At 38.0% G+C, this 123554-nt stretch overlaps 7 protein-coding genes and 1 pseudogene across 11 annotated transcripts; 3 read left to right on the top strand and 5 right to left on the bottom strand.

The window, feature by feature from the left end:
- Window positions 1-997: 997 nt before the first annotated feature.
- Window positions 998-6060, bottom strand: LOC104592177 (uncharacterized). Its single transcript, XM_010251399.3, has 7 exons — window positions 5685-6060; window positions 5436-5534; window positions 5169-5264; window positions 4999-5065; window positions 3008-4904; window positions 2633-2732; window positions 998-1936 (listed from the first exon to the last, which is right to left on the bottom strand). Exons 2-7 carry the CDS (start codon window positions 5485-5487, stop codon window positions 1293-1295), a joined length of 2856 nt encoding a protein of 951 aa, XP_010249701.1. The 5' UTR covers window positions 5488-5534; window positions 5685-6060; the 3' UTR covers window positions 998-1292.
- A 16956-nt stretch (window positions 6061-23016) lies between these two features.
- On the top strand, window positions 23017-35273 carry LOC104592176 (transcription factor MYB3R-1-like). Of its 2 annotated transcripts, XM_010251398.3 has the most exons (12): window positions 23017-23248; window positions 24438-24679; window positions 25056-25110; window positions 25925-25982; window positions 28514-28608; window positions 28737-28840; window positions 29678-29806; window positions 29911-31759; window positions 32097-32431; window positions 33481-33598; window positions 34163-34399; window positions 34994-35273. In XM_010251398.3, the coding sequence occupies exons 2-12, from the start codon at window positions 24576-24578 to the stop codon at window positions 35126-35128; spliced, it is 3219 nt and encodes a 1072-aa protein (XP_010249700.1). In that variant the 5' UTR covers window positions 23017-23248; window positions 24438-24575; the 3' UTR covers window positions 35129-35273. The 2 variants fall into 2 exon arrangements, with proteins under 2 accessions (XP_010249700.1, XP_010249699.1); XM_010251397.3 differs by lacking the exon at window positions 23017-23248 and having other exon boundaries at window positions 24443-24679; window positions 28511-28608.
- Window positions 35274-47310: 12037 nt separating this feature from the next.
- On the top strand, window positions 47311-50929 carry LOC104592601 (rop guanine nucleotide exchange factor 9-like). 2 transcript variants are annotated; one of them, XM_088893966.1, is made up of 7 exons: window positions 47311-47915; window positions 48401-48517; window positions 48847-49001; window positions 49095-49169; window positions 49262-49534; window positions 49619-49936; window positions 50027-50929. In XM_088893966.1, exons 1-7 carry the CDS (start codon window positions 47624-47626, stop codon window positions 50450-50452), a joined length of 1656 nt encoding a protein of 551 aa, XP_088750092.1. In that variant the 5' UTR covers window positions 47311-47623; the 3' UTR covers window positions 50453-50929. The 2 variants fall into 2 exon arrangements, with proteins under 2 accessions (XP_088750092.1, XP_088750093.1); XM_088893967.1 differs by having other exon boundaries at window positions 47355-47915; window positions 49688-49936.
- LOC104592175 (photosystem I reaction center subunit VI-2, chloroplastic-like) lies at window positions 50876-51981 on the bottom strand. Of its 2 annotated transcripts, none has more exons than XM_010251394.3 (3): window positions 51792-51981; window positions 51546-51675; window positions 50876-51207 (listed from the first exon to the last, which is right to left on the bottom strand). In XM_010251394.3, the coding sequence occupies exons 1-3, from the start codon at window positions 51917-51919 to the stop codon at window positions 51028-51030; spliced, it is 438 nt and encodes a 145-aa protein (XP_010249696.1). In that variant the 5' UTR covers window positions 51920-51981; the 3' UTR covers window positions 50876-51027. The 2 variants fall into 2 exon arrangements, with proteins under 2 accessions (XP_010249696.1, XP_010249697.1); XM_010251395.3 differs by having other exon boundaries at window positions 51546-51672; window positions 51792-51970.
- A 1406-nt stretch (window positions 51982-53387) lies between these two features.
- On the top strand, window positions 53388-54173 carry LOC104592174 (small ribosomal subunit protein uS17c pseudogene; annotated as a pseudogene).
- A 1238-nt stretch (window positions 54174-55411) lies between these two features.
- Window positions 55412-65484, bottom strand: LOC104592600 (aspartate aminotransferase, cytoplasmic). Its single transcript, XM_010252048.3, has 12 exons — window positions 65251-65484; window positions 63230-63301; window positions 62972-63033; window positions 62808-62891; window positions 62067-62166; window positions 61858-61978; window positions 61361-61524; window positions 59070-59207; window positions 58197-58318; window positions 57651-57745; window positions 56240-56360; window positions 55412-55770 (listed from the first exon to the last, which is right to left on the bottom strand). The coding sequence occupies exons 1-12, from the start codon at window positions 65359-65361 to the stop codon at window positions 55686-55688; spliced, it is 1275 nt and encodes a 424-aa protein (XP_010250350.2). The 5' UTR covers window positions 65362-65484; the 3' UTR covers window positions 55412-55685.
- Window positions 65485-76352: 10868 nt separating this feature from the next.
- On the bottom strand, window positions 76353-79239 carry LOC104592172 (tetraspanin-19-like). Of its 2 annotated transcripts, none has more exons than XM_088892622.1 (6): window positions 78926-79239; window positions 78469-78568; window positions 78291-78371; window positions 78088-78192; window positions 76718-77005; window positions 76353-76625 (listed from the first exon to the last, which is right to left on the bottom strand). In XM_088892622.1, exons 1-5 carry the CDS (start codon window positions 79087-79089, stop codon window positions 76829-76831), a joined length of 627 nt encoding a protein of 208 aa, XP_088748748.1. In that variant the 5' UTR covers window positions 79090-79239; the 3' UTR covers window positions 76353-76625; window positions 76718-76828. The 2 variants fall into 2 exon arrangements, with proteins under 2 accessions (XP_088748748.1, XP_088748749.1); XM_088892623.1 differs by lacking the exon at window positions 78926-79239 and adding an exon at window positions 78765-78823.
- A 9450-nt stretch (window positions 79240-88689) lies between these two features.
- LOC104592171 (uncharacterized) lies at window positions 88690-101419 on the bottom strand. Its single transcript, XM_010251392.2, has 7 exons — window positions 100735-101419; window positions 99706-100037; window positions 93512-93851; window positions 92427-92575; window positions 92236-92329; window positions 89195-89266; window positions 88690-89089 (listed from the first exon to the last, which is right to left on the bottom strand). The coding sequence occupies exons 1-7, from the start codon at window positions 101278-101280 to the stop codon at window positions 89045-89047; spliced, it is 1578 nt and encodes a 525-aa protein (XP_010249694.1). The 5' UTR covers window positions 101281-101419; the 3' UTR covers window positions 88690-89044.
- Window positions 101420-123554: the final 22135 nt, after the last annotated feature.

Genomic DNA, 123554 nt, shown 5'->3' with positions numbered 1-123554 from the left:
AAAGAATATTCGAGAACCTAACTTATAGAATGCTAATGATGCGGACAAGGTGATGGAATTCAAAAGATCAAGGGGTTTGTCACAAAAGTATTTTTATAAAAGTGTTTTCATAAAGGTACTTTTATAAAAGTGTTTTCATAAAGGTACTTTTATAAAAGTGCTTTTACAAAAGTGTTTTCATAAAAGTGCTTTTATAAAAGTACTTTCATAAAAATAATTTAATAAAAATGCTTTCAAAGGATATATTTTGAAAAATTAAAAGAAAATGAAGGACAAAATAGTCACAAATGCTTATTTAAGTGCTTATTAGAGAAAAAGACTACCGAACACCCAATATAAAATATAAAAAATAAGCACTTGAAAAAGTTGGGTGTCAAATGTAAATAAGTGCTTATTCGAATAAGCACTTATTTTTAACTTAAGCACTCCCAAACATGGCCGAAGTCATGGATGCTTGAGCATGTTGATATTGTCTCCTGCCAAAGAAATGTTTCAAATGCAAGTGTCAGTCCTTACTCCAGATAAAGACATCAACGGGCTTTTAGCTTTGGATTATTCCTTCATGAATTGTATACTAATTAATCATCTTACAGCCAATCCTCAATTATTCAATTCTGCAAATCTTATTTTTTTAGCCAATGTGCTTAAATTTTTAATTCTAGACCCTTATTTCATACTCCATGAACAATATTTTTTTAGTCTTACTGATTGGCTTATAATTTTGGAGATCCATAATATTTACTTGCTTAGCAGATGAAAGAATGCAGAACCAGAAATTTTAGAACTGAAAATGGTCTTCTATACACCCAAATGTTCCTTTCTATCTGAACCATGAGCGAGTTAAAAAGGCCAATTTGTACAATCCTCCCATGGATTCATAGGCCCAAATTCATCTTAATTTTGTTTATTTAGCTTGACCAAAACCAACCTCTGTAGGCTGCCTGTAACAGCAGAAATGGTGTGGAAATATGTTAGAACTTAGAATAGACCAACCCTTGAATCCAATTTACCTAAATGCCGATCATTGAAGTATTGGAAATGTTCATTATTTTTAGTTTTACAATGACTGTAATACCTTCAGGGATAAGCCAGCAATCTCATTTCTCCATGTTGTATTGACTCAATAACTTCTATGTACAGGAAATACCAACTTCATCTGCTAACTGTTCCCTCCACCCATTTGTTTATACCCCCAAAGTGTCGATAAGCAACCCGGAAACCCCCCTCCAAAAAGAAAAACCACCAATAAAACAGAAAACAGAAAAAAAAAGAAAAAAAGAAAGTATAAAATGCTATGACATAAGATCCAAAACAACCTCCTGAATCAGTTGGTTTAAAACTTGCTTCTCCAATTCACCTACAACTTGGTCAGCTTCATCGGTGGAAAATCCATTAATCCAACCTAAATCCCATGCACCACCCAAAACCAACTTGCAACTGAGATCTTTTTCCAACATGATATAAAGAGTATCTACAGGAAGAACATCACCATCAATCTTGTTATAATTGCTCAAATTCTCGACTCCATCACATGCTTCCTCTACTAACTTGTCCAGAGAGATACTGATTCTTGGATTCATGAACCTAAACAAAGGATGAAACGCTTGCAATGTTTGCAGGATTTTCTGTTCCATGAGCTCATTGGCATAGTCCAAGAAGAGCCTGGGATTTGTCATTCCAACTTCAAGTACACTAGGATCCTCTAAGACTACCGACTCGTCAACATTGGCATCAAAGAGATCTGCAACACAGCTGAGAAATGATGGACTGCTAAAAAGTAATGCCTTCAGATCATTTTTGGTTATAATGCTTTTCCTCCCTTGAGTTTCTTGACTGATGAGCTTGCTAGCTTCTTCTGCATGTTTGATGCCTCTTTCATGTTCATTGGTGCAAGGTCTAATTTCAGATACAGAATTCTGGTCCTTGTTGCCGTGGTCTACAATCAAAACAAAGATATTGAATTATGTAAACAAATGCAGGTATATAGATGCCTGCCTAGGTCTAGCTGTGAAAGACCATCAACATTACTGTCTGAACAATACTTATTATGATGTATTTGTTATTTTTGAGGATGATACACTGATAGAAGGAAAGTGTCATTTGTAACAGTACAGCTATTAAGTACATGTCAACTAATACAGTACATATAAACCATTTACAGCATGAATAAAACACCACTTATGCACATTATTTAAACACTAGTTATGATTTTTCTTTATTTAAAGCTCTTTTACTTTCAAGAGATAACTTTGTTTAGTGCTTTACTTTTCTTGTGCAAACTGTAGATGAGCAAAATCTCTTTACAAAGATAGGCTTAGTCTGACAAGAGCTGAAGTAATGAACAATTCAGGAAATTTGAACCATTTTTTCTATTATCCTCTTACTTTTCTCTTAGAGGATCAATTGCCTGATCCTGTCATATATACATAAATGTATTTAGACATACATATCTGATAGTTAGATAGCACCGGTTAACATGCATATACACGAAATGAATGGAATTCGTTATTATAACAAGAAGTGCAGAAGTGAATGCAAGAGAACCTGAATGCTAGAGATGCCATATTTAATCTTTTTTGAAAATTCAACAACTAGCATTGTTCGCCGATACTATCACTAAGAAAAGATTTACCTTCAATTTCAATTTCAAAACCCTTTCTCCCTTCCCCAGCTAGGACTTGATCTGCGAGTGTTGTTGTCAAAATGCAATCTTTACATTTTAAGCCTTCCATCTGCAGAAGAGAAACTGAATTATTTTCCAGAAATCAACTTTCATATTCTTTATGCACTAGGAAAAAAAAAGAGCTTCTTAATTCTTTTATGGATGCATTTTGGTGACAAAGTCCAGGTAATGCATTTTTCTCCTCCCTGATAAAATCTAGAACAATAATATCTATCTAAAGAGCTCAGAGAAGAAACCAAGTGCCAAAAACATTGCTTGGGGCGGGGGGCAGGGGGGAAGAGAGAGAGAGAGAGAGAGAGAGAGAGAGATTATAAGCAAACTCACAACTGAATTATTTACAGTTGGATCTTTGACTGGTATTGCTTTCTTTCTGTGGTTTTTCTTCCTCTGATCAGTGGAATTCTGTAATACTGGCTTTGTAGTATTTACTGACTTAGGATCTTGAACAGTACTTTGTTGGAAAACCTGCTTCTTTGTGATGATCAACTCAATTTCAGGTTTTATCAACTTTGCAGAGGTTGATTTGGCCCGGTTTTGATATCTTTTTCCAGCTACAGATGTCACATTGTCTTTCTCTATTGGTTTTCTTTTGTCAGGTGGCACCATTTTTGTCCTCTCAGCATTTTGATTTGTTGATTCCTTGTTCTCTGGCTTTTGATTTAAGGAAGCATAAGATTTCCTCTTATTAGGAGATGCCTTTTCCTTGTTCTTGAATACCTTGACCTTGGGTTCTCTGGGTTTCTTTGTCTTCAATTCTTTCACCTCCTGGGGTTCCTTAGGTGATATTTCAGGGTCCTTAGCTCCTTCCTCCCAGATGGTCCTTTTGGTTGGAGCTTCCTCGTCTGCTTCCAGTTTCCTAAGCATCTGTGTTTGGTCCAAAATTTCCTCTTCCCCAATAACAATTTCAGCTGGAAGCTCTTTTTTCACTTTCAGTCTTCCAAGCATCTCTTTAAAGCCTGGAGCTCTCTCTTCCCTGATAATCATTTTAGGTGAAGGTTCTTCTTTCACCTCCAGTTTTGTGAGGATTTCTTTAGTATCGAAAGCTCCCTCTTCATCACTAAACCTTCCCAACAAGGACCCTTCTGTCTTTGCATATGGAAAATGTAGAGGTTTTATGATTACAATAGGTGGAATTTGATAATCAAACCTCTGTTCTGAACAGGAAGTATTGGGAAGATGGGAACGGTGTGTATATCCTTCACTACAATTGTTCTTCAAATGTTCTTTAAATTGCATGGCCTCAATAATTTTATTCAGAATCCTATTCTCTGGATTAGCACTCAAGTCCACAGATTTTGTTTTCCTAACTTTTGGCATGTCAGTACTAAAAATATGTCTCTGTTGATTTGAGCTCTTCTCACTTTCCACCTGTTTCTCAGAAGGCTGGACTTGTTCTGGTGGGAGTTCTTCCAGACCCATAAGCTTGGCAATCAAATTTGGTGACTTTGCCTTTTTATCTTGGGTTGGTGAACAGTAAGCAGATGTTGATCTACTGGAGTGAACCATCACAGACTGGCTGGAACTTGTGGAGGGAATATCCACTGTGGAACCAAATTTCCTTCCACTGCAGGAGGTCTTTTCTTCTTTGGAAATAGAGAGAAGGTTTTCCCTGTAAATGCCATCTCCGATCATTTTCTTGAGTTCCTCCCTGCATTCCCGTGAAGAGTCATCAACAGAGAGCCGAGACATTTGCAATCTTGTCTGGTAATCTTTGTCTCCAAATCGACCAGAATCCACTCTGTCAATATCCATCTCCCCCTCTTGGTCAGACCTTGGTTTCTGCTTTTTCTTCAACTGAGCCATGTATTTTGACGCTTCTTGCAGTTTTCCCAGCACGATTAGAGACTCTTGCAGATCCAGAGCACCTTTCAGAAGATCTCTTGTGATATCTTTAGACTGCCCATCAAAGCTCAAGCCCCTTGACCATGAGTCGATCATATGGTTTATCTTCTGAGCTCCTCTGGAGACCTCCAAGAGTTGAGAGGAGGGTAGAGCATGTAATTCTTCTTTGTTCCCTTTAGAGACCAATCTCTTCCTTTCTTCCCTACATACCGATGGATTTGACTGTTCCTTCTGAAATCTTCGGCAATCGCTACTAGGCTCCATCTTTCGGATAACATTCTTGGTTCTGACAGTCCGACATTCCACAACTCCACTTGGATCATTACAGATGAGAAATGATCTGTAACCAACTGATCTAGCTCTGTTTTGAGGCATTTTTCTATTGCAGAAAATTCCACTGAAGGGTCAGAAACTAGTAATTATCAGAGCATAGAACCTACCAAACTCATTAAATTTCTCCAAGAGAAACTTACATGGTCTTGGATTTCTCAATGAAATTCTTCGTGAGACTAGTTACAGAAAAAAAAAAGCAGTACGAGCCTGTTTCATGGCAAAATACAGGTAAAATGAAGTATCAGTTGCTGCCTATTCAAATAAAGAACTAAAAACTAACATGAAATCCCTTTCGTTGACAACTCCAAACCTGGGCTCTTGAGTCTTCTCAGAAGTTTCTGATTAAGATTGATAATTGACAGTAGTGGACTCTGATCAACCACATTTCTTCTGCTCTTCAACAAAACTAACCCACCAAAAGAAAGAGTAAGTAAGAAAGACGGACATGAAAAATACACCGAAGTCACTCCTCGAACGGACAACTAATGTGCTAGCTGAAAGAGAGAAAATGAAAACAAACAAACTAAGAACTTAAAATGAAAATATCATTCTTTTTCATGAAAAAAAAAAATCAAACCTGAGCTCTTGGGTATGCCGCAGTTCTGTTTTCTCAGAAACTTTTTGTTCATGTAGTCTCTTTCATTACCTCTGAATTAAAGCTTCTCTCCTTCAACATCTACTCAAGACCCCCCGATCAATAAAGCAAGCAAGAAAGAAAGAAAGACCCACGTGAGAAATCACGAGAGACCAGTCATAGAATGCGAGAATAACTACAGGCAATAGAAAATTGAGCTGAACCCAGTAACGGTTTCAGAGATTTTCACACCTCCATGTACACTTGGTGATGCAGATCCAAGAAGACAAGAAGAAGAGCTGTTGAATTGACAATGGGACTGTGGTTTCTAGCGCCGGCTACCCACTCCAGATACCGAGAACAGAAGTTGGATTTCTTGATAAATTTTTTATTGATCGAACATACAATGAAATGGTTGAATTGTTTGGGAATATAACTTTCTTCTTTTGGTTACTTCTGGTTCTTGTCGTATGCGTGGTGAAGACTGAAGAGTAACCAAAGAAGCAACTCCTTCAGAGTTCAAACATGACGAGGAAAAACCGTAAAGATGGAAAAGGAGGAAACAATCGTAAATCTGAAACCATTAACAAGAAAATTACCAAACAACCCACTTGAAACAGAAGAACTGGTCCGGAAGATTTTCAGTCATAAATTTATCTATTTGTTTATTATTTGCAATCTCATAGAATAGTCTGCACCAGTGAGTATGTTTGGTCATTATACTGTAGCAATTGGATTTATTAACCGACAACATTACAGCTATCTGCTCTCTGGGCCAAACGGATGTATTAGCCCAGAACCTATCAGACTCATCGGATATCCCTTAACAGGGCAGGCCACTACTCTCATAAACCGACCCGGATTTATAAACCACCGGTTTAACATTCGGATTATGGACGGTCAAAGCGGGTAGGACTGGTGGAGGTGGGGTCATACCCTCTGACTGACACATGATTGACGATCCAAGGAAATGGCGTTGATTTTAGTTAGAGCTGTAAACGGGATCGGATCCAGCTATATCTGCATCCGCATTCGATTATGGAATCTCTATATTTATATTCACAATTTAATTATTATTGGGATGTAAGTTCGGACATCCAAATCCGAAATAATCGATTAAGAGTCAAATCGGGCATCATACTTTTGAAGTTCATTGACAACCCTAATTTTAATAGTTCACAACTCTTGAAAGTTGCCATGTAGATGAAGATGATGCATCCAATTTCCTTTTGCACATGGCATATGAAATGGACGTCTCAATCTGCATTTATAGACCAACTTTACTGTCTATGTCACTAAAGCAGGCAACTAGCCACGTGCCAAAAGCCTAAAACCATATGGCCAACTCATTGTCAACTAACGATTTCTGACGAATCAAACGAGCTAGTGAGATAAAGGTACACACTACTGAACCCAATTCGCCCATATCCGACCCATGTACTACACATTTTCTTTCATCAATTCGTGTTGGCCTGAATTACATTTTATATTACTTTGGGTTCGGGCTTCAGATTTGGTTTTATTCAAATTTTAACAAAAACCCACCCGAACTTGTCCAAATTTTATTATTACGTTTGATTTGGAGGAAAAGTTAAGAAAAAGAAGGAAAAGCTAGGGAAATTTAATTGCACTAAATTTATCATGAAGAACCTGCAGTTACACAAGTTAGGTGATGTGATTCATATTCAGAAAGTCTGGATCTCCTGTCCACACAAACTTTGCTCACATTTACCGTAGTCACATATGGAGAACATCTCATCCTCTGCATAGTATTATGCAGGGGGAGATGTTCCCGATTCACGGGGGTAGTGTGTTGTGGGTAGACGTGAGCAAGAGATCTGAACTCATATTTAGTTTGGATATACTCCTCACAGAACATTTTTCATACCGGTCATGGTATGTTCTAGATAAACATAGGGAATATCTCTTATATTTGTATATTGTTATTCATAAGAGATATTTTCAATATACGGTGAGATGTGTGTGAGGTCCGTGTGAGAAGCTTTGAACCTGATAGGATCAAATTGACAAGCTTTGAATCCAACCCATTGATGCTTGATTAGACCTTACTCCTACCAACCAAAACTAACTGATACCCTTTTTGATTCTCAAATATGAATTGCATGAAAAATATAAAAAAGAAAAAAAAAACCATTGACTTAGGATTGCTCTCTCGCCAACTATAATATTACAAAATCTTGTAACCAATCAGGTGGTTATCAAATTCAGGGAAGGGGGGTTGATTGGTCAAAATACTTCCAATATCATGTCTTTTGGCAGTATAATATATATTTACAAAATCAAAAAGATATAACAAGCAAAAAAGAAAATTGTTTTGGGTTCCTGTAGGTTGTGTTTGGTTTGAAAGAAAATATAGGAAAAAGAAAAAAAATGTAAAAAAATTTATATAAGGTTTGTAAAGATTTTCCTATATTTTTTTTTTCTTTCCCTATTTTTTTCCTTCAAACCAAACATAACTATAGAGGATTCGTACATATGGTGATTTGGATATAAAGCAGAGTGGACCATGTTCATATGGTCACAAGACTTTGCTGCAAAAGCAATAAGTAATACATATGTGACATTTTGATTGATTAAAAAAATGCATACATTGTATTATTACACCAAAATTAAGTGGGATTTATCTATGATACTAATCATAAAAGCCCATCATATCATACAACAAAAGTGTAACCAATGAGATTTATCAAAATTGATGAGAGGTTGATTGATCCAAAGTTCTTTGGCATCATAAATTTTTACTTTTAACTAATATTTTTACCATCTAAAAACTAATAATTTTGACAAAAAAAAATGAACATGGTTCTTGATGGGGCATGATTCATGTAGTTTACCTAACCATAGAACTTTTACAAATTGTACTGAAGCCATCATCAACATCATCCGGTACATGGTGCTTTTGGACATAAAAGTAACTGGACCGTATTCATCTTTTATGGTCACAAGATTTTGCTGCAAAAGCAGTAGATATGTATTGCATTTTCACTATCTAACGACTTACAATTTGACAAGGTTAAAAAAAGGAATGATAAGGAAAAAGAAAGCATGGTTCTTGATGGGGCATGATTCATGTAGTTTACAGAAGAATGAAAGAATGAAATTTTGACAAATTGTACTTATGCCATCACCATCATCAGGTATGTGGTGCTTTGGATTGGATATAAAGCAAGTAGACTGTGTTCATCTCTTATTGGGTGGTCAGATCAGATGATTTGCTGCAAAAGAAGTAGATTTGTGCTCAGTAAATACATATATGGCATTTTTGCTAATTATAAAAAAAAAATGCATAGACAACATCACTAATTTTAATTTTTAATTAACTTTTTTATCATCTAACACACTTTACAATTTGACACCACAAAAAGAAAAAAGCAAAAAAAAACATGGTTCTTGATTGGCATGATTGTGTAGCTTGCCCCAACATGAAATTTTCACAAATTGTATCCATGTCATCATCATTTTAGATGATGGTGATGAGTGAAACTTTCCTGTTTGGGTGTGGGTGTTTGGCATTGGTGTGTTTCATAAGCATTTTGTTTTTGATGATGTGTCATGCATGCCATATTAGCAATTAAATGGAATCGGTAAGAAAATCACATTTGGTAATCTTGTTTCTCAAAAAAAAAAAAAAAGTTTTCGTAGTAATTAGCTTTGGGATTCGGAAAATGAGAGATTTCTTGAAACATCAAATTGACATTTCTTAATCACCCAAATGACATGGAGTATCAAAATTTGAAAAAATTTATTATTTTTTTTTTTGAGGGGTTCAACTGGAATCATAAACGTGATAGCAATCAAGTGTTATTTATCAAAATTCATGGATGGGTTTTGATTGGTCAAAACTCTTAAGTATAATATATAGATTTTACCTTTTATGAGATGTCACTCAATTATCATTTTAAATATATTATAATATTAAGTCAAATCACTTTATCCCAATCATTCAATCACCTGTATCTAGATTTTTTTTTTCCAAATTCCACAAACAAATGTTAAATAAAACGCTTATAAAACGCATTAGTGTCAAACACCCAATACATGAATCATGCTCCTCCAAGAATCATGTTTTTTTTTTATCAAAATTGTAAGGGAATTTTTTGGATTTGACCATGATGCCGGAAAGGCATGATAACGGAAAGACTTGCAACTAACTAATCAACCAGTGTCATCGTAAAAGTAAAAACCTCACAAGGCGTTTATGATCTCATGTATTTCTGGTATTATAGATTTTTCTCCTTTTCTTTTCTTGATAATGGGTTATACATCGGAGGTAGCCTTCTAGAAACTTTATCAGATTAACTGACAATCTGACACCTTCAAATTATAAAACGTTAGAAAGAAGATTAGTCAAGTTTAAGGTGATGTTTGGTACCGTTTGCGTTTATTCAGTAAACATTTACCGATGGTGCTATATAGGCGTTATCACAACATTTTCTTTCTTTTGTTCTTCTGCATACATTTAAAATGTAAAAAGTAAATTTTGGTTGGCATTTATATATTTATTCAATAAACATAAACGATACCAAACACATAGTAAATCAATTGTCCATTCACTCTAGTGTAAGACGTAAGTGCAGGAGATTCAAACGGAAAACAATCACAATTTTTGCCTAGGTTTCATCGTTCAGTTGTTGAAACTCTAAATGGCACATTTTGAAAATTTAAAATCCTTTTCAGCATGGACCACAATCTCCATATTCCAGAAATTATAGCCACTTGATCATTCATAATTTCAATTGGTACTAATTGAACGGTCAGAAATCATGGCCGAGCTAGGAACGGTAAACGCGTAGAGCACAGCAAACCAATCAAAAGCCTTTCTATGGTATGCCATGTCATTCACTCATTTTAGAGACGAGCAGTCGAGCAGCCATTTGATTGTGGCGCTAGCTTCCCTATTTTTATTTTTGAAACTAGGAAAAATTAAAAAGAAAAAAAGAACGAGTGATAAATAATTAATGCGTCCACGTGACATGTTATAAATGGAATCACAGGACTCTTGTTGTTGACTGGACTAGTGGACTCTGGACTCTGGACTCTGGAGCAAATCTGACCGTTTTGTCATATCGTTTTCGGTGTCCCTCATAAATGATAAATATTACGGAATCGGAGGAGCCTGCTTTCTATTCTATTTTCTACTTTTCTAGTACAATTCAAGTCTCAAGACTCATGTATTTGTAGACGGTAACACCTGTCCATAAAGGCATAAACACTATACTCACTCAAATCTCTGTCGGAAATCGGAATGGTGAAATGATTGGGTTACCATCAGGTCCGTCACCCGCTGGTGACTCGTAAGTGGTATGACGTGGCAAAATGCCTGTCCTCCATCAAACTGTGAAATTTTATCTGAACCGCATACAAAATTTGCACCCGGTTCACCATTTGTTCTATGCTTTGCACTTTTACCTGCTGCAAAATTTGTGCTTTTTTGTTTCTCATTTAGTCATTTGCTCTTGTTGGTAGTTCAAATTTTACACCTAAAAACCTGATGCAAATTTTATACAACCCTAGTTCTCTCATAGTGGGGACCATATCATTTTGCCTTTCACATTATTCCTCTAAATTAAATAATCTTCATCCGTTTTCAATTCTCTTTTACATAAGGTGGGCATGTATCATTTTATTTTGGGTTAATTACTCAAATTTACCTTATATTTTGACTAAAATATTTAAGTATACCTTACAGTTTGCAAAATTATTTGGATATACCTTGTAAATGGCCCACATAACACAAATAAGTCATTTGTTAAAGCTCGATTTGGAAGGAGTACAAATATAAATGTATACAATGTAAAATACATACAAAATAATACAGAATACAAACATGTGGGCCTGGGTTCCACTTTGCCACGTGGTCCCTGACCTTGCCACGTCAGCACATTACTTCTCATTCCATTGCATATATGCATTTTGTTGGTGGGTGCTGGGGAATGCTAATATATCTATCTCATTCTATCAATGGTTGTGCAGGACTATTCATTGTCAGTTGATTTTGAACTCTGTTTTTTTTTTGGCTTTTTGGCATTAAGTTTGTAGCAGAGATTATATCATTTGCCGTTTTTAATGCAAGAAAGGGACCTCTGACTTGATTCTTTCTAACTTCAAATTCTACCAAATAAAATGATTCTGCAGCTGCTTAACTGCTTTCATTGCCTACCAAACAAGCCAAATAAAGAAATCATTATATTACCAAATACCAAACCAAAACCAGCAGGTAAGCTGTGATATCAGACAGCTGAGAGCTGTTTTCTTTTTTATTATTCTGTGAGAATAAACCATTAAATTATAATTAGAACGTTTCCGTCAAACAATGTTCCATGAGATTTTATAGTCACCCGTGCGCATAGACTGAATCATGCACAGTACGCCCTTGTGTCTCACCTGCGAACCAGGACCACTGCCCATCCAATGTGTGGGCCTCGTCTCTGGTTGGGTCAAGCCCTAATCTCTTATCGTCTTTCTAAACCCACCAAAATATCGATCCGAAATCAAAGAGGCCGGTCCACCTTCATAAAACAAATGGATTAAGCATAGATGAGGACATTATTTGGATTTGGATACTTGGATGCGTCCGACTCCGATTTGAATTTTGAAGCCAAAAGTGAGCTTGGTTGTTAATTCAAGTGGGCTTCCCGAACACGGCCAACTCCGATTTGAATTTTGATCATTAATGCCTGCGGTAGTTGACGTATGTGTGTTGATGGTCCAATCAATGATCATCAATTTTGTATACCGAAAATGTACGGCGAGGATGAATTGGAATATAGCTTGGTTCTGACATTCCATAAGAGAGGTTCAAATTTTGGTGCAACAAACTGAATTAAATTGGTGATGGGTGGACAGTGGTGTGTTCCTAATCGAGTTAGGGTCAAACCTGGTTGTGGGCACAAACCCGCGCTTGGTTTGGCTACAACTACCCAGTACCCACAAGATTACATTATTTCAGTTTTCAAATTGAGAAATGATATGACATAAACTGCTTATAAATAACTGGATCAGAGTCCACATCGTGTGTAGGACCCATTTTTTTGTTTTGATAATTAGTGTGTAGGACAGTAGGACCCACTTGGACTAACAAATGGATTACTCACTGAGCGTTTGTTTGGCATCGTTGCCGTTGCTCCACAAAATGGCATCACATTAGTGCCATGTCGAAAAAATGGTGCTTCATGAAATAGGCATTTGTTTGAAAACATTTTTTAAGAAAAATGATATTTCAAGCCATGTCTTAGAAATCAGGAAGTCATGGCCTAGAGCAACGTTAAATTTGGTGTTTCTTAGAGCTACGTTAAATTTGGTGTTTCCTGGAGCTACAGCTTATTGTTGCCAACAGAGATGTGAGGTGGTACTGGATAATGGGTGCCAGTGCTGAAAACGTTTCTTAAAGCATTGGTACCAAATAGAAAAAGTTGTTGCTCCAGGAAACATCCTACCTGACAACAACGATTCCAAACAAAAAAAAAAAGACAATATTTTCTTAGAAAATGGTGCTTCCAATCCACACATCAGCAAAGAAAACGGTGCTTCATCTGCATCGATGCCAAATATATACTCAGAGATTGGATCTACTTCATACAAAGCGCATCTCACAATGAACTCATAGTCTCATCCCACCGTGTATTAGGAATATCTCTATCCTTTGTGTTATTATTCATGGGGAGATGTTACCAATACACAGTAAGTAAGGTGGGGCTGTGAGGTCTGTAATTCTGTATAAGGTGCATTCCGTGAGGAGCAGATCCCAATTCACTCACTAACAAGGTAATTGTGTTGGGGAATGGGGATCACTCTGAATCTGCTTCCCACAAATTATTCTATCTCTACCCAGTGTATTTGGGATCATTTTTCATAAATGACAAGAGATATTTCCAATGCACAGTTATAATATCGCGTAGGTAAGGAGGTAGGAATAACTTGTGGGATGCGATGTGATCTCTTGCAGAAGATTGGTGCCCCACAAAGGGTGCCCCACAGACATTGGGAACATTTCATCTATTGCAGGGTCAATGCAACTTGTCAGGGTGCCTCTCTGCTGGGCTAGCCTGGTCTGACTGGCACGACTGGGTTCGATTATTGCAGCATTGTTGGGCTCATGTGGTGTAATTTAAGTGTTTGCGGGCTTAGGACTAAGTGAAAGTCCATTAATAGGCTCATGCACGAAATCGAAGGCCCAATATCATTTTCATGGTTATGCAATCAAACTGACCAACAAAATGGACCAAGGCTCAACTGCCTTTATCCGATCAACCCTCACAAATAACCTTCAATAAGTGATTCAAATTTCAAAGAAGTGGGATTATTTTCTCTAGAGTGGACGTTTCAGCAATGCAAATTTACAAGAAATAGAAAACTAAAAAAGTAATAAAACAAAGTTCAAATGGAAAAGCTTATTCATGGAATTACAGACTTACAGCCAAGGTTCAAATATACCTGTATCATATCATATCTTTTGCTTAACGATACACTTATTTTAATGTATTTTAAGAAATTACTTTTTTTAATGATTAAACATAAAAAAGGATTGATACACACCTTTGGCGTATCGAAATGTATTGATACTTTGAAACTTGTTTAATGGCTCTGCTCGCTTCTTGAACAAGATTAATCGAAACAATCCAAATCTTAGCATTCACGATTAATTCCTTTTATTTTATTTTATTTTATTTTTTATACCGGTCAAGATTATTCATCCTCGTTATACTCTTGTCTCTCTGCCTCGCTTGATCCTTGTGGGGCGCAACTTGGGTCTTGGGTTGAAAGTTTTGTCAAAATTTAAATGGGCTCGGCCTGTTTATTTCTCACTTTTGGTCAAATCAAACACAACCTAATTGTTATAGTAATTATTAGGTATCGAGGGTAAGAGTGCAAGCAAAAAGTTTGACTTCAGTCAGGACAAAGCCTATCCGAGCTAATTGAACATTGGGGATTTGAGGGATGCAATTTGGATAGGCTCGGGTTGAAAATTATGGACTTGGTCTAAAGGCCCAAGCTTGGTGTAACTTTTCCAATAAATCGGAGACTGAGTTTAATACAATAGGTTGTTGCACTCTCCGAAACTGAGTTTAATAGAAATATGTAGAGTGTAAAACCTTATGTATTTGTACCGTGCATATTTGTATTTATACTCTTTTTAAATTAAGCCTTATGAATTTTATTATCAATGCATATAACAAAATTATGGCATCGCATAATCTTCTGTCTCTTACTTTTTCTTTAACTCAACATTTTAATTTATTTTTATTTGTAGCAGTTTTGTCAGGCTCAGGTTAGACTGCATGGTTGAAAACAGTGACCCAGTGAGCTTTCTGGGTCCCAGTTATTTGATTATTCTCATGGTCTGAGATCTGAATGAGCTTTATGATTTTTTTTTTCAGTCTGAGTCTTATAACATTAATTTATAGCCATTAACAAAAAAAACATTAATTTATACCCATTTTTAATAAAAAATATTTAAAACACAGTATTTTTTTGAGTTAAAAATACAGTGATTAAACATTTGTTGCTATACTGCACCGACCACCGAGTGGATGTTTTAGTCCACAAGTCAGTGATTAAATTTTAGTCATTTAATTCATTACTGACCATTTAACTGATGATGATCATATATTTCAAATCTAAAAACAGGCTCAGTTTGGGGAGAGAACAATAGTGTAAAATTGAATTAAGTTTAGTTTGGAAGGAGTGCAAAACCATGTATTTTGTATGTATTTGTATTGTATATATTTGTATTTATATTTTTTTTAAATCACAAATATAAATATGTAGGATATAAAAACTTTATATTTTGTATGTATTTACTCTGTACATATTTGTATTTGTATCAGGTTTTGCTCTGTGCAAATATGTATAGAATAATACAAGGTTTTGTATTTTACATATTTCTATTTGCACTCGTTTCAAACTGAGCCTAATGCTCCATTTGGGAAGAGTATAAATATAAATACATCCAGTGCAAAACCTTGTATACGTATTTGTTTTTCTAAACGTTTTATTTGCACTGAACACGTTTGTGTTAGCACTCTTCCCAAATCAAGACTTAACCTCTCCCTACCAAAAAATAATGTGTATAAAAAAAGGATATTACCCATTGTTCATCCCAACTATCAGGGGTCTTAGGAGGGGTAATAACCCTTAGCATTTCTTTGTACAAAGTGACTGCTCTCAGACTCAAATCTGCCATCTCACATGACATTACAGCTGTACATTAGGAACATCTAGCCATGAATGATAACATACAAATACAGGAAATGTTCCCAATGTACAGCTGTAGTGACATGTGGATAGGTGTGGGTAGGAGATCCGAACTGATATTATTTACATTAACTCCTTAGAAATGTTTGTACACATACGAGGTGTTAGACAACATGATTGGTTTTGTTTTTTGGAAATAAAAACAACTGCTTCATCAGCAAAAATATATAATTTCCGCTCATATCTTGTGAGGTATTTGAAAGTAGGGATGCAACTTGGACAGGCTTGAGTTGGACTTTTATCAAAATTTGAATGGATCTGGCTGCTTGATGCCCAAGCCCAAAATAGTGTAAAATGTTAATTCAGACCAACCCGAATTAGCCATTACTAATGTTATGTTTGGTTTGAAGGAAAATGTAAGGAAATCTTTACAAATCTTGTATAAGTTTCCTTATCTTTCCCTTCCTTTCCCTATCTTTTCCTTCAAACTAAACATAGCCTAAAATGCTAAGTAGCATAATCCAACAATGGATATGTTTTTATTTTCTTATTCTATTGAAAATTTTTAATGCAATGGTGCTTCATGCGTTAAGATTCCAGTGAAGAATTGTCAATAATTGGCAAACATGGAAAGACACTCAGAGCTTTGTGGTATCCTACCCAACATTATAACCTAGTGTGTCTATACTGATGGATTTCTCAGACTCACTCATTAATTCCCATTATTAACAGTTCTAGAGTTTTCGGTGTTCTAATTAATCAATAATTGACCTTACTATGAGGATGTGATTGGCCTACCTAGGCTATAATGAATTAATGATGAAATATCAAGTGTGGAAGTTGATTCACACTCATTATGATGAAATTAAAAAAAAAAAAAATTTAAATAATTAAAAATAAAGTAAAGTTAATTATTATTATGGATGAACCACTATTGAAAAATAAACCTTTACAATAAAAGTGAAATAAATGATCGTTATGAAGTGAAGAAAGAAGAACGATGCATGGTTCATGTGATTTTAAGATTGATGTTAAGATGATAGCTTCATATCATCATCTAAGCCTTTTCTCAACTACATGGGGTCCATTAATTAAATTAATCTTATTAAAAGCCATTTCTTCATTTTGGTATCATATCCATTGTTAACACATGATGGCAGCTATAATGTTTAACTCAATGATCTTTATATAAGATTTTTGTAGGGACATAATTTGGATTGTACTAATTAATAATTTACACTGCTTGGACGGCCCATTTAAATTTTGATGAAAGACCAACTAGGTCCATCCAAGTTGCATCTCTAATTTTTAAGGCTGTATTTAGATGTAATGTAAATCAAGAATCGATGTAAAATTTACATCGGTTCGGTTTTATTTGTAGGCGTTTGGAAGATGGTGTAATTATTATCGACGTAAAACTCCACTCCGATCCAATTTTGCGTATATTTGGATGGAGTAGAGTTTTATGTTGATAATCGATGTAAAACCTCATCAGCTCTAAAGTTTTACATCGATAATTGATGTAAAAATTATATCGATGTAAAACTTTACACTCTTCCACCCATTGCTATTTTATCGGTGTATTTTTACACCGATGATGTTTTATACTGATTCCAAACGCAGCCTAAAAATGGATATATTGGTTTTTTTCAATAAAAAAATAAGGTAATGATGAAGAAAGAAAATATAGAAAATTATAGATTGTATAAAAAAACAATTATAAATTGTAAACGGAAACCTAAAGCAAACAAATGGTGGATTAAGGTGGAGTTTGGTTGGTGGTTGAAAGAAAACTTGGTGTTGGGGTTCAAAAAAATTGAGCTTAATTGTTTGTCAATATGAAAGTTGGTGTCTTGAACCATGTTGGTTGTATTTTATATCATGCGGCCCAAAAAAAAAAAACTTTTGTATGTGATTTGGTATTTGAAAAAAATTATATAGATAATGATTTTGTATCACAACTTCACTATCAACATCCTTCGTTGAACATACAAGATTTGGAGTGTCTAAGAAATGAAAATGAACCACAAAATTTGGAATGTCTGACACATAAACCCAACCATGAACTGAGCACTTCTTGAGTTATTTTTTACTTGTAAGTTTTATATAAACCAAGGTGGTTAAAAATTTGGGTTAAGTTTTGTGGAGCTCTAACACTAAACTTGCTTAACAAACCCTCCTCTCATCTCCCTATATAAGAGAGTCTTAGAAGTTAGAACATTTTATGAATATATCACATCCAAAACCTAAGAATAAAGGAACAGGAAAACAATCAAATTGAAAGTTAATGAATCCTTACAACTCAACCAATTGATCTAAACTTCAATACCAGTTTTGCGCAAAGCTCACTTACAAACTCACTTATAGAAATTAGAACCAAAGTCTGAGATAAAATTTCAAATTAAAGATTCCAATGTTTTTTTGCTAATTAAGAGGCTAACATAGTTTTAATATCGAAATGAGAATATACAAATTTAGGTGGCATTTGGTAGTGTGTAAATATCGTGGATAACGGTCCCGTCTATGGTAAGATATGGTGTTTTGCTATATGTGAATGGTTCTCATCCACAACATAGTGTGGATAGGGACGGGCCACACCCAATTTATCGTCCATAATATTTTCTCGTAGATGGTCCACACTATGGTGTTCACAGTTTGTGGGAAGGTTTTACTGTAACGCACCTGCATTACATTGGTCAAATTACTCTCATTTTATTTAATGTTTTAATAATTTTTAAATTTTTAATATTTTATCAATAAAATAGTAATTTTTAATGTTAATTCTAGCATAAGTCTGACGGTTCGCCTTCTCAACTCTTTTTTCATTATTTAAATATTAATTTTTAATATTTTTATTAATAAAATAATATTTTTTTATTTTTTTAATATTTAAAACAATATTTTTAATTATTTAAAAATGCAATTATTGTCTACATATTGATGCATTTTTTTTTCAATTTATTTAACATATAAAATGTAAAAATTAGACATTTATGATTGACAGTGTAGATCTCCCATAAAATGTATATGAGATACATGGAATAAAAAAGTGTGGTGTGGACTATCTACACCACACCTACAGAACGCCACTGTGGGTGTGGACTGGTCTAATCCACACAATTTATCCACAATTTAGAATAGTTGTGGGTGGTGTGTGTTAGTGTCGTGGTAAGGCGACAAAGGTTGGTCCGGTCTCTGTAGCGACGGGAAAGAGAGATAACGTGGGGAAGAGAGAAGAAGAGGGGAGAGAAGGGAGAGTTTCCTTGTGAAAAAACCCTACGTCAAAGTTATATTGTATTGTCTGATGTGGAGGAGAGTTATTCCCCCCTTTTTATTGAAAGGACCCCAAAGGTTATAAGGAGAAAGATCTAAGAAGAGACATTTTCTATTAGGAAATGGGTTTTTTATCTTTATGTTGGTTATTAAGGGAGCAACATTGGGGTTTTGCCACGTGTCCAGCGAGATCCTTAAAAGACAAAGTTTTCTTTCTCTTACGGATTCTCTCATGGCACGTGTAGGCTACATCCCCTTACGGGTTTCCTAGTGGGCACGTGTTAAAGGACAAGACCGGTGATACGATCGCAAGTCTTAGGCGACACCCATTGTTCATTGTGGGTCCCGAATGATGTTTTATGCTCATCGCAAGTCTACGATGGTTTGTTAAGCTCATTGCAAGTCTTTGTGGGTTTTGAGATCATCGCGGATGTGAACCGGGTCATGGACTTATTGTGAGTGTTCTTGTGGTATCGGTTCAGCACCTTCTGTGCCCCCGCAGTCATGGCGATCAACATATACCTACAGTGTGAATTGGTCCTTACCACAGGTGTGGTGTGGACCAGTTCACACCCATCAATTTCTCATGCACACTATAGAACGCCCCCTTAATATCTAGTTTTAATTCCACTTTGACAAATTTTGTTGTGGCTTAACCTAGATTTCCTAGCTATCATGCTAATTTGTTTGCAGTGTAAATCTGAGTCAGATGCAAGTTTTGCACCCTTACCTGATATGGAATTTCATTATATTTTATTTTATTTTTTGTGTGCGTGTTTCGTTTGCACTCATTGGCAATGCAAATTTCGCATCCCCAAAACTGGTGTAAAATTTGCACTGCCTTCTTCCCATCTCAATTCTCTCTTATATAAAGTGTGGATCATTATACTTCCTGCCCCACTCTCAAAGAAATTGTACTCCTCTTACATAGATTCTCTTTTCATATAAGGTGGGGATAACATCATTTTACTTGTTATTTTTCAAAAAAAAAATTATTTTACTTCTTATTTTATTTCTCACAAATAAATAAGACAAAATCAAATATAAAACAAAAAGTAAATCAGAATTTGCATTCAATATATTAACACTCATGCATTTACACCAGTGCAAATAAAATATGCATCACAAATAATTAAACTGAACCATAAGAGAGTTTTAAAAGTAGATAGCTTTCTCATTTCCCATCAATCATAAAAGTTTGAATAGCTCATTATAGCATTCCCAAGGTAGGCATATAAAAATAACTTTAACATGAAAAGAAAAAATCTTTCAATTCTAAACATTGTAGAATTGACGAGCCCTCACAATAATCATTTGGGCAAAGATTTAACTGGGGTATTTATGCACTTTGGTTTGTGTTTGCGAGCATTTATTTGATATATAAAAAAGTAATGATTGTCAGATTAAAAATGCATTTTTTTCACTTTTGTACTTTGAGAGGAGAGTATTGCTGTACCTAATTTTTTTATACAATTTTATATTTTTTTTTATAATTAACTTTTTGACCAAAGTTAAGACATTTAGAGCATAAGATAGTTGGAGCATTTAATTATAGACCCACACTTTACACTGATTTCAAACAAACAAGATGAATATAAAAACGGTTTAAAATATAAATCACGTTTACATTCATGAACCGAAAAAAAGGGTAAATATACAATGTAAATGCAACCAAACGTAGCCAGAGGAATTTTCGAGACGCAGATTCTGATATTCTGAATTGAGCCCCACATAGAAACCTCTTAAGCTGTGTTGAGTGAAAATTTGAAATATCAACATGGGTGTTCCAAAGTCCAAACGCGAGAATTACTCTGAATAGTTTATTAATTATTACTAGAAACACAGGTGCTCAACCAACGTAGGAACCGTCCCAAACGAGGCCTTAAATCAAGTGTAACAGACTAAATAACTTACTGTATGGTTATCATTTTTTTAACATTTGAGTTTTGATGTACCATCTCCATTGGGGAGTTGAGTTTGAATTGAATCGCCTCCCTATATACAGACATTTAATGGAGTCTCTCCACAACAATATTATTTGAATAAATTTATTAAATCGAAACATAAATTAATTCTTAATCTATAATAATTAATACCAGTTGGTCCGACCAAATTGTTTTTTAATGGAGGTGATGGGCCACCCCATTGACAACCTTACTTCCATTAATAAAATATCCCTCCATTTAAGGCAAAACGGTAAAAGTAGATATAATGTTATTTTGAAAACATGTTGAAATGCTAGAAACTGCCACATGCCATCTATAAACAATGCCCATTTGTTTGTTTGTTTGTTTTGGGGATTAAAGGGCTCCACACCTCATAATTCAGAATACTTGATAGTTGATAAAGAAAAAGGAAAAAGGAGAAAAAGCAAAAAGCAAAAAAAGTAATTCAAGAAGGAGTAGCTAAAGCTGAACTGAGATCTAAGCTTATGCAATCAGCATTCAGCAGCTCAGAAAGCACATGTCCAAGGTAGATTCAAATGTTATATAGTATTCTGATTTCTGAGATCAGGTGGAGGTGGAACCAGGCAAATTAATTAATTATCGTGTACTGTGTTGGTTAAATATTTGAATTTTGGACGGCAAAATACATGCACCATAAATTTGAAAGGGATGCCGCATAAAAGCGAGACCTCTCCTCCTTTCTGCCTTGTGAGACAGTTTGCTTGCTTGAGGGGGAATTGAATGGATCACATTCATCACCCCAAAAGAAGAAAAAACAATCTTTCACAGAAGGATGGACTATATAAAAGTGGTCTGAGTTGCTCAAGCCGGGTCGACCACAAGATGAATGGATATACACATTTGTTTCTTCTGCCCGGTTCGGCCAGGCGATTCTGATCCATTAGACCCGTTGGATTACTGGATCAGGTATGGACGGTATAGTTTTGTAAGCAACATAGAAGCATCGAGGTTTTCGAACCATAATTGATGCGGATGGTCGGATTGTTCGGCCTGGAGACCGGCGGTCAGGATATCAGTTCTGATTTAGCCTTAAATCGATATTTTTCCTAAGAATAATTGAATTGGTTGCTAACTCAGGCAGTTGAACCATCGGTGACCAGTCAACCTGGACGATGATTAATTCTCAGGCCAAACCATTTAGACCGGACTGACCGGCCAGAGCAGTTCTGGTTCCGGATCCGTTTTTAAAACATTGAACTGCATCAATATAGCAATGAATCATTCGACAGTTATGCTGCCAAAAAAAAAAAAATCAACAGTTAGTATATAGCAGAGCACATCTGGCGCCAAATTATTTCTTTAATATTGCCAGATATTCTTTATTTATTGTTTTCTAAACATTTGGCCTATAATCAATAGACAAGTGTAATGTTGTTTATTTTCCATCAGAGGCCACGTGGGCAAATTGTTTTTCATATTTCAAATTATCAAATTATGCAAATTAGTCTTTCTTCGACCCTATACAGTTTGCATTGATCTCTTTTTCATAATCTAAAAATCAAGAATCAAAGTATTGATATGATATACTTTGTTTCCGTTATATCTTACTTTTATATCGATGATCTTGGAGACACATGATACACACTGATACAAAGTATATTATGGCTTTGCTCAAAAAAAGAAAAAAGGTAAGAACTTCAGGCAGCAATATCAACAAGCACAACCTGTTTTATTCTTCTTCTTGTTTACAAGAAATAAAGGTGCTATCAATCTGGTTCATAGATCCAACCCGATGCAATATTCTTACGGTTACGGGGATGAACCAAAGATATAAAACCATATTCACCAAGCAAATGCAAATTCTTGGGTCATTGGGTCATGGCCCAAGTTGCATGGGTTTAACGTTGTAAATTCATAGAATTCGGTAAAAACAACAAATTAATTCAAAATGACTGAGTTGGTGAACGTAGGTACGATAATTGACCGGTTGCAGCCGGTGGCCAGCCGTTGGGGATTCGAATTATGAGAGCGGACTAGGTTGAGAAAACAACAAACACTCGACAGGGACGGCGGATATCTTTGACAAATTTCCATTGTGTCAATCTGAGCCCTTCATACGCTACAAACTGTTCGACATATAACCATAGGGTTTGAACTCTGGAAGTCCGCCCCTTTCTTGTTTGAAAAATATACCTGAACCGTCTCTCTCTCTCTCTCTCTCTCTCTCTCAGACACACACATCTTCGCTTTGCAGATTTCGACGTGCCTTTGTAGATCTTTCATTCTTTCTCCATCTCGGATGAAAAGAGGGCGATTTCTTCATTAGTATCTGCAATGTGCACTGAATCGATTGTCTCATTGACCTCATCGATTCAGTATCTGCATCGGTTCTCTGGTTTTTGCTGTTCGAAGCTCAATACGGTGCGATTTTCTTGTTTTGCTTCCCTTTATCTTTCCTCCAACTGGCTTTCAGTAATCTCTTTCTGATCTTCATCATGCTTTAGTTTAAGGAATAATTTGTATAAAATTTGTAGCAGTGCAGCCCAAAATCCTTGATGTCTTCTCAAAGAAAAAAAAAGAAAGCTAATTATCTCTAGGAGAAGTTGATTCTGGTTAGGGTTTCCTAGGTAGAATCGAAAATGTCGTGGGTGTTGTTAATGGGTCGATTGGGGTGGTTTAAGTTGTACTTTGTTTATTGAGAGCTTGTTGAAAATTAGGTTTGGCTTTGGTTGGGGTACCTTCCCTTTTTAATTGGGCACGTAATAAAAAAATTGGGTTTTGTTGGTGGCTTCTATGTTTTTGGTTTGAAATATAACGTCACCATTTTTGCGTTATCTTGAAATTTTATGGGGTCGATGGGGGCAAGGCTTCAGTTTCTACTTGGTTGATTGCAACCATTTAAACTTTGTAGACTCTAAGAACTCAAATAAGTTTACCTATTTTTTTAGGTTAACTTCTGAAACACATAGATTGACAGGTTTTAATGGACTAATTTGTAGTTTAGATCTTGCTTGCTTGTTGAAAACTTTTACTTAATCTTGTTAAATAGAAGCAAAGATCTTAATTTTATTGTTCCTTTTTCACCTTGAGAATGGCTTACAGAATTAAGAATTAATCAGACAGTAGAAGATTTAGTGAAACATGTATGCTTCTTTTACTTGCACAAAAAAAAAAAAAAAACTTTGATTGATGAAATGTAACTATGAGTTTTTCCCTATTCAGTTAATTGTCTTGCTTTTACGTTTCCAAAAATAACCTCTCACTGGCCAGACTTAACTAGCCACAGAGGCATTGATCCATTTGGTTTATCTTGACCTCTTATTCATTTCAAGATCATTTGGGAGTTTGGATTTTCTTTTCCTCAAGTGGATGTTATTTCCATGGTTTAATCGTGCCTTATATTCATATCAGCATAGCCCTACAATGTGTGGCCTATAAGGAATGTACCCTATCTTAAATAGTTTGTATAAATCTCATAAGTTGTTGGTGTTTCTTTATTTTGGATACAGTTACTCCGCATCTCATGCCTTGATCTTTGTTTTTTTTTTTTGCAATTAAGGATTTTAAGTTTTTCTCCATTTCTAAGTTTTCATTCATTTTTCCTGTGTAGCTGGTAGTCTTGCCCTTCCAAAAGGAAGATCTGGATACTGTTTAGGGAAGCATATGATGGTTAGTGGAACCTGTTCTGGAGAAAATTGTCACCGAGTGGGAATTGGGGTATGTGGTTTAAACTTCTGGTCAAGGAACAATGGCAACTGACAAGACAAAAGGTGCAAGGAGAGTTGAAGCTCCTGTTGGTGCTCCTCCAGATGGGAGCAGTGAGAGTTTTCAGAAAATGCGTCCTTTGAATGGGTAAATTCGAAAAGGCTCTTCCATCTCCTTTTCCTATGTGTTTAAGATTTAATTAATTATACATCATTGTGTTGTTCTTTAGTTGCTAAGTTGATTTTCCAACTCTAGCTATATATTGACATTTTTCTACATGTTGCTTCATGCTTACTGATGTTGTGTCCATCTGAATGCTTGATTTTGATCTCTTAAGATGCATAAGAGAAACATTACCTCTTCTCTGTTTCTCTCTCATACACACACACACACACACACTCATAAACATGTTTACTGTCTGATTATTTATTGCATTTTTTGAAGTTCTATTACTGGGTATATTTTACTGGGAGATTCTCATATGATCAAAATTGACACTTACTATCATGTGATACTTTGATAGGCGGACTAGTGGCCCTACAAGGCGCTCTACGAAAGGGCAATGGACAACTGAAGAGGTAATACTTATTTTTATGAACACTGATATAATAATTCCTCCGCATGAAAAAAGTTTTTGTCTACTATCACAACTGTTGGACTTACTTGAAAAAATGATTTGTCAATTGTCATCTTATTGGGCCACCATTTAGGACCCACATATCATGGATCTTTATAGCTGTTTCAGTTGTAGAGCCCACTAACAATATACCATTGTGTTCCATGAACACCGATATTGATTACTGAATCCTTTGGGAGGGGGTATCTGGGTGGTTAGTGGTTATTCAATTCTTTTCCAAGGATCACACAATTTGAGTCCCATGAGAACTAAATGTAGAATCTTTTTGGGGTTTCTTGGTAGATATAAAATCTCATGTATTGCCCAATACATCCCTTTATATTTTGGGGAGAAGAATGTATTGTTTAATGGTGTTCTCTTTGTGGCTTTGGGGGTGCTAGCGGGACACAGTAGCATAATGGCTTAAAAGGTTATCATTTCTTTTTGAAGCTTTTCAAAGTATCTGGATGCTTCAAACTCTCCTGTATAGAACTGGAATTAGTTGATCTTAAATTGAAAAGTTCCTAATACAAGATTTGCTACTGTTTGCCACTAAGCCTGGCCTATTGAATTGATTGGTTGTCTTAAGCTCTGTTTTATGCTTGCCTGTTTATTTTATGCCTTTTTTTGACAAATGGTATTTCTTTAATGCTTGCCTGTTTATTTTATGTTGTTTCTTCAAATGCATTTAATTTTTATCTTCGTCCTTTTTTTTCCCATCATTTTTTGCTCTTGCTTGTTTTTGTTGATTTAGTGGTCTTGGCTTCTCCATTCAGGATGCATTATTGTGCAAGGCTGTTCAGAAATATAAAGGAAGAAATTGGAAAAAAATAGGTAACTTTCATGGAACTTATGTGTTTTTGTTTCTATTTATTATATTTTTTTTGATAAATATTTCTATTTATTATATTCAAAACTAATATTAGTTTTTTTTTCTAGCTCATCACTTAGATTTACTTTGTTCTGATTTTGTCTTGCACTTAACAAGGAGTAATACATAATGAGCTTTAAAACCAACTCTGGTATTGCCTGAAATTCAAAGGAATCCTGAAATGTTAATATGTAGGACTGGCCACAGTTGGGTGAGGTTTCAAACATTTTGAAATTGTTGAAGACAATAATAACTAATTCAGCTGATAAGAAAAGACGATAACCAATTCAAAAGTTCCTGGATTCTGATTGAAATCATAACATTGTTGGGAATTGACAAGCTGGTTAATGGATCACTTTTTATGTGCTTCTTGTATCATTGCGATGCAATTTTAAGTTTGTTTCTCTACTGTACAATTCTAGAGAATGCTACTTTCTCTTGCTTGTTTGCCACTAGTTTGGGGCCATATGCTTTGTGCAACGGTATAATCTTGGCTTGGCAAGTGTGGAAACATGGTTTTGGGTTTGAGATAAGAGTGTTGAGAAGGGGAAGCCCTTGAAGGGGATGAAGACTGTGAGGATGGAGGCAAAGAAGGTGAGAATGGAGTGTCTGAAGGCTGTGAGGATTACTTAAAACTAGAAGTTCCAGTTGGAAGGCTTGGAGTTTATTAGGTCAAAGAAGAAGTTTTGTGAGCAGGGAAGGAGATGATGATGCATAAAAGGTGTTAAAGAAAGTGAGAGACTCAAGTAAGTTCCATATTGTTCATGTTTCAAAAGTTTTTTCAAGTTCAAAAGATGGTTTGATTGGGGATGATCCTACAAATAAGTATAAGACAATTTATAAGAAAAAGGAACAAAGACCAAATGTTTGGGGACGAAGGATTCTGAGGGGCGGAGAGCCGAGTCTCAAGCTCCAGATGGGGAGGAGGTGCAGCTGTTGGTTTCTCTTGAGGATAACTTGGAGAAAAGGTTTGGGCCAGAGGAAAAAGAGGAGGGTGGTCAAGAATTAGAAAAGAGCTTTGAGGAGTCTTAGTCGGGTAATGAGGAGGAGAAGAGGGCAAAAGTGAAGATTGAGAGTTTGTCTGACAGCAAATTTAGGGTCTTTTTTTTGGGGGCGGAGAGGAGTTTTCTAGAAGTGTGGGATGAGAAAGGTGATGGGCAAGAAGAAGTGTTCAAAGGAGATGATTAAGTTGCTCTTGAGCCGGGAAGCTGTACCTGTTTTTCTTTGTTTCGTTTGTGTCTGATATTTTTAATTGTCTTGGTGCTGTTGGGTTGGGTGTTATCTTAACACATTGGCACTGATTGTAATCAGTTTCCTTTCTTATTAATTTTCTTTCTTGTTACTTTTCAAAAAGAGGTCTAAGAGCATCCAATTAGTATGAAAAAATGCCAAAGGTCAGGTGCTATATGTAACTATCAAAAATACCAGTAATATTCAGCAAACACCTTGAGAGCAGGAGAAAGAAACAAGGATCCACATGACAGGTTAATGATTAAATAGACATTGAAGTGGGTCCAAATAAAAAGGGTGACAAAGGAATTTTTTTACCATGTCAACAAGGTTGTTTTGGAATATTCTGCAAACTAGCACATAGGATGGCACCTTCCCTATTTAAGGTATTCCAAAAAGTTATGGGCCTTGAGGAAACTGCATTTTTTGGTGCATCCAAAGGGCCTCTATATCAGTAAATGTCCTCCTAAAGTGGAAAATGTCAAACATGTCAAATTACTACTTATTGTCTTCTCATATCCAGTAAAGGCACTTATACGTAAATATATGAGAAAATGATTTCCAATTTCTTCAGAACGTATTATTACAGTGGTCTAAAGCTCTAGGCAAAAGAAGTGGCATATTATTTTAAACTGGCTCCCATATTATAGTTCTTCATGATTATTATGGTGCAGAGAAGAGAAAATATAATTTTCTCAGTTAACAAGGTAAGAATACAGATATTATTATGGGCACCGAGGCCAATATTGAGTCCACACCTCCAACATTAGTTAAGGTCTCATTGGCCTTTTGTTTGTGTCTAGGTGCATCTTTATTTAGTCTTTTGTGTTGGTGGCCATATGCTTTTTTTCTTTGTTGCATGGCCTTAGGTCTAAGTGGCTTTTTTTCTATTGTGTATTTGATTCAACTCATATGTTCCCTTGTTTGATGTTTCTTTGTTTTCGGTACTAAGGGGCCATTTGATAATAGCTAAAGTGGCTGAATTGAAATCCTTATTTCTTTGTCTTTTAGTGAACAAGTATTTAAGGAGATTGTGGTCTCCTTAATGGCTGAAGCTGAGGTTGGGTAGATTCTATACCCTTAAATATTTATTTATTTAATCATTTTATCCACTCAAAGCTAAAGCTGCAATAAGTTGTTCAGTTCAGCGATTTCAGATGTTATCAAGTGGCCCCCAAGATAACATGTTTAATGATCATTTATATGTCCTTATTGTTCATTATCCTAAGCAAATTATTTACATTCAAAATTGTGCCTCTAGCAGCTGAATGTTTCAAAGATCGGACCGATGTTCAATGTCTACACAGGTGGCAGAAGGTTTTAAATCCAGAACTAGTTAAAGGTCCATGGTCGAAAGAGGTAAAAACTTCTCTTCTTATATGCTATTTTAATTTCAACATTTTCAAGGCTGGAATCCCATCTTATCTTTTTATTTAGTGTGCAATATGATGCAAATAACCCATTAATCTTGCAATATTGTTGAACAGGAAGATGAAATAATTATAGAGTTGGTAAATAAATATGGGGCAAAGAAATGGTCCACCATTGCACAAGCGTTGCCTGGACGTATTGGAAAACAATGTCGTGAAAGGTTTGTATGGTTAAAATGATATCTTTGGGCTTAATGAGTCATCTTCCTTTCCCAATAAGTCAAGGTGCATTAGTCAATTATGTGTTGTGAGTTGTGACTTGCTTAGTATATTCTACTAATATTCCTCTTTTTTATGCCTAAGCTTTCCTTGTACCAGCAACGGCAGTTTAAAACTTGTTGGAATACAATGAGATATACTTCTGATTTGTGTCTAAATTTTAGTTTGGAAGGGACTCAGTACTGCCAAATCTTGAAGTGCCTTCAGAAACCTTACCCCATAGATGGACATCTTAGCAAAACATTGTTTATAATTTGTCATAGAAGAAAGCATTTGGTAGATTTTAAATATTGCCTTGAAAATTGCAGTAAAATTACAGTTGGGGCAATATTTATTGTGTTTGAATGATAGAAAGAAATATTTATAAAAAAAAAATGATAGAAAGAAATGATAAATATAACAACTCTTATCTTGTTTTTTATGAGATTCCTGAAATGACCTAGGAATTTTCAATGTGGTAATTTAATTTACCTTTGAATAAACATGGTGGTTCTTCAATACAACTATATAATCTACATAAAACATCTTTTTAGTTTTTATGTGCATCTCAAAAGTGAATAAGTAAACACATCTGTCATGTTTGTGTCTAACTCTAACATTCCGGAAATCTTAGGGGATAAGTGTCCCATATGTGTAATTTTCATCTACCTTTTCAAATGAAAAGTTTTATCTAGTTGTGATATTGTGACCTTGTTTTACTTGTTAAATAAATGGTATTTCCACTTTTTGTGGCATATTGATGCCACATGACCATTTACTTGGCATGATACTGATTTCAGGTGGCATAATCATCTTAATCCTGCTATAAACAAGGAGGCATGGACCCAAGAAGAGGAATTGGCTTTGATTCAGGCTCATCAAATTTATGGGAACAAATGGGCCGAGCTAACGAAGTTCTTGCCTGGGAGGTATGCTTTCATGGGTTCAAACTAGTATGCAAATTTATCTTATGGTGCAATATGTGTTTGTCTACATGAATGCTGAGATGTCTTCATGGTTTTGTGGCCATCAGGACAGACAATGCAATAAAAAATCACTGGAACAGCTCTGTCAAAAAGAAGTTGGATTCATACTTGGCATCGGGTTTACTTGCACAATTTCAGGGTCTGCCTCCTGTGCGAAACCCAACTCAATGCATGCCTTCATCCTCTATGGGGGTGCAACAAAGTAATGGAGATAAAAATGGTCCCATAGATAGGGCAGAAGCAGGGCAAATATCAGAATGTAGTCAAGGTTCTATTGCTGTTGGTTGCTCTCAGTCTGAGTGTGACATGGTTAGCAACACTGTTTCAGTAAATGCACAAGAGAACCTTAAACCATTGGAGGAATCTAGTCAACGAGAAGGGCAAAGCTCTAATTCATCGTGTTCTGAACCATATTATGTATCTCTAGAAGAAGTCCAAGAAATACATGACGGTGTCAATATTTCTGCCAGTTCCTCTGAAAGGAATGGTCTTCAGGAGGTTGGAAACTCCGACAATAAGAATTGCAAATTTGGCTCACACGAGTTGAGTGCTTCTTTCATAGAAGTAATGCAGGAATCATCAGGGTTCTTTGAAACATCAGGACACTGTATAAATGGCATGGATGAAAACAACTCCATGGGGTTCAATGCTCCATCTTCAATGGAAAATATGATTGTAGGCTCTAATAAACAGGAGAATATGTCAATCGAAGAAGGTGATTTTGGTGGGGTTTCTTTCTCAGGAGCAGGGATGGATGCATGCTTCTCGATGGAAAACCCCACGACATGCCCAAATATTATTGATCTGGATGGGTGCACAGATTCATTTCTTTGTCAATCTAACATTCAAAACTCTGAAACTGCAGGAAATTTAGTTTCTCATTCTTATTATCCACTGGGATCTGCTCCTTTGTTGGGAGGCACCTGCTGTGAGACTTTATTATCTGGTCCTCCACTACTTTGTTCTGCTCCTGAGCTTGTATTTGGTAGTGAATGTAATGAGGCAAGTGACACCCCAAGTGCAAATCAAGACTCAGAGCTTGTTACAAATTCATGTTCTGGCTTTATCTATCCTGATGGCTCTGGTACCTCTCTGTGTAATGGTGATACGAACAAGGTTTGCCAGCCTGTAGAGGCTGAACATGAAAAGGAAACATCAGAATCACTTTTTGACTCGTTAGCCTCAGATACCATGGATAATCTTCCTTCCATGCATGAAGGCATATCTGTGCTAACAGAAAATCAGGATTCTGAAGGTCTATTTTATGAACCTCCTCGTTTCCCAAGTTTGGAGATTCCTTTTGTCAGCTGTGATCTCATCCCATCTGGCAGTGATATGCAGCAAGCATATAGTCCCCTTGGGATTCGCCAACTGATGATGTCTTCTATGAACTGTTCTACTCCATACAGCTTTTGGGATTCTCCGTCTCGTGATGATAGTCCCGATGGTGTTTTGAAAAGTGCCGCCAAAAGTTTCCTATGCACACCATCCATTTTGAAGAAACGGCAACGTGAGCTTTTGTCACCTTTGCATGAACGGAAGAGTGACAAAAAGCTAGAAAGAGACATAAATCAGGGGCTATGCTGTACATCTACTTTGAGCAGGGAATTCTCTTGTTTAGATGTTATGTTTGATGATAGTGGGAGCCGCAGGGCTTCCTTATCTTCCATTGAGGGGTCTCTCTTTTCTCCATCATATTGCAAGAAAAAAAATTCTGGTACCTCTGATGAAGATAAAGAAAATTTGGAGAATGCTTTTGAAGTGAGAAAAGATGGACCTGCATTTCCAGGCAGGGTATCAGAGGTAGCATCTGATAACAGTAATCCTAAGGATAAGATAAAACAGAGAAGCAGTAATGAAATGACAAAGGTTAATGAAGATATAGCAGTCCAAACAGTGAGTCTCTACATATAAACTTTATTTTATACAGTAACAGTAATCACAGATTCGATTGTAGTTATTTTATAAACAAGGTATTGTATTGAATTTATTTTATGTATACCTAATCAACCCTGTTTTGTTAAACTGTAGTTTTTACTTTTTAGTAGGATATATTTTCAGTATATACTTAGTTGCTTAGTTTTTGCTTTTCATGAAAACATGTGCCATTATGTATCATATCATATTTATCATGTAGTTAGAAGCTTCATGACTAGTTGCTTTTGAACTTTTAGATTTCAGAAGCATCATAATGGTCTATTATGATATTTAAAAATTTTTCTTGGTACAACAGGCCTCTGGAGTGCTTGTTGAACACAACACCAATGATACGGTGTTCTTTTCTCCTGACCGTGATGGACATTCAAGAAAGAGAGGCTTAAATTCTGTAAAAACTCCAAAAAGTCAACCTTTTAGAAGCTGTGATGGTACATTTAACCAAAGTGGTCGCTTAGAGTCTTCATCAAGGAGTAGATGTATATCTGTAATTCTATCTCCTACTGTTTGCGAGAAGAGGCATGAAAAAAATTTACTTCCTGATGCATCCCTTCAAAGTGTTCCTTCATTAAATACAATGGAACTTGCATCTGAGAATGCTGGAAATGGTGCTGATATTGAAAGTTTTATCATGTAAGAATCAGTCACTTTTCTTAATTGTCTTTATTCTAATGTGGCAAAAATGTTGGGAAATTTGAGCCATGATTTTATGTTTATAGGGGCAACTTAGAAACTGGTGTGTATGGCCATTACTTTTTATTTGTTCTGTAGTGATCTCTTATTTCAGTTCTGTTTAAATGGTATTTATTATTTAATTTTATTATATCTCTAGCTTATTCTTTGAAATCCGTTTTTATTTTACATGTTTTTTATTCTGAAGTTCTTAATATAGTTGAGAGAGCATCTATTTGTCTGACCTATATTTATTTAACCTGGTTAAAAGGGCTCTCCTATCTTACAGAATGCAGACAAGACATTAAAGAATGGTTATTGCTGATTATATAATAATTTGCAATGTCCATTAGACTTTTCTATTGTACATTATTAAGATTAAGAGCATCAAATTTCAGTTTATTAAACCATAAAGGGCCAATTGCAAACTTAAATCTCTATGCTTTATCATACATGTTCTTAACTCATGGCTCCCAATGCTATGAAGTCTTATTATACAAATATACATGTCTATAGTTTGCTAATTTTGCAATAGTTTGAAGTTTACAAAAGATAACAGTCTTGGCACATGTCATGACAACCAAATGTGTTGTTGCCTTAAGTCTTATTTAGTTTGGGAGTAGATTTGGAGTATATGATTTCTATCTTTACTTCTATAATGCAACGGGCATTTGCCAGTCAATTATTATACTATTTTATGCAGGCTCCATTTGTTGATACATATCATATACTATTTGTACATTCCAAATTTCCAACCATGTTCTTCTTGATTACCTTGTTTTTTAACATTGTTTTTGTTCACTAACAAAGCTTTATAAAGTCTATTGATAAGATACAATTAGTTCATGCATTGCTTCAAGGATCCCATTTCATGAGACCATGTGTCTTGACATTAAAATATTTTCGTTGAACTTCTGTACTCCCATTGAATTAGTGTTTTTCTGAAGCAATATCCGTAGCCAACATTGTATTTCTCATGGTTTAGTTGGCTGGTTTGTTTTTGATTCTAGGTTTGGTGATACCCCTGCTACCAAAAGAGGGTTAGACTCTCCATCAGCATGGAAGTCTCCTTGGTTCATGAACTCTTTTTTGCCTGGACCACGTGTTGATACAGACATAACAATTGAGGTATTACTACAAGTTTGTTTTGCTGATTAATTTATTAAGTTATATGTACACTTAGGTCTATCCTTAGCAAGGGTTAAATGTTCAAACTTTATTTACTTTGCTAGATAAGCTCGGACCAAGCCCATGAGTCTAAGATCATGGTTTGCAAACTTAAAAGTTTGCTGTTTGACATTGTTCTGGTAAACATTAGCTGATACCAGAACAATGGTATCAGACATTGTTCTGTTTGACATCTAATGGATGACAATATCACAAGGGAAATAACATTAGATTTGAGACTCAAGGATAACAACTTGCATGGATGCTTGGCCAGCTGCAATGCAAACATTATACCTTGCCAGGCATTCTAATTATCTAATAAGGATTTCCCTCCATATAAGTTTTGAAAGTGCTTAAATAAACCCATTCGTGTTTGTTTACCTGTCTGGGTTCCAAGAATGAATGTTTCTGTAATATTGTTCTCCTTCGTGGCATTACAATGACTTTGGCTAATGCTATTCCAATTTACATTGCCTCAATTCCCCTTCTTTCATTCACCTAATGCTTTGGAACTTAATGATGCAGGACATAGGATTTTTGATGAGCCCTGGGGATAGAAGCTATGATGCCATAGGGTTGATGAGACAGTTGAGCGAGCATACTGCAGCTGCATTGGCTGAGGCCCAGGAGGTTTTGTCTGGTGAAAATTCTGAAATTCCATCAAAGGAAAGACACTCCAGTAACCAAAAATTGGCCGAGGAAAATAATCAATTCACAGATTACGAGTTGGAGAACCTTATTTCTCTGTCTCCTGCTGTCTTGGTATGATTGTCATTTTTTTTGTCATTCTTGAAGCAATTAATCTTGGGAAAATCTATGCTGCCGGAAAGACATGGTATCAGAAAAGTCTTTGACCAATCAAACCCCTGGGTGTGAATTTTGGTAAATACCACCTGATTGGTTGCCACTTTTATGATACCGGTTGATTGGTTACAAGGTTTTGGGGTATCATAGTTGAACCCATTGATCTTTGTTGCCTGTCTTTAATATAGCACTAAAATCCAAAGGTGCTGGTTACCAAGTTTGGCTGATTAATTCAATGGGATTGATTGCATCACTCTCTGTTCATGATTTACATAGTGTTACAACATAGGGTCCATCTGGTTTTGTTGCACTGCCATTCAACATGGTATCTGGGCAATGTTTAGTCCTTGATACAATTTTTTTACAATTTGGATTTTGTCTTGCTTACGTTAAGAAGGTTCAAAACTTTGAATTAGGAACCTTGCTGAACTGACACTATTCTTTCAATATCGGTTTCTTTTTTATATTCTCATGGTTTGCAAAACCTAGAATGAATTGATTTGGTGACATTATTTTTTCTCATCTTGTTAATTTATCTTACACACTTCTCAGACGGAGAGGCGGGTCCTCGATTTCAGTGGATGCGGGACACCTGGAAAAGGAGCAGAGAACGGGAAACCTATGGCCTTTCCTTCTGGAGTAAGCTTTTCTAGCCCTTCTTCCTACCTGATGAAAGGCTGCAGGTAGCAAGCAGATTTTTGGCAGAAAATGCCTCTTCTGTTCTATGTTACTAAATATATATATTTTTTGTTCTTTTTTTCTTTTTCATTGTCACATTTCTGTATCTGATTTAATAATAAATTGATAATGAGTGGTGTAGAGGGTTCGGCTATTTTTTGAGCTTAGGAGAAATTTATAATCAAACTGTGTTTTATATCAAATATTCCATTTGCAATCCCGTCTGTTCTTAGCATGGAGAACATAGATGGTGATCAAGTCTGAATGCAGAAGTAAGAGCATTCAATATTTTGAACAGTGAAAACTGAAAAGTAAAGCCATTTCCCGAAAAAAAACCACAAGGAAAAGTGCTAATTGAAGGCATATTTTGCAAGTAATTGACAATCTCAAGGAAGAAGCATAAAAATCTCAAGGGGATACAGGTTTTGTAGGGCTGCTGGCAAGGTTTATTGATGCATATCGTACTGTATTGTATCATAAGTGCCGGTTTTCAGGGTCACCAATATGGGAAATGGAAATACAGACTTTCAGTAAATTTAATAATAATAATAATACTTATTTGCAAATTATTAATCAGAAAATATAAACAAAAGATCAATATGAAGAAGCGCTTGAGTATATTAGCCTGAAAATTGGATAAGAAGTTTTTTTATTCAACAGAGTTGATTTTATTTATATTAAAGGACTTCAAAATCCTAAAAAATCGAAAGATCTCCCTATGATGTGAGAAAAGAGGAGAGAAGTAAAGAAAAAGGTATTTATTATATAAAATTTTATCGGGTCGGCTTGAGCCTGATCCCACGAGCCTAAAATCATGTCCTAGCCCGAAAACGAATGGGCTGGGCTTGGCTGGTCCATTGGACTATCCAACCCATGAGCAGGTCTGCTTAGAAGGTCATTACATTTTGATAGTATTTTTGAGCCAAGGGAATTAGGGAATGCATAGTGATTCATGTAATACAAACTATAAGGAATTTAACAATGGATATGGCAGTTCACAGAAAGGAAAGAGAAAACAAGATTCATGTAGTTTGTCGTATTCTCCTATGTAGTTGGGGACAAAGCTTAGGTGATCATGATATTGGATTTTATTTTGGGGTCTCATTTCACCATCATCTAGAGTTTTATGCAATAGGGGAGCTCATTTCACCATTAACCAATCTTGGAAAACTAGCATATTCATTCGTTTGGTTACACGCGATTTGTAGATCCTTAGTGGTGATAGACAAATGGTAGGAGCAAGAATGAAATCATTTAAAAAATCTGCTCATTTCACCATTAACCAATTGCATATGCTGAGTGGAAAAACTAAAAATGGTAGGAGCAAGAATGAAATCATTTAAAAAATCTGGAGTAGCTTCAACAGGTGATAAAATGTGAAAAAGCAATTAAGATGGTTTATTCACCTGCATGAAAGACCATGTATAATACCTTTGAGAAGAAGTGATATGTTGCAAATTGAAGGGATTAAGAACGGTGGGGAATAGAGAAAAACATATATGGGAAAAGTAGTACAAAATGATTTAAACCCCAACAAACAGGGTTTTCATGTGGCCTACCCAGTTTTACTTATTTTGTTTTAATAGGTGAGATAAAATGTTTGGATGATGATTTTTATAGGAGGGCCTGGAGGCTCAACACATCGAAAAAATTTGGGGTATTGGGAACCTTCTTGAACATGACACGTTACCTTGGCGCTTGGGTGTAGGGTAAAAGAGTAATTGCATTGGATATTTTTTTTTATGGAGTACGGACAGGCCCAATGCAGATTTTTGATTTCCACTGAAGAGCTATAAACATTCAAAATGGCAATAACCCATATTCTATGCATCAATGCCCGCCCATGAATTGGCATCAATTCCGAGTTTTTTTTTACCAAAATTCCGACCCTGGGCTGAACCGTCTTTCTCCCTTTTTTTTTTACCAAAAAAGACTAACAGGGTACTGATTGGATTGACGTGTCATGCGGAAAAGTTCTACAAAAGCAACAACCCCCAACTTCCAAAGTTTTATACGATACTAGGAGACCTGTGCGGGATTTGTTAAGTTAAAGATAAATAATAGAAACATATAAAAGTATACAATTGTTTTATATAATAATTAATCATCATTTATATTTTTATATACTACTTTTAATAATTTTTTTACAATATAAAAATAACAATAATTAATTTTAAATAGGGTTGTTTATCAAACTTAGGGACGACAATTTCCCCATTTCCCTAATCCCCATGAGGACCCGCCCCAAATGAGACAGGTATTGGGATGATTTTCTTTCCACTGGAACGGAGACGGGGAAATTTTCATCTCCGTTGGCGGGGATGGGAAGAGCACTCCTTGCCTCGCGGGGACCCCGATCCCCGTCCCATGGGATTCTTGTTAATATATGTATATATGTATACATATATTTATATGTTAATATTTTTAAAAATATGGTTGAATATGTTTGAATCTTTTCTAATAGGATTGTAAATTTTAATTATTTTATTTTTATTTTTTAAATAAAATAAAAACAAAAACAAAAACATAATGGTTGACATTATAAAGAATCACGGGGAGTGGGAATCCCCATGGAGACAGGGATGGGGAGAGGCTCCTCGTCCCCACTTGCCCCGTTGCCATTCCTAATCAAACTAATGAAATTGACTAACCCGATTTCTAGTATTTCCAATCAACTTTGGTTCAACAATTTCCTAACCCGAATGGGTTGGATTAGTTTCTCTTTAGCCATTTGTAAATTGACTAAAATCGAATGACCCGATCGGAAATATATATTAATATTTTATATTTTAAATATATTTTTTAATACAAGAAAATGGAAAAATTCCAATATTTCCTAGGTTAAAATATTTTAGATCATAAATTTATTTATTTTTAATAATGCCACTGTGATTTTTTATAAAATTTAAATTTAATTTTTTAATTTTAAATCTTTCGAACAGGTCGACCAAATCGAAAATTTACTCAAACCGATGTAACCTGAGTGACCAACTCCCCAACCTGACCAGTTTGGACTATGGCTCTAAATAATGGCCTTTCTAAGGAGAATCTTATGAGAAGGGGAATCCAGGTTTCAGACTTGTCTTGCAGTTTGTGTGGTAGTAGTGCTGAATCCACTAATCATTTGTGCATCCACTACCCGTTTTCTGCTAAGTCTGGAGGACCTAACTCACAAGTTAGTGGGCAAGCTGATTTCTTGGCTGTCTGTGACTACAGATTTTAGAAACTGTAATGTGTCAGATGTATTATTTTTTGTTTCTTGATGGTTCATGTATTTGTTGTTTAGATCAGTCAACCTATTCTGGGACTGATCTCAGCCTCTTGTGTGTATCTCTTTCTCAATAAATATTACTTTACCTTTTTCCAAAAAAAAAAAAAAACTCCCCAACCTAACTAGGTTGATTTGGTTGGCAAAACAACTTACAACTAAACCGAACCAACCCGTGAACAATAGTTTAATCTCCAACAATTGTTAAAAATGTATAGCAAAAATGCACAATAAATTAAATTTAAAAAGCTAAATAACAGTAGTTTAAACTCCAATAATTATTGATTATGTTATATTAAATAACTAAACAAAAATAGATTTATACACAATTATTGAAAATATATTTATCAGAGAAAATAATAAATAATTATTGAAATACAATAAATATTAATTTTAGTATATGTAGGTTTTCAAGACTGCTATTCAGTCTTGATCACTAAGAGATTTTAGGTTCGATGAGAAGAGAAAGTGAAGATGTAGAAGAAAGAGTGATGGAAGAGCAATTGAACACAGATTTTGAGGAGAAGAACGGAATGTCAATATTCTGCCGCCGCCACTTTTAAGTTAATATATATAGGTTATGCTAGTTACATGAAAGGACATATCTGCCCTTGGTGTTTACATCATAACTGCTAACAAATAACAATCAATATAAAACTGAAACTAGAAATAATAGAACAACAAAATAACTACAGCTGTGACTAGATACATTCTACCCTACGGACAGAGTGGTACCACAGCTGTGGGGCCCACATCAATGTTCTCTACACTCCCCCTCAAGTTGGGAGTATATGTTCATCATTCCCAACTTGGATAGATCCGCCTCTAGCTTCTTTCTTGATACGGCTTTAGTAAGAATGTCGGCTAGTTGCATACTAGATGTGATGTAAGGGAGGCATACTTCTTGAGATGATACCCTCTCTCGCACAAAATGGCGGTCAACTTCAATGTGTTTGGTTCTGTCATGCTGTACTGGATTATGTGCTATATTAATGGCGGCTTGATTATCACAGTACAGCATCAGGGGCTTCTCATACTCAATACCCAACTCCTCAAGTAGAGATCTTAGCCATAGGATTTCAGCCACTCCATTGGCCATGGACCTGTATTCTGCTTCAGCATTTGACCGGGAGACCACACTTTGTTTCTTACTTCTCTAGGAGACAAGGTTTCCTCCCACAAGGGCACAATATCCCGAGGTAGACCTTCTGTCATCAACACTCCCAGCCCAATCTACATCAGTATAAACCTCCACCTTCATGTGATTGTTGTTATTGAAAAGTATACCCCTACCTGGGCATCTCTTCAAGTAGGCTAAGATTCTTTCTGCCGCAAGAAGATGTGTGGTTCTAGGAGAATGCATATACTGGCTGACAACACTAACAACATAAGTAATATCTGGCCGAGTGAGGCAGAGATATAGGAGCTTTCCTACCAGTTGCTGGAACATAACTTTGTCTTCAAGAAGCTCCCCACTCTCGGTAGTAATCCTGTGATTCTGTTCAATTGGTGTATTTGCAGGCTTGACACCTAACTTTCTAGTTTCTACCAATAGGTCTAGGACATATTTCCTCTGAGATATAAAGGTCCTCTGTTTGGATCTAGCAACCTCAATACCCAAAAAATATTGGAGTACACCAAGGTCCTTCACCTCAAATTCTTGGTGAAGAAGCTGTTTAAGAGACTCAATCTCATGGCTATCATTCCCTGTGACCACAATATCATCAACATATACTACCAACTGTGTCAAAGAGGACTCCACCCTCTTGATGAATAGGGTATGATCTGACTGGGCCTGTACATATCCAAACTTCACAAGTGCTAGTCTGAATCTATCGAACCAAGCCCTAGGTGACTGTTTCAAACCATACAAAGCCTTGTTGAGCCGGCAGACCTTCTTACCTACTTCTGCATCATAGAAGCCAGGAGGCAAATGCATGTAAACTTCTTCCTGCAGATCTCCATTCAGAAAGGCATTTTTCACATCCATTTGGTATAAAGGCCAAGTGTAACTTGCTGCAAGGGACAAGAGAACTCGAATAGTAGTCATCTTGGTTACCGGTGCAAATGTCTCCAAGTAATCTATGCCATAAGTTTGTGTAAACCCTTTTGCAACTAACCGAGCTTTATACCTCTCAATAGATCCATCTACATTATGCTTCACCGTAAATACCCATCTGCATCCAACTGGTTTCTTTCCTTTTGGCAAATCAACTACCTCCCAGGTATTGTTCTTCAACAGAGCATCCATCTCAACTTGCATTGCATCTTTCCATTCAGGGACGGATAGGGCTTCTTGCACTGTTTTTGGAATAGGGACATTGGAAATGGAGCTAAGGTAGGACCTGTAGGTAGGAAATAGGCGATCATAGGATAAAAAATGGGAAATACAGTGGGCTGTGGATGTGGTACAATGTCGTTTCCCTTTACAGACTGCAATTGGAAGGTCAAGATCATCTGTAGGGGAAGTCTCTGTGGGCTCTGGGACTGAAGTATCTGGACCTGGAGCTGCAGATGAGATTGGAGCTGGTTTGGACTGCTGATGATCAGGATCAACCTGCCTGCACCACCTGTGATAAACCCTCAACTCCTGATCCCTCTGACCTCCCTCTGACCATCATCACCATTGCAGCTTTCCCTCAACTCCTGATCCCTCTGACCACCCTCACCATTGCAGTTCTCATCACCCAATGGAATAGGTAAAGGAACTGCCCCACTCTCTCTGCTCTCCCCTTGGAGACAAGAACTCAAACCCCCACTCTCACTACTCTCCCCCTGAGGGGCAACCCGAGGATAATAGGGTGTCCCCTCAAAGAAAGTGACATCCATGGAGACAAACTTCCTCTCGGAGATAGGATCATAACAGTAATAACCCTTTTGAGTTTGTGCATAACCAAGGAAGATGCATTTGGAGGCTTTGGGTTTGAACTTGGAGGGATGGGGTCCGAGAAGCTAAACAAAGCAAGTGCAACCAAATGTCTTAAGGGGAATAGAAAACAAGTCCTCACGTGGGTGTAGAAGCGAAAAAGGAGATCGCATATCAAGGACCCTGGAAGGGACCCGATTAATAAGGTATACCGCCGTGAGGATAGCGTCCCCCAAGAAGCGAATAGGGACATTGGAAGTAAACATGAGGCTTCTAGCCAGTCCCAAAATGTGCCTATTCTTCCTCTCGGCAACTCCATTCTGCTGAGGTGTATGAGGGCAAGAGCTCTGGTGGATAACCCCATGATGAAGAAGATAAGATGTCAATGATTTAGCAAAGTATTCCTTTGCGTTATCAGATCGGAGAACTTTGATCTTGTCATCAAACTGTGTTAGGACCATTTGGTGAAAATTTTGGGTCAGGGAAGGTACCTCATCTCGTGAACGCATGAGATAAAGCTAAGAAAAGCGGGTATGGTCATCAAAAAATAACAATAAATATCTGTACCCACCCATGGAAGGAATATGATAAGGCCCCCAAACGTTAGTATGCACATTATCAAAAGAATTATCATTCCTTTTATTACTCAATAAATAAGGCTTTCTACAATGCTTAACAAACTCACAACTTTCACACTGTAGCTGAGACAACTCAATATACTCAAATAAAGTAGGAAACAAACTCTGTAAAGATCGAAAAGACAAATGACCTAATCGGTTATGCCAAAGCATAACCAGACTCACACTCTTAGAAACAAAAGTCAACTTCTCTACTGACTCTCCCTGACGAAACCGCTCCCCGAGCAGATAGATCCCATTTGTCTCACGGCCAGTCCCAATCACCTTCTGCGTCTCCAAGTCCTGAAAAACACATCGGTCAGAGAAGGTTACTGAGCAGTTCATATGCTTGGTAATACTACTGACTGAAAGAAGGTTAGTATCAAGCTTAGGCACATGCAAAACAGATGATAGGGAGATAGTATCTGAAAGTTTGATGTCACCCTTCCCAGAAATAGGAACCAGGGAGCCATCAACAATAGATACCTTATCCCTACCAGAAGACAAATGGTAAGTAGTAAACAGTGAAGGCAAGCTAGTCATGTGATCAGATGCACCTGAGTCTATTACCCAACAAGGTTTAGTAGTACCTGGAGCTGAGGCATGATAGGCTGAAGCTCGAGTACCTGAATGGGCGAAGGCAGATGTGACAGGGGCTGATGGAGGCTGCGGTGGCTGAGATGAGTTTCCAACCTCCTTTTCTAGCTGTATTAGGGCAGCCCGAACTACAGCTAAGGTCTCCAAAGATGTTCCTTTTGTGCCGGATGAGGATGCTGAATCAGTGTTCATGGCTACATGAGCAGTGCCCTTCTTGTTTCTTAACTTTGCAGGAACCAAGTGGGGATGCCGTTTCCAACATGTCTCTTTTGTATGTTTGGGTTTCTTACAATGTTCACATACTACATCCTTCTTGTCTTCCTTCCTCCTGTCCTTCTTTGAATCACCCCCTGATTTGGGTGTAGCCGCTACAAAGGCTGATATGGGTTGCATCATAACCTTCCTTCTGGTTTCTTCACTGTGTACAAATGAGTAAGCCTGAGAGAGAGTCACACTGTCTCTAGTCAAAATCTGTTGCCTCACAATATCATATTCTGAGTTCAGTCCCGCCAGGAACTCAAACACTTTGTTTGTCTCGATGTGCTTTCTATGGGTCTGAGCATCTTTGGGACTCTTCCACTCAAGAGTTTCTAAGTGATCAATCTCATGCCACAGGTACTTCAAGGTAGAGAAGTAGACCGATACCGGTTTCTCTCCTTGTTTAAGGGTGTTCACTTCACATTTCAATTCATATGCTCTGGAAACATTTAGGGGTTGGGAGTAAGTTTCTTTCATAACATCCCATATCTCCTTAGCTGTTTTTGCCTACAAATAATTCTGGCTAATATGAGGCTGCATAGAATTACACAGCCATGTCATAACCAAGTAGTTTTCTTGCATCAACTTGGTATATGTTGGGTCTCCCTTGGAAGGTTCTTTCATATCTCCCAGGAGGTACCCTAATTTACCTCTTCCACCAATAGCCATCATGGCTGATTGGGCCCATTCCAAATAGTTTGATCCATCAAACTTTACGGTCGTAATCTAACCACCCATCTCAGAAATACCACCATAACTGATGTTCCCAAGATTGCCTTCTGCCTGAATTTTAGACTCCATTTCTGTCAAGTCTCAAAACAGTACTTGAATCACCAATCACAATCAAAACAGTATAGGCCTGATCTGTATTCTCAGTGTATGTGCACAAAACCGAAGTAATTCTGATCTAAAACCAACTAGCCAACACAACAGTAGCTGTCCGTAGATTTCTAACCCCCTTAGAACTCTGAGAACAGCTTTAAAACAAAACTGATATGCTAGGGAAAGTTAGGGTTTTAATCAATCCTGAAAGGAAGCAATTCAGTCACATAGTCCAAACTATATAGATGAGCTTTCAGTAGGGTTTTAATCAGTCCTGAAAGGAAGCAATTTAGTCGCACAGTCCAAACTGTATAGATGAGCTTGCAGTAGGGTTAATAAGAAACCCTAGAATCTGATCGGATCTACCAATCAACTTAAGAGTAGCTCTAGGTAGATCACCGAGTTCAGTCAACCACTAGGGCTTGCCGCAGATCACTTTCAAACCCTAGAGTAGAGAGAAACACAGTTCGGTCCAGGGTTTGATGTAAAACCCTAGGAAATCGAAGAGAGAAAGAGCTAGAATGGTTCGGCCTTCCCCTCCAGATAGGTCCAACCTATCTTCTCTGAAAGAACTTCTATTAAAAAGTAACAACTTACAAGGAAAAAATAGTTCGCTGCCTTCTAGGGTTACCTGAACCCTAGTCTTCTCTGATCCTTCTTGACCACCAACACTCTGCAACCCTAGCAAGTTTCCAACAGCTGCTAGTACCTCTGGCGATCTCCAAGAATCAGTCTGCGAACTCCTCCTTTTCAGCTTTCAGTCCTAGGAGATTCTCATGTGGTCGGCTGGTATTAGACTCACATGAAAAACCCTAACTTGGCTCTGATACCATGTAGGTTTTCAAGATTGCTATTCAGTCTTGATCACAAAGAGATTTTAGGTTCGATGAGAAGAGAAAGTGAAGATGTAGAAGAAAGAGTGATGGAAGAGCAATAGAACATAGATTTTGAGGAGAAGAACCGAATGTCAATATTCTGCCGCCGCCACTTTAAGTTAATATATATAGGTTATGCTAGTTACATGAAAGGACATATCTGCCCTTGGTGTTTACATCATAACTGCTAACAAATAACAACCAATATAAAACTGAAACTAGAAATAACAGAACAACAAAATAACCACAACTGTGACTAGATACATTCTACCCTACGGACAGAGTGGTACCACAGCTGTGGGGCCCACATCAATGTTCTCTACAGTATATATAAATATATAAGAAATATAGAGTAAGTTTTAAAATTTTTATTAATAAACATTATTTTTTTTGAAAGTTATTTTCTAAAAGAAATTAGTTATTTGCAATATTATTTATTTATTGAAATAATATCATTATTTAATTTTTAAAATATTCATGATTTTTTTATTTTAAGTATTTAAGATCTAGTTATGTTAAATATTTCGTTATTTAAAATATTTAGTTATTTAACTAAATATTTAAAATCTTAATCTATATATTATAATTGAAAGTTATTCAGTAAATATTTAAAATATTAATTTTAATAGTTTGTTATTTAAGATATTTAGTTATTGAAATATTTAAGTAATATTTTATTTTTAATGTTAAATTTTTATTATTTGAATAACATTTAGATTGAATAATCCAAAGAAGCATAATTTATATTGTTTGTACATAATTGAGTGATGAATTTTGGAAAAATATATAATTATTAATAATATGAAGATTATTAAATTGATTATACTTATTTTTTGTCTTTTTAATAAATATTTTAAAGTTATTATATAATTTTGTTAGAATATTTAAATAATTCTTAAATTTTTTAATTCAAACTTTCTTTAAATAGATGTAGATAAAAAGTTGGGGAGAAGATAAATAAGAATTAGAGATTATTTTTATGAGAGAAACTCTCTACTAAATTAGAGATAATTTAGGAAAAAGTTGGGGATAGTGGGGGAGGTTGTTTAGAAGAAATTTTAAGATTTTTGATTATTTTGGTTATTGGAGAGAGAGAGAGAGAGAGAGAGGATTTTTGTGGGAAAATAGGATTTCTAATTGGTAGTTTAAAAAATGACATGGATTAAAAAAAATGAAAAGATTTCCAGACTTCCTTGTTTTAATATATATCCCCTGGACTTGATATTCAAAGTTCACTCCAAAGTTGTAGTTTTAAGGAAGGCATCATGCATTGTCCACCAAATACTTGACTACCATCAAAATCCTAAGAAAATAGGGCACAAAGCTTCCAACACTGAGATCAGTTTCATGGAGAAATATTCTCAATGCAATGCTGCAAGTGATTGCGAACAGTGTGAGCACAGTCTTGTGAGCACCCAAGTCGATTTCTCCAGTACTAACAAAAAAATAAATGAAAATAGAAGGCAAGTTAAAAAAAATAAAAAAAAAGTTTCAATCTGCGGACAAATCAGCTACACCCATGGGAATAGCCCTGGATCTGATGGGATATTGCCAACACACAGCCGCAAGTGGCTGTGAGTATGGTGTGAGCACTGTTTTTTAAGGACTGAATTCGAGTTCGGATTTGATGCATTGTTGATTTGTTGTAGTCCCGAAATCGGATTTGGTGCTTAAAATTGTTTTTTAAGCACTGTTTTTTAAAATTGTGCTCAGCTTCCCAATAATTAAAAAGATACAAGTATAAAGATATTCCCAATGCACGGCTGAAAATGGCTATGAAAATGGTGTAAACACAATTTTGTGAGGACTGAATCCGCCCTCTGTAGCCCCACCTTAGGTCAGGGGCCAGAAATACATGGAGGGAGGGCCGTGGATCATAACCGACGGCTAGTCCAACAGCCGTAGCTGAGTTTTTGAGCGTTTCAATCCAACTGTTTTTGCCCAATGACTTCACATTATTTGTTTTGCTAGTGTCACGCTATCTATCTTCCCCGGCCTGCCGCTGATAGAAAAATAGACCAACAACTCCAATCTCTAACACAATGAGAACTTGTTGACACTCCTTTTTTGCTCAGCCCATTTTATCCAGGTTGAACATATTTATATTTTCACTCTCCCCAAATGTAGCCAATACACTCTAGTAAATACTTTTAACAAAATAGAGATTTGGTAAAAAGAAACCATAATAAACAGTGGTTTTCAGTTTCCACATCATGGTGAGATTTTGTAGTAGAAAGAATGAAGAATTCTAATGGATTTTGTTCAAGGGTAGTTTAATCATGGAGATGAAAGAAAGGGAGGTTATGACTTGTGACTTTGTGAGATCAAGGACTATTTTCAGAAGGAGAGAATGAAGAATTTTATAATTTTCAGAAAAAAAAAACTTGAATTTTGAAGTTTCTTCAGGCAAAATCTATGGTGTATCCCCTGTATAATAAAAGACATGATTGATAAAGTCCACCTTGTTAATAGTAAAGGTATATTTTATGAAGTAATCACATTTTAACATCATCACCGGTTGAGATCTGGGTTTAATGCATGCAAGTAGTTGAACTCTGTTATTTATTTTTCTTTAGCTTTTGCTCTTTTTGCTTCCTTTCCTCTCTGTAAATTGTTTGGTTGCTCTTTTTAGCTTATAATTTACCCGCCCAAATTAGCAGCTGCTATTTTTATACATTTGAAAGAGAGAGAGAGAGAGAGAGTTGGTTTTCCTTTCATGACTTCCCGGGCTTTCTGCAAGCTTTGACCCTTAAAAGCAAAAGCTCAACCGTTCAATCCTCTCCACACCCTTAAAATGAACCAAACAGAAATAATCACCCTCGTTTATTCACCACCTCTCGCAAACCACCTCTCCTTTTCTTTGTCAAAACATGCACCCCACGTTCCTTGGGCACAAGAGAACAAGAAAAACCCATTGAAACAACATCTCTACAGAGTTGAACATAATTGTCCAACTCAAGGAAAAAGAAGAGAAAGCTAGTCTCCTGTTCTAGTTTTCCTTCAAATCTAGCTCCACACTAGGGAGACAGGTTTCTCCTCTTTCTCCATTTCTTTTCTAAATTGATGATAACAATAGTTCTCTCCACCAACACCAATAGGTTGTAATATTTCTGTTATTATCTCTGTTGAGCTTGACTGAGAATGCTTTTATGTTCTCCTGTTCCTTGTTCTTTCCCTAAAGCCATTGCTTGAGTATATACAATGATTCGAACTCTTAAGCGGGACCTAACCATTCAAAGGTCACAGTCCTTTAACTTCCGAGGACTGGTTGAGGATTCAGGACGTCAGACACATAGCATGATCCTTGAAAGTACCAATGGTGGATCCATGGATGAGAAACTACAGTTTAGAAGTCAGGGATCAAGAAATCCGAATTGCCCGTTGGGACGCCAACAGATTGGATCCGCACTTAGTCGCTCCACTGAGCCCAAGTCACGCTTGAGTAAGGAAGGAGGTGCAACTCCCCCCCAAAGCAAAGACAAGGTTCCCTCAGGCAAGTTACAGTATTTTGTTTCTCCATTCTCCTTGCGCTATGCTTGACCTTTGAATATCACGTTCCATTTTGGACAAATTATGCTAAGTTCAGGAATTCTCATATTTCTACCAATATCATTAGCTAAGAACATGAGAAGTAGCAGCTTGATACCATAATTTTTACATTTTAACAGCATAACATTTTATGGTTTAATTGATAAAATTATATGTGCAACTCAAATCTGGTTTAAGTCAATTATGAATTTAGGATTTATCCTCCAATCTCCATAGATTTTGTGAACCCATGTGCTGTGCATCAAATCCACAGCCAACCCTATTTCTGAAATGAACAGTTGACAATTGAATCCAAATTTTTCCATTAGTTTCATATCTCTAGTGGTGACACTGAGTTTCTTGACCCTTTGTTTCAAAGATTAATCAAATCCTGTAAACCATTTTAGAACTTCATTAAAAATTTTCTTCTTTTTGGTGGGTTTATTTCAGATACGGAGTTAATGAAAGAAAGGTTTGCCAAGCTTCTATTGGGTGAAGATATGTCAGGAGGAGGGAAAGGTGTTTCTTCAGCCCTGGCTTTGTCCAATGCCATTACCAACCTTGCAGGTGCTTTAATATTTTTTTTCCAGATAAAGCAAAACTTTATTTGTTTTCAGGAGAATACTTAACAGCTCTTGGATATAACTTAATGAGCCTAAAGTTTGTGACAGGCTGATGGTTCATTGGTTGACTGTTTCTTCATGGTACTAGACCCATTTGATTCTAGTTTGGCAAAAATCATGCAGAAAATCCAAAATCTCTTTATTTATTTGAGATTGGGGCATCATAGCCTTAGGATTTCTTGCTTCAAAATGGCATCCGATCCAATTATGGCAATTCTAATTGCTTGCTAATTCTTTTTTCTTCTTTTTCTATTTTTTCCTAATTTTATGCAGCTTCTGTCTTTGGGGAGCAATGGCGATTGGAACCCATGTCTGCTGAGAGGAAAGCAAGGTGGAGAAGAGAAATTGGTTGGCTTTTATCTGTCACTGATCACATTGTTGAATTTGTTCCTTCCCAACAGAAAGCCAAGGATGGAACGACCATGGAGGTCTCTCTCTCTCTCTCTCTCTCTCTCTTATATGATATCATAATAGATGTAAACCTTCCATCTCACTGCCTCAAGATTTTCTTGATTCAATAGATAATGGTGACTCGCCAACGAACCGATCTACTTATGAATATTCCTGCCCTGCGCAAGCTGGATGCCATGCTTATTGTAAGTATTTGAGTTCTGGTTTTTGAGTAAAACCTTTCCATATGGATTAAATTGTTTTTTGTTTGCATCTTACGTTGGGCTTAAATGAACAGGAGTATCTAGATAATTTCAAAGACCAGAATGAGTTCTGGTATGTGTCCAGAGATGCTTCCGACGCTGAGAAAGGAAGCAGCGTGAGGAAAGATGACAAATGGTGGCTGCCAACTGTTAGGGTCCCCCCAAATGGGCTCTCTGAGGCAACAAGAAAATGGTTGCAATCTCAGAAGGAGTCTGTGAACCAAGTGTTAAAAGCGGCAATGGCTATAAATGCTCAGGTTATAGCAGAAATGGGAGTCCCCGAGAACTACATCGAATCTCTTCCCAAGGTAAAACATGGAGAAAGTTCATATAAACTTTTTCCTGCAGAACTCTAATAACTTCACTGATTTGTCTTTCTCATTTACATTTAGAATGGGAGAGCAAGCCTTGGTGACTCGATTTATCGAAGTATTACAGTCGAATACTTTGATCCTGTGCAGTTCCTCTCGACTTTGGACCTGTCAACAGAGCACAAGATTCTTGACCTGAAGGACAGGATTGAGGCATCGATTGTAATATGGAAGAGGAAGATGAACAAAGATGGAAAATCTTCTTGGAGTTCAGCAGTGAGCTTAGAGAAGAGGGAGCTCTTTGAGGAGAGAGCAGAGAGTATCTTAATCCTACTTAAGCAGAGATTCCCAGGCATCCCACAATCCACACTTGACATAAGCAAGATCCAATACAACAAGGTAAGGATTGAAGATCGAAAGATTATAACTTTTCCTTTTTCCTGTTTCCCAATTCGATACGAGCTCAAAGCACTGTTGTTGAAATTACAGGATGTGGGACAGTCAGTTCTAGAGAGCTACTCAAGGATACTGGAAAGTTTGGCATATACAATCATGTCCCGAATTGAAGATGTTCTCTACGCAGATTCAGTCGCCCGGAATCCATCACTAATAGAGTCAAACAGAAAATCTGCAACAGAGACAACACCAGGGACGCCGGTGCAGTTCTCAAGCCCCGGGGAAGAGATGGAGAAATTGAATTCTAGGGAAGCACCCGTTTCAATGACACTATCGGATTTCATGGGTTGGCATCTGGACCCAATAGAATCTGAACAAACGAACGATTCATCTGAAAATCTAGAGGAGTACTTGACAGAAGACAATGCAAAGTGGAGCAAACCTGCCAACATTTTACCAAAGAAACATTCCTACCTTGAGTCCTTGGGTGCCTTAAAAAGCCCAACAGCTCGTCACTAAAAATAAACATAGATAAAGAAGACAAAGAAAAGGAGGAAATGAGAGATAAGAAGAAGGTAGAGAAATATAGGAGAGAAGATGTGAGAGAGAAAAGAGTTGGGAGCTTGGAATTCCAAATGTAAATGGTTAGACTCAAAACCAAAAGGAGCTTTTCAACTACAACTGGAATCTGTCTTGTTTCAATTGTAGTTAGGGAAGTGTGACTATTGAGTGGCCTGAGTCTGCTTCTTATCACAGATAACATGTATTTTCAGTTTTTTTTTTTCTTTGTTTCCCAAATTTTCATCTCACTTCAATTTTTACCTGTTGTTTGACTAACACTGTAACAATGAGAGAAAACTAATCATCGTGACTGTTGGTTGCTATTTCGAGCTGACAAAGAAGAATGGACGACATGTAATTATGTAAAGTATAAACTAAATATAAGAATTGAAGTCCCTCCCCAATAATAATAGTATAATTTCACTGGTTCTGAATAACAAGCACTGAGGTTGGTCTTGAGAAGGCTTAAGAATACTACATTCCGAACAAAAGAAGATAAATATCAACAAAATAAAGTGGGGTCAGTGAATAGTTTAAATCTTGCCACGTGGTCCGAGCTTAGGTGGTAGTTGTGGGCCCTTCTTGATGGGTAGTATGTCCCCTGAAGCTGTGGCACTGAGGTAAGCAAGGGTGGAGCCACCTCCCAAAATTAAGAACTTGAGCAACAATCCTCTCTTGGTGAAAGGAGCAGCAAATGTCTCAAAGAACTTGCTCTGCATTTCCATAAAAAAGAAGGGTTTATTAGTAGAATTATATATTTGAGAATAATCCATGAAAACTGTTTTAAGTGTAGTGTCAAACACAGACATTAATACAAAGATGATGAATGCATAAGCACTAAAGCAGCCAAATGACCAGCAGATGGCTGGGAGTGGGAGTATGATCTGCACACAAATAATGGCCTAATGGGTCCAACCCCATCTCCATGTGCACCAGGAGTGCAGCATGGTTGGATCAGATGGATTGAGAACTATGCGAATGGGTTCCCTTTCTGTTTGTTGGAAGCCCCAGCAGAAGAAGGGATATGGCGGATAGAGAAGGTGTGCAAAACCTGAATGGGGTTGTATGGTGAGGGGGCGTCGGAGCCGTACAAATCCCACTGCCCGGTAGTGTTGCCCAAATCCTCCAAATCGAAGTAGACACTCTTGTCGCCGTACTTCGCCACCACTGCGCCGGACCTGCTTTTCAAGTAGAATACAATATAACAGTTGAGACGCTGCGCATCAAATCTGGTTTTAATTGCAGAACAAGATCTCGGTCGGAAGATTGACCAACTGGGTTTTGAATGGGTTGTTACCTAATGCTCGTCCTTGCCAGGGTGCGGCGAGATGGCTTGACGGAGAGCTTGGTCCCGGTAAGGGAGCTTCCGCCGAGGCCCTTAACAGCGACGGGTTGTACGGCGGCCAAGGTTGCTAGAGACGCCATTGCCTTTGATGCTGCACAAATGAGTTTCCTTGATTGCTTGTTTGCATGGTTTTGTATGCTTAGATTTTGAAAAATTGATACTTTGCCTGGATCTTCTGGGTTTTGCCAGGTGGAAAACCGGATCTTCTTTGGAGATGGATGGTATTGGAAACCCACTAAAGTGGTTACACGTTGGCTGTAGCCGGATAACCCTATCCTTTTCCTCATCTCATGATCCTTTAATTTATTCTTTCTTTACTTCTTGATTGTTAGTTTGGGATGAATTTTCATGCCTCTCTGATTCATCGCCCTAAAACATACACTACAAGACAAAATCAAACCTCTCATGAGTTTGTACCCAACTCTTTTTGCCAATAAGTGTTAGGGGCCATTTGATAATGGACGAAGGGTATTATAGTAATCTAATCCAACTTCAAGGAATTCTCACGTAGAAATTTATTTTATGTTATATAATATGGATATAATGATAATAATCCAACGGGCATTGATGCATAGGATGGGGGTAATTGTCTTTTGAAATGTTGTAGATTTGTAATTCTGCAATAGGTCTGTCCGTACTTCTCCGTGATATTTATATATTAAAAGTAAAATATAACATAAAATAACATATATATAAAATATATATAAATAAATGCAGGCTGGGCTGGGCCTGAAGTATTAGGCCCAGGTTCAGCCCCTAAAATTTGCGGGCCTGATGTGAGCTTGGGTCCAAACCTGGCCCTGGCTGAAAATGACTAACCGTATTCGACTATTCCTTAGCCTATTGGTAGTCTGGTAGATGGCCTGATGAGGAAATTCAATTGACCAACTTTTCAAGTCTAATGACAATGAATTTTAACTGTGTGGAAACGCCATCTTTTAAAATTTAGTTCTCAATTGTAATACAATGTTATATGCAATTCAAAATAATACAATGTCAAAATATAGGGTCCCTTACTTTCAAATATATTTTTATAAAATTAAATTATTTTATATTTATAAATATGCATATACAGCATATTCTAATATTTTCTACATATATATGCAATAAATAAAATACACCATTTTATTTCTTAAATTTATAAGAAAGTACATTAATAGATATTATTCACCTTTTTCAGCAGGTTTATTCAACTGACTTTCTTTAAAATTACTAATTTTTCAAACCAAACATTATACAATTAACCTTATGGATCCGATTAGAAAAGTTCATGAACCATTTCGTTTATTGAGTGGCCTGAGTCTGAGAAATGGCAGCCCGAACCCAAACAGAAGAGGGTGTGTAACTGTGTGTTTTAAACGTTGACCCATTTCTTTAACAAATAATCGGGTTATAAGGCTCGCTTCAAGTCCACACTCCCAATCCAACTCGGATCCTTTATATGCAGACCGGGTTGATGACGGGGCCCCAGTTGTGGGTCAATTCGAACATCTTACAAAGTTACTAAGATCCACTGATCAGTTGTCATGCCCACGGCCCACCCGCATTAATAAATCCCACACCACTCTCATCCACAAAAGATAAAAAGAGAAACAGAGGAGCTCCTCCTCGCTCCCTCTCCAGTCTCCAAACACAAATACACAATGGTGTTAACTTATCCATCCTCCCTTCTTCAGCTTCCTCCATTGAACTCTCTGAAGATAAGCTCTCCATTCCTTAATGGATCCACACCAGTTCATCTGCTCAACAAACCCTCTTCGTTCTTCTCAACATCAAAGCCATCTCCGCCTTCTTCTCTCCCTTCAGTTTGAGCCATGAAATCGTTGCAAGGGAGAGTAGTCTGTGTCACCAATGACAAGACAGTTTCAGTCGAGGTAGTGCGGCTTGCGCCCCACCCAAAATACAAGTGGAGGGTCAGGAAGAAGAAGAAGTACCAATCTCACGACCCAGATAACCGATTCAAGGTTGGCGACTTCGTACAACTCGAGAAGAGCATACCCATCAGCAAGACTACTGCGAAAAACATGCCGAAGCCTATCGAGGCCGTGCCAGAAGAGCTAGGTCTTCCATTGGAGTCCGAAAAGTCTGAGTGAGGAATGTTGAGATTGAAATTTATTCATCATAGTCTCAACTGTACTGAACCATTCTTTTCCTTTTTGTTATCCTGTTTTTGTGTAGTTTATTTGACTGTTTTTAGTTGGGGTATCCCATGATTTACGGATTGATTTGAGGTGATGTGTGCTCTTAGTCTAGGGTCGATATTGAAGTGTTCTGTATATATAGCTGCAATGACAAGCTTACCAGAATCAATTTTTGATGACCTTGCTGCAACGACTCTCAATTTTCTAGATAAAGGATTGAAAATCATGAATAGTTTTTGCACTGAATGACTTCAGGTAGGTTTTAAATAACTTTCATGAATTTCTTAGTTTCCTTTCTGATTGACCGAGTTGTAATCTTACAGTCAGCTGAGTTTAAATTAATATAAGTTGGACCACCCAGGTTACATGGCTGTTCATCTAGTTCATATCGGCTTGCCTGGATTGCACGAAACATGGGTTTCATCAAATAGAAATAGACAGGAATTGTTGTTTTTGATATTCCCTTCCCTTCTTTACAGCATTTATTTTGTTAAGTCTGATCTATCTCCAGTCTTATTTAAACTGTACCCCATAACCAAAGAAGGATCTATTTCCATGGTTTGAGAAGAGCTTTATTTTTTCAGCCATTACCGGCATAAATCTGGTAGGAATGAAGACTCAAGAGTTTCCGATGGTAAATCTTATATCTCTGAGATTTCTGTCATTGTCAACAGATTGATCCGCTGGCTAGTTGGTTTACTTTAAGAAGGATGTCTCCTTGGGTCCAAATTTAGGTTCCAACTCCAACTTTCGTCCATAAAACAACTGGGACAGCAGTACCCCTGCCAATCTGGTTTTGTGCAGTGTGAAATGACAGAAAACTTGAAAGAAGTTCTGGAACAAGTTTTCTGTTGATTTTCTACCGCTTGATTGTAACTGAAAAAGCAGCTGGGGAGATTCCAATGTTAGATAAACTGAGAAATGGAGAGACGAATGGATTATGGGTGGGAACGCCTAAACATGTTTCCCGTGTGTATATATATACCTTTGGCTGGTTATTGATAAATCACTGTTCTGTTGATAATAACAAGTACACCTAAAATCTAATCTTCTTGTTCACAACCTAAGCTATATACATTTAGTATCACTTCGAATCAAAATGTGCGTATCCAACTGTCTTTCTCTCCCAAGCATACATTCCATTCTTGTTTTGGCAGTTGAAGGGGGTTGCCTCCCAGATTATAACAAGTCAGAAGGCTAAGAAAATCCATTCATGGAAGTGCAAAAAATGGTTGCGGAATCTATGGATTGCGAGAGAGTCTTGTCTATGCTCTTTAGCCAAATGCAAAAGTAAAAGCTATGCAACGGAGTCATCAAAAACCTAGACTGAATAACCCATGGCAACTGTACTAATGGAAATTTCAGAAATACAATATGATATGAAGTGCTAATGGATCCAACTAAGACGTGTCAATACATAGATAGCCCATGTTTAGAAAATTGGAATGATTCAAGTTTCTCAAAACTCATGCATCAGTGACTAAAAGCATGGCAACAAACAAATATAAAGTTTTGACAAAAATTAGTCCAAAATTCCCCGGCCCCAGCCGAGAGTTTCCAGCCTCAGGCTAGCTTGAATGAAATATTTCAGTGTAATCACTACTCAATGAAGTGATATGATTATTACAACAGCTAAGGTTTAAAAAGCAGAAAAGCAATTCTTCCATATAGCAGAATAAACCAACAAAAGAGGTCATAGACAAAATTAGACAATGCGAGTAACAGCCGCATGAATGGCATCTGCGAGATGAGGAACTGTCCTCGAGCTTAGACCTGCCATGCTAATTCTCCTGCATAACAGAGCAAGCAGAGATTACCATACTATGATAAGGGAAAAACAGAAAATATACGCACACTTAAATCTATATGCATTATATCATAATATGAAGCCCTTGACTGCAGTATCGGATACAAAAGTTCATCTTAAGTATCTATACTGTTACGCCAAACCTTGTTTTGTTCTTTGAATTGTAAACGAGTTGCATACAACTTTCCATGTATCTTAGTAAAATAATATTTTGGTAGATTATATTATCTGAACATTTTATTTTGATGGGTCGGCAGTTCATCAAACTTTGATATAACAGCCAGATGTACACAATGATTTTGTCATCAGCACTGATTGAAAGGAAATTTGAGATGCGCAAGGGTCAAGAAGGCTAGAATTTAAGAAGCAAATTAGGGTCAGATGATAACTGTGTATCATCAATTTGTCTAAATAAAATAGGATCCAAACATAGTACTATGTGGTATTCTTACCCGTCGGATGTCATGTAGATGTGGTATTCTTTAGTCATGAAGGCAACCTGTTCTGTGTTCAACCCTGTGAAAGTAAACATTCCAATCTGCTTGATGATGTGACTCCAGTCACCGGGTGTACCTGCAAACAAAACAGCAGAACACATTCAACATAAGAACTTGATTTGGAAATCTCTTTCAATGCATATAGTGCTTGTATACATTTTTATTATTCCACAGTGGAATTCCAGACTAAGAACCATGCCTGAAATTCAGATTGGTGACAAACATCTCTGCATTCATGTGTCTCTCAAAATTCATGCGAGGTGGGAATGCAAATATTACATTATATCCAAATCTAATGGGCAAACAATCACCATGCTTTCTTCATGTTTATTTATTTGGTATTTCACCACAGTTTACTACTTCAATTCAATGTTTCAAAACATGGAGGCATGAGGCGTAGTTCACGTAAGAGACGTAAGCCTCCCAAACACAAGGAGGCATAAGCCTCCCTAAGAGGAAGGGGATGAGGAGGAAGGAGGGAGAGGATGAAGAAGAGGAAGGAGGATCTCATCTTTCTCTTTTTTTTTAATAAAAATATTTTATATTAAGAAGAATGAATATGCATAACACTAGAAGGGGGGTCTTGTTGAAGCGGAGGCAAGCGAGCGAGCTAGAGTGTGACACACCTCATGCAAAAGGTGTATGAAGTGTACGACTCTTGAACCTGAGGCATATGCCTCAGAGGCATCAATGCCTCTAGCATACGCCTCAGGGCGTTTTTGAGGCACCTCGCCTGGAGGTGTGCCTCCAGGTGTATGCCTCCCAAGCCTTCTAAAACACTGCTTCAATTTGGTTGTGTTAGAGATCCTCAACAACTAATCTCACTTCATTTTTTCCCATTTTCTTTTAATTCCAGAAATTGCCTTGCAATAAAAGAGAGACTATCTCTTTGCTTTCATAGGTGACTAGAAATTTAATAAAAAGTAACGCCTCCCATAAACATCCACATCTTTTAGAAGGGGCCCCAGAAATTCTGATGGTTAGGTGTTCCAATTCCAATACCAAGGGCCACATGCCAACCTTAAACTTTATCAACAGAAAAGCAGAAAAACAAGACATGGACTCAATGTTAGCATATATCGGTTTCAGCAGCAACATTAAATGTAGTACACACTAAACAAATAAATGGAAAAAAGTGATTTCATAGGGCCACACGACAAGATCAAACCTTAGTAACCAAAAAGGGAAAACATAATAGTGGGTAGATATCAGTTGTAGAAGTGATGCTAATGATGCATTCTAATAATCCTCAAAAAGTAACAATTATACAGGTAATACTAATGGATAGACCAACTATACAACTAAAACAAGTAAATGAAAAAAGGTGATCCTCAAAAAGAACAAAAGAATCTAAATATCAGCTTACCTCTATCACGTAAAGCATCGAAGAGTTGTTGGCGCATGCTAATAATCCGATCAGCCATGGCTTTTAACTCAATAGTCCATTCATTATACATATCCCTGCAGACAAAATATAATCAGAATTAAGGAACACTTATAAGTCATGATCTACTCCATAAACAAGAAAATAAGCATTACAATCAATGGTCATATATGTATATTTATGTACTTTGTATTGAGTTAAACCAAGAAATTATATAAACTAGATAACTATATTTTCTAAGTAGATACAGATTCTCTGATGAGCATGCTAACCATTCTTTTCTTGTAGATTAGTCGATCATCTTCGTTTTGTTATTGCTTCACTTCATATTGAGAAAGTGAAACCCTTACTTCTAGTAATTCACTAACATCAATTTGATCATTTTCCCAATATTAACCAGTTTTTGTATTCATATTAACCAGTTTTCATACAGACCATTTTTGTACATTTAACTTGAATTTCTACTCTTTTCCAGATTTCAAATTGATTTAGTCATATTGCATAGACCTTCCTGAATCAACTTTGTACCTGTCCTTGAGGATGGTGGCCACAATGGATGCACCATGAATAGGTGGGTTGGAGTACATGGGCCTGATCACAAGTTTCAGCTGGCTCTCAACCCTACTTGCAACATCTGCTGTCCTGCACACCTGTAACGAAAAATTTGCATAACATTATAGATACAGGAGAATCAATGAGATGGAGTATCATTATGCTAGAGAAGGAAAAGAAATGAATGAAAAACAAATAAAAGGAGTTAGGGATGTGATAAGGAACCATATGGCAACATTCTACTTAATCTTTCTCGGCCAATTGGACATGGCAATTCTTTATGGGCTGAACTGCCAGTCTTAAATTCAAGGCTTAAAGCTGATGAGCATGAAGGGTATGAAGCATGTGGTGGTGGGAAACTATCAAACTATAATCTGTAGGATGAGAATACAAAAGGAGATTCCCTGGAAATTCAAACCATTAGGCAGCAACTTGAATAACTCATTCAAATGGGTGTCTAGAAGTGCAAATGCTTTGGCAGATTCTTTAGCAAGGGCAGGGGTTGTAAGGGAACAGCTGGAGTAGGGGTGTCCAGGGCCAGGCAGCCATTTGTAATAGCTTAATAGTTGCTTGTGTTGAGAACCATGTGTATTGGAGCTGGAATTGTACTCATTTGGCCTGATGCCAACCTTGGTAGGCAGGGTGAAGTTTCATTTTAATGAAATAAAAACAAACAGAACGAAATTTTGGGCCCAAAAAAAATATAACAATATGCTTTTGATTTCCCTCAAGTTACAACTAGCTTTGATAAAGGTCAACTCTTCACTGCAGTATATAGTTCTACTAGGTCTCAATTATGTTTATTTTTCAGCATTAGGCACTTCAAAGGAGGTCTTTTTAGTGTCTTACAATGCTTAAGGCACCAACACGCTCCCCATAAAGTCCCATGTTCTTTGCGTAACTCTGAGCTGCAAGGCATTCACCACCATCTGCAACAAATATCCGAACAGACTGTGCATCCGCATCTAAACTTCCACTTGCAAAACCCTAAGTTGTCAATAGAATACATCAGTTAATACCTGAATATGACAAAGTTGGAATAATGTGTCACATAAATATTAAAAATCAAAACTATTTGGCCTTTTCTGGACATAAATTTCAGAATTTAATCATCTTTTTGCTATGCAAAAGCCTAGGCTAACTTGAAAATCAAAAAGAAAAAGCCTAACCTTCACCATGCATTGGGCAACTTGGAAGTGAAGTGGAAGGAGATCAAGATTGGAAAAGGATTCTGCAATCTCCAAGGACACTTAGTAGTGGTTATGATACCAACCACTCTTCAACAACAAAAAGGAATAGGATAGCAATGCTATCCTCGGATGTCACATCCTCACTTTTGGTGGATCTCTTGTTGCATTAAGGGGGAGCCAGCCCCGCTGGTGTGTTTATGTGAGAAAGTTTGACTGTCTTTGATTTAATGAAGGAAACCCAAGATTGTGGAATCTCAAGGACTCCTGGACCTGAAGTTTGTTGATCCAGAGTGGAGGACTAAGAATACCCAGACTAAGACCATGCAGATCATATGCAGCATTGTTCACAAGGCCATAGACAGTATTAATGTTTCGGAAGGACAACACTGTAAAGGTTAGTGAAAGGATATGACTGTTCTTTGGATGAAGAAATCAGCATGGAACTGCAAGGTGCCAACCAGCTGGTTGGTAAGGTCTCCTGCTGGTTGTAGCAGAGACATGGGATCGAATCCCGCCTGCACCTGGGTTGAGGGGGCTATGGGTTGGGGGATGGGCTACCCCCCATTGTGTAGCCCTTCAGAATATATCAAAGAAAAAAAAAAAAAAGAAATCAGCATAGAACCACTTTCTTCCATAAGCTGGAAGCAAGATACTAGGTTAGGTGGAAATCAAAGAAAACATGGGAAATTTGCTGATGGGGAGGTCATGGTTGGAGGGGACCTCCTTTGAACTGGATGGAGTGGGTGCAAAAGTGCTGCTGCATGGATACCCCACCTTTGGAGGGGACTCACGAGTTGACATGTGCGACAAGTCAACTTGTGTTAGTGAGAATCAGGCATTTTCACCAAAATGCCTATCACATTGGCTCTCCGAAACTATGAATCTGCACTTTAAATGCCTCCATGTAAAAGTAGTCCGACCATTTAAACTGTCCAGTAGGAGATCATGGTATTTGTATTTTCCCAATTTACACAGAACTTCTGACCTTTTGTTTATTGAATCTTTTCTAATTAGGAAAACAATAAAAAATCACTAGTGTTGCCACGTGACAAATAGACAAACGCTCTGAATTTAACTTGTTAATTTTAAATTAACTATTTAAGCTGTTATGCTTAAATAGTTCTATGAATTTCAAGAATAATATAAAAAAATGTAATATTTAATAAATAAAATATTATTTATATGAGATGTATCCATGAATACTACTTTTTTTGGGTTCACCAAGGCAGACTTCCAGAGTCCATGCAATATTGGGGTACAACAAGAAGTTGTTGCCACTGAGAAGTGAGAATGATCCATCTAAAGTAAGAGAAAAAGGAACCCCGAGGGAAAGGGAAAGGGAAAGGGAAAGGGAAAGTAACAAGTTCAAGGCCAAAAGCTGTAGGAACAGTATTTTCCACTTCCAGAGGATGTTGATATGAAGAGTGGTTTAAGTTGTGGATAATAAAAGTTTAAAACAGAGGTGAAATTAGGAGCAGCAAGTCAGGGTTCAAGTTTGTTTCTTATTGTTGGTTGGATCAGCATGATGATTTCTTTTGTTTAACACATCATGGGATAGTTAAAGTGGGCTAGCAGCAACATCTCTGCATTAGTTTAGGTTGCATTTGGATAAGCTTCAAGATTTGTGCTTTCAAAGCCCAAGCCCCAAAGCTTTGTGTTTTGGGGCTTAAAAGTGTTTTGGCATTAGATTATTGTGTTTTAAAAGCAACTTTGCCTTCACTTTTAAAAGCAATTTTAAAAATGTTTTTGGCTTATTTTTGTTTCCGACAGCCCAAAGGCAAAAGCTTATCCAAACAAAGCCTTAATTCCGGAAGACTTTTGTGCTTGTGCCTTGTTGGGGCCTTTGCCTCCAATGACAATCCTCCTTTGCCTTCACTTGCTTTTTTTCTTGCAACAAATTGCATCATTATTGGGGGAAAAATCTTTGTACTTTGGTGCAATCACATTTACCTGATATGCGCTGTCAAAGAATGGTAACAACCCCTTTGATCTTATCAGTTGTCTGATCTGCTCCCACTGTTCAACGGTAGGATCAACACCAGTTGGGTTATGAGCACATGCATGAAGAAGCACTATTGCTCCTGATGGGGCAGAACTGAGGTCCTCAAGCAGGCCTGTTCCCATATACTTAGACATATCAGCACATGAAACTAGTTCCATAGAAGTTTAGATGGAATCATTGGACTCCAGAAAAAATGCTACATAGTAGAAAAGAAAATTATGGAAAAACTAACAAATATAAAATGAATCTAGAAATAACAAATAGGAAATAGTTGATAAGAAGATGAGAGTATGAGACTACATTTCATATAAAACTATAAGATGTTTTGTTTAATAATAATTTTCAAACAAATGGATTATTCAACTTAACGAATCCATATTCCATGCCAACTGCTAAGATACCATTGTGGCTAATCAAACAAAGACAAACGAAGAAGAATCCAAACCTTGAAAGTTCAGTCCACGTGTTTCTGGATCATAATAGCGATAATACTTCGGAGACAACCCCGCCATAGTGAACACTTTGGGATGGTTTCCCCATGTTGGTTGTGGAATGTATATTGAATTCTGCAAGCAAGGTGGATGGTGAAATCAAAATTATCCTTCAAATCATCATCTTACAAAGGCAACAAACTAAAAAGGATTAGTTGTTTACTTGGTGGTAATGTTTTGCCAGAAACTCAGCTCCAACCCTCAGAGAGCCAGTACCAGATAAGCACTGGACAGTAGCTACCCTGTTTTCTTGAATAGCAGGGCTATTTTCAAAGCAAGCAGAATATTGTATTCAGTAAAAACCACAAATATAAACTACCAAAAAATGCAAAGTAAATTACATGGGAAACAGGCTAAGCCACATTAAAGGATTGAACAATGAAAATATCCAAGAAAAGTTTTTTTTTCTTCTAAAGACAAGTAAATAATAGAGAATTCCATATCAGAAGCAATGAAGCATCTACCATAGTACAGGAAATTTCATTATAGAAATGGACTTTTAAAGTTGTTCACTTCTTAAGTAATTCGTAAGTTCATTTTAACAAGACAATCATTGAAAATCTTTCAATCAAACAGAAGGACTTGAAGTCTTTTATTCTGTCACAATAAATTATATCATTGCTTAAAGATCACAACATTGAAAATAGGTCATCTGATTCTGTTCTTGGATGAGCTACAGTTTTACATCATAATTAAAAAGGTTAAACAAGTTATTTTCAGAATAAGAATTTTTCTCTCTGTCTAAACTTTAATCCTTCATTTCATAAGAATCCAGAGATCTGTAAAAGAAACATTGCAAAGTTTCATATTCTGTATTCAACATAGTATGGAATTCATGCCGAATCTCTCAATAGTTTTGAACACACCTCTAATAAATTAACCTCACATTTTGTTAAATTTGTACCTGTCAGCACCAAAAATTAGTTTGGCACTCAATTTATTGAAATCCGCTAATCCAGTAATGGGAAGATACTCCTTAACACGAGACCTGAACATCACAAAAATTAGAACTCGGTCACTAATATATATGAAGAAAGAAATAGCATAAACTATGATTTAATTGCTTACGGGTCATTTACTAGCAGCTGCTCAGCTCGTCTAACTACATTCAGAACAAGAGGTTTTCCTTCCTGTAATGCAAACAGGCCAATCCAGCAGCCTTTTATATCAGAGGTAAATAAAGCATATTTTGTGCAAGAGCACAAGAAAACCCACATTCTTGTACAGTGCCTCTGTGTGTGACAGCATGCATACTTATGAAGTGTGTGCCCATTCCCATGCATGAGTAGAAAAACAGTTCAACAATGTCAGATAAGAGAAACATACCTCTGTTCGATAAGCACCAACACCCAAATTCAACTTTATTGGGCTGGAGTCCTTGTTGTATGCAACAGTTACCTGTTTGGTTGAAATAACATCAGGGAGTAATTTATTGTCAAAACAATAGATACACAATACAATCAGAATCAAAACCTTTTAAGTTGCAACAAGATGGAAAAATTGCAATATTAAATACATAGTAAGCAGCAGCAATTCATAGTGTTCTTTGGAATGCCAGGAGGTCAGGTCTATAGTTAGAAGTTGAAAATGAGTTTTTTTTTTTTTTTTATCAGTAACAGTGAAATTTTATTAGTGATAAAAATCAGGTTTACAAAGGGATGGAGCTAAAAAGTCTTAACTCCAGCTACCCAAGTGACTTTTTGACCATGCAGTGATTACAAAACAGCCCAGAATAATGTATCTCCATTTACTCCTTGCCTAGCTAGACCGTCAGCCAATGCATTTGCACTTCTCTTTATCCATGTACATTGAATTTCCATGTCCTTGGTTAACAAGTTGAAAATGAGTTCAAATATAGGAAATCTGAATATTTCATTCAATGCAGAGAATAGATCACATAAAATCATAAAACAACATTGTTTTACGTATCCAAAATTGGCATGCTCACATATCAGTTTATGATTTATCTACTTAAGCGTAAAGTAGAAACACTTTTATAAAAATACTTCTGGAACCCTATCTATTGAAAAATCCTTCCTGAAGTGGGTGGACTAATGGACTTGAACAGAGTCAACAGACAATGTGAAAATTCAAGGGAAATAACTGGTAGTAACAATACAGAAAGCTATTAATTTCTTGCATTTGTAACCTTTTGGATGAGTACAGCAAGTCAGAAACATCATAAATAGTCAAGATAGGAATTTACATAATTAAAAAATTCCTTTAGATTATATTCTTAAAATTTCCGACCTGATTAGATTCTTATTACTTCTCACCTTCAGCACCTTTAATTTATATGCCAAGAACAAAAAAAGAAAAAGAAAAGAAAAACAGGAAAAGAATATTATCAGTCTGTCATCACTTTGAGTTCACAATTAAAATAGCCAATATCAATAATATAGTTGCTATATAACAACTCTAGAAGATGATCAGGGGAAGAGCGTTTTACCCTTCTTTCCCCGGAAAATGTATCAAATCTCATTCAATGTTATAAATTCCATTTAAACACATCAGAGATCTTTTGAAGGCTTTTTCTTTTTCATTTTAACCTTTAAATATTTTCAATGAGTTTTTTTACCTTTTTGATCATTAACATATTCAAAGAGTTTCAAGATTAGGGATGATAAAAATAATGCATGCGCAACTTTTTAAATGCACTTTCCATGTTTTCTGAGGATAACGCTAAGCAAACTTATCCACCAACGAGAAAAAGAAAAGAAAAAGAACAGTGCTTCTCTTGGTAAAGTAATTTTGATCCCTATTGTCAAGGCCGAATTTAAGATGTAAAATTTAATAGTCCCAGGTCCCAACTAAGCCATGCCGATCTCCTACTCTTATCAACCAAATACGAGTTTTGAATCACATTGGTTATTTTATCCAATCATTGATAGTACCAGACATTAGATTCAGTTTTTGTCTTATCGGTTCCTAGGTTCTTTATATTCTTTTTCTTTATTTGGGGGGTCGAGAATCTAATGAGTAGATCTCGCTTCTTCTCTTCCTGATCCATCACTTCCTCTGCCACAGAAGGAGACAAATTTATGTAATTCTTAATAACACTATCCCCATCAACTACAGTGCATAACCAACGAAAGATAAACTAATACTAGAAAGCGGTCCAAATGATACAAGAACCCACCAATCATTATTATATGGTTCAACAACAATCAGCTAAAACGAATCAGTGAACGTGGCGCTGAGCAAAATAGGCAAAAACTCGCAGAAGCAGAACAATCTTCGAAGGGGAAAATTGTAAATTAAAAAAAAAAGGGGGCAGAAAAGAAGAAACAGTAGAACCAAAAATCATCCCAGAACATCGATAAAATCAGGCAAGTAGAAGAGATTACCCCTAAGATCGGATCTTCGGGAGCTTTAGCAATGTTAGCGAAGACAGAATCGCCATTAGAGGCCGTGGTTGCAGAGGGTGAGATGGCGTGATTGGGGTTTTGGGACTCCATGGACGAAACAGAATGATCTGTGAGATGTCTGAGCAGGGCACTTAACCTCCGATCAGTTGGCGAACCGTGGGCGCCGTATAGCGGCAACTGTGGGCGCAAGCTAGTAAATTATATTTATTTAATGTTTAAAGTACGCTTTTCTACGGAGAGCGCCTTTTGATAATGGGTCAAGCTAACGTGGCGAACGTTGGAAGTTCTTACAAAAATAAGGTAAACGACGAGGAACATTGGATATTACACACCTGAAACAAGTGGGCCCCACCACAGCTGCGCGCGATGACGGGTAGGAGCACACGCGGCGACAACGGCGTTTAGATGTCTTCGGAAGGCACGCAAGTCAAGACGGAATCTGAGTAACTGGGAGCGCATTTTATCCCTTTTGTTTTTGTGGTTAACGAACTAACGATGCGCACTCTAGATTATTTACTGCATGCGGAGATTGCGTATGCAAAATGAAATGTACGGGACGTCGCGCTGAATTGGGAACTGCTCACTGAAGGAGCCTCGCACCGACCTCATATGCGCATTTCACTATGTTTCCGTGATTCCGTGATTAACAACGTATAAGTACGAGATGTTTCCAATCTGAGATCGGCTTCGGTCATAGCAACGCCCGTTCGAACATTATTCGAATAGCCTTTACAACCTTTCATCGGGAATATCTCCATACCTCTGTCCTTTATTTTATGGGAAAATATTTTCAATGCAAGGTTATGCTGGACTTTGCTCTTACTGAATTCGGTTTCTTCCAAATTCCAATCTATGGTAAGTTGTGTTTGTGAGGTCGATGTGAGACGCCCTTTGTTAGTAGGAGATTCGGTCTCCGTGGCGTTAGGTTTGAGAGAATTCAAGGGCCTATTTGACACATCTTTTTTAAAAGATTTTTTAGTAATACTGACAGTTAAAAGATATATTGAGCTTTTATATGAAAATCTGAATAGCTTGAAGCTAGTTTGGCACTATTACATCTTTCTCTGTCTTTCCACGGGAAAATAAAATGCCCGAAAAATTTCAATTGTAACTTCCCGTAATCAACCTAAAATAGGCTTTTCGTGTCTTTTCGGTGCTTTAGCACTAGATCTTCCATGAACAAAATAGGAGTAGACCAAAATTTGATCTGCCCGACTTGTAAACAGTCGAAAGACCGTATAAAAAAATGCACCAAACGGGCCCCAAGTTGTCAAGTTTTAACAGCAACAACGTGGCAACAAACTCGAATTCGACGGTGACGACTTGGATCGATCACATGGTGGGCGACCTCCTGGGACCCACCACCCTTCCGGATTCAGTCAGACCCGTTCCCGATGAAATAACGCACAGAAGCATGGAGATGTTTCCGATGCAAGGCTGTTCGAATGGTGTTCAAACGGGCCTGAAGCCGATTTCTTCGGATACCCGAAGAGCTTTGACCAGTCAAAACCCCTAGGTGAATTTCGATGAATACCAGCTGATTGATTATCACTTTCCGGAATCATGGAGATGTTCCGATGAAATAACGCACAGAAGCATGGACATGTTCCGACGCAAGGCTGTTCGAATGGTGTTCAAACGGGCATGAAGCCGATTTCTTCGGATACCTGAAGAAATTTGACCAGTTAAAACCCCTACGTGAATTTCGATGAATACTAGGTGATTGATTATCACTTTCCGGAATCCAGTATCAAAATTGGACCATTTGAATTCGGATTATTTCGGTTGGATGATCCAAAGTGCATAAAATATGGATCCGATTTTATCGGGTCTAATTACTTACGTCTCTGGTTCAAGGCTCCAGGTGATAGGTTAAATGGTCCAACCATTTAGACCAATAACAAGCAGAAAGCACTAGTTATTTAAATTAAATAAAAACCAATTAAGGTATAAGAAATGAGAAAATTGGATGAATAAGAGTAGTGGATAAGTTATTTTGATCGAAGAGCTTTTCATTTCGGTCATACCAGGTATAATAGGAGGAAATAGTTATCCAAGCTAGCGTCCGCAAGAAAAGATTTTTATCATTCAATTGCTGTTTTAAATCATTCAAACATTGAATCCAAGAAGACTGGAAAAGAGAAGCAAAACTCAGAGACAAGAAGTTTCTTTTGATTTTCTCGATTTCATTTAAAGTTTTTTGAGGGAACTTAATGACATTCATATAATGAATGGGTGAAGCTTGGAGAACAGGCTAAATAAGGGTGTTTACTCTGGCCATAGAAATAGTGAAATCCTTTCACTTACTTAGCTTTTAAATTAGGGAAAATGACGGTTCAGCCTAGGGTCAGAATTTTTAGACCCAAAGTACATTTGGGGTAGGTGCCAATTTGGAATTGATACCAATTCACGGGCGGGCATTGGTGTGTAGAGTGAGGGTTTTGGACATTTTGAATGTTTATAGTTCTGCAATAGGATTCAGAAATCTGCAATGGGCCTGTCTGTACTTCTCCATTTAAATTATCCAAAAGGAAGGTAAGAGAAGAGTGTTTATTCTGGTTCTAATAGAGGGGGATACCTAAGTATTATGATTGTGAATCTATGTTCCCCAAATATATAGTGCATCACTTGGTTCAACAACTGAAATGATGTTTCGAGGTTGAGTGCTTGGGGTGAAGATGTTTCGAGGTAGATCTCTTTGGAAAGATCAGAGAGGTGGAAGGAGATGAGAAGCTAGGAATTGGTACAGTGGTGTAGAGAAGGGGGCGAGGAGGAAACCGAACTTCTCTTACAGTAAGGCGGTTACGACTGGAGTTTGGCCGAATTTTGGGTAGTCTGAAATCAAGAAGGTGGAGGACAGACAAATGATATTTACAGAGTCCCAAGGCATAGAGGCCAGAAGGAGTTTCCTGAGAGATTGCTTGGTGGGAAGATTTCAGTGGAGGGCAAGTTTTCAAGAAGTGGAAAAATGGGTAAGTAGATGTTGGGAGGAGGTGGGAGGAGTGAAGTAATTGGGGGTGATTTTAATGCAACTATTTCGGTGGATGAGAAGAATACAGAGGGTAGAAGAATTGGTTCGATGAACATGTTTGCTGACTTCATAAACAGTATGGAATTAATGGACATCCCAATTCAGGGTAATAGATTCACTTGGACCAATAACCAATCTGTCCCGACCCTGGTTAGGCTGGACAGATTCTTGGTTTCTTCAAACTGGGATGAATTCTTTCCTGATTTCAGACAGCTTACCCTTCCTAGACCGATGTCCGACCATAGCTTTATTCAACTTGTTTGTGGTCTTCGTGAGACAGTCAAATCCCCGTTTAAGTTTGAAAATGCTTGGTTTGAGGAGGAAAATCTTATCCCCTTAATCAACTTTGTGTGGAATGAGTTGCAAGTGGACGACTCTAGTTCTTTCGTTATGGCATCAAAATTAAAGGCTGTCAAGGATAAACTAAAAATTTGGAGTAAGGAGAAGAATATGAAGTGGGTTACTGATAAGAAGGCTTTGTTGAGCACCATTGTAGAGATTGATAGAGCTGAAGAGGTGGGTCCCTTTTCTGAAGATCCGAGACTTAAGAGGTCAATTGCAAAATTCATATATGATAAGATGGCAGTTGAGGAAGAGAGGAAGTGGAGACAAAAAGATAAATCCATTTGGCTTAAAGAGGGGGATAAAAATACAAAGTTCTTTCACAAAATGGCAAATGCTCGTGCTAGGTTCTCTTCAATCAGCAAGCTGGCGTGGGAGGACAGGTGTGGTGAGTCTAGTTCTGAAGTCAAATCTATAGCTACTTCTTTCTATAAGAACCTTTATAAAGAGAAGTGGGTTCAGAGACCTTTTCCCTCCGAGCTCCAATTTAACAAGTTAAATGAAGAGCAAAAAATCTGGTTAGAGAGACCATTCTCAGAAGAGGAAATTAAGGGTGCAGAAAAGAAGCTAGAAAATGATAAATCACCGGGTCCTAATGGGTTCTTTAATCTATTCTATTTAAAATGTTGGGATATTGTGAGGAATGATCTGATGCAGGTGCTTCGGGCATTTCACACTAATGCCTCCTTTTAGAGAAGTCTGAATGCAACTTGCATCACTCTTATTCCAAAAATTGAGGGGGTTGTCAATATAAAGGACTTCAAGCCCATTAGTCTCTTGCACAGTTTCTACAAAATCTTGGCTAAGGTTTTGGCTGAAAGAATGAAGTGTGTGTTAGGCAGTGTTATCTCTTGTAACCGAAGTGCTTTTGTCCCAGGTAGACAGATGGTTTTGACTCTGTTCTCATTGCTAATGAATTGTTGGAGTCTAGAAGAAGAGAAGGGACACCAGGTGTTTTGTGTAAACTGGATATTGAAAAAGCTTATGATCATGTTAACTGGCACTGCTTGGATCTGGCTTTGGAGAAAATGAATTTTGGGCAGCTTTGGAGAAACTGAATCAGAATTTGTGTTAAGACTCCTAAGTTCTCCATCTTAATTAATGGGCAAACAACGGGGTTTTTTGGAAGTTCAAGAGGTTTGAGGCAAGGTGACCCTCTCTCTCCCCTACTCTTCATTTGTGTCATGGAAATTTTATCTATCTTTAGCAAGAAGGCTGCTGAGAATGGGCTTTGCAATTGCTCCGGGGAAAGAAAAAAGTCAATATTTTTCAATTTGCTGATGACACCTTATGCTTTGTTGATGCTTCTCCTAATCAACTAGAGGTGGTGCTTGGAATTTTGAGTTGGTTTGAGGTGGTGTTTGGCCTTAAAGTTAATTTGAGTAAATCTCAGATTATCCCTGTAGGTCTTGTTACAAATCTAGAAGTTTGTGCAGAAGTTATGGCTTGTCAGACTGCCCATCTTCCGGTCAAGTACTTGGGGCTCCCTCTAGGAGCTAAATATACTTCCGCTCAGATTTGGAATCCAGTGGTTGAAAGAATGGAGAAGAAATTGGCTTCTTGGAAAGCTAAATACCTTTCTTTTGGGGGGGAGAGTGATCTTAATTAAGGGTACTCTTTCTAATTTACCTACGTACTACCTCTCCCTATTTCCTATTTCTTCCAAAGTGGCTAACATAGTGGAGCAACTACAGAAAAACTTTCTCTGTAGAGGTTGGGAGGAGGAGGAGAAGAAGGTTCATGTTGTAAACTAGGATCAAGTGTGTCTTCCTAAGAAAGTTGGAGGGTTGGGAATAAGAAAATTGAAGAAATTCAATTCTGCCCTCCTGTGTAAATGGCTTTGGAGATTTGCAAATGAAAGAAATGCTTGGTGGAGAAAGCTGATTGTGGACAAATACGGAGTGGACTGGGGTGATTGGAGATCCAATTCTCCTATTTCAAGAGGGATAAGTTCCATTTGGACAGGTATAATGAAGAACGCTAGTTTATTTGAGGAAAGAATTGGTTACAACTTGGGAAATGGGGAAAGAATCAAATTTTGGAAAGACTCTTGGTGTTTTGAAGTGTGTCTGAAAGATGCCTTTCCTCTCTTGTATCAAATTTCTGTAAATCAGGACTCCTCGGTGGCTGAGAATTTCAATGTGGATGGTAACTCTTTCAGTTGGAACCTAACTTGTAGGAGGCGCCTCTTTGATTGGGAAATTGAGGAGTATGCAATTCTGTTGGGCCTGCTCCAGAACTAAAGGATTGGCTCAAACATGGAGGATTCTTGGAGATGAAAATGGGAAGCTGATGGCATGTTTTTTGTTAAATCTATGTTCAGTAAGTTGATAAATTCAGGTCAGGAAAACTTTCCGGCTAGGTAGATTTGGAGCTCATTTAGTCCTTCTAAAGTGAAGTTTTTGCTCTGGACAATGGCTTTAAATAAATGTCTATCCAAAGTTAATCTAGTGAAATGTGGCATTCAGATTTCGGATATGTCATGTGGCTTATGTGGTGGGGTAGTAGAAACTATTGAACATCTGGCCTTACATTACCCAGTCTCGACTTATATTTGGAGGCATTTTCTCCAAACTTACATTGCCCAGTCTCGACTTATCTCGGTTTGAAAGACTATCCCGGCTGCTGTGCTTTGGAAATGGTGCAAATAGCTGTGGGTAAACTTCTGCCCTGGGTGTCAACATCAGAGTTGTTTAAAAATCAGAATTTAAGTCTGTTGTTTAGATCTCAGAACTGGTTGTATCTGTAATTTGTGGTGGCTCTAGGCAGCTTCTAATGGCATAGGCTCCTTTGTACTGGTTTTTATTTTAATAAATTACCTTACCTTTTCAAAAAAAAATGCAGTTGACATTTAAACATTCTTTGACATCTAGGATGGATAATTTTGCTAAAAATAATACTAGATTTATCATAATTGATTACCTGGCCAAATAAAGATCGGAACTGATGAACAAACTTACAGTTATCCACTTCTGGTACAACATGATGTCATCAATGAAAAAGGGTGAGAAATTAAAGGAGCTTGGTGATGTATTCTTACTAAGTGTACCCTTACTGTTTGAAAATTGACTGATGCTACCCTTACTATTTTTGCCAATTGACTAACTCTATTCTTACTATTAACCTCCGTAAAAAAACAATGCAAAATGCCTAAACTACCCTTCGGAGTTCAGATGTTGTCGTTGCTGGGTGGAGTTACAGAGCAGCAGGTAGAGTTACGGGGCAGTGCCATCGCCGTCGCCTAGGAAGAAGATAAAGAGATCAAACTTCAGATGTTGTGTCGTCACCCAGAGGAAGAATGAAAATGATGAAATGTCCGCCTTTAAGTTAAAAGAAAAACTCCTTCCCTAACCTCTTCTCCCCTCTTTTGAATGTTAAATATTGAACCGGCTGGAGTTTTCATAGATGAGTTTGAGTCTGAGATCTAGAGTGGCATGAGTCTTTGCAATGTGTAGATCGGCCAAATAAGTTTTGAGTATAAGATTTCCAACGATGTACAGCATGAGTCGGATCTCTAGAGCGGAGGTTGAGATCTGGTTGTATCTGTTGTGGTGTGCAGCATGAGTTTAAGTTTGAGATCTGTTGTATCAGATTCATGCCACTCTGAAGGTCTGAGATCTCTGGTCAAATACAAACCAACTAAGTTGGTGGGGGCGTTGTTTCTGAGTTGAAGAGGATTGAAGTTTTGGAGCAAGAAAAGTTTGGGTTGCTGCACGATAAGGGGGAGAACGATGAGAAAATCAAGCTTCTCACAGAGGAGATCAAATGATTCAAGAAGAATCATGGGTTATGCTTCCAAGGATGCATCAATGGAGGAAAATGTGTTCAGGGTGTTACATGGACAACAAGTTCTACGTGATCAGAGGGCAAAACGAAAGAGGAGTTGATCTCACCTACGGTGAGTTCTATGATGCAAATAGAAACGCATGGGAGCTAGTTCCAGACATGTTGAAGGATGCCCCTGTTTCGACATCGTGATCTCCACCCCTTGTTGCTGTTGTGAACAACGAACTCTACTCACTCGAAGTTTCATGAAACCATCTAAAGTTGTACTTGAAGAAGAGCAACTTGTGGAAGGATTTGGGGATGGTTCATGTGAGAGCCGATCAGAACAGGGCACTTTGAGTATTAAATTTTTAGTTAATCAAAATAATGGTATAAAGACGGTTGTAAAATCAGAGTGCTATCAAAACCTTGTAAACCTTATGGTTTAGCATTCGCTTACCCCGCGTCCACTTTAGGTGCTAAATCCAAATCACTATTGGTTCGTTTTGAGTTTTAGAATAGAGAAGAGGTCTTCTCTGTTCTCTTCGACATCATTGTCATTACAGCAGCAACTAACGTTGGCCAGACCTCACGGTAGCTTATTCCCACGAACAATGGCGCCCCTCTTGTTCTCTTCTCCGAAACCGCCACAACTGAATAGGTCTATCTCCTTAGCCATCGTCTCCTCTGAGAATCCTCGTATTATTGGTGAAAAAGAAGGGGAGAGAGAAAGAGGGGGAGAGAGGTGAAGGGTAAAATTGGATTTTAAAAAATATATATCACGCGCGAACGAGTTTTGACGAAATATTAACATAATTTAATGGTAAGGGTAGAGTTAGTCAATTGTTAGAAACAGTAGAGGTAACATTAGTCAATATTCAAACAGTAAGGGTACACTTAGTCAATTAGCTAAACCATAAGGGTAGTTTAAGAAATTTACCCTTAATAAAAAGACATTTCGAGCTATTTTTAGGTTTGATTGGGGGAAGATCTAATTGTCGAAAGACTTTACCCCAAAAAGACGTAGAAAGCCTGTTTCGGGCTATTTTCAGGAAGCTTTGAATTGAGCTTTTCGACTTTTTTTGTCTCATCTTCACATAGAAAGATGCACCTCCAGCCAAACGGTATGTGGGCTGCCGAGATCTTTATGTAAAAGACCACTATTTCTTTTGACTGTCAAATCTTCCAAAAGGTCTTTCAAAAAAGACTTGTCAAATGGCACCAAAGTCTAGAAAGCCCTTCCATAGCTAACATGAATAAGGAGACAAAGACTCTTTGACATAAGCCTCTGGTAGGAGACAAGTGGCCCTCTAGAGTACCATTGATTAGGACTAAGAAGGATAGTGTGGATAAACATTTCAAGATCAAACTACACCACTCAAGAAATAAAAAAGACTAAAGATTTCATTAGATGAGACTAGCTAAGGTTGCATTTGGCATTCCTTATTTTAAGGACTCATCTCCTTTTTGTAGTTAAAAACCAAGTGTTCATAGGGGTATTTTAATAGCAAAAAGGAGATAAGTCCTTAAAAAATGAATGCCAAATGCAGCCTAAACCTATCATAAGCCTTAGACATATCCAACTTCAAGGCCAAGGAGAGAGTCAAACCGTTTATGACTAGATGATGCAGAATTTCACGAGTAATAATGACTATCCACCATTTGAGGGTCACGTACAAAAGCAGCTTGATAAGGAGAGATGAATTTATCTAAAAGAGACTTAAACCTAGGGATGAAATAATGAGATGGTAATCTTGGAATTTCGAGCAGGCAATGTGTTTAGGGATGAGATAAATGGATGTATGATTTAGCCTATGTAAAAGTCTTCTATTAATAAAAAAAAAAAGGAAAAGTATCTGCAGCTCATTGTAGAATTCTGAATTACAGCCCCCCATAGTCTACTAGTAGTCCCTCCCGTAGGGTGGGGCTAAAGAATTCTGAGCTGGGTTTATCAGTCATTCTCCCTAAAAAAAATCTTGAACAAACTGTACAATATATTCATGCATCAAATCCCAAAAATCCTGAAAAACAAGGGCCAGCATACCATCAAGACCAGGTGCTTTCAATTTGCTTATGCTAAAAACAACCTGTTTGATTTCACAGCCACAAGTGTTTGATTGTGTTCAGGCGAAATAACAGGCTGGTAAGATAGATATATATTGTGTTCGGTACTACTGATCAAAACAAATTATTGTTTCTACCAAAGGTTAATGATTAGTCACATACATGCATTTTATATGTGATGTGACAATACATATTTTTCACGGATTTGTATTGATCAACTTAACACAAGGTGGGTGAAAACAGCAATGGTACCAAAGTTTTTGGTATTGTGGTGTTGCACAAGTATTGGGGCTCTGTCTGCTACTGGCGAGCTGTTCTCGCATCTCTACCCACTAGACATTGCAGCTGCGCATTGGGAATATCTCCCTGATTTATTATACATGGTGGTAATGCTCTGTGGGTTGGGATGTGGGAACATGTGGGTAGTAGATCCCGAGTGCAAGTATTGCATTTGACCATTTGTACTTGATTGGCTGATTCTGTCAAGACCCTTTACCACAAGCCCCTATTCAATGGAAATTGATCTCTCTTATTTTACCTCCTTTAGGCTGTGCTTGGTTTGATGGGAACTAAGAGAGAAAATTCCTTAAGAACTCTCCCTCAACTTAGAGATTTTCTGAATAACCAGACCAGATGGAAAGAGCTGGACTGGTGAATTTGAAATCCAGCAAGTGATTATCGAGAACGTGAACCAGTTTTATGAGTTGAAGCTTTTTCTTTCTCTAAGCAATTTCTCTTTGCAAATATACCTAGTGCGTTGAAAATTCTTTTTGTTTATATAGCTGACAGTGAATACTGAATATATTGGAATCCTCTCTGTCAAATTGACCTCATATACAAGTTCGAGTATTTTACCCTTGTTGTATTGCTCCAATGCTGCTATTAGCAGCAGCAAAGGAGTCATTCGGCATTGGATGGTTGACTGGTTAGTGATGGAGAAATTAGCAGTGGCAGAAAAAGGTTGCTGGGCTTCAGTGTAGAAGAGGGGGAATGAGAGAGAGACGGGGGGATTGATGAAAGCAGATCTCCAGTAGACCTGCAAATGATAATACATAAACACCCTTGACCTGGAAACATGTAAAAGCATTGGCGAAAGTAGATCTTTAATCCTGAACATGATTAGCATTCAACTCGTAAAGATTCAATCCCACCATTTGTTTTGTCTATGTCCTTCTGTCCATGCTATTTTGTTTGCTAGTCCTTGGGGCTTCAGATGTCCTGGGAATGGCTTGTGTTCAATTGTTGACTGGGTTTGGGATGTCCTCCATGATGATTGTTTTAGAAATGTGAAAGAACTTGGTTAGCTATTGCTTTCTATTACATCTGGATGCTCAGGAATGAAGCTGTGTTTCAAAGTGAAGTAATCTTAGAGATGTGGAATGGATTTTATGCAAGGCCATTAATATTTTTAATACCTCTATTATGGGGCCAGCTCTAATACTTTTGGATCAACCTGTGGAGCTGGTTCAAGAAATTTTAAAATGAGAAGCAGATGGGTTGAGCAAAGGCATGATTCTGTTTGAATCTGGTGTGAAGGAGCCATGGAGGGATCTCCAATGAAGGTAAAGGTTCTTTTGGTGTGTTAGCTTGTTCTAATTCTAGGTCCTTTTTGGCTGCTGCAGGTGGACCTCTTCATTTAAAATTTGGTGCTCTAGAAGCTGAATGTCAAGCCATTCCGTTTGTTGTTCATTTGCAAGATCACAGAATTAGGAAGTGTTGAATGTGTTCTTGATTCTCTTCTTTTGATCCTGGCTCTGAAAGGATCAAAAGTTTCAATTCCTTGAACTTTGTAGCATGTGTTGGATGAGATCAAATCTGTTGCTTCACATTTTAGTTTTATTTCATTTGATCATGTAATTAGAACTAATAGCTCACTGTATTGCTCAGAAAACTAATTCAGTTCAGGAGGTTTTGATATGAACTCTCCTCTAAATTTTGCCAAGCGAATGATACCATAAAGGGATGTAACAGGGTTTACATTTGCCTCCATACATTTTTAGATTCAAATTTACAACATATTTTAAATTATAACTGAGCTGAACTCACTCGTCTTTCTTCCACTTGCAAGGTACATACAAGGAAAAATAAATTAACTGCATCTGCCAGTAATAATCCATTAATTTATTCCAGCTCTACCAATACTCTTCTTCATCTGCCAGTAATGCTTGTAATTAATTCCTAGCTATCAAAGAAAAAAAGTACTAATTCTATTTCCAAAAAACCTTGTACTAACTATGAACTTACCATTTTCTCTGCCCATGTCTCAGAATTCGTCCCTTGTGAGAGTTTGAGGGCTCCAATGTTCTTGTTTGACGCAGAATTGGATTGACGCAAAACAAAACGTGTTGTTTCTGGTTACCTCTCATTGCAATATAACCACCTCCGGTTCATCCTTGATCTATTAAGATTTTCCAGCGGGCCAGGTCCCAGCAAAAATGAATATCTTAGCTCATTTGAGTCCAGGACAATACAGTGACTCCTTGGTTCTGATCCCATGGCCCAAAGAATGATTGCCAGGATAAAAGCAGTGATCTGAAAATGGGTAATACCTCTTATCATTATCATATTTTCTAGCCAGAAGTAATTCCTGAACTAATAGTAGACAAATAAGGGGGTATTCTCCAATGTGATTGTTTTATTTGTTGTGATTTTAAGAAAAATGGGTCTATGGTTAGTTTGAGAAAATCATTATTTTGTAAAACTAAAACAGACAAAGCAGATTTTTTTTATTGTGTAATGCTTTTCTTTAAAAAATCAGAAATGTGTTCTTGGAACTTTTGGTTTCAAAAACATGTTTTCCTCTGCTTATAAAGCATACAGATGCAATATCCGGATGCACATTCTAATCAAATGCAAATGTAGTTCACCTTTCTACTTTTGGCTCAGTTTGTTTGCAGTGAGAATTTCATTTGTACTTGTGTAAATGCATGGGAGTACAAATAGGTGCAAAATTTTGTATCAGGTAAGAGTGCAAATCATGGTTACAAATAAACGAATGCAAAAGGTGCAAAATTTCTATCAGGTTCATATTTGTGGTTTTGTACTGCAAATAAACATAGAATTTATTTTTATTTATATTTTGGATCCAAATACATTTATATGTGAGTTGGTTTGATTTATAGAAACATTAAAGCAACACTTGTAAGAGGCTCTATAGGAAATTTCAATGTGTTTCAACACACCAAATAGTAGCCAAAAATGTTGTTCCTTTTGAAAAACATGTTTCTTCTTTTGAAAGCATATTTTTGTTGGTTTTAGAAACAGGGTATCTTCCTGAAGGGTAAACCTATGATGCCGGAAAGGTATGATACCAGAAGTGCTTTGAATTTTGATGAATACCACCTGATTAGTTACCACTTATATGATACTGGTTGATTGGTTACAAGTTTTTCCAGTATCATAAGTTCATAGTTGAATCTAACTGAGAATGTTGTGTTTTTCTTTTTCTGCTGAAATGTTGGTTTTGATATAAACAAGAAAAACAACAAAATTCATGTTGGAAAACACCCCAGAAGCTGACTAATTCATTTCATATTTACAAGAAAAGAAAAATCAAATAGTAATAGTGCTCAGAACAATTTCTTGGTAAGAAGTTTATGATGTTTATATCTTACCTGTGCTACTAAGACCACTACTCCAATAATGCGACATATGGTCATATGCACAGTCAGAAAGTTAATGAACCTCATATCTTGATCGACAACATATTTGGAAATTTTCTGTCACAAGAGAAGGGAGAGATTCAGTGTTGTATGAGAGGAAACAGAAATAAATAATCCTTTGGAAGGTCTATATCAATGGGTGTGAAAGAACATACAGCAAGCACGTTCATCTCGAAGAAGATTTCAACAATGGCCCCGATTTGGAGACATAGAATGAAGAAAACAGATACAATGTACTTGAAATTGGTTAAGGATAAACTAATTAGTGGTTAGATTGCTATATAATTTCTTCTATGGAGGGGGGGATGATTCCAAGTTAATTGAAAAGGATACAATAAAAAGGGTAAAATTACTGGAGTAACTGGCAACAACATGGCCGCAGAGCATGCTGAAGCAAATAACAATGCCAAGCGCTAGGCATGTGTAGATGAACCTGTAGGACAAACAGAGTGAAGTATATATGAGCAAGAGGAGAAACAGAAAGGCCACCACCTATTCACTCAAAACAGAAAACAAGAAAGAAACAATGGAGAGTAGATCGATTTCTTATCAGAACCCCTCTTTTTGCCAAATCTCAGCATATTTTGGATTTGGTGAGAGCCTGACTCTCTTTTCTAAGGCTAACCCACCTCATTGATTGTGAAGAGGAATAAGAAGAAGCAAGCAATTAGGTTACCCACTTCCAGAAATTAGATACCATACCATTTAAAATCCCAAAAACGGGAACTCCAACAATCTAATGAACAATAACAAAAGGCAAATAAAAAATAGGTGGGGATGGAAGAACTACCAGGGGGTGGTAGGAGGTAACGCAGGATTTAGCTGAGATTCTCCTTGGCCCCACCTCTTCAACAACCAGAGAGAGTAGATAATCATAGCGATCCCACAGAAGTTGATCACCAGGTTGACCGTCCTCATTGTGTAGTGCAAGAAGCACCTGGTGCAAGTTATCATTGTTGGATCTGTAACCAGTAATCACTGCTAGGCACTCATAGACGGCAAAGTACGGAGTCTACCTCAACTCAAACCTTCTTCTGGGTGTTGCTCTGCTGCTTAGCTCTCTCATCTTACCTTCTTCACTGACACTAACATGATCCTTATAGCAAGAAGAAATATTTGAATAATTGAGGCTGCTTCAATCTTGAGGGCGAGTGGGGAAAGAAACCTTTGGAAAGTTGGACCGTATGGTTGCATTCTTTCCTCATTGTCAATAGTCAATACCTACCGAAACAAGGCCATGCGAAAGACTGATGGTTAGACGGTTGAAACAGGAGCTCGCATCCTGTGAACCCCTCGGTTCATGGTTGAGACAGAAGCGTGCACCCTCCAATTAGAGGGAAACACGTCTTTTTTTTAATCTAACTAACCAATCAGCAGCCGCATTGCCCTTTAGACTTACAGGTACTCCACCTTTCCTTCAGACTCTCTCGGCCGGTAAACTGCACTCCTCAATAATTCGCTGCATTCTCTAAGGGGAAATCGATGACAAGGATAGAATCTCCCTCGATGATAATGTATCTGTTTGAAAAGTTTAGAGCCACAACATTTAATGCAGTAAACCTAATTTTACTTAGTTTTGGGGTCCAAAATGCAATCCATAAAATCCGTGGCCACCATTGATATAAGTGGCCACCAAATCAAGACTTAACTATTTGATGGATAATGTTTTTCTTTCTTTTAGAGAAAGACTATCAGAGCCAACAATACTCTGAATCTCTAAGAAATTTTGACGAGCTCTTTCGATGATCACAGGAGGGGGCATCCCCCTGTTATTAAAAACTTTATCATTTCGATTTTTCCAAATCTGTCATAACAACAGAGTCATTTTTTCTTTTCTATAAGGGTCAAGGGAGACCCCACTACAACTGGTAGAAAGGCCATTTCACCAATTAGTAATAGATCCCACATTGTTGCTGGGAAGATCCAAATCATCTCGCATAGCAAGCCACACTTGTTTGGAAATAGCACAATTTAAGAAGATATAGTCACAATCTTCTTCTTCCCCACAAAAGGAGCAAGCCCCATCAATATCTAGGCCTTGGAGATTAGCATTTTCTTATAAAAGGAGAAGGGGTTTTCAAAATCCAAATTTTATTAACTCCAATCATATTCTCACTAGGGATTCCATACATCCGGCCAGCTTCATTGTAGGCCGATTTCAAGGAGAAAAAACCCTTTGGGTTGGACCTCCAAACGATTATTGGATGGACCAATAAGACATTGAATTTGGATGGACTGGATGGACCAATATGACATATTGGATTGGACCTGGTCCATCCATAATGAATTTATATTAGATTGAGCCAATATCTGGTCTATTGATAGAAGATAAGAACATAGGTATCAATGGATCAGGCTTGAGTTGAAACCAATCTAAATTAACAGGAATTTGAACAGATTGGACAATGTCTGGACCGTTTCAAAATGGTCCATAATATCCATTGGACTGGATTGGACCAGGTCCATTTGTAATGGACTCACATTGGACTGGACCGGATTGGACCAAATCCAGTCCAATTGACACCCCTAACTATAATTAAATCAGCTTCAAATATGATCCCCTAATATATTATGAAAGCCTTCAAAATTCCCAAAAGTACCATTACAGAAATGGATAAAAGTCAGAGAAATTTTCTTTGGTCAAACAAGAAGGATATGGGGGCTATGCACCTAATAAATTTGACTAAGGTGTGCACTTCAAAACATTGGGGTAATCTTGGCCTAAGAAATCTTGGGTGAGCTAATAAAGCATGCCTGGCTAATTTAGGATGGAAAGTCCTAAATGAAAAGAGAAAATCTTTGGGTTCAGGTTGTGACCCAAAAATATTTAAGAAAAGAAAACTTTTGGGAAGTAAGCCCAAAAGGAAGTCATTCTTGGGCATGGAAAGGTATCATGTCCTCTAGAGGTCTGCTAGGGAGAGGAGTGGGAATAATGATTGGTAATGCATGGAAACTCTACAAGATTTTGGACTGATAAATGGGTTGATGAGGAGCCCCTTCTCAATAGTGTGAATAGAGATACTATCCTCGACTTGGATCTTAGAATTAGTGATGTCATTGTTAAGGACAAAAATATTTGGAATGAGAACCTCATAAAGAACCTTGTTCCTAGTTATACTTGGAAAGTTGGAATAAAATCAAAACTATAATTATTCTGTCTATGGATCAAGAAAATGGATTTTGATTTGGGTGAAGTCCAACCCAAAACCGGTCCATTGACACCCCTGCAAGCTTTCTTTTAGGTTGTGTTTGGTTTGAAGGAAAAGGTAGGAGGGAAACCTACCTTTTCCTTCAAACCAAACATAACCTTAATTCTTTCAATAAGAAAATTGAAAGTATTTTTACAATATCTATTAGCAAAGATAGGGGGGTTCCAAGGTATAATTCTCTCCTATTGCCAATTGGAAATTTAAGGGTCTTTGACATCAATTTTTGAAGCTTGGGGTGGATACTTTTAGAGAAGATAAGACTAGATTTTGTAAAATTTGAACCCTAACCCAAAGCTTTGGAAAAATCCTCAATAATATTTTTAATTGTCAAACAAGCTTAAACATTTGCTTTAGTGAATGTTGTTAATGGTTCCGATTGCACCAAACACTAAAAAGACAAAATGAAAAAAAAAAAAACCTATTTTGAAGGATGTGGAAGCCTTGTGTGAACTCCCCTCACATTCTCTCATTTGAGCCCAAGCCAATGAGTAGACTGTCGGTGATTTCCCTATGCAACCGGCGACCGATGGTGTAGAATCAACCGGTGGCAAGAAATTAATTGGCGGTAAGTTCCATTATTATTAAATTAGGCTACCTTGTATAGGTTTCCCTATGTTTTCCTTTCTTTTCCTACTTTTTTCCTTTAAACCAAACACAGCCTCAGGTCCATCATTAGAATAATCATTTCGGACCCCAAATACTTAGGGTTCAAGCTTTATACGTTCGAACACCATTCGAACATCGAGAGAACAACATGTATTCGTAGGCGCGTGTGCATTTTATATACATGCAAGGATGGTCCCTCGATTCAAAGCATTTTCACTTTACCCTTTCTATTCTCTTCTTTCCCGCGTCCCTCCGGTCTCCACCCAAATCGACCCACCGAACCCCTGGTCTACTATTCTCTCCGGACGATACCGGCAGTGCAGTAAACAAGGATGAAGATCATGCCACCAAAAGCCCAAGCGATGCCAAGGTTGCCAACTCCATCACAATCACCACCGTTGTGGGCCTGGTCAGTCTGGCTTTTGTAACCGATGACCGTCAACAGAGTAATGTAGAGAAACAAAAGAGTGGCAATGAATTCAGCGATGTAGCAGGGGCGGCAAAATCAACTTAATAAACCTTAATTTCTTTTTCCTCATACTCCTAGAATAAATACCCCTTCCCACTTTACTTTCCTCTCACTCACTCCCACTCCCATCCAAGCATAACAACGAGTGCCTTCTCTCTCCTTCTCTCCTCCCTTCCCTTCTTTCCCAGCTCTTGTAAACTTATTGTTTTCGAGCTCTTGCACTCGTTACAGCATGGGAAAGGATGTTGAGGTTGCTGAACACGGTCATTTCTCCGCCAAGGACTACTACGACCCACCTCCGGCGCCTTTGATCGATGCCGTGGAATTGACCAAGTGGTCCTTCTACAGGGCTCTCATTGCTGAATTCATTGCCACACTTTTGTTTCTCTACATTACTGTGTTGATGGTCATCGGTAATGCCTTTTATCTTCACCGGCTGGAGAGCATAGCAGATCAGGGAGGGGTTCGGTGGATCAATTTGGGTGGAGACCGGAGAGACGCGGAAAAGAAGAGAATAGAAAGGATAAAGCGAAAATGTTTTGAATAGAGGGATGGCTAATGGTGTTGTGGTAAACGTCCGTTTACTAATTGCCATTCTCGCACGTACATAGAATGCACACGCGTCCTTCTCTCATAATGTTCGAATGGTGTTCGAACCTATAAAGCTTTGACTGAAGCCGAACCCAAATACTTGCTGCAGACACAATGTGAGGAGCAGATCCGGACCCCAAATACTTGCTGAAGAAACAGTGAAACAGTGAAACAGTGAAACACATCTCTGGGATCAATTTTCAAGTTCATTTTGGGCCGCACGTTAGCTCCACAGTGGGATCCATTCAGATCCATGATATAATATATTTCTTCTTTTCCATATCAAAGTTTCAAACACCATCCGAATCGGATCAACGATCTACCCTTTCCGGGTCCAGATTGGATCTATCCGTAATCGTCAAATTGCCCCTCTTTGAAATCTTTTACTTTTTTAGGCATTTGAACCTTACGGTACACCATCCGAAATCCTTTGACTTGGTAGGTTAATGCGATGGCCCCATTTGGGTTAAGCTTAAAAATACAAAACTGGGTCTCCAATCCACCGGGTTATACCCGTGTGGAGATACAGTGGAATATGGATCTGGATAAGGTTATTGGTGGCGTATTGTAGTCAATCATGAAGAAGGGTGGTTGTCTTACCATTCTTTCGAAAGAGAGACAAGATATATGACACATGATGACTATTAGTTGAATCAAAGCTTTCTAACTCCAATCTACTCAACTAATTGAATCACAAGATCTCTCGGCAGCTGTGGCGGAGACCATTCTAATGCAGCCAATAAAATGATGGAGACATTTCTTGCCCAAGGCAGTGGAGCTAGACAATTAAATGTAGGAGGAAAAACTAGTTTTCCAACGAGAGAGAGGATTCTTAGCCTCACTTCTCATTGTTACTTTTCATCCTCCTGGCTTAGCCTCACTTCTCATTGAACCGGTGCAACTGGTTCATGGATCTGGGCTTCTATACAAGGACATCTTCCTCCTTGCCGGGCAGAGTAACATGGCCGGATTGATTGACATGTCAGAGTATATGGAGCAACATTCTGTTGCCAGATTCACAGATTGATTGGCGCTCCTCCCGAGTAAGTTTTTTTTTTCTAAATTATTAATATTACGCCTATAATAAGAATATTATTATTAATCTTAATAATTAATCATAAAAATAACTAATAATTAATGATAATCGTTAAATAGTTAGTAGTAAACGGTGTTGTTTTGATTATTATTAAACACAAATACTTTAAGTAGTTGGTAGTAATAATCAATACTTTAATCACAACAATAATTAATAATGAATAATAAAAATAAAATAATTAATAATAATAATAATAGTCAATATTATGTAAACTATTATTATGATTAATTATAAAAATAATAATTAATAATTAATGAAGTACATTAACTTTCTTTTCTATGAATTATATTGTTTATGATTATTTCTATAAACTATGCAATTGACTTTGTTTTAGCCATTCTTATTATAGTTTATTTTAGGTTTTTTGTCAAATTGATCGGATCATTATTTTGATTGTTTTAATTTGTTTATAAGTTTCGATTGTTTCATTATTGATTAACAAAACCCGTGTATCACACAGGTTCTTGCTAGTTATATATACAATAGAAAGAAGATTGTGTGGGGGCAAAGGTGGAGTCTAGTCTCTAATGTATAATTTTTTTGTCATCACCTTTTACACTATCTCCTATCCATTACATTTTTATTAAAACACACATCGGTCTGTTACGGTTCCATTGGTCTTTCTATTGCAAAATCAAAACACCCAGTGCTTCTGATATTTACAATGGAGAGAGCATTCATCTAAGTTTTGCTATTAAGAGAGAGGCATGCATGAAGGTAGGAATGATATTGACCTTCACTTGAGGTAGGAACTGGAGACGTGAGTAATGAGCATGACTTCAGTGGTGATATTGGGTCATTAAATTGAAATGAATGTAGGGATAGAAGCCAAAATAGACATTGAGAATGATGATGGATGATGTGGGGTGTTGGAGAGGGATGGCCTTCATTTGCTGTATGTTGATTTGGCGTCATGCATATTAGTATGGAAAGAGCAGCAGTAAAGAGCACAGACATTGAAAATGATGATAATGTGGGGTGTTGGAGAGGGATGATTGGATCATCAGATTGATCTGATGAAGGTAGGGATAGAAGCCAAAATAAACATTGAGAATGATGATAATGGGGTGTTGGAGAGGGATGATTGGGTCATCAGATTGATCTTATGAAGGTAGGGATAGAAGCCAAAATAAACATTGAGAATGATGATAATGGGGTGTTGGAGAGGGATGATTGGGTCATTAGATTGATCTGATGAAGGTAGGGATAGAAGCCAAAATAAACATTGAGAATGATGATAATGGGGTGTTGGAGAGGGATGGCCTTAATTCTTCTGTTGTATGTTGATTTGGCATCATCATTGAGAATTAATGATGATAATGTGTGGTACTGGTGGTAATTGGGCGGGTTGGGTTGGGTTTGGTTTTGGTTGAATTTCAACCCAATCTATTTAACCCGCCAACCCGTTAATGATTCAGTTATATAAAATTAAATGGGTTGGGTTCAACCCAAACCTGCTTTAATCCAATCCAATCCGTTCAAACCCATTAATCTTATATTTATGTACTTAAAAAAAAAAAAAAACTAACTCTTTTTTAACAAATAAGTTAGTCATAGCTTAGTGGTAATAATAGTTGTTATTTACACAAGTGGTGAAGGTTCAAATCACATTACATGCATGTTATTTTTATACAAGTTATGTTCGGGTTTCGGGTTTGACGAACCACATAGGTTCAAACCAGTCAGACCAACTTGAACTATCTAATTGGATTGTCTTCAAGGTAATCACATCAAGTTCAAGAGTGGTTGAACCATTTAGATCCGAATCAGTCCGGTCGAACTACACCCCGCCCGAACCAGTTCAGTTCGATCGGACCAAACCCAATCGGTTCAGTTCAGGTAGGCCAGACCCCGAGCGGGCCTGTTCAATCCGGTCGGACCAGACCAGACCAGTTCAGCCAAATGGTGGATTGACTTGGGTCGGCTCATATCAGGTTAGTGCATGGATTTGGGGCCGAACTGATTGGGCAAAGCAAGCGGGGCGGTTTAGGGTTCAGACCCCCCACCCGGTCCGACCCGGATCAGTTTGTACCGGATCAAACCGGGCTGTGTGAATAATGGTGGGACCAGACGACTCAAACCGGGCAAAGCAAGCAGAGCCATCCCATCTAAGATCGATTTCGGATTGGAGTCGACCCAGATTGGTATATATTGGATCGGGTCTGACCTGATAAGCACTGATTACATGGTTGGCGATTGCAATCTACACCTTTTTTATCATCTCACTATGCTTGATCTACACCACCGACATTTGCCTAACTTCATCACGATCGAGTATATAGAATTAAACCAGCCGGACTTTGGAAACCTACTGGGAGCATGGAAATCGCATATCTATGGTGACAGATCATGTGAAAATTCAGGAAAAAATCTAAAGGGATAAGGAATTAGGGTTTGAAATAAATAAAAAAACTGTTCAAATAGAATTTGTATGCAGAATGTTACTTGAGTTTTAATAGCTTTTTTTTTCAGCTTTTGAAGAGACGAAAGCTTTGATCCCCACCCCTCTTTCTCTCCCCACAAACACTTGGGTATAGTCCTCTTAGAGAAGAGAGACTACGGGAGTCTATTGCAATCTGTACCTACATGCTTAAAGGGGTGTTTATATTGGAGATTTAATAATGAACTTACATAAAAGAAAAAAAAAACAATAAATTAACCAGTAGGTCACAACTCACAAGTGCTTCAAGTATGTTTTATCTCAACTTTGTCTTTGGGTATGATGTGAACCCAAGGTGATGTTGTTTCTTGGTGAATGGTGAATGGTGAAGTTACAGCCTATTCTTGGTTTATTTCAGTGGTGTGGCGCCTGCCTGTCATTGCCATTCTTGGTCTTAAATCTGTGGTGACCATGATAGAAGAATTACGTTTATAGAAAAGATTAGAAAAAAGTTACACAAAGGGTTTAACAGTAAAGGGTGGGAACTGAAAAGTCAAAGGCCAAAGATGGAAGAAACGAAGGAATAGGATAAGAAGTTTTAGTATGGTACGCCGGTGGCTATACCTGCTTTTGATGAGGGCAATTAATTAGGGTTTAATTATTCTCTACTATATATAATTTCTAAAATATGATTTTAATTGAAAAAGGTAAAAATTTAAATATATTAAGCAGGATAGTAGATAGTGGATAGGGAGTAAAAGGATTTAGGCTGCCTTTGGAAACGATGCAAATGGAGTGTAATTCCTGGTTCAATGTAAATTTATACTCTTGTTCATTTTTGCCTGTGTTTGACAATATTATATTTATGGTTTATGCATTGAGAAATGACAAAAAATACATTTTTCAATGCATATTTACATTGATAATAGGGAGAATGACCGATCAGCCTGGCTCAGAATTCTTTAGGCCCACCATACAGGGGGGATGAATCCTGACTGTAGATTGATACCAAATCCACAGGCAGGATGCGATTTATAGGGAGACTACTTGTAGACTATGGGGGGCTGTAATTCAAAATTCTGCAATGAACTGCAAATGTAAAAATACATTATTACAAAAGGAGTAAATTTGCATTTAAGTGGACTTTTGATAAAAAAAAAAGGCATATATTCTATTGGAATTGGTGTTTGCATCCATTACAACTAAAACTCTGTTTGATAAGAAAATAAATTTGTCAATGCAAAACTAACCCAACTTTATAATTTATATGAACCATTTTACACTCCACATATTTGTATTGTTCCCAAATGCAGCCTAAGGGATTTTATAGGGGATGTATCAAATTATCAATATTTACGATATGGACCAATACTTTGATTAAGTATTGGTAAGCATCAAAAAATCAAATTGATACATGGCCGGTACTATGTTGATATTGCAGATACAAGTGGATCTGCACAAAAGCTGCGCAATTCCACCCATGCAATGTACACACAATGTCAAATTTCAATGCATATCAGCTGATACGCATCCATATTTTAGATATTGGTTCTTTTAAGCCACCCCTATTGTTAATTAAAATTAGCATTAACTAAGCATGTATATAGATAGATCAATAGATATATATTTTAATCCTTCTACAATTTCCCATCACTTTCCAATTATATCTAAAATTATTATACATTTTTTTTTCAAGAATGAAACCTAGACAGGACACAATTTGTGAGAGGCCTTCCCTTTCGTTCAATTTTTTCTTATTGAAATATCAATATATTGTTATAATGAAGCTAGCGCATGTGGAGAAAATCCAATTCACAAATCACTGTTCCCATGCCCAAGATACACTTGGGAAATGTTGAAAAAATGATAGAAATAAAGCATACATGCATATCTTAGAAAAACCGATATAATTCTTACTAAACTTTTAGAATGTTGGCTTTAATAACCATAAATTTTTGAAATTTTTTGGTAGATAGAGACTAAAAGAGAATCTCTCAAAAGTTTAAATTTAGAACATATGTGATTATGACAATTTTTTTCTTTCAAGTAAAGAGATTATGACAAGTTATTAAAGCATAATGTAGTGATGGGTTTGTTTCCTACCAAAAGGCTCGTGTTCAAATCTTCTCACCTGCAATACTACGATTAGTGTCGACTAAACACTACAATGAAAAAAGAAAAAAAAACAGTATTGCCAACAAAATGCAGTGAATCATAATACCTCACAATCATTTAACTCCTAAGTGTTCGTCATAAATACAAAGGAGTTAGCAACTAATATGGTGATCCCAACGAAAATTGACAGCTCTCAAATAAAGAAAAAGTACAAGAAAGTTAATTTCTAAGCCCACCTGACTACACCAACTCAAAGTCATAGAAGATAAAGGCCAAAAAGAACAAATAACGGTTTTTTTTTATTTTTTCATTAGAGGAGAACAAAAAGAAAAGCAACAAAAAAAAAAAATCCTCTTCCTACACGCCGAAAGAAGCCCATATGGGGTGAACAGTGATCAGATCTTCGAACCAATGGGATAATGAATCTCCATATTAGTTAAGACTTATTCCAATTTTGCTCTGTCCATTTCATTGATCGTTTCTTCAAGCTGTGGAGATATATGAGCATCAACAACATGACAAAGCATAAGCATGTCTTCAAAAAGCAGTGTTTGAGCACAGTAACAGCGAGTGAAAAGCTTAAACAGACTTACCTTGACAATCTGACGCAAGAAGTAATCACCATACCGCTTTGCTGACTTGGACTCCACAACATATATCATGTCCTACATTAATAGATATATGAATTCCATGAACAGTTCCCCATGATGATTCGTGCAATACTAGCATAGCATAACTCAGGAGGGGCACAACTATCAAATTAAGTATTAATTAGTTTAGCTTCTGAACTTTTTTGCTTCATGGGCGTGCCTGTGTAGCTGGTAATGTCTTCAACCCATTGTTGACCCAGTAGCTGGTCAGACCAGTGACCCGGTTACAATACTGGTTTGGGTCAAGCTCCAACTTGCCATTTACAAAATACCATTGACTTGGTCAATTTGACCCACTTTGTTAAACAGTTGACCTGTCTGCCCATTCAGTGGGATATTGGGTGCTTGTAATATGTTGTTTTTCTTCCTTTGAAAATCTCTTTATGTTGACTCATTTTTAATGAATCATCAATCATTATGAGTTGACTCATTGACCCAGATGATTGAAACACTAACCCATTGACCCAGAGAGGAGAATGGTTCAAGCTAGGTGTGATCATGGCCCAAGTCCAGGCCAGGTTCCGAGCCAATCACTTTAAATATAAAAATATATAATATAATGTTTTATAGTACATGACATAATATATGTTCAAAAAATTTATGTTATACATTATATATAATGTATTGCAAGTGTCATATTATAAGATTTTTATATGTGATACAAAATATAAGATACATTAACACACACACACACACGTGAGAAGGCTAGGCCTGGACACAACCTAGGCCAAAGCCCAGATATTTCTAGACTGGGCCACGCCAGGCTATAAAGGATTACCCCTAATTCAAGCTCTGGGTTGGTGTTTAAAACACTATTGCTGCAAAATCATGCTTACATAAAGGAAAGACGTTATTACATCAACACAACACAATAGATCAATGCAGTTCATGATCCTTGGGTTCCATGGCTTTCAGATACTAAACCAAAGCTTAGGCTATGTTTGGTTTGAAGGAAAAGGTTAGGAAAGGAAGGGAAAGCTTAAGGTAAGTGGTATATAATGTCAAAAGTAAAAGATTTTATTAAAGAGGATGGAAGTTGGAATATGGAAAGTATGGAACTTTTCTTTGAGGGATCTTCAGTGAGGGCCATTGTTAACATTCCTTTGAGTGGGATGGAAAGGGAGGACAGGCTTCTCTGGAAGCATACCTCGAACAGTGAGTTCACTGTTCGATCAGCCTACAGACAGTTAAGCAGACCAGCTTGTGAATCATCCAATTCACAGGTCATATGGAGTAAAATCTGGGAGCTGAAAGTCCCTTGCAGATGCCAAATCATAGTTTGGAAATACTATTTACGAGCAGTCAAAACAAAAACAGCTTGTTGGGTCAGAAGGTCAAATGGAGTAAAATCTGGGAGCTGAAAGTCCCTTACAGATGCCAAATCATAGTTTGGAAATACTATTTACGGGCAGTCAAAACAAAAACAGCTTGTTGGGTCAGAAGGAGAGAGGAGGATACAAAATGTACTTTTTGTAATATAGCTCCTGAATCACAAGAACACCTCTTCTTCAAATGTAGGTTCTCTAAAGCAGTTTGGATTCAAGCCCAGGTGGGCCTAAATCCAGATTTATATCGAGCATCAAATAACCCAGATTTGTTGCACTGGTGGGATACACATAATCCTATATCAGGGCCAATGAGAAAAATTTTTGAAGGAAGACTGGTGTCTATCCTAAGGAGTTTATGGGATGAGAGGAACGAAATGTTGTTTAGAAAGAAAAAGCGAGACCCAATGGATGTTGGTAGAAGAGTAGACAGCTACTTCCTGCTGCCCTCTCAAAACAATGAACATGTTCAATCTGTTCAAATTCAGTCGGAACCACAATTCAGATGGTTTCACAGTGATTAGAAGCCATTTGTGATAGTGGATGGCTCTTGGCACTCAAACACACAAAGCAGTTACAGGTTCGATAATTGTTTCACCTCTGATGAATAATTTTTTGCAGAAGGACAACCTTGCATGGCAAGCTCCTCAATCGAAGCTTGTGAAAGACAGAGTAGTCCTGGACTGGAAACCTCCTCAATCAAACAGAATAAAGCTTAATTTTGATGGAAGCTCTTTAGGAAATCCTGGGCTGTCAGGAATAGGAGTTTTTAGGAATGAAGCAGGGAAAGTGGTAACATTATTCTCAGGACCGATAGGAGTAGGGGATTCGGCAAGAGCAGAAATATTGGCCTTACTTCAAGGCCTGAAACTAGCAAAACAGTGGGGTTTAAAGAACATAGAAATAGAAGGTTATTCAAAATTAGTAATTTCCTGGATGGATGACAACAATCTAGGTGTGTGGAAGTTCAGACATCTAATAAGAGAAATAAAGAACTTAGCTAAGGATCTTGAGGCAAGCTTCAAATGGGTAAAGAGAATAGCAAATGGGATGGCCAACACATTCGCAAAGTAAGGTGTACATAGGCATCAACTATTCTGGGCAGGCATTGGATAACCTTGTAAATTGGAAAAAGGTGTTCCTCAATTTTTAATCTGATCTGAATCTGTAAACTCTTTACTCATAATGAAGTGAAATACCCTTGAATACTAATAAAAAAAGCACCTCAATCGAAGCTGAATACTGGGCAGTAATCAGAGGATTGAGAGAACCTATTTTGACAGGAAACACAAGTGCTATCTTATTTTCTGATGCTAAAGCAGTGTTGGCCAAGTTGAAAGGAACCCAGGAAACAATTACGTGGAGAGAAAGACCCCTTTTGGATCATATACATTATCTTATCAGTCTTTTTGTGAATATATTTGTAACCTATGTAGATAGAGAAATGTGGTAGTTATTCCCCATAGGCTAACAAAGCAAGCTAGACTGTTAAACTCAGTGGTTACTTATGTACATCCCCCCCCATCTTTTTTGTATCTTTGGCTAACTGTAGGAGAGGTCAGCAGATGTATCCTTGATGTTTTTTAGTGGCTCCTTCCTTTGACTAAAAATAAAAATAAAAAAAACAGCAAGGTTGAATGCATAGAAATAAGTGCATACATCGTTAATGTAGAAGTCCACATCAGCATTGGAGAAAATCTTTCCTTCACTGTCTACAGCATGTGTCTTGTGCTTGTAGGTCATTAAGATTGTCCTGCAAATTTGCAAACCACAATAGTATAGCTTAGAATATCATAAAAATAGTGAAAATAATAGAATAGGTGTAACAGAATTTTTCACCCAATACCAACCTTAAAGTAGGTTCATCTACTTCCATGTAAGTTGCAAGTTTCCCAATTGAGATGGTAGAGTACAACTTCAAGAAGGTCCGAATACCTGACAATAATTGTTGTTGCTTGACTTCATAAAGGAACAGCTTCAACTGTAACCTATAAGCATCCTGCAAACAAAGAAGAAAATGCCATTTATAATAGATGATTATTTGGATGGAACAAGAAAATGGTACTCTAGTTTTTTTTTTTATCAGCAAAATGGTACTCTAGTTTTTTTATCAGAAAAACGGTACCCTAGCTATCAACTAAGTCTCAACAATAAAAATGATCGGATAGGCCTCTAGTAATCACCCTATCCAAACCCTGGTAACCACAAGGATCTGCCAGTGGTTGGGGTTTAAATAAATTCAAAATCAAATCAAACATCTGCATCAATGTACATGCAGCATACTTTACTAAAAATAAAAAACAACCTCAACCTCACTAATAAGGGTAATTACCCAATATTGGTAATGGCTATATACCTAGTCTTGGGAGCAATAAGCATAAAATAGTCATTTTCAAAAAGCAGACTCATTATCTAGCTGTTTAATTCAGTGTTGTTGCTAACTTATGTACTACACCAAACCATCCTACACTGCTGACTACAGGGATGTGCCAGTTGTTGAGTCGAGAAAAGATTTCAATCTGAAAAACTCATGACCAATTGACCATAGTTGGCAAGACAAGTTAAAGAATCAATTTAGAAGTTTGGTAGCTTAGAAGATTAAAAATCAATTTGTCTAGAAATTTAGAGAAAACAGTTGTGTTGGATACCAAATTGAGGGCAATAAACCCATGATGTTAAGCAATAATGTTTATAAGAACTAAAGGCAGAGATGCCAGGGAGCCATAATAATAGGAATTTAATGCAATATACTATAAAATCTGGCTCCAAGGAACTCAACCGAGCAGCTGCATTTGTATGATACAAGCAATTATGTCAAGAACTGTAATATTTATATCACAACAGCAGAACAAAGAAATTGATAGCATAATGATCTAACCAATAAATCAGCAAGTTGAAGGAATCCATGTTGAGAAAAGGTTACATAAGGTAGTACCTGGTTGTAATTTACAAGAGGCTCCTCATAAATAGGAGCTGATGGGGTTATGAATTTCGGACATGCATATGAAAAAAGCTCATCATAGAGAGCAAATGCCTCCTCATCGTATCTCTGCATCCTAAGCATTTTCTCACCATACTTCTCCCTCAATTGATTGTTTACATTTTCCTCAACAAGCTTTACTTGCGGACAGAGAGAAAGACATATTGCCAGCAAGGCATACATCTGTTCATTCTTCTTTAATATCTGCTCATATTGTGGAGATTTCTGATGGTATTGCTTGGTCTTATAAATGTACAAGAGAATTTTATTAAATTCACGTATTGCATCCACATACCTGTGAAACACTAATAAATAAGTTAGTGCTAGATCAACAAGAAAAATAGTGTTGATGATGATGACGATAGAGGATGTTGAATTGCTGATGATGATGATAATGAAATAAACTGATAAAAGTATTCATCACATCGAAAAACATCCAATGGGTAAAAGGAATCTCGAACCTTTTATAGTCTAATTAATGTTTCAAAAGTGGAACCAGGGCTTCCAGAACAAATAGATCATTAAGATGGATTCCAAGGTCAGTCAACCTCACTACTGATAACTAATGTTTTAAAATGCACAAGGAGAATACACCGGGAGGCGTGCCTGCAGGCAAGTTGTTCAAAAAGCGCCCTGAGGCATGGATAGGGTGCGAACCAGGTTGCACCCTTAGGTGTGGATGCCTCAAACACTTGCATGAGACATATACCTCTGGCACCTCATCTGCACCTCAAGAAAAAAAGAAAATAAAAAAAAACGAAAAGAAAGAAGATAACATCTCCTTCCTCTTTTTGAGGAGGCTCGGGCCTCCTTGCGCTGTGGAGGCTCACAGCTCTTGCATTCTGAACCACACACCTGATGCCTTCATGTAGTGGAATACCTTGCATCATGCCTATGCATGGGAATGCAATATTTTTCTCTTGTTGTCATCTACATTTAATCTTCCAGCCAATAAAAGGGGGAGTGAAGTGGATGGGTGAACCGATCACACCATGATCAAGTTATCTTTCAACATTTTTTTTTGTTTTTTTTTTTTTTTTTGAGAAGGTAAGGTAAAAATTTTATTGATAAAAAATGAAAAAGTTACAACTACTTCCTGAAGCCCCATACCTTGTAAGAGGGCAAATTACAGACTCCGAATAGACTGAGTACAAAGCAGCTGAAATACATTCTGACATTTAAACTCAGGGGAGACAGACAACCAGGAAACAAGTTTAGACACGGCAGTCTGAATTAAGTCCTCCAAACTTCTCACTTTGTTGCAGAAAATCCTGTTGTTTCTTTCAGTACATAAGGCCACCAAAACAGCCACAAGGATGGTTCTCCAGATCAGATTACCTTTCCTCTTCAGGCCAGGTAGTTTCCAGCAGCATAAAAGATCCTTGACAGATCCAGGCATGACCCAACAGACCCCAGCCGCCTTGAGAAAGTGCTCCCAAACTCATGCAGAGGTCGAGCAGTGGGTGCCCAGGTGATCAGCTGTCTCTGGCAAGAGCCCACATATGCCACAATTTAGATCTGAAACCTGGACCCCTCTCCTAACCAAATTAGTCCTCAACAAGCACTTATTAAGGGTCATCACCCAAAGCAGAAAATTATGTTTAGATGGGCTGACAGTGTTCCACACCTGCTTACTTGGGAAATCAGATGTGTCTGATCTACTCAGTTTTGAAGCCAAGGATTTAACAGTAAAAACACCATCCACACTCCATCTCCACCTCCATTCATCCTCCAGATTAACTGATATAGCTTGCCTCTGTAACAGTTGCAGAAGATCCAAGAGTTGATCGATCTACCAATCAAAAAGGTTTCGTCTGAAGAGCGGGCACCAAGAGATTGATTCCCCAACCACCTCATAAGAATCAGCAACTGAGACTTCAGGGCTTTGGGCACATTGAAAAAGTAGAGGATAAGCTTCAGCAAGGGGAATGCCTAAACACCAGAAGTCCTTCCAAAATTTCAACCTATCTCCCCTACCAATCTTGAGAGGTAGGCCATCAGAGAAAACCAGAAAGTATTTCATGATACTTTCCAAAGAAAGCACCCCCCAGTTCTGAAAAGGATCCAAGGATTTCCAATGGCCCCAGTACACCCCAGATGCAAATTAAGGTCCTCCACCAGGTAGTCCTCTCCACACCAAACCTCCAAAGCCATTTGCTGAGAAGAGAAGAGTTAAAAGCCTTCAACTTCCTTATTCCCAAGCCTCCATCCTCCATGGGGAGGCAAACCTGATCCCACTTAACAAGATGGATTTTTCTTTCTTCCTCCCAGCCTCTCCACAGAAAATTCCTCTGATGGGACTCCAACTTCCTTGCTATTTTAGAAGGGATGGGAAAGAGAGATAAAAAATAAGTGGGAAGGTTAGAAAGAGTACCCTCTGCCAACTCATCCAAACAGTCAACTTGGCCAACTGGAAATAAAACACTCTTCCCCAAGTTTACTTTGAGTCCAGATGCCACTTGAAACCAGCTTAGGATCACAAGCATACTCTCCAACTGATCCCGCGAAGCATCAATAAAACACAAAGTATCATCCGCAAACTGTAACATGTGCACCTCCCCCCCCTGGTTGATTTCAAAGCCCTCCCACTGACCATCAGAAACAACCACCTTACTGAACTGAAACAGCACCTCCATAAGACATATAAAGAGCAAGGGAGAACCTCTGAACTATCGTATCCTAAAGCTTTGAGCTACCCATTTCAAAATACAGGTTGGCATATATAGTTGAAATTGACCTGTAAACAGGTCATACTTGGTTTGGACTAACCTTTGAACCATCATATCCTAAAGCCACTGAAAAGTCGATACATACAAATTGTAACTGCCAAAAACATAAGAACTGTTCTATAAAGTGTTGCTAATTTGGAAAGGCAACAATCAATCATTTTGGCCTCCTAATGCTATGCATTGACTAGTTGGTGCCAACAGATTTTTTTTAGAGCGTCAAGTATAATTGTATTAATTTAAAAGTACAAGTAAAAGATCCCTTGTTCTAAGAGCATCTGTACAAGTATAACCAGGAGAACCTCAAAAAAAAGTTCACTTTCAAAAATGGAGCAGTCAAGAACATCATCTTTGAAAGCATGATGTACAGACAACCAGCTCCTAATGGCATCTAAAAGCATGATTAATGACTTCGACTGGAGAAGAAACTGTGTTCTTGAATATTTTGTTGTGCCTCACTCCATAAGGCCCAGAAAACTGCCTAAGGAATACATGACCAACAAGCTTTCACCTTCTTGGATATGCCAGAAATGTACCATTCTTCCAGAAGACCTTTCACTGAAGCAGGCATTCACAAACTCAGGTTTAGGGCCTTTAAAAAGTGATTCTGCACTTCTGTGCTAAAATTACAATGTATAAAACAGGTGGTTAGAAGACTCAACTTCCACATTGCAGAAACAGAAACTCAAATCATTGCAGATAAAACTCTTAGCAATTCTTTGGATAGACATCTGTCCCAGGTTGCTACCGAAACAAAAAACTTGTTTTTTGGAGGAGCCACTGTCCCCCAAATGGCCTTGCTAGGAAAAGAGAGCATTTGATCTCCCACAAGATTATTATAAAGAGACTTAACAGAAAAGTTGCCCAACTTGTTCCATTTCCAAAATCTAGCATCTTGAGCTCACAAGTCTAAATGCTGGTTTTGTAGCAAGTTAAGAAAGCCTGCTACCCATTGAAGCTCCAAATGGTTAAAACTTCTGAAGGAAGGAATCCAGCAGGTGCTGTTACCATCTTGTGTGAAAGAATCTGGCTACCAGGACTTCCTTGTCAACTGCTAGACTGAACAAAGCTGGAAAAAAATCTTTTAAGGTTCTCTCTCCTGTCCAGGGATCGAACCAGAATGTTAGTCTTCTCCCATTTCCAAGCTTGTAACAAATTCCCCTGCAAAGAGCGAGAAATCTTTGCAAATTCCTTTCCAAACACCACATCCATAAGAGGCTTGGGGAAAACCTGCATCCCATCCATTGCTCCTTAGACCATATTTCTCTGCTGTTGTTTTCCTCCACACTCCACAGATTATCTGGTTCAGAAGAGAACCTCCAGAACCAACTACACAATAAAGCAAGATTGGAGACAACAGATTTTGACTAGTCCACCAAAAAAATATGTGCAAAAGTCAAGACAATGAAGTAATCTCATATTAAGATGCCAGTTAACCCTCTGACCCTCATATCACAGGCAAACACATCACAGGTTTTAACCAGTCAGTGGATGATACAATTGGTATGGTCCTCAACTACTAGTCAGTCGGCTGGTCATTAATTAGTCATTGCTTTGATAGTGTAGGTTTAACAGTTTAAAGAATTCATCTTTATAATACCCATATCTCTTTTTTTATTTAAATTGTACAGTAAGGAGAAAAAATAAGAGATTGCTCAAGAAAGATTGGAAATAAGAGGAAGGTGAGGGACAGAAGAGAAGGGTGAGAAAGAGAAGGAATGACAAATGGAGGGGAAGCCTTTCCATTAGACAAGCTTTGATTTGATGGTGAGCTCTATGGTAAAGAAATAGATTAATCAATCTACCTCCCCCCAACTCCTTTCATCAGTCCTTGGTTCACCCAAGCCATTTCCTATAGTTTTTGAGTTCCTAAGCAGCTACATTGTTGAAGAGGAAGAAATGGTCGGAAAAGAAATGGGTTGAAAACCCAAAAATTCCTAAACTTGAGCAGACATATTTACTCTCTATTTACAGGTACAAAAAAGGAATAAAACAAAGAAACAAAATATATGTAGATTAGAATATTCTGGTTTAACCCTGTTAGTTTTTGAGAGAAGTATAATAACATTAATGAGAAAAAACATGAACAACAAGCTGTTGTACACAGAATTTTACAATCACAGTCCATGCAGTCCTACACCCTCCAACCCTGCTAAACAAAAGGATTATCATACAAATCAATCCTTAAACACTTTGCTCACAGAAATCCAAGAAAACATTTTTCTCAAAATTTTCTGAAACACCAAGCCAGTAGAGCTACTTTTGTGCTTGAATATCCCTGCATTTCCCTCCTGCCAAATGCACCCAAAAAAAATGCTGCAGGAGCCATATTCTATGCCAACTTTCCCTCTTGGATAATACTCCAACTCTCCAGACTTTTAGAAAATTCATCACCAATACTGCCAACAACTCTTCACCAAAAACAAACTCCAGATTTTTTATCATATCTCGGCAGAAAACCTACAATGCAGCAGCAGATGATTTATTGATTCAGTTTGTTCCTCACGGAGGACACAATTTGTGGAAGAAATTTGTATACCCTTCCTTACCAAATTACCACAAGTTACAATTCAGTTCAAGTAGGGATTCCAAACAAAAAAGGCTACCTTTGTAGGTACGCTCTTGCACCAAACAATCTTAACCAGGATTGGTCGTTCCTCCAACCTAGAAATAAAGTTGACCTGGTTTAACCCTGTTATATGTTTCCTTATTTTTCCTATTTCCCATCAATTGTTGGCTGACTCTTAATTAGGTTTAGAGAAAAGTCCAAGTAGGTTCAGAAAAATCCCAACCTTCTAGGAAACTATGATACCAGGGTAGCTGTTCAAGGCTACAAGGATGTTGAATTGTATAGGATACCTGGAATATTTGTGCAAATTTCATTTCCTACACCATATCCAACCAGCGCCCTTGCCATATCTGGGTAACATAGCTAGGAATTAATTTTTTTCCCCCAAAATAATTGTAAAACAGTATGTGAGTTCACAACCACAAGGAATGTTCCATGGAAGATGAATTCTAGATGGGGTTCTCATTGTAAATTTGTAAATTTAATCAAGAAGGATGGTTTACACAGTGTCCTATGAAAAGTTTATATGGAGAAGACATATAATCACTTGCATTGAGGTTTTCTTCAGTATGCATCAACGATCAGTTTTGGAAGCAAATGGAGGAAATAAATTCAAGTAAGCACCCAGACAAAGAAGTTATCAATTCTAATAAATAGTGCAGCCTATTTATATTTCAAAAGCTTGAAAGGACTTTGACAAGGAAACCTATTTCTCCCTGCTATTTATGTATGTAACAGTACCACTGTAACTAGCTCTTGCGAGATTAACCAATAAACATAAAGAACATGTCAAAATTCAACCAACCTGAGGTCCTGAAAAATGACACAAATAAAGTAAGTCAGATGCAACTCACCTTCGCAACATGAGGTTGGCAAATCCATAATGATATATGGTAGTAATATGGCTTCCAATAACACTGGTGTAAACACCTGATTGACTGATGTCAATGGGAAGTAAACACTTCAAACCAGTGTGATAATCACCCAGAAGACAATGAACTCGCAGCAATCCGATCATGCTAAAATAACCCAGCACCTTCAAAACATTACTCCCACCACTGTAGTCATACCCATCAGTAGCAGTGAATTGTTCCAAACCCTCTTTCTCCTGCTCCAAGATCTGGATGATCATGGACTTCTCCACAAGTGCTTGCAAGTAATTGAGCACACCATAAACATTCCATGCCTGTTAAAAACCACTAATTAGTACGGTCAATCGTCAATGAATAGTTGGTATTCTCACAACTTGGACTTCGTCTATTTACTTAACTGGTAGAGTAAAGCAATAAGCATATTACATGCATTTTCAAGCATTCACTCATGCACATTGGCAAAAACTGAATTACCCAAACCACCAGCACTAACGTGCCACTTAGATGAGACAGAAAGAAGAAAGACAAGAAATTGAACTCGTAATAATCAATCAGAAACAGGTGGAGAAAGTATATATTCTCCTAATGACCAAAAAAATCACATAAAAATGCTTAGAAACGCAAATTAAAATTCATCTACAAGCGAGGGAGTGTTCGCCAACGTGAATGTTTTTTTCTAAAACAAGAACAACTGCTATGTCAGCAAAAAGAATACATTTTTGCTAATGTGGTAATTGTTTTTGTTTTAGAAAGCAAACTCGTTCACATTGGCGAACACCCCCTGAACCACTAAATTAAATGTATTTTCGTTAAAAAAAAAGTCCTCGTAATAATTAAATATACTCCAACTCACTAAACAAATAAGAACTACGAAAATAGAACTGTATACAAAAAATTATCAACAACTCAGTGCCACTTCAACCAAAAAACATCAAAATATAGAACAAAGAAAAAAAGAGAAAAGGACTAATTTTAATTTTCTATTCTAAGTCAGTCCAAGTGAACTAGCACCTGATCGTACTGTCTGAGAAGAGCAATCTCCTGCTCAGTCTTGTTCTTCATCTTTGCTCTGTACTGGCAATATGACTGGAACTGATAAACAAACTCATCGACCATATCCCACAGCCACTGATTCGGCAACTGCATATTCACCACCCCATGTAACACCACCTGAAATAGACTGCAGTAGTTGTCCCACGAATCGATCCTCTGCTTAGGCGTTGGTGCCAACCTCGCGTAAAGATGCCGAAACCACATCTCCTGATACAATAAGCAGAAGACGTGATCATTATCGACGTACGGGGCCACCGCATCGACCGACGGCCATGGGCTCTCCTTGAACATCCGATCGCTTAACTTCTGAAACGAACCTTCGTACATCTGATGAATCTCGTACACATTCTTTTCTCTAATGTGCCTGTACAGGTGAACGACGAAGGTCTTCACTGCGTCCGGAACAAAGTTCGGGTCGTAACCCAGGTCCTGCGGCTGCTGCCTGTAACCTCCGCCCATGTCCTCATACCCAACCCCGTCATCGAAATCGTACGAGGTCGCCATGACTGCTCCTGTAACAGAAAAATTAGGGCTCTAACTCCTGTAGCAGTTGAAGCAGTCTCAGTCACCGAATCGAAGAAGAAGAAGATAGGGCTTTCGTTTCTTGAAGAAACTAAAACCCCAAGGCCCGAGGGAAGGGAGAAAGAAAGTCAGAACTTTTGTCTTGCCCTAAAAATAATGTCTCGCAGATCAAACAGGTAATGGGCCTAGGTCTGATCATTGGGCTGGGCCGGGCTGGGTTTGTAAGTGCAACAACTAATAAGAGTGTTTGGAGGTGCCCGTGACTGGCCCAGGCCCGAAAATTTATGTCCGGGCCGGGCCAAGCAGAACATTTCGGTTGCCTACACAAAGGAGTGGTTGTTTATTTAAAATGTGGTCATATAAAAATTAATCAAATTATGAAATTTTTGGGGTTCAAAAAACTGTTTATTTTAAATCATTTAATTTTATTGTAAAACAATATACCGAACTAAAATTTCAATTAAAAATCCTGCGTTATCTCATTAATATTCTTTGGGATAAATAACTCAATTTATTCATACTTGTTAAAGAAAGGATACAAGAGAGAGCTCTTTAAAATTCTAAGTTGGAGATGAACATGTCAAATGTACAAACATTTTTTTACAATTTTAAAACAAAAATAATAACTAAAAAAACTACAAGTATCGGCCAAATCGCCAATACAAGGTTGAGTAAATAGGCATGGGGATAGACTAAAATGTTGTAGATGTGAAATTCAACACAACCAAGTTGTTGCTTCCCCGTTTGTATCCGATCACCGGTCTACAACAGTTAAAAAACTAATGAACTCGCTTTAAGTATATGGTTGTAGATCTCTTTTAACACCTACAATACAAGACCGAGCACATATTTAAGCCTAATGCCCCTAACTAATCGCCAAATCACAAGTCTAAGCCTAGGATATATATATATATATATAAACAATAGAATGATTAATGAAACTTAAAAAAAAAAGGTTTCATATATATATATATATATATATATATATATATGTATATAAACAATAGAATGATTAATCAAAATTCCATAAACCATGGTGTATTCATTCTATATCTCTCTTTCCTTCCATCCATTCTTCCCCATCACAAAACATATAGATTACAAAATCACACTTCTTTTTGTTTGCCATCTCCATATACCCTTCCCTAGACCTGTTCATGGGCCGGGTGGCGGCCCCCGGACGGGCTTGAACAGGTATATGGGCCCGCGGGCTTAACCTCGGGCCAAAAAGCCCGGCCTGTAATAAATTCGAGTTGGTCTCAGGATTTGCCAAAATAGCCTGGCCCGGCCCGACTTATAATTAAACCTAAAAACCCTAGTCGAATACCCCTCTTTTTTCACCTCTTTCCCTTATTTTTCCAGCCGAACCCTTCTTCTCCACATCCTCTTTCCCTTCTTTATATTCTTTTTTTAATGTAAATAAATTCTAATTTATATTGATTATTGAATAGGGAAATTTTCTAATTTTTTTCATTAGGTCAGGCTTCGGGCTTTTTATCAGGGCCCAAGTTGTAGGCCCGTTGGTCGGGCCGGGCTCAGGCTCGGGCCTAACATATTTCCATTAATGAAGAGTAAAAACCCGGCCAGGCCCGGCCCATGAACAGGTCTACCCTTCCCCACCTCTCCCTCCCTCCATCCATCCCTTCCTCATCCAGCATTTTTTTTTGAAGCACAAAGAAAAACTCCCCTCCCTCGTCCCTCTTGCCATTAATTGTGAAAATTTTAGAAAAAGTATAATAAATCCCTTATATTCAAATAAAATAAGGGAAATGTAAGAAATTAAAATAAAATAACCAACAAATTGAACTTTTCTGGTAAGATATTTGAACTATTGAAGTATATGTAATTAATTTAATGTATTGTAGCTAAAATACAGCTGTGTTGGTTTGGTTTAGCACAACCCTTCAGGTGAATTGTTGTAAAAATAATAGTATAATAATGGAACTATATTGAAAGTAGATTTGGTGGTTTATAGATATCTATATGGGGACCACCTTGGCAAGTCAGAAGCCCTTAAGCTTTAGCCCTCCCAAACAGGCACTACCAGTTTCCAACAGTCTATGACTGTTGGAAGTCATAGACATGTAGAATGTAATAGTACCCATGAGTCCATGACAATTCATGATTGGTGTTGGTCTTTAATTAGAAAGCAAGGAAATAAGAACAAAAGCTGAAATAATTCACCTTGAATAAGGATACTACACCTAATGTGCAGAAACCCTTGTACAATAAAAGAGACAGTTGCAGAACAAGTAGCTAGCAAATTGTAGGCTAACCAACAGGCAAAAACAAATAAGTTCTGTATTAATATCTTGATTAGAGAAACTATTATAGGTTAAATAATAGCAAGAAGTAGAATTCCAAATAAAATGATGGACTTCAGATAAATTACAAGTTAGAGACAACTGAAAATTCTACCAGATTTAAAATCAGCAAGAAACCATCAAGGCTCCCTGCAATTTCAAATATAAAAGAGAAAATAAAGTAAAATTCCAAATAAAATGATACCCTGCAAATCTGGTAAGAAAATGCCAAACTATGGTTTAGTTTTTCTTTGTTAGCTAGACATAAACCGAGCGTTAAGCCATAAACATTCCATGTGTTGACCTCTAGCCACATCCGTACACGAACCCAATGCTATAAGTATATAGTTACAGATAAGATTATTCTTATCTTGTTAAATAAAATAACTATAGCTATATTATTTAAGAATAAGAAGTATCTATAGTGGGGAAGCCCTAGTCTCGTGGCAGTTGTCAATGGGTTGGGTCTGGGTAGGATTAATCTTAAACCGATTATTTGATCAGGACAAAATTATAGACCTGATTATACTGAAAACAATAGTTGTTTGTTCAAATAATAACTTAAAATTTAAATATTGATAATATAATCTTAATAAAATTAATAGAAAATACTAAATTATTTATATGTTAATAAGTCAATAATTTTTAACTAATATTATCTTATTTATTATCTATCAATTTACTATTTCAAATATAAATATATGATAAAAATTATATATATATATATATATAATCGAAACCAACCCAATCCTTAATCGAGACAAAATCATAGAACCAGAACTGCTATACTTGGTTCGGTCGGTTTGGATTCATTAGGTAGACCCAACCCATTAATAACCCTAATCTAATTACCTTTTTGCTAGTAATAATAGATTGTTAGTACATCATTCCCAACTAAATAAATAATTTAAAAATAAAATAAATAAAAATAAATAATATATTTTAATTTTATTAAGTAAATAAATGTTTAGATAATATTTTATTAAATTGAATAAAATAAATAAATGAATAAATAAAAGTTTATCCTACTGTCGAAGCATCTCACACCTCAAGCTTTTTGGGTATGAACAATCCTAGGATCAAGATCTTCTTTATCTTGTTTCTTTGGATATATTTGACACCCCCTCTAATTTCATATAATTACTAAAGCAACCCCTATGATTTGTGTATGACTAAGACACCCCTCATAGTTTGGATTTTTTATTAGGGGCACTTTTGGGTTTTTCACCTTTTCATGAGGTTAAAGATCCTGAAATACCAATGGTTTCTCACAAAAATTGGATTAAGTAAATTGATTCCAATTTGCAAAGTATTGGGGTGTCTCACTAAGGTTGTGTTTGGTTGCATTGTAAATAAATTTGCATTGATCAAAACCATGGCAATGCAAATGATTTGAGTGTATTGTGTATTACTAAGACACCCGCATCCCTCATAGTTTGGTTTTTTTTCATTAAGGGCACTCTTGGGTTTTTCACTTTTTTCATGAGGTTACAGATCCCGAAATACCAATGTTTTTTCTCACGAAAATTGGATCAAGTAAACTGATTGCAATTTGCAAAGTATTGGGGTGTCTTATTAAGGTTGTGTTTGGTTGCAATGTAAATAAATTTGCACTGAACCATGGCAGTGCAAGTGATTTGAGTATAAATCCTGACCTATTTTTGTTTCAAATTTTAGCTTATTTTGTTTGATTGCAGTACAATGAAGTAAATTAAGACATTAAGCAGAACAAATAAAATCCAAAACAAAATTATACAAGAATTTGTATTTTTTACATTTCCACTCCCATGCATTTGTACTAGTGCAAAAAACAATTTAACAGTTGTCGTTGTTGTCACAGTAATTGCTTACAGTCAAAAAGCAATTACCATGCTCTTCCGGGTATGGCGACTCTTATGGGGAAAAAAAGAAAGAATGATGGAGAGCGAGAAATATGGGACTATCTGCTCTTTTACCTCTCTTTCTTTTCATTGAGATGGATTTTGGGTTCACCTGCAACTCGGTGAATATTTTTGCCGTCTGAGGAGGAGATAGAAGAACCATTGGAACGTCAATGGTAACTTGTTTATTTTCACCAATAACCACACAATTTTACCTCCCATTGAAGAACTTACAACAATCACCCGTCAAAGCTGATGTTCTGGTATGTGGTGGCATGCCAAAAGGGTCCTACATTCGAGCGACAAAAGGAAGCTTTGTCAAAAGCCTTGAACACATGTGGGAGAATCAAAACTACCGATGCGTCGCTAGATTAGTCCATGGAGACAATGTCGCTAGCAATAGTCATGGGAGATTTGATTATACTTCCTAATGGCTTTGTCATTATAGTCAATGGTGCTTCATCTAGGACTGTCATGTGGAAATTGGGCCGATAACCAAGAACCAGAACCAGTCCTCAAACCAGTCATTTACATACTAGATAACCCATCAAGGTCAAGGTTTGAAGTACAAAACCCGTCTGCCACACCGTGTATCTACCATTCTACTACAATTTGGGATGGAGGAACACATGCACACACATATTACAATTTCACCGGCGTGATCGAATGAGAGGGGGTAGGAAGAGGGACCACGACCATGTCTCTACCATTCTACTGCAATCCTACTTCGGGATGGACGGATTAAAGACGAGTCAGAGTCAGAGGGAAAAAGAACGAACAAGAGAGAGAGAGAGAGAATGGGGGGCTGGGCTGGGTAGGTTAATAAAATTAAATCTCAACTCCGTTAAATTTAAGTTTTAAATGTAAAAGGTGATGTGGTAGTTTTCTATTGGAGAGAGAGAGATATTTGACATTGAGACAGTGAATTTGACGGGAGAGATAGGGTAAAGAGAGACTAGAGAGAATCAAAAGAGAAAAATGAGAGAGAGGAGGGAGGAGTGTATGTCAAGCATAGAGCACGCCATGTGTTGACTTCTAGATATCAACAGTACATCTTCCCAATGCTTTATGTATATAGTTATAGATTTTAATTTTTTTGAATGGAAACACAAAGGAGCAACAGAAGCCTGGGGTAGTTCTTCTCTTCCCCACGAATCAACTAAGCAAATAGCCCTAAAGCTCACTAGGAAAATCACTGGATATAAATACAATGACCATTTAACGCTTTAAGATCCAATCAAGATGCTGCATGATTCGCTTCCTGAAAAGCATGCCTAAAGACATGGATGACAAACTAAGGCACTCTTTGGTGATGTTCTCAAACCTTCAAGGGGACTTCACTTTACCTCTAAGACAATCAATGACAAACTTGGAGTCTCCTTCAATGATAAAGGGTTGATCTCTATAGTTAGTAGCAATGTTGATGGTCTCCCACGCTGCCCATGCTTCAGCAAGATTAATCGTAGTGGACCGAATTCTATACGCCTTAATCTTGTGAATACCGCCTTGAAAATTTCCTAACGATGCAACCAATCACACACTTGCCATCATTTTGGTAAGCATCAAAGTTAATCTTAATACCGCCATGTTTAGGACCCCATCAACCAATATAATTCCAATCTTTATTGGTGGTAGACCTTTTCATGGGCTGGGCCGGGTTTTTACTCATTATTAATAGAAATACGTTAGGCCCGAGCCCGAGCCCGAGCCCAGCCCGACCAATGGGCCTATAACTTGGGCTCGAGCCCGGCCCTGATAAAAAGTCCGAAGCTCGAGCCCGAGCCTGAAGTCCGACCTAATAAAAAAAATTACAATTTTCCCTATTCAAATTAGAATTAAAAATTCATTTGTTTTTTTTTTTTCCTTTTTAAATGAACAATGGGCCTACAAAATGGTTCTTTTCCTTTTCTTTTACGTTTTAAAGCACAGTTTTACATTCTTAAATCAAAAAATTTATTCAAATGGACATAATCACATAACCCATTTTAAATCTAATTTTAGGTCGGGTCGGGCCGGTCTATTTTGATAAAACCCGAGCCCGGCTCGAATTTATTGCGGGATGGGCTTTTTGGCCCGAGTTTAAGCCTGCGGGCCTATAAACATGTTCAAGCCCGTTCGGGGGCAGGGTCGGCCCATGAACGGGTCTAATTGGTGGTAATCAAGGTTCAAAGTATCGATACAGGTTGATACGGCCTGTACTGGTATTTTTTTAAGTTATTTTTTTTTTCAAAACCGGTTCAGAGGGTAGTCCGGTTCAGAGGGGTCGGTTTAAGTCCTAACTACCCTCTGAACCATAGTCTGATGACCCAATACGACTCCTGTAGGGGCGTATCAGGAAACCACTGGCATGATACATATCAACTGATATGGGTTGATGCATATCGATACTTTGAACCTTGGTGGTAATGTCAACACCTAACGTGTTATTCTTAATCTCGTCCTAACAGCCAAGAGACCTGTCAATTAAAGAACGATGAATAACATAATTATAATTAAAACATTTTTCTCTCATAAAATTGATCATTAAAAGACCACTTACAATCATAAATTCTGCCCCACCCATGATTAACTGGAACATCACCAACTAAAGGACCAAGAAGATTTTGAAGACAAGAGCCTCCAAAGTTGACTCAAAACTTCACACTAAGGTTATGTTTGGTTTGAAGGAAAAGGTAGGGAAAAGAAGGGAAAGACAGGAAACTAATACAAGGGTTGTAAAGGTTTCCCTACTTTTCCCTTCCTTTTCTTACATTTTCCTTCAAACCAAACATAGCCTTTAGTGAACAAGTGGTCAATGTTCTCATCCTCCCCATAATGCACACAAGATGGGCTTATGTTAAAACCTCTTTACAATTAGTTTATTTTTTGTGGGCAATTTGTCATTAAAAAGAAGGAAAAGAAACACTTTGATTTTTGGGGGAATGTTAAGATTCCATTGTGCTTTTGCCTCCACCTTAACCTGACCCTCCAATGTTTGAGTGTGGATTCAGTGGACCTTTTGGTTCACTGGGTGCGTGAACCCTCTAATAGGAGGTGTGCACGTCGCTCTCTTCAGTTTTCTATATTAACGTTAGGGCTTATGTTTAACTTGTTAGCCAGGTTCAACCGGATGGGGAAAAACGAAAGCAGTGGACCCCCCCCCCTTCATTTGAACTCTCTTTCCCCCATTTTCATTTTCACTTGAGCCCTAGCTCTAGAGCATGATGAGGTATTGCCTGATCGTTCGCAATTTGGCCTACCGGAATGGTGCTAAGGTCGTTAAGGCGGTTGTGAAGTATCCAAAGTGCTCATGAGGTCTATTTACGTGGTGCTGATGTGTCATTCTATTGTTCTGTAATGCCACATGTCATGATATTATTGGATGACCAAATTACCCCTTATCAATTAAAAATATCCTAAAATTATTAATAAATTACCAAGAATTAGCACAAAATTATCGATAACTATTAATAAATTAGTAATATAAATCACAAAATTAGTAGAAATTTACGAAAAAAATTATCATAAAATCAGTAGAAATTTTCTTAAACTATATTAACTTTCAATATAGATCATCTTGTATTTTTGTCAAATAATTGTAATTTTGTTTCATTTGCCTATAATTTCTATCATTTTATTTTCGCTTAATACAAGGTAGGTTTTGCATTCCACATATTTGTACTTAGTGATGGCATATAATATTAACGCCATTTTTAACGTTTACAGGATCCGAAGGCAGGGGATTCAGAGGCAACAATGCATCTCACGCCACAGGAACAAAGCAAAGGATCGGAGCCAAAGCTCATCGCAGCAGAGAGGTCCGCCAGTCGGTCGTCGCCTATCTGAATAACGAGGTAAGTTCTGGTCCTTCCAATATTTCCCCTTCGACGAGGGTGGGAACTCTTTCGAAGGAGGTAAGTTCTGGTCCTCCTCTCTTGAAGGTTTGTTCCTTTGTTATTATCCAAGGCCAAGTTGTGACTTCCTGCTAAACTTTGTTGGAAGTTGCAGAATAATTTCAGATGGTAGGGGGTGGCAAGGATTGGTTTTCTCATAGCCAACTTTGCTGGAACAGTATTGTGGGCTTATAGTGGACCTATTGGCATTACAGACGTGGTTGAAGCTAAAGTAAGAGCTCTTTTTATGGGCTTAACCGCTTAAGGATGGCTAGAACTACTCACTCTGCCCCCTCTGTGGTGGAGGGTGATTGAAGAAATGCAATAGGAGGGGGTCCTGGGATTTTGGCCCACCTGCTCAACGACACTCAAGAGCTTTTTGTTCTTTTAGATGGGTTTCTAGGGAACTGAATATTGCTGATTCTTCAGGAAAATCAGGGTGGGTAGGGCTTCATTGTATAGTGGTAACACATTTCCATTATAATTTTTTTGGCTTTTTTGGGTTCTATGTTTTCTGTACATTCTCTCATGCACACCCCCTCCTTTTGGTTCTCAATGAAAGTTACCTCTTGTAAAGTATACCTGACTTGGGGTCAAAAATGAAGAAGGCAAAAGTTTAGAAAGTTTGGAAAAAGGCTGTGTTTGGTTTGAAGGAAAATGTAGGGAGAGGAAGGGAAAGGTAGGAAATCTGTAGGTCATGTACAAAGTTATAAACCAAACCTGTACAATTAGGAAACCTGTAGTTCTTTATTTTACAAATGTCAATTGTTGAGCACACTTTAAATATACATTTTCATGCTTTCGTCAATTACTATAGGGAAGCCGGTCAACTCTTTGGTATAAGCTTCTCAATTCTCCTCTTCATTTGGTGTTCTCTTGTCTATGTGTGGGTTACTAATTTTCTTGAGTTATATGTGTAGTTTTGGATTGCTCGAGGCGTTGCTACTTTGGGGGATGGGATTGCTGACTCTTGCGCCTTATCAATGTTTCCAGTTTTCGATAACAATGTAAGTATATGACACATCCCATGCTTAATTGAGTTCTGTTTTATTTTAATTACTTAGGATAAGTGACTGACTATTTTCTCATCAAGCAATGAGTGGTGGCTCAACTGAAAAATTGGTCACCATTCAAGATCGGACTGTCAACGGGTGGGATCTGGGTCTGGTCTAGGTAGAAGCTCTCTCGAACCGATCATTAATTGGAACGAAATCATAGACCCGAAACCGTTCATTTAAACTTAAAATTTAGGTTGAAATAATTACATAGGTTAAAAACCAAACCATTTAAATAAAAAAAAAAAACAATTTTTCTTATTTAAATCGCAACCTAAAATTTAAATTTTAATCATATATCGTTAAAAAATTGATAGGAAAATCCTAAATTATTTATATGTTAAAAAGTTAAACACCTTTATGTATCTATATATCAGATTTGACACTTTAAATGTATTATATGATAAGAGAAAAACTATAAGAAAATGAAGGAAATATTATATATGACTAACAAAACAATCGGTTTTGGGCTTGAATCGATTCGGGAGGGGGGAGATTCGGAACCGACCTAAATATTTATTTCGACATATTCTTGGAACCGGATCCTTTATTAGTGGCTGGTTCTATTCGGGTATACCCGAACCGTTGACAGCCCTTTCAAGAACATGAAGGATGGGAGGGCTAGTACTGCAGCAAGGTTGGTACCACTTTTTGTTCTCCATTGGAACATGCACTTCCAGGTAAGGACCTTTCAAACCCGCACTCAAAGTTCAAACTTTTGTTATTGAAGCATATGATTCTGTCGTGTGAAGTTCATTTTGGACGCGCGAATTAATAAATTCTTCTAACACAATTTCGGCCTTGTCATTGCAGGAGCATTCTATTGGGTTCGCATTGTCAACTGTGGTATAAGAATGACTACGATTGTGTAAGCCAGCGTGGCTTGTATATGCTGAAACTTTTCTTAAGAGCATTCATTGCTTTATTGCCATTGTTGTGGTTGTAGCTTTTCCTAAATTTTTAATACTCCTCTTGGCATCTTCTGGCATGGGCACTTTCAGGAGATTGCATCGGAGGAGCTGATTCAAGCGTTCAAATTGGAGCAGTAAGCAACATTGGCCTCACATACGTTGGAGTCTACAATGAGACACTCTAATCCATTTCTTCTATATTCATATCTAAATTATTTGTTCTTCACATGTTTCTAATTAGATATTCTTGACAGGTGAATGTTGTGGGCGCACAAAGGAGACTCGAAAGTGTTACGGATGCAGAAGCGACACAAGTATGTGTTTGTTGTACAATGTCTGCATCCCTATATTATATCATTTTTGGAAGACAATGTTTGTTGGTTGTGGAGGTGGGTATAATGTCCTTGCCTCCTATGGGTGCAAGCACAATAAATGCTCGATTTGCAAGCAAGATGCGCAACCTCTCACGGCATTACTATAAGGAAACCGGTCAGCTCTTCGATGTAAGCTTCTCAATTCTCTGCTTCATTCGGTGTTCTCTTGTGGGTGTATGAATTAATAATTTGCTTGGGTTATATGTGTAGTTCTGGATTGCTCGAGGCGTTGCTACTTTTTGGGATGGTCATGCCGACTCCTACGCCATACAATTTTTTCAGTTTTCGATATCGATGTAAGTATAGGAGACATCCCGTGCTTAATTGACTTCCATTTTGTTTTAATTCTGTAGGACATGTGGCTGGTTGTTTCTTGTTGGTGTGTGGGTTACTAATTTATTTATTGCCGTTGTTGTAGTTGTATCTTTTCTTACCTTTTAAATACTCCTCTTGACCTTTTAAGGCATTGCCACATTCATGAGATTGCGTCGGCGGAGCTGATTCAAGCGTTCGAGTTGGAGCAGTAATCAGCCATGGCCTCGCATACGCTGGAGTCCAAAATGAGCTATTCTAACCCATTTCTTCTATATTCACTTCTAAGCTATGTCTTCTCCACCTATTTCTGATTAGATATTCTTGGCAGGTGAATTTTTGGAAGCAAAGAGAAGAATCGGTTGTGACACGGATTCAGAAGCGGCATAGGTATGTGTTTGTTGTAAAATGTCTGCATCCCTAAATTTTATCATTTTTTTAAGACAAGTTTTGCCAGTTGTGTAGGTGGCCATAACATCCTTGGGTCTTCTGGGTGCAGGCACGATGAATGCTCGATATGCGGACAAGATGCGAAACCTCTCACTATAGGGAAGTCGGTCAATTCTTCAGTGTAAGCTTCTCAATTCTCCTCTTCATTCAATGTTCTCTTGTCTATGTATGGGTTACTAATTTTCTTGGGTTATATGTGTAGTTTTAGATTGCTCGAGGCGTTGCTACTGTTGGGGATGGGATTGTCGACTCTTGCGCCTTATCATTGTTTTTGGTTTCCGTTAACAATGTAAGTATAGGACACATCCCATGCCTAATTGACTTATGTTTTATTTTAATTACTTGGAATAAGTCATTGACTGTTTCTTATCAAGCTTTGAGTGGTGGCTCGACCGGAAATTGGCCGCTATTCAAGATTGGGCTGTCAACGGGTGGGATCCGGGTCTGGTCTAGGTAGAAGCACTCTCGAACTGATCATTAATTGGGATGAAATCATAGACCCAAAACTGTTCATTTAAACTTAAAATTTAGGTTGAAACAATAACGTAGGTTAAAAACCAAACCACTTAAACATAAAAAAAAAAAACAATTTTTCTTATTTAATTCGCAACCAAAAATTTAATCTTTAATCATATATCATTAAAAAATTGATAGAAAAGTCCTAAATTCTTTATATGTTAAAAATTTAAAACACCTTTATATATCTATATATATCAGATTTGACACTTTAAACGTATTATATGATAAGAGAAAAATTATAAGAAAACGGAGGAAATATTATACATGGCTAAGAAAATAATTGATTTTGGGCTTGAATCGACTCAGGAGGGGTGAGAACCAGAACCAACCCAATTATTTATTTTGACATATTCATGGAACCAGATCCTTTATTAATGACTGGTTCTATTCGGGTATACCCGAACCATTGGCAACTCTTTAAAGAATACAATGGATGGGGGGCTAGTGTTGCAGTAAGGTTGGTATCCCTTTTTCTTCTGCATTGGAACTTGCACTTCCAAGAAAGGATCTTTCAAACCCGCACTCGAAGTTTAAACTTTTGTTATTGAAGCATATGATTCTATCGTGTGAACTTTATTTTTGACTCGCGCGAATTAATAAATTCTTCTAACGCAATTTCGGCCTTGTCATTGTAGGAGCATTCTATTGGGTTCGCATTGTTAACTGCGGTATCAGAATGACTACGATTATGTAAGCCAGCGTTGCTTGTATATGCTGAAACTTTTTTTAAGAGCTTCCATTGCTTTATGGGCAAAACTGGATCTTGGAGATAGATGGGCAAAACTGGAATGTTACACATGACCCCTAGACTCGATTGTGGTACTACACTAGGTGTCGGATTGGACTATCTTTGATATGCCAATCAGTGAGATCCTTAGAGGGGGTCAAAACCTGGGTATGTTGGGACAATCCGAGAATTCACCTGAGTGGGTGATCATAGTGATAGGATCAACCCCTTTGTTAGACAAAGTGAATGATCGAGGAATGCAATCACTTTGATGAAAACCTAAATTGTTGGGCAGTTGAAATTTGTTTTTACAAAAAATATTTATATATATATATATATATATACATATATGGTTTCAAAATATTTGCAAAAGGTTTTAATTCCTAAGATCCATGTGAGTAGAGAGTGTAGCACCGTACCTTGCAGCCGAGGGAGATGTCATCTCTTGTCAGACAGTGTTTGATCATAATGGGCTGAGAAGTTAAGTGTAAGACCATTAAGGGTAATACCTGATGGGCTAATCTTGCATATGCCCACAGTTCGAGGGTTCACTGTCTCCTACAGTGAATTCGGCCAAAACTTGTAACAAAGGTTGGGCTGAACCCATGTGACTGATATGTAGATCAATGTTAGGGTCCCACACCATACAAAAAGAGCCAACTAGGCAGCAGGATAAAGAGTAAGTGAGCACATAAGTTTAATGGGCCTAAGGGCCAAATTGAATTGGGCTTAAGTTAGTTAATTAAAAGGGGACAAATTCAATTCTGAACTGGTTAGGATTAGCTAAAGGATAAGATAACTCTTATCCATTTAAGAGTCCAGATCCAAATATAAGATTTGGATTAGGAAACTCTCTCTTAATTAGATTAGGAGGCTGATCCAGAGAAGGCTATAAATAGGGGGCGAATTCCTCAGATTATACACAACAACAAACTACAGAATTCTTCCCAGTTATTGCTGCCCTTACCCAGTTCGATCTCCACTTGTGGATCTGATCAAGAAGTGCTCTTGATAATGTTTCTTGGTAAAAAAAATAATCTGAAGTCATACTCACCAGCCCTTACCCAATTCTTGCTAAAGAATTCAGGTTCTTGCTGAAGAACCATCCTGTTGATCCTACTTCACTACACATTGTGTCATCTTCAGTGGAAGCAGGTTTTGGTCTTCTCTTTGGGCGTGAACACCTGCGTTGGGAGTTACTGCTAGTTCGTATCAGGTATATCCCTCACTTCTTATTGGTTTCAGATCTGGTCCAGTTTTGGTTTCAAGAACAAACCTTGAAAATGCAGTTTTCTAAATTAGGGAATACAATTCCCGAATGGAAGTGAAAGAAATTTTTGAAATTTCGCCTAACCCTCTTGCAGAGTTCACCATCCATATGATGGATCTCCCAGAGCCAGGTTCAAGTCTTGAATTGAATTAGATCAGATCTGGATCTGTGCAAATGGGTAGAAGGCGTTCTACCCGATTTACGAAGTTAGCATTTTTTTGGGAATAGGTTTCCAATTTTGGGCGAATGATCTGAAAATTAAATCTTTATTAATCTGATATACATTTATAAATTTGTTATTTATATTTCTTGGATTTTGGGTTGTTCGTATGGTGTTATTGCTGAAAAATATTGGAATATAACATGTATATTCATGTGGAACTTGGCCAAGCACAAAAGATAAACTTGTTTTCTACAATATACATGTGGAACTTGGCTGTATAACATGTGGTGTTATTGCTGAAAAATATTGGAATTTATTTATTTGTTGTCCCTTTTTATGCACCACATGACAAGGTTCATTTCGTGCATGTCTATACTTAGAATAGGCATATGTTGGCTCAGCGTTTTGAAGCTCCAGCTAGCCTAGTCTAAATAAGAATGGTCATTATCCCTAGGGGTGGATTCGAGCCGAGTCGAGCCGAATACTACCAAGCTCGAGACTGTTCTATAAGGCTCGAGCTCAAGCTCAAGCTCGGTTCGAGCCAGAACCTTGAGCTCAAGTTCAGCTCGAGTAAAAAATTCATAAGCTCGAGCTTGATTTTAAGAAAAAATATTTTATAAAAATAAAAAATTATATATAAAATATTTTCATTTGATATTTAAAAAATTATGAATTATAATAATTAATAATTATAATATTTTATTATATATATTATTTTCTATAATTTTATTATATATATATATATATATATATATATATATTCAAGCCGGCTCGCGAGCCTCACGAGCCGAGCTCTAGTAGGCTCGAATTGGTTGTGAGCCAATGAATTGGTCTCGAGCTCGGTTGAAACCGAGCCGAGCCGAGCTCGAGCAGCTTGTGAAAAGCTCGACTTGTTGCCACCCCTAATTATCCCATGTTAGATACAGAAACCTAACCTTTGGTCTAACATAGTCAAAATATGGTCCCCCAATTTATAGAAATTTCTAGTCTTTTAGGCTCAGTTTGGAAGGAGTACAACTACAAATATGTAGAGTGCAAATCTTATATTTTGTATACATTTGTATTTGTATTCTTTCCAAACTGAGCCTTATGCTTTGTTTAGTTGTTGTGCAATTTTATTCACACTGGTACATAGGTATAAGTGAAGAAAATGCAAATTTTAGTTTAATTTTGTTTTGGGTTTTACTTTATTCTGCTTCATGTCTCAGCTTGCATCATTTGTACTGCAATCACACAAAATAAGCTAAAATTTGAAACAGAAATATCAAAAATTACACTCAAATCATTTGCACTGCTATAATTTTGCATTAATACAAATTTATTTACATTGCAAGCAAACACAGCCTTCAGAACAATGTTATATAATGCATGCAAGACTATAGATGTTTGAAATTACAATATTGTGTTTCTGATTTGTCGCCACATAAGTGTCATATAGGCATTCTGACTTTATCTAATAATAATTATGTTTGGTTGGGCAAAGTAAACACCTTTTTTATCTTTCTAGTTCCAAGAATGTTTCCATTTCGGATGTTGATGTTTCTACTTCCAAGGTTATTCTCACTTCGAATGTCTTACATGACGCTTAGTGATGTTTTTACGTTATAAATGACAATAAAAAATGCGCTTTGTATGTGCCAAAACATCTCATTTTCAAAACTGGGAATTGGTCATTTGACTGGTTTGTTTTACTCTAAAACTATTTTTTGGTCAAAAATTGTTGATTTGGTTAGTGAATCGTTGATCTGGGCATTCAAATCGCCGATCTGAATAATAGTTTTTGGCCTTTTTTATTTTTTTTAATTTATAATATTTTGTTTTTTTTTGTCAAAACAGGCATGCATCTATTCGGACTGGATGGTCTGACCATTTGACCCAAAAACTGGTTCTCATAACGGCTCCCTCTCTGGTCCGGTTTTAAAAACCTTGAATGCAAGCGAGTAAGACTGAACTCAAAATGGTGCCAAACACCGTTGTAATGATCTTTTGCTCAAAAAAAAATAGAAAACATTAATTAAGAAAAGAAATAGGATGTAAGATGTTTCCGAGCAAGATTTTATATGCAACCAATTGCCAAAACAAATGCCCACTTCTAAGCTATACCATCAAGTGATATTGATTGTGTTTGGTTGCAATGCAATAAAATTGCAGTAGTACAAAAGTATGAGAGTGCAATAAAAAATGTAAATTCTCATTTAATTTTATTTTGGGTTTTACTTTATTGTGATTCATGTCTTTATTTACTTTATTTTTACTGCAACCAAACAAATAAAGTTAAAATTTGAAACAAAAATAAGTCAAAATTTACATTCAAATCATTTGTGCTGCTATAATTTTGCACCAATGCAAATTTATTTGCATTGCAACCAAGCACAGCCTATAGATTTATCGATCATCACTTTAGACTAAGTCTCGAGTGAGATTGATTTCTGGTAGCTTTCAAGAGCTACCATCAAATATCAACACTGGGGCAAGACAAGAAACCAAAGAGAAAAAGGTTTAATTAATACTTATGGAGCTTTATTAACAGATGTTTGTATTTCTTGTTTCTAAGGCTCAATTTGAGTAGAGTACAAATACAAATATGATTAGTGCAAATTTTGTATACAGTATTTAGCAGTACATATTTATATCTATGCTCTTCCCAAACAGAACCTAAAACACACATCAGCCAAAAACAAAAATACATCATTGAACATTTGTTTTTATAAAACAAGGTGAAAGCATTTTCAATTACCTCTACTTCTAAAACCAACAAAAGGATGCTGATGTAGCACGATTCGGTCACTCCTATATGGCACTCAAGTGGCTCCTGGAAGGTACCTGAGATGAAGAAGAAGAAGAATCCCCGGGGAGTTTACCCGGTGGAGATACTCCGATGCTTAAGTTAGTACTCTGTAGGAGAAGCAAAAGGTAGATGAAGGCTAAGAGTGTAGATAGCGCGTTCTCACTATACTCGAAAGATTAGAGGTCTCAAGAAGAAGTTTCTCTTCTGCCCTGACGGCTTTTATAGGGGCACTCACGTCAGGTTGGGCATAACCGCCACTGGGCTCCTGCCATAGCCGTTACCTGCCAGGGCTGCGCAGATGGCCGTTGTGGCGTACGTCTCACCCGGGTGAGTGACACGTCTCCAAAGTGGCAGGCACGCCTTTGCCTGCTGAGAGACGTGGACGCAGACTGCCAAAAGGACTGGGACTACGCCGTCAGTAAGGGATATGGTGCAGTCTGATCGGTACGGCCTGTCAGCCAGAAGCTTCCTGAGGAGCGCTCATGCGGCTCATTCGCGAGCTATTTTGTAGCAAGCCTAGAACACTCCAGGATTATCCTTAGTAGAATTGGTCCTTGAGATGATTTGTCTACTTGAGGGCTCATACGAGCTAATAACTTTAGCTTGCGAGCTAAAGTTGCCTCAGAGTATCTCTTCAAAGGTAACTCGGGGAACCCGGAGCTCGTGTTGTGGCGAGCTTCTCCTTTTGTGAGCTACAATGTAGCGAGCTGCTTTATGGGCTCGTCACTTGGTCGTACCAGGCTACAATGCTGAGTTGTCGCTCGTGCTGAGTCAGTGTCCATGTGTCACCGTTTCATAGGTTGGGTCAATCGTCCTCCATCAATTGCCCCCCACTCCTCGGGCTGAGAGCACTGTCTTAGCACGGGGAGTTTATGAAGCGCGATGGACTGATTTGACCGAGATTCAAACTTGATTGACTACTCACATTAAATGCATTCGCGGGAATCAAGAGATTTTTTGACTTTTCGGATTTCGAAAGCGTGCTGAAGTGGCTCTTAACTCTGAACGTCGTGCGGCCGCGATTACCTTAATTACAGAAAACGTGCCGCCAATCACCTTCAGTTTTCAGAAGACGTGCGGTCAATGCACCCTCGGGCCGTTGGATCTGCTTTGATCTGGGCCGTCAATTTGGAAGAGTGGAGACTATAAATAGGGGGCCTTCTGGGCCTCATTTTCTCCCACGCCATCTTGCTGTCTTCGGATTCTGAGGTCGTGCACTCATCTAGTCTACCCAAATTCCTCTGTTTGCTTTGTTCCGTCTCTTCTGGTGAGTCCCAATCGCTGTCAACCATGTCTGGGTACCCATACCACACCTACCACCGGGGCGATAACCAGGACAACGATGCTCCCTCGAGCTCGGGGGGAGCCTGGGAGCAGGTCCCGAAGGCTCGGGAGGCCTCCGGTGATGTAGCATCTACTTCTGGGGGGAGGGAGCCTAACACTTTTGGCCCTTCCTCCATGATAGCGGAGAGACTCGTCTCTAATCCACTACTTTCAGCTCCCTGGGGACCTGGTCTACAGCCTCCCTACTGGCAACTTCCCTTGGGAGCATGGTCCCAATGACATAGTAATCTTCCAGGAACAGCTCGAGGCTGGCTTGCGTCTCCCCCTGCACCCCTTGATAGTGGAGGTGCTAAATCATTTTAACGTCACCATTGCTCAACTTCATTCCAACGCCATTCGAAACATGGTTGGGACTATATCTTTGTGTTACGAGTACTGTCTTCCCTTGAACCTTGATATTTTTGCCTCTATCCTTTGTATAAAAAATGTTGCTCCTGGGGTCCCTCCGGAGAGACGCTTTTACTACCTCCCTCCCCGTCGCGGCTATAAGCTCTTGTACGAGCTGCCGAATAAGATTCCCGCCTGGAAGCGGGATTACTTTGTGGTCCGCAACTCCGAGGGGTGGCCCTTCCCAACTTCTTGGAGGGGTGCCATCAAGGACCCCGGGGCCGAGCTAGATCCCGAAACTCAGAAAACGATGTTGTCCTGGGCATCGGTAGGCTTCCTCTGTTCGGACTACTTGGCCGAGGAGAAGCTCGTGTAGGCCGACCTGAGCTCGGGTAGGTTGTCTTTTTAGGTCGCATGGTTTCTGCAACGACATCGTGCTCACATTCGCATGCATATATTTCATTTTTACTGAACTAACACTAATGTCTTCTTGGCAACCATCATGTCTAGTATTGATTTGCGCCGCCTTCTCTCGAGCAACCAGAGGCACCAAGTGAAGAGGACGCACCCCGACCGGACTCCCCCTCGGGAGGTACTGAGTTCGGGTCTGCCGAGTCGGTTTTATCCTCCCCTTCGCCTGAGATTCCGGCACCCCCACCAGAGGGAACTAGTGGGGTTGGTTTCGGAGGGGACGAGCTCCCTCAACAGGGGGCGGCTCCCTGTAACCCCCTCCATCCACACCCTTACCCCCCGTTCCCAGTGGGGAACTGGGAAGGGGTGAACGACTACCTCGTGGCTCGCCGGAGGAGCCGGAAGGCGATTAGTAATGACGAGGTCGCTCACTGGGGGAATATGGAGCCCGGGGACCTCGCTGCGTTTGCCTCCGCCCATTGCATGGTGGTAAGTGAATCCTTTCTTTTTTCTTCTCTCATTTTGCTCCCTTTCGCTGTCCTCTGTTCTTCTTTTCTGTGGGTAGATGAATTTCGCCATCAACGCCATGGCTCTCCAGACGCACGTCCACCGTGGTGACGCCCTCAACCAGCGGGCCACTAATAAGAAGCTCCAGGGCGAGCTTGACCGGATCCGGGGTGAGCTCCATCACACTCGCAAGGGGAGCGAGTCTCAAGAGCTGCTCGTCCATGACCAGAAGGCTCAAATTGCTCGGCTTTCTGAAGAGAGCGCGTGTTACAGGGAGGAGTCATCGAGGGTGGCGGCGGAGAGGGAGCTCCTCAGGCAGCAGGTGCGGGACTTGGAGTCCACTCTTCTAGATCGGACTCGAAACTTTGATCAGATGGCGGAGGCTGAACGAGAGAAAGCGGTCTGGGATTTTAGAGACTCCCAGGAATACCACGACCTCCAGGTGGAATATGGTTCGAGTTCGTACCGTTCTGGGTTTAAGCTCTGTCGGTGGCTGGTTTGAAAAAAGTTCTCCGGGCTCAACCTCGACGGCATCACTATGAAGGGTCTGTCTCCTGAGACGGCGGGCCAAGCGGAGGAAGAGGAGCTCGACTCCCCAGAGGATGAGGATGAGGATGAGGATGAGGAGGCGGATCCCTGAGGTGGTGTTTATCTGGACTTTTGGTGGCTTCCGGGTGCCCGGTCTTTCAAAGGTCTTTTGGTTGGGCGGCTGTGCCCTGTTACTATCAGCTTTCCCGAGTTGCTTAGCTCGGTTATCGCATTGTCTTTTCTTCCTCTTTCTGTTGTTTTTTTTTTGAAATGGTAATGAAAGTTTTCCTTTTTTTCTCCAAGTATGATTTGCTCTCTCTATCTTTGCTAAGGCAATCTCATCACCTAAACTATTAGAGCTACATACCCGAAGTGGGACTCCTCGATAATCGTTATTTCAAATTGTTCCTTGAATCGCTTGAGGCATCTCTATGGTGTACGGCAAAGTGATTACCACGCGTATCCGAACTATATGCTCACCGGTCATTCTCTAGTTTGATCATCGTACTAGAACGAGCTATGCTTGGTGGGGTTTGAGCCCGAGCTGCTTACACTCTTCACTTGAAGTTCGCCCATGTCATGGAGACGACTAGGTCTGATTGCGCCGAGATCGTGTTAGCTCGGCATTTTGGCCCTTAGGCTCTGGGAGTGACTTATAGTCCACTTTTGAAGTTCGCCCGTGCCTCAAAGTCAACCGGGTCTTATTGCGCCGAGATCGTGTTAGCTCGGCATTTTGGCCCTTAGGCTTTGGGAGTGGTTCGTGGCCTACTCAGTTGTTACAGATAGTATTGTCTTAAGTTGACAATATTCCATGCCCGAGGTACTTGTTTCCCTTCGAGGGTCTCAAGCTCGTACGTTCCTTCCCCGAGTACTCGTTTCACTCGGTAAGGTCCTTCCCAGTTGGACCCAAGCTTGCCAGTGCCGGGCTCAGGTACCATAGCTTTACAAAGAACCAGGTTGCCAACGCAAAGGTTCCGCTTCTTGACCCTGGCGTTATAGTACCGAGCTACTCTCTGCTGGTAGGCTGCAATACTGATGTACGTGAGGTTCCTTATTTCGTCGAGTAGATCGAGGTTGGTACAGAGCTCATCCTCATTCGTCTGATCACTGTATGCTTCTAGTCGCAGCGTAGGGACTTCGATCTTTGCGGGGATAACTACTTCGGTGTCATAGGTGAGGTTGAAGGGTGTTTCTCCCGTGGCGGTCTTCTCCGTGGTCCGGTAGGTCCATAAGATGCTAGGTAACTCATCTGCCCACAACCCTTTAGCCCGGTCCAGCCGTGCCTTCAGTCCGCGGAGGATGGCTTTGTTCGTGACTTCTGCCTGACCATTTGCTTGAGGGTGTGCGACTGAAGTAAAATTCTGTCGGATTCCCATGTCTTGGCACCAGTCTTGGAATTTGATGTCCTCGAACTACTTGCCATTGTCAGAAATCAATACCCGAGGTAACCCGAAGCGGCACACGGTGTTCTTCCAAAAGAAGTTTTGGACGTTCCGGGCTGTGATCGTTACAAGGGGTTCAGCTTCTACCCACTTGGTGAAGTAGTCCACTGCTACTACTAAGAACTTCCACCCACCCGTTGCTGGTGGGAATGACCTGAGTAGATCGATGCCCCATTGTGCGAAGGGCCACGGGCTGGTGAGATACTTGAGATCGACGGCAGGTTGGTGGTGAATATTGGTGTGCTTCTGGCATTTGTCGCATTTTTTAACGAGTTCAATGGCATCTGCCTTCATTGTTGGCTAATAATACCCCTGTTGAAGTGCCTTCTGGGCGAGGGCTCTGCCCCCCAAGTGTCCGCCGCACAATCCCTCATGAGTGTCATGGAGTACGAGCTCGGCTTCGGTAGGTCGCAAGCAATGCAGGTAGGGGAGCGTGTAAGATCTCCGGTATAGCCGTTCGTCTATCATGACATATTTGGTTGTCTGGCGCTGCACCCTTCTGGCTATATTGTGATCTACAGGGAGAGTCCCGTGTAGCAAGAAGCTCGCGAGTGGGTCAATCCAGCTAGGCTCTGCTTGAACGACGGGAGCGACCTCCTCTGCCCCCCTGATAATGCTAGGCTGAGGCAAGTCCTCTATGTACACGGTTCTCATGGTGATGTCACGGGTGCTAGCAAATCTGGACAGGGCGTCGGCCTCAGCGTTCTCCGATTTTGGGATTTGCCTGATAAAGTGTGACTGGAAGTTGAGCAGGGCCTCTCTGACTTTGGCTAACTAGCGATCATGGTTGGCTCATGAGCTTCGTACTCGCCGGTGACCTGGTTGACCACGAGCTGGGAGTTGCTGCAGATAACAATGTGCTTGGCTTTTACTTCTCTGGCTAGAGCTAGTCCAGCTATCAACGCCTCGTACTCCGCTTCATTGTTAGATGTTGCGAACTCGAAGCGTAGCGCATACTCCAGTTTCGTGCCACTTGGGCCGTGCAGAACTATTCCGACTCCGTTGCCCTGTTGGTTCGAGGAGCCATCTACGTAAAGGATCCAGAACTCCTCATCCCAGCTCGCGCTTGGCCG

This window comes from Nelumbo nucifera, chromosome 8 (assembly GCF_055504915.1).
Source record: "Nelumbo nucifera cultivar China Antique chromosome 8, China Antique-T2T, whole genome shotgun sequence".
Lineage (NCBI taxonomy): Eukaryota > Viridiplantae > Streptophyta > Magnoliopsida > Proteales > Nelumbonaceae > Nelumbo > Nelumbo nucifera.
Note: the sequence above shows the minus strand (reverse complement) of the source record. Positions and strands in the feature narration are given on the sequence as shown.

Coding starts and splice junctions, on each gene's coding strand:
- LOC104592175 (XM_010251394.3), bottom strand. CDS start 51,919: ATGGCGTCTCTAGCAACCTTGGCCGCCGTACAACCCGTCGCTGTTAAG. Junction 51,676..51,791: donor CTGGCAAGGACGAGCATTAG/GTAACAACCCAT, acceptor CTACTTGAAAAG/CAGGTCCGGCGCAGTGGTGG. Junction 51,208..51,545: donor CACCATACAACCCCATTCAG/GTTTTGCACACC, acceptor ATGGAAATGCAG/AGCAAGTTCTTTGAGACATT.
- LOC104592601 (XM_088893966.1), top strand. CDS start 47,624: ATGATTCGAACTCTTAAGCGGGACCTAACCATTCAAAGGTCACAGTCC. Junction 49,002..49,094: donor AGGATGGAACGACCATGGAG/GTCTCTCTCTCT, acceptor TTGATTCAATAG/ATAATGGTGACTCGCCAACG. Junction 49,937..50,026: donor GCAAGATCCAATACAACAAG/GTAAGGATTGAA, acceptor TTGAAATTACAG/GATGTGGGACAGTCAGTTCT.
- LOC104592172 (XM_088892622.1), bottom strand. CDS start 79,089: ATGATAACTTGCACCAGGTGCTTCTTGCACTACACAATGAGGACGGTC. Junction 78,569..78,925: donor TTACCTCCTACCACCCCCTG/GTAGTTCTTCCA, acceptor TTTGTCCTACAG/GTTCATCTACACATGCCTAG. Junction 78,193..78,290: donor TCGAGATGAACGTGCTTGCT/GTATGTTCTTTC, acceptor CTCTTGTGACAG/AAAATTTCCAAATATGTTGT.
- LOC104592177 (XM_010251399.3), bottom strand. CDS start 5,487: ATGAACAAAAAGTTTCTGAGAAAACAGAACTGCGGCATACCCAAGAGC. Junction 5,265..5,435: donor CGGCATACCCAAGAGCTCAG/GTTTGATTTTTT, acceptor TTGGTGGGTTAG/TTTTGTTGAAGAGCAGAAGA. Junction 5,066..5,168: donor GAGAAGACTCAAGAGCCCAG/GTTTGGAGTTGT, acceptor GCCATGAAACAG/GCTCGTACTGCTTTTTTTTT.
- LOC104592176 (XM_010251397.3), top strand. CDS start 24,576: ATGGCAACTGACAAGACAAAAGGTGCAAGGAGAGTTGAAGCTCCTGTT. Junction 25,111..25,924: donor GGCAATGGACAACTGAAGAG/GTAATACTTATT, acceptor TTCTCCATTCAG/GATGCATTATTGTGCAAGGC. Junction 28,841..29,677: donor GGAAAACAATGTCGTGAAAG/GTTTGTATGGTT, acceptor TACTGATTTCAG/GTGGCATAATCATCTTAATC.
- LOC104592171 (XM_010251392.2), bottom strand. CDS start 101,280: ATGGCGACCTCGTACGATTTCGATGACGGGGTTGGGTATGAGGACATG. Junction 93,852..99,705: donor GCCAACCTCATGTTGCGAAG/GTGAGTTGCATC, acceptor AGTGTTTCACAG/GTATGTGGATGCAATACGTG. Junction 89,090..89,194: donor TCTTGCGTCAGATTGTCAAG/GTAAGTCTGTTT, acceptor ATATCTCCACAG/CTTGAAGAAACGATCAATGA.
- LOC104592600 (XM_010252048.3), bottom strand. CDS start 65,361: ATGGAGTCCCAAAACCCCAATCACGCCATCTCACCCTCTGCAACCACG. Junction 63,034..63,229: donor TTGGTGCTTATCGAACAGAG/GTATGTTTCTCT, acceptor TTTGCATTACAG/GAAGGAAAACCTCTTGTTCT. Junction 62,167..62,807: donor CTAATTTTTGGTGCTGACAG/GTACAAATTTAA, acceptor CTTTGAAAATAG/CCCTGCTATTCAAGAAAACA.